The sequence below is a fragment of the Sorex fumeus genome, unplaced genomic scaffold, assembly GCF_029834395.1.
Source record: "Sorex fumeus unplaced genomic scaffold, SorFum_2.1 ptg000095l, whole genome shotgun sequence".
Classification (NCBI taxonomy): domain Eukaryota; kingdom Metazoa; phylum Chordata; class Mammalia; order Eulipotyphla; family Soricidae; genus Sorex; species Sorex fumeus.
The window spans coordinates 1,113,113-1,229,760 of NW_026606152.1; the positions used below are offsets into that span (position 1 = coordinate 1,113,113).

The 116,648-nt window shown below is 65.6% G+C and overlaps 5 protein-coding genes across 11 annotated transcripts; 3 read left to right on the forward strand and 2 right to left on the reverse strand.

Annotated features, from left to right (window-relative positions):
- The first annotated feature begins 12,770 nt into the window (after window positions 1-12,770).
- Window positions 12,771-19,315, forward strand: BRD3 (bromodomain containing 3). 2 transcript variants are annotated; one of them, XM_056132728.1, is made up of 11 exons: window positions 12,771-13,097; window positions 13,455-13,592; window positions 13,760-13,907; window positions 14,353-14,567; window positions 15,738-16,109; window positions 16,243-16,371; window positions 17,299-17,490; window positions 17,686-17,921; window positions 18,080-18,372; window positions 18,582-18,704; window positions 19,166-19,315. In XM_056132728.1, exons 1-11 carry the CDS (start codon window positions 12,885-12,887, stop codon window positions 19,279-19,281), a joined length of 2,175 nt encoding a protein of 724 aa, XP_055988703.1. In that variant the 5' UTR covers window positions 12,771-12,884; the 3' UTR covers window positions 19,282-19,315. The 2 variants fall into 2 exon arrangements, with proteins under 2 accessions (XP_055988703.1, XP_055988704.1); XM_056132729.1 differs by having other exon boundaries at window positions 18,582-18,683; window positions 19,166-19,312.
- A 2,361-nt stretch (window positions 19,316-21,676) lies between these two features.
- On the reverse strand, window positions 21,677-22,367 carry BRD3OS (BRD3 opposite strand). The gene has a single exon (XM_056132739.1). It carries the CDS (start codon window positions 22,362-22,364, stop codon window positions 22,110-22,112), a length of 255 nt encoding a protein of 84 aa, XP_055988714.1. The 5' UTR covers window positions 22,365-22,367; the 3' UTR covers window positions 21,677-22,109.
- Window positions 22,368-29,438: 7,071 nt separating this feature from the next.
- Window positions 29,439-75,673, forward strand: VAV2 (vav guanine nucleotide exchange factor 2). 4 transcript variants are annotated; one of them, XM_056132724.1, is made up of 29 exons: window positions 29,439-29,718; window positions 39,588-39,704; window positions 52,564-52,622; window positions 55,195-55,263; window positions 55,735-55,837; window positions 57,108-57,206; window positions 57,678-57,746; window positions 58,198-58,298; window positions 59,517-59,616; window positions 60,093-60,188; window positions 60,620-60,688; window positions 61,203-61,289; window positions 62,330-62,415; window positions 62,656-62,788; window positions 63,586-63,600; window positions 64,348-64,457; window positions 64,839-64,940; window positions 65,012-65,100; window positions 66,043-66,059; window positions 66,491-66,512; window positions 67,385-67,512; window positions 67,975-68,049; window positions 68,610-68,662; window positions 69,218-69,334; window positions 70,221-70,308; window positions 70,663-70,786; window positions 71,377-71,463; window positions 71,865-72,019; window positions 75,108-75,222. In XM_056132724.1, exons 1-29 carry the CDS (start codon window positions 29,515-29,517, stop codon window positions 75,153-75,155), a joined length of 2,622 nt encoding a protein of 873 aa, XP_055988699.1. In that variant the 5' UTR covers window positions 29,439-29,514; the 3' UTR covers window positions 75,156-75,222. The 4 variants fall into 4 exon arrangements, with proteins under 4 accessions (XP_055988699.1, XP_055988698.1, XP_055988701.1 ...); XM_056132723.1 differs by lacking the exon at window positions 63,586-63,600 and having other exon boundaries at window positions 71,411-71,468; window positions 75,108-75,673; XM_056132726.1 differs by lacking the exon at window positions 63,586-63,600.
- A 3,658-nt stretch (window positions 75,674-79,331) lies between these two features.
- On the forward strand, window positions 79,332-98,522 carry SARDH (sarcosine dehydrogenase). Of its 3 annotated transcripts, none has more exons than XM_056132720.1 (22): window positions 79,332-79,582; window positions 80,831-80,876; window positions 81,694-82,002; window positions 82,638-82,816; window positions 83,151-83,330; window positions 83,744-83,867; window positions 83,944-84,044; window positions 86,542-86,646; window positions 86,815-86,944; window positions 87,648-87,734; window positions 87,798-87,888; window positions 88,818-88,959; window positions 89,032-89,115; window positions 89,499-89,609; window positions 90,288-90,426; window positions 91,277-91,390; window positions 92,201-92,348; window positions 93,615-93,708; window positions 95,844-96,006; window positions 96,172-96,340; window positions 97,929-98,064; window positions 98,337-98,522. In XM_056132720.1, exons 3-22 carry the CDS (start codon window positions 81,702-81,704, stop codon window positions 98,460-98,462), a joined length of 2,724 nt encoding a protein of 907 aa, XP_055988695.1. In that variant the 5' UTR covers window positions 79,332-79,582; window positions 80,831-80,876; window positions 81,694-81,701; the 3' UTR covers window positions 98,463-98,522. The 3 variants fall into 3 exon arrangements, with proteins under 3 accessions (XP_055988695.1, XP_055988697.1, XP_055988696.1); XM_056132722.1 differs by lacking the exon at window positions 79,332-79,582 and adding an exon at window positions 79,640-79,719; XM_056132721.1 differs by lacking the exon at window positions 79,332-79,582 and adding an exon at window positions 80,486-80,544.
- Window positions 98,523-100,153: 1,631 nt separating this feature from the next.
- On the reverse strand, window positions 100,154-109,767 carry DBH (dopamine beta-hydroxylase). The gene is made up of 12 exons (XM_056132671.1): window positions 109,450-109,767; window positions 107,526-107,672; window positions 106,018-106,275; window positions 105,364-105,540; window positions 104,839-104,941; window positions 102,316-102,482; window positions 101,693-101,836; window positions 101,577-101,615; window positions 101,362-101,421; window positions 101,013-101,140; window positions 100,617-100,776; window positions 100,154-100,288 (listed from the first exon to the last, which is right to left on the reverse strand). The coding sequence occupies exons 1-12, from the start codon at window positions 109,765-109,767 to the stop codon at window positions 100,154-100,156; spliced, it is 1,836 nt and encodes a 611-aa protein (XP_055988646.1).
- Between the last annotated feature and the right edge of the window lie 6,881 nt (window positions 109,768-116,648).

Sequence of the window (116,648 nt, forward strand, 5' to 3'; positions counted from 1 at the left end):
CCCAGTGCTCACTGCAGTGGGTGGTTTTGGGGGGCTCCCCCCCGCCTGCAGCTGCCTCGTGTGCTGCCAGTGACTAGCCCCACGGGCATCTCTCCCAGCTGTTCCTACCACCAAGTGCCTTTCACAAAGGAGTATTTTGTTTTGTTTTGCCCCCCCCCCCCCCCCCCCCCCCCCCCCGTAAGTGTCTGCTGGACCACAGCTCCGCCCCCTCACAGAGGCCTTTAAGTTCTGAGTTTGGTTTTTCTTTGGGGGGGCAGGGTGGGGCCTGTCTAGCAGTGCTCGGGGCTTAGGGGCTTACTCCGGGCTCTGCAATAGGGATCCCTCCTGGGGGGTGGGGGGTTCCTAGGTCGGGGATAGAACTGGGCCGGGGTCCTAAAAGGCGGATGTCTTGACGCTCTTCCTCTCTCCATCCCAGCAGCAGGGACTTGGAACGTCTGTCAGCTCACGACCTTGTGTGTTGAGGCAGACGTTTATGGTGGAGGGAACCGGGGTCCCGGGCTGCAGAACGCCTGATGAGCCGTGATTGAGCAGAACCTCCAATCTTCCCACACCCGAACCCCACACACCCACCCAGCGCTGGGTGGGCCCTGGGGCCCTGCGGGCTCATACTCGAATCTCATGTTGGGGGCCAGGGGTCATGCCTCACTCCTCCCTCCGCGGCCCCCTCTGGGAGGAAGGGGCCTTGGTGTGAGCGAGTCCAGGTGCACCCTCCCCGCCCAGAGGTCACACTGGTCAGCGGCCTGCGGGGCTCCAGCGGCCTCCGGCCCCTCCCCCAGCAGGAATGAGGACTGGGAGGCGCGCCTGCAGCTGTCCCCCCTGACATCCAGCCTGGGCCCCACCCAGGGAACAGCGCCCCTCCACAGCCAGCCCACTGTGGGGGAGGGAGGGGCAGTCTGAAAACGGGGGACCTTAGGCTGAGTCTGGGCCAAGGGAGGGCCGGGGAGCGCTTCTAGAAAGTTCTCAGCAGAGCTCCCTTCCTCACGCCTGGTAGGGTCTCATTAAAGCTGGGAGGGATGTTTGTTATTATTGTTCTGGGGGGGCAGGAGAAGCACAGTGGGCAGGACCCCGATGATCCCTAAGCGCAGACCCAGGCGTGAGCCCCTAGTACAGCCTGATGTGGCCCCCAGATAGTTTTGTTTTTGGAACCACCAGGCGGTGGTGCTCAGGGACCTGGCCAGCACTGGTCCCCTCCCAGACTGACCTTCCTTTCGGATCTGCGGGTGGGACAGCCGGGAGGGCCCAGGGGCTCTACACTCTGCCTTTCTCCGGGGCCTCGGGTTTGGGGGGCAGAGCCAGACATCCTAGGAGGCTCCACGGGCGGATGTGAGCAGGCGTGGAACCCCAGATCCATCAGGGGCTTCTTGGGGGCTTGTCACAGGGTGGGGGCCCAACCCCGAGCCCAGCACCCCAAGGTGTGTTTCCGGGTGCCCACCTCCACCACAGCCTAGGCCAGTTTGCTGACGATGGCCTTTGTTCTGTTTTCCAAAAAAATGTTCACTTTGGGGGGGTGGGGCTCCTCCAGCTCACACTCCGGGGCAGTTCACTGGCCTCACGGGGATTGGGTGCGGGAGTGGACGGCCTGTGTCCTGCGGTCTCTGGCCTCTGGCTTTACAGTTTCAGAGCCACAGAGGGCAGCAGGTGGGGTGGGTGCCCCCTGAGTACCTCCCTGTCACTTTCCTCCGTCGTTTGTGTGCAGAGGACTGTGGGAGAGGCCGAGATCAGCCCAGCCTCTGGGGGCGGAGCGTGTGTGTAGCCCTCCGGCCCTGGGCTGGCCTGGACATAGGTCCTCCTGTGGCGGGAATTCCCCTGGGTGCCGAGTGCTTCAGGCCCAGACCCTTGTCCTGTGAGTAGATGCCTGGAGGTGGTCCTGGGGTTGCCACGGGGCCATGCTATAGGTCACTGGGACGCTCGGGCCTCAGTTCCTGTCCCCCGTTATGGGGCTGAGTGCCTTCACTGATTTATGTGTGTGTGTGGGGGCCACAGCCACTCAGGGCTTCCCCCGGCTCTGTGTACGAGGATCTCTGTGGGGGGTGCTTGGGGACCCGCAGTGCTGGGGTCCACCTGGTTGGCTGCCTGAATGGCAAGTGACCCTGTCCAGCCCCAAGAACGAGTTACTTTTTTGGGGGGGTTCACACTTGGCGATGCTCAGGGGTTATTCCTGGCTCTACACTCAGGAATCATTCCTGGCAGTGCTCAGGCGACCATATGGGATGCTGGGAATCGAATTCGGGTTGGCTGCGTCCAAGGCAAACAACCTCCCCACTACGTTATCACTCCAGCCCAAGGACCAGTTACTTTTACAGAGCCTTTTATTTATTTTATTATTATTATTATTATTTTTCCTTTTTGGGTCAAACCCAGCAATGCTCAAGGGTTACTCCTGGCTTTGCACTCATGAATTACTCCTGGCAGTGCTCAGGGGACCATAAGGGATGTCGGGGATTGAACCCAGGTCGGCTGCGTGCAAGGCAAATGCCCTACCCACTGTGCTATTGCTCCGGCCCCATTTTACAGAGCCCCCCTTTTTTTTCTTTTTGGGTCACACCCGGCGATGCTCAGGGGTTACTCCTGGCTTTGCACGATTGCAGAGCCTTTTATTTATTTTTCTTTTTGGGTCACACCTGGCGGTGCACAGGGGTTACTCCTGGCTTTGTACTCAGGAGTTACTCCTGGCGGTGCTCAGGGGACCATATGGGATGCTGGGAATCGAACCCGGGTCGGCCGCGTGCAAGGCAAACGCCCTACCCGCTGTGCTATCTCTCCAGCCCCTGCAGAGCCTTTTAAACAGAAAATTCACTTTGCTTTTGGGGTCCACACCAAGCAGTGCTCAGGGCCAGCACCCTGGCTCTGTTCTCAGGACACCCTCACAGGTGCTGCTGGGGTTACACTGTATGGCTGGTGAGTGCAAGTCAAAACACCAAAACCACTGTTCTAGCTCTCTGGGTCCCCAATTTTAGATTTTTGTTTTTAATTTTGGGGGGGAGGGGTTTTGGGGCCACACCTGGTGATGCTCAGGGGTTACTCCTGGCTCTACATTTAGGAATCACTCCTGGTTGTATTTGGGGGACCATGTGGGATGCCAGGGATTGAACTCAGGTTGGCCGCGTGCAAGGCAAAGGCCTCCTTGCTGTCCTATCTCTCTGGTCTCTAAAGACTGAAGGATAGGGGTTACAGAGATGGCACAGCAGGTAAGATACTTGCTGTCCATGGAACGACCTGGATTTAGTCCCTGACACCCTACATGGTCCCCTAAGCCCCACCAGGAGTGATCCCTGAGCACAGAGTAAGGAGTCAGCCCTGAGGACCTCTGGGCTCTCCCCCAATAAATTAAAAATATTGAAAGATTAAAAACCACCAGAAGAATACAGGAGCAAGCACGTGGGGAGAGAGAGAGCGAGTCCAGGCTGCGAGATGGAGCATGGAGAGATGAGCGGGAGAGACAGGAGGAGACAGGAATGAGGAGCAGTGTGGGACTAGAATGGGAGGCTCACAGAGACTGGGGCAGGCGCGTGGGGAGAATGGAATAAACCGCATCTGATCAATCAACCGGCTTAGCCCCGGTTTTGTCCATTGTCTGCCCCATGACTCGGGCTGCTCCCGCAGCTGGAGCAGCCCGGGCCCACCCCGAATTGCGGGCGGCTAATGGCTGCCGGGGCCTCTCCCTGGCTGCCCCTTGGAGAAATTATACAGGAAGCTGCAGTGATGGTCCCCGTGGGCGGCAGAGTAGACCCCCCCCGGGGGCCCCAGGGGGCTTATCCCAGGTGTGTCCTGGTGCGGAGTCAGCCCAACCAGGGCAGAACCCAGGCCCCAGTGGAGGGCAGGACGCAGAGACTGATGGGGACTGGAGGGACGGCCGCCAGGACATCACTCTTGTGGAGACGGAGACACCGAGATTCCTCTCCTGGGAAGCGAGCAAAATCCACGCAAACTGGAAAGAAGTGGATGAACTGGAGAGAGACCCCGCGTGGCCTGCACATGTGCCTTTGAAGGGTGCACACGCCAAGGTCACCTCCTGGGCAGTAACCAAGCTTTGAGATGCACCAGGGATAGGGTGAAGCCATAGTGTTTGTCTTGCATGGGTTCGATCCCAGCAGCCCGCATGGTGCCCTGAGCACCACCAGGAGAGCCAGGAGTCACCCCAGAATATTGCCAGTTACGGCCCCCAAACAAAACGTGTGGGGGAGCTGGGTGCCTTGGAGGAGCCCTGGGTTCCATCCGGTGCACCACAGCACAAACAGCCTTGGCTAAGTAGAAATTGGTTAGGGGGATGGGCCGGAGCAACCATGTGCCTGGTACACGGCTGACCAGGGTTCAATCTGTGGCACCAACAGCGTTCCCAGAGCCCCACCAGGCACCATCTGGAGTGTGGTGCCCCCAGAGCCCCCAGATTATTTGCAACCTGGGGCATAGCTCCCTGGCCCCTCAAACTCAGCTTCCTCTGGCTCCTGAGCACAGCACGGCTGCTCTGTGCCCACGAGGCCCGAGCAGAGGCTGGCCAAAGCTCTCTGGAGAACATACTTTGGAGCTGCCTGATGGAGGAGGCTGGAGCAGAGGCCCTGGGAGGAGGCCGGGGGAGGCCAGAGCCAGAGACCCTGGGAAGAGGCCAGGGGAGGCCAGAGCCAGAGGCCCAGCTGGGTGAGGAGCTGAGACTTGCTCATCGGCACCTCTGGGCACGGAGGGCATTGCGGGGAATGGGGGGGGGTGGTGAGCTGGAGGGCCGATGGCCAGGACCAGGCCCGGACAGGAGGCTGGATGCCCACGGCAGCCACTTGAGAGCACCCAACTTTTGTCCCCTTTGAGTGATGAGGAAAGCAGGTGGGGATGATGAAGCGGCTTCACTTAAGGCCCTCAGTGGTCTGGGGGACCGGCCCGAGGCTAGGGAGAGAGGGGAGGGGGTGACAGTGGTGAAGGGTCCTCAGGCAGGCCCTGCGCTACGACACTGACAGTTGGAGGACGGTTTCTTTCCTTTTTCGTTTTTTTTTTTTTTCTGTTTTTGGGCTACATACAGTGGAGCTCAGAGATCACTCTAGCTCTGTGCTCAGGGCTCACTCCTGGCTCTGCCCTCAGGGCTGACTCCCAGCTATGTGCTCAGGACTCACTCCTGGCTCTGTGCTCGGGGCTGACTCCTGGCTTGGTGCTCCAGGATCACTCCTAGTGGGGTTTTGAGTCCTGGTCAGCTGTGCGCAAAGCAGACACCCCACAAACCGGCCTGTGTCGATCTGGGCCCTGAAAAGTGGTTTCTGAGCCGTTCCTTAGAGGGGCTCCTGGACGTCCTCAGGATGACTGCAGGACAGAGGGTACCTATGGAGGGTAGGGTTCATACTGAGGGTTAGTGGGGAACATCAAGACCTCAGGGGGGGCCTGGACATTAGGGGGCAGCATCTGGGTCCTCCAACCTGGCCCTATAAGGCCCATAAGGCCCCATAATGTCCCATAAGGTCTGTAAAGCCCCATAAGGCTCTGTAAGGCCCCACAAGGCCCCATAAGCCTAGAGGTGGGCTGCACTTCAGGAAGAGTGAGGGCCCGAGGGCAGGGCATGGACAGAGCCTTGGCTGGGGCCTTGCCCAGGTCTTTCTTCCACTGGCCACCAAGGAAATTAAGACGGGGAGCTGGGCAGGAGTGGGGGAGCAGAGTGGGCGGGGGAGCGAGGGGAGGGTCTGCTTTTCCCGCCTCTGTGAACTGACCTCAGTGCGGCTACCCAATGCTGTGATCTGGGGGAGGACTCCGCCTCCCAGAGCTGTTTCCTCACCGAGTCCCCACAGAACAGTGTCCTGTCTAGGGGTGGGGGTGGACAGGTCCCAGGAGGCCCTGGTGTAAGATTCTGAATCATCAGTGGGGCAGGGAGGATGTTTGCCTTGCACATGGCCGACCGGGTCTGACCCCAGCGAAGCGATATGGTCCCCCGAGGTGTGGCCTCCCCAAATTATGAGGACAGGGGTTCAAGAAATAGGACAGGCAGGGGTCAGGCATGTGATTTGCATGCAGTCCATCTGGTGAGTTCAGTGAGGGTACCCCATTCGGTCCGCTGAGCCCCATGGAGAGTGATCCCTGAGTGCATGCCAAGAATAAGTAAGCCCTGAGCACATCTAGATGTTCCCCCCACCAAAAACAAAAAGATTTCGTAGACAAGGGGGTTCTTAGAGAGCACGGGGGTTAAGCTGCGTGCCAGGCTGTGGACCACGCTGGGCCCTGTATATGGGCATGCATGGGAGAACCTGGAGCACCAGACTGCTGGGTGGGCTCCCCACGCCACACAGATAAACGGAAACGAAGACCCAGCGGGGCTGTGGCTCAGCACCAGGTGTTGCTTTGTGTCTGTGTGACCCCGGGTTCGATCCCCAGCGCCACAAGAGACCGCAGTCTATAAGGATGTTCTTGCCGGGTTGGGGATTAGTCATGGGGGGGGGGGGTAGAGTGCCCCTTGCAGCCTGGATCCCAGGGGGTCTTGGCCCATCCAAGGGAACCTCTCAGCCCCTGCCTCAGAAGCTCTGAGGAAGAGTTGTTTATTGGCTTCGTTTATAAAAAGTTGTTTATTGGCTGGGCCACACCCAACGATGCTCAGGGGTTACTCCTGGTTCTGTGCTCAGGGCTGAAGCGAGTGGTCCCTCCCCGTGGTACTGTCGCTCTGACCGTTACCTCTATTTTATTTTCGGGAGAAGTCCTGCTCTGCAGGCCTTTCTCGAGTTTGACACACAACACGCTCGCCCGGGGTCGGACAGGAGAGCTGGGCCCCGAAGGCTCCAAGAACGGCCCCCCAGCTCAGACCCCAAACGCGCGCGCGCGCACGCGCAGCCCGGGTCCTTCCAGGTCTGCAGGCGCGCGCTCTCGGGCAGCCACCCGCACTCCGGCTGCTGCTTCTCCCGCGCAGCGGGGGAAACTGAGTCCGGGCAGAGCCGGGAGCGCCGGCCCCCGCGCGTCCTCCTCGCGGCGGCCCGCTGGGGCGCGGCCCCGCGCGGCCCCTCCCCCGGCGGGCGCCCCCCCGCGCGCCCCCGCCAGGTTAATTAGACGCGCGGTTTGTTTACAAACACGGCGCCGCGCGCGGGCGCGGGGTCGGCGGGCGCCGGCCCGGCAGCTCCCGCCCGCGGCCCGTCCCGCCCGCGGCCCCGGGAGGCCCCCCGGCCGGGCGCGGGGTCCCCGAGCGGCCGCCGTGCCCCGCCCCCGCCGCCCCCCGGGCCGGGCCCGCTCGCGGCCGGGTCGGCGGGGCGGGCGGCGGGCGGGGGCGGGGGCGCGCGGGGCGGGGCGCGCGGGGCACGCCGGGACTCGTAGTCCGCGCGGCGCGGCCTCCCGCGCGCGGCCCCGGCGTGGGCCCGGCCCCGGACTACGACTCCCGCCGGGCGCCGCGGCGCCGCGCACGAGCCCCGCTCGGCTCGGGCGCGTCTATTATGCTGCCGGGGCCGGCGAGCCAGCGAGGAGCCGGCCGCGCGGGCCGGGAGGGGACGGCCGCCGGAGCCGCCGAGGCCAAGTACGCCTTTCTCTCGCTTGTGCGCGCGCGGCGGCGGGCCGGGCGGGCCGGGCGGGCCGGGCGGGCCTGGGGGCGCGCCCCGGGCGCCCCGCGCGGGCCCCGGCGCGCGCGGGGGGGCCGGGCGGCCGCCGCCGCCTTTGTGCGCGGCCCCGGTGCAACAAAGCGCGGCGGCCGCCCGGGCTCGCCCCCGCGCGGAGTGGGCACGGCCGCCCGCGCCCGCGCCCGGCCCGCGGCGCGCCGTCCTCCCGGGGGCGGCTGCCCCTCCGGCTCGAGCCCGGTGGCCGCCGGCCCGGGGGCGCCCGGGGGCCCCCAGGAGCGCGCCCGAAGAGCGGCGGCCGCTCGGGCGGGCGCAGTCGGGGCCGGGGGCGCGGGGGCGAGCCCCTCCCGCGCGCGGTGGGCGCTGGCGAGGCCCCGCGCCCCGGGCGGCCCGCGGTCCTCCCGCGCCGGACGCTGCGGCGCGGGCGGGCGTGGGGCCCCGTGGCCGCGGGCAGGGGCGGGGGGCGCGGGGCGGAGGGCGGGCGGGCGGCGGGCAGGAAGGAATGCGGAGCCCGCGCCCCTCCCCCGCCCGGCAAACTTTGTCTGGGCCCGGGCGGCGTGCGGCCCGCGGCCCTGCCGGGGCTGGGGGCGCGGGGAGCTTTGGTTCCCGGCCCACTTAGGCACCCCCTTCCCCTCCCGGGGCGCCCCTCGTTTGCAAATAAAAGCTCTTGCGTTTGCCCTTTGCTGCCTCCTGTGTGCTGAGAGCTGGGGAAGGGGGTCCCCCGGGCCTAGTGGGAAGTTGGCGTGCTGGCCGCGAGCGGGAGCCAAGTGGGCGCTGGTAAACACGGCCCCGCCCCGCGGGGTGCGGAAAGTGAAAGCCTGCGAGTGTCCCGCCCGCGCTGGCCGGTGGCCGCGGAGCCCCGCGCTCGCTTCCTGCTTCCCCGTGGCCCGGCGCCCGGCGGCAGCTCCTGGGCCTGCAGCCCCGCGCCCTCCGCAGCCGCTGGGGGATGGCGCGTCGGCTCAGGACCCCCGTGCTCTCCCCTGGGGCTCCGAACCCGAGTTTTTCCTGGGGGGGGCGAGCCACAGAGGTCACACCAGGAGGACGGGTGTGGGGGGCGTCCGGGGTGTTGAACCTGGCTTGACCACGCGCTGGACAAGTGCCTGCCCCGCGCTGTCTCCGGCCCCAGAACCCAGTTGGACTGATTTTATTTCTGCCCTGCGACCATACCCAGGGCGCTCAGGGATCACTCCTGGCTGGCCTGGGGGACCGTGGGGGATGCGGGGGATTGAACCCCGATTGGCTACGTGCAAGACAAGTGCCCCACGTGCTGTATTATGTGCCCGGCTCCCCAGAACCCCAAGATCCAACAGAATCTTAGCTGGGTCTGGCAAGGCGATTCTGGCTCTGGGGCAGGGCGGGGGTGTGGGGAGACCCAGACCCTGCCGAGGCACCTTGGGTCCTGGGCTCATATCTGGACTCTGCTGTGGGGTTCAGTGGCCCATTGAAGGTGGCGAAGTTGGTAGGGTCAGTGCTGGGAGGAGTCCCCAGGTGGCTGTGTGGGCACAGTGGGCTTTAGCTCCTGCAAGAGCCGCACCCCGGACCCCTGCCTCAGCCTCGCAGGGAGGCAGCAGAGCCCGTTTCTGCTGGGGATCGCATGTCCTCCCCTGTCCCTGGGCCCAGATGTGGGGTGTGGGATCTGCTGTGGGTGGGCCCTGGGGACTTGGCCACAGCCTGGGTAGCTGCTCCCAGGACACTCCTCTGGGGCCGTGGTGTCTGGAGGCCTGGTGATGGTGCCAGTGGCCAGACCTGAGGTGGGCTGGCCTCAGGGAGCCCCTCCTGGTGGTGTTGGGCCCCCACATGCCTGAGCACCCCTCCCAACCAGGCCTGGCCCATCGGAGCCCACCGTGGGGCAGGGCTGTGCTCACGGTGCTCGGACGGGGCCCCTGGCGCCGCTTTTGGGCTTCAGGCTCAACTGCCCGGTGGGGGTGCTGGGTATGAGGTGGCAGTGGGCGTGTCTGCCCCAGGTTCCTGCAGGATGGCCCAGGCCCCTGGGGAGGAGGGTGGTTGCAGGTGCTGCTGGGGGCTGCCCACTGGCAGCGTCTCGGCTTTGTTCTGGAAAGTGCCGTGGTCAGGGCAAACTCAGTGCTGACAGGAGCAGCCTGAGTGTGTGTGACTACTGACCCGTTCCAGGACCCGTGGGCACCTTCGTGATCTGAGGGTCTCCAGGGCGCGTCCGGGGGCAGCACCATGTTTGGGCTTGTGGGTGCTGGGCCAGATTTGTTGCCATGTGTGTTGGAGTGTGCCAAGTATGTGTTTGCACATGGGAATGTCTGTGTTTGTGTGTGAATGCATGTTTGTAGGCACGTGAGTATGTGTCAGTGTGTGAGTGCATGTTTGTGTATATATGTAAGTGCGTGTTGTGTATGTGTGTTAGTGCATGTTTGTGTATGTGTTTGTGTAGCGTGTGCATGTCCCAGAGACTGATGGTGTCACCCTTTCAGGGCAGCGCTGGTTTTGTTGGTGTTCAAAGGTTCGGCAGTGAGGGGCCTTTTGAGCTGCTGGCAGGGAGACTTTGGGGCTGTGGGTCATTGCGGGGGGTGGGGGGGCAGGGGTAGGGACGGAGGAGGGTTCCGGTGCTGCAGCTGCCCCTGGGGTGGGAGGCAGGGATGAAGTGGGGCCGGAGACAGAGTTCAGGGTCCCGCCCCTCCTCCTCGACTTCAGTGGTGAGGGGACTCGCCCTCACTTCCTTCCATTCCGGACACATGCACCTGGGCAGGGAAAGCGAGTGTCCTGTGTGGCTCCCGGGGCAAGCTGTGCTCCCCAGAAACCCCTCTCCGCCCAGCAAGGTCCCTGCAGAGCCCAGGTGGTCGTCTCTGCCTAGCCAGAATCAAGGGCCTGTTCTGGGGACACTCGCCTGCCCTCCTGGGTCAGCTGCTGGCACTGTGCATGTGTGCTCCTTGTGCATGTGCATTATGTGTGTGCATGTGCTTCATGTGTGCATGTACTCTATCTGTGCTTCGTGTACATGCTTGGTGTGTGTGTCCGTATGCGTGCTCGTTATATGTGTGTATGTGCTTCACGTTTGCGTGTACTCCATTTGTGCGTGCTCAGTCTGTGTGTGTGTGCCCTCGTCTGTGGTGCTCCGTGTGTGTGCTCAGTATGTGTGTCCGCGTGTGTGCGCTTAGTATGTGTGCACACGTATGTGTCTTTGCACTTGCTCAGTCTGTGCACGTGCTCATTATATGTGTGTATGTGTTTCACGTGTGCGTGTACTCCATTTGTGCATGCTCAGTCTGTGCAAGTGCTCTGTGGTGCTCGGTGTGTGTGTTCAGTATGTGTGTGCATGTGTGTGCATTGCTCTGTGTGCTTAGTGTGTGTGCTTAGTATGTGTGCACATGTATGTGTCTGTGCGCTTGCTCGGTCTGCGTGCATGTGCCTAGTATGTATGTCCGTGCTCAGTGTGTGTGTTCGTGTGCCTGCTCAGTCTGTGTGCACGTGCTCCGTGTATGTGTGAGTGTTCTGTGTGTGTGTGTGTGTGGGGGGTGCCTCAGGGCTTCCATGGCGGGTGGGTCCCGTGCTGGTAATGGTTGTGTCTGGCAGGCCTGGCGGGCGTTAAGCGGGGATGAGGCGGGGCTTCACCTGGGGTCTCTCTGGCCTGCCGCTTCCAGAGGAGAGTGTGGCCTGGAGCCAGCCGCTTCCCGTGAGGGCTCCCGGTGGGGGGCGCCTATAGCTGGGGACCCTGGGCCACCTCCCACTGCCCTGGCCATGGGGGGGACCTTGCCTGGTTTGTGTGTCCATCTGTCCGGGGCAGCTGGACTTCTCTCTGGACTTTGACCCTGTGCTATTGAGCTGAACGGGCTGGGAACAGGGACTTGAGGCTCAACCTCCCCTGGGCAGGAGCCAGGCTGCAGTTGGCCTTGGGGCGGTGAGCCCTCCCCCTGCCCCCAAGGCGGGAGCCTCTCCTGCGTCTCTGACACCTGGGTTCATGCAGAGCTCCGTCTGCACACGTGTGCAGGCCCCCCGCCCCCGCCCCAACTCCAGGCAGCCTGGTGCGCGCTGTGCTCCCCCGGGCCTGCAGTCCCTGAGCCTTGGACCTGGGGGAGCCGCAGGGACACTGGTGGCCCTCTGCGCTTGCTCCCGCCTTCAGCCCCACCTCTTTCGTCTGTTTGGGATCTAGCGTGGGCACTGGGTCTCCGGCCACTCTGGGCCCCCTGGCCCAGATGGTCCCACCTGAAGCCCCACACTGGGTCCTTCCTGCTGGGGTGCAGGGTCCTGGGCACTTCAGGCACCGGGTTCACTCTTCACCCTCTTCCTTTGGCTGGTGCCGCTGGGTTGGGGGGACTGTGCCACTGAGCAGTCTGGGTGGGTCCCGTTTCTACCCAATCCCGCTTCATCAAAGTGTTCCAGTTCTGAGCAGTGAACTGCAGTGGCCAGCCAGGATTCCTGGGAACCGTATTTGCCAGTATAGATGCGCAATCCTAGAAAGCAGGCGGGAGTCCCAGAAGTGCTGTATTCATTTATTCATTGGCGTAGACACCAGTTTCCAGAGAAGTCCTTGGGCGTCTTAGGGTTACCATGTTTATTTGTGCAGGAGCCCCACAACTACCATATATATTCGTGTAGAAGCCCTATCCTTGCCAGGGAGGCTCTTCAGAAAACTGGTTCAGGGGCCGAGCTGGGTTCCGTGTACCCCCAGCCCACATGGAGCCAGCACCTCAGGCTGTGCCCCTCAGATTTATGACTGGTGTCTGTCTCAGCACCTTCTCTCTTGGGGATCGGATGGGCCTGTCTGGGGGCCCCGCATGTCCCCTGGGGAGGGGTCCTCCCAGAGATGAGCCCCACTGTTGAGGCAGGAGGAACTTGGAGCCCCCCGTACGACACCCTCTGTCAGGGGGAGCTGAGGCAAAGAGCTGTATCTTGGGCTCCCTGTTTCAGCAGTGGTGTGGGGATGGTGTGGGTATCTGGGGGGGGGCCTGGGGCCCCTTAGAGGCTGGGTGGGCTCTCACCCAGGGACAAGCGGGTGCCCTCCTCAGCCTGGGCACGTTTCCTGCGTGGACGCCCCCGACTAGAGGAGAAGCCGCCACTCCCCAGGGCTGCCTGCAGCCTGCTTTGAGCTCCAGGCGAGTGGCAGGAAGTGGGTCCACGTGACCAGGGCACTCCTGGTCCCCTCCATGTCCCCGCACCTTCTTGATTGAACTCCCCACCCCGTCACAAACCAGAGCTGATTTCTGCTGAGGAGAGCCCCTCGTCGCTCCCTCCCACACCCAGCTGTGCCCACGGAAAGTCGCCCACGTCGCCGGGAGGGAGTGACCGCTGCCCACCCCTGCCTAGGTGCCGCCTGGAGTGCCCAGACATGGACTGCTGCCCGCCCGCGGGAAGCTCACAGAAGGCCTGGCGCCCCCCGAGTGTCTCTTGCTGTGACGGCCAGTGAGGAACAGCCGGACAATGTCCACGGCCACCACAGCTGCCCCCGCGGGCCTGCCGGCAGCCCCGGGGCCCGCCAACCCGCCGCCGCCTGAGGTGTGCAGCGCTGGGAAGCCGGGCCGCAAGACCAACCAGCTGCAGTACATGCAGAACGTGGTGGTGAAGACGCTGTGGAAGCACCAGTTCGCCTGGCCGTTCTACCAGCCCGTGGACGCCATCAAGCTCAACCTGCCGGTGGGTGGGCGCCAGGGCCCGCGGGGAGGCTGCGGGAGGGCGACTCGAAAGGGCCCCATGCCGGGGGCTGCCTGTCGTCTTCCTTTGACCTGGGGTGGGAGGCCTTCAGTTGACTGGGCAGTCTTGTGCCCAGCACGGTCCCTGGCTACTTCCGGGCCCTGGGTCTGAGAGGCAGCTCAGCGCCGTTACCTGTGCCTGGCAGAGCCCCAGGCTGTGGGCAGTGGGGAGCGGAGCTGGTGTCCAGGCTCCTGTGGGGGGGCGGCCCAGGAGACCACGCTGGCCGCCGGCACGGCCACACACCCGGGGGTGGGAGCAGGGACGCCAACCAGCCCCAGGACTCAGCCCTGTCCCTCCTAGGATTATCACAAGATAATCAAGAACCCCATGGACATGGGGACAATCAAGAAGCGGCTGGAGAACAGCTACTACTGGAGTGCCAGCGAGTGCATGCAGGACTTCAACACCATGTTCACCAACTGCTACATCTACAACAAGGTGGGCACCAGCGCCTCCAGCTCGCCCCATGTGCGAGGGGAGCTGCTGGATGTGGTAGCGTCCCCAGGGCGCTGCCGCGGAGCCCCCTACGGCCCCACTCTTGTGGGTTGGTGTTTCAGTGGGAGGGAAGGGGCCCCTGCCTGTCACCTCACACTCGCCGTGCTCAGCCCGCAGATGACATTGTGCTGATGGCCCAGGCCCTGGAGAAGATCTTCCTGCAGAAAGTGGCCCAGATGCCCCAGGAGGAAGTGGAGTTGCTGCCCCCAGCTCCAAAGGGCAAAGGCCGGAAGCCGGCTGCGGCCGTCCAGAGCACAGGTAGCGACAGCGCCCCCTGCCTCCTGCCCGGCCAGTGACGCCAAGCGCGCCGTGGCCCTTTCTGTCTGCTCTGGGGAGGGTCACATGGTCCTGCCGAGATCGAGCACTGGCACGCTCACACGTGCTTCCAGAGCACGCACACGCTCCCACCCTGCTTCTAGAACTTTCCTTAGAGGTGTGTAGGTGTGCGTGCACAGACATGCTGCACTTCCAGAAGCTTCCAGCGGGTACTGAGATGGGAGAGGGCCGGCTGTCTGCCGGGACCGGGTGCGGGGCGGAAGGCTGTCCAGAGGGAGAGACCGCGGGAGCCTGGGGTCCTTCAGGGCCACCTGACCCTGCTCTCTTTCTCAGACTCAGGGTGGGAGGTCACGGCTGAGGCACAGCCAGGGGTCAGGGAGGGCGCAGGGAGCGTCGGGAAGTGTCACCTTCTCTCTCTCCCCCAAAGGCACGCAGCAAGTGGCAGCTGTGTCCTCCGCCTCCCCAGCGACCCCCTTTCAGAACGCGCCCCCCACGGTCTCCCAGACGCCCGTCCTCGCTGCCACGCCCGTGCCAACCATCACCGCAAATGTCACGTCAGTTCCCGCGCCCCCTGCTGCCGCCCCGCCGCCCCCCGCGACGCCCGTCATCCCCGTGGTCCCTCCCACACCGCCCGTGGTCAAGGTGAGCATCCCCGGGTACGAGGTGGGGGGTTCTGGCCACTTGGCCAGCCTTTGAGGGGCCCTGCTCCTGACCAGCGCTGGAGTCCGGGGCTCGGAGCTGAAGGCCGCACAGCTGGTGAGGGTGGGTACACTTAGCCCCAGGCGCCCTGCTGGGGGCTGGGGGGCTGGGGACCCCGACTTCCAGTGGCGGCCAGGAGGCCGTGTGGTGAGGAACCAAGCCAGCACCCGTCAGCATGCGCACTGGGCAGGGCTGTCCCGGCCGGGCCTGGGTACAGGGGCAGTTCTGTGAGGGCAGTGACCCCTGACCCCCGACCCCTGACCCCGCCGGCTCTGACATCTTCTCCGGTTTGACCCTCACAGCGAGTGACCCTCTGGGGCACACAGTATTTGCGCCCCGTTACAGAGGAGGAAGCAGGCGCTCAGAGGGGTTAAGTGGTTCTCCCAAGGTAACGCCACGTCTGTGCTCCCCTCCCGTGGCTCACTGCCTGCACTCGGGGGCGCCGGCCGGCCGTCCACTCCGCACCGCCGCGCTGCCCCAGAGCATGGCCCGTCCACCGTGGCCCCCGCGGAGCCCTGGCGCTGTGTGCGGGAGCCGGGGGCAGCGGCCGGGCTGGGCAGCGGCGTGGCACCGTGGACTGCACGTCTGTGCCCTGGTGGTGCCCGAGTTGGCCCCGGGCCAGAGACGCCCCCAGCCCCCCCACCCCACCCCCCGTCCCCGGGCGGCTGTCCTCGATCAGGGACCTGCCCTCGGGTCCCACCTGCTGGCCTCTGGGAGGCCCCGTGCAGCCCTGCACCCTCGGCCGAGCTCCCCACCTGCTGTGCTGGGGACCCCGGCCCTGCCTGCCCATCGGGGTCTCTCGCAGCGAGACGTGAGGCCAGGTCAGGGGCTGCTGGCCAGCCTTGAGCACCAGGACCCCCCAGCTGGTGCCCTGCTTGGTGGCCGCAGGCCCTGCTGGCCCGCGGGGGCTGCATGTGTGCCTCTCGCTGTTCAGGTGTGGTGAGCGCCATCCCCGAGGGGGGTGGCCAGGGTGGGGTCTCGGCCAGCGCCCGGCCCGTGCCCTCCCCGGCCGTCTGACCCTGCATGCCCTCGCTTGCTGGGTGCCGGCAGGTGGTGGGCGCCCGGAGGCCGTGCCGGTGTGGCCCCTCACAGCTGCTCTCCGCTCGCCCGCAGAAGAAGGGCGTGAAGCGGAAAGCAGACACCACCACGCCCACCACGTCGGCCATCACCGCCAGCCGTGGCGAGTCGCCCCCGCCGCTGCCAGACCCCAAGCACGCCAAAGTGGTGGCCCGGCGGGAGAGCGGCGGCCGCCCCATCAAGCCGCCCCGCAAGGACCTGGAGGACGGCGAGGTGCCGCAGCACGCGGGCAAGAAGGGGAAGCTGCCCGAGCAGCTGCGCCACTGCGACCACATTCTCCGTGAGCTGCTGTCCAAGAAGCATGCGGCCTACGCCTGGCCCTTCTACAAGCCTGTGGACGCCGCAGCGCTCGAGCTGCACGACTACCACGACATCATCAAGCACCCCATGGACCTCAGCACCGTCAAGGTAGCCGCCGGGGCGGGGCGGGGGGGCGCCCGTGCGGCTCAGTGGCCCGGGGCTCCTGGTGCCCACCATGACGGCACTCGGGCTCCAGGGTCGGGCTCGCCTCTCTCTCACGGCCTCACTGTGACTGTTGCAGAAGAAGATGGACAGCCGCGAGTATCCCGATGCCCAGGGCTTCGCAGCTGACATCCGGTTGATGTTTTCCAATTGCTACAAGTATAACCCACCTGACCACGAGGTGGTGGCCATGGCCAGGAAGCTGCAGGTAACGGGCTTTCAGGCTTGCGGGCTGAGCGGGCCCTCAGGGCAGGCAGCGGGGAGGACGTGGCCAGGGACTCTGCATGTGCCTGGGGAGGGCACCGAGGCAGGGAGGCAGCTGTGGAGCTGGGTCCGGGAGGCGCTCCGGGCCACTCACAGCGAGCCTCCCGCGTGGACCCCGCTGTCCCCAGAGCCACAGGTGCGGGGGCTCTGGCCATGGGGCCTCACACATGGAGCCTGGCCCGGGGGGTTTGCGGCTGCTCGGCCTGGGAGCGCCCCAGACCCCACAGGTGCCGAGGAGTCAGGTGGGGTGGCAGGGAGGGGGTGGCAGGTGGCACTGTAGGCTGCCCACTCCAGATGTGGACAGCACTCGGCCGGCCACTCGCAGGGCCTGGGCTGGGAGGCCTGGGGGGGGGGCGGGCGGGGCGGCCTAGCTTCTGAATCTGGACGTGCGGATATTTGGTGTCCACGTGGCCGCTTGTCTGCTCCGTGTTGGGGCTCCCTGTCTGAGTGCCCTGTGGGAGCCCATGGAGCCTGGAGCCCGGGTCCCTTTGCCTGTGGCCACCTGATGAGTCTGGGTCCTAACGCAGGGTGAGGTGGGACACACCTGAGGTCAGGGGCACTGTGGGGGGCTGCTGAGGGTTTCCAGCTCAGAGACAGACACGGGGGTCCTGGGGGTACAGCCAGGAGAGGGCCCAGGGCCGAGAAACTGCTGGGAGGGTGGAAGGCAGGTGGGGTCATCTGGGGGGAGTCGGGGGGTGATTGGGGTCAGCTGAGGATGGGGGGACGCATAGGACGGACTCTGAGGTGGGTGCGCCTGGGGTCGATTGGGGATGGGTGCAGGGGTTGGCTGGGGGGTGGCACGCGGGGTCGGCTGGGACGGGTGTGGGGGCTGGCGGGACAGGGGCAGTCCTCAGGCGCTCGCCCTCCACAGGATGTGTTTGAGATGCGCTTTGCTAAGATGCCGGACGAGCCCGCGGAGGTGCCCGCCGTGCCCGCACCCACAGCCCCGGCCACCAGCAAGGGCGGGGACAGCAGCCACAGCAGCGCAGAGAGCTCGTCGGACTCGGGCAGCTCTGACTCAGAGGAGGAACGTGCTACGCGGCTGGCGGAGCTGCAGGAGCAGGTGACGACTGGGCCCATCCCGGGCGCTGTGGCTTTTCTTTCCGGGCCCTGCCGTCACTGGACTCGCGTCCCCTGCGGGCTTGTCTCAGGAGCCAGTGCCGTTGGCACCCTGCGGAGGGCTGGAGGCTGGGCACAGGCGGCGAGGGGCTGGGTTTCGTGGCTCTGCCCGTGCTGAGCGCCCTCTGTGTCCCCGCAGCTGAAGGCCGTGCACGAGCAGCTGGCCGCGCTGTCCCAGGCCCCCGTGAACAAGCCAAAGAGGAAGAAGGAGAAGAAGGAGAAGGAGAAGAAGCGCAAGGACAAGGACAAGGACAAGGAGCGGCACAAGACCAAGGGCGAGGATGACAGGAAAGCCCGGCCGGCGCCACCCGCCCGCCAGGGCCCCCCGAAGAAGGCCCCCGCCAAGAAGGCCAGCAGCACCACCCCGGCCGGCAGGTGCGCCCACGTGGGGCCCGCGGGCGGGGGCGGCCAGCCGTGTGCCCCACCGGGCCCGAGCCGCCCTGTCCCCTTGTCCTCCGTGCATGTCGTGCCGCGCCCCCGGGGTTCGGGTCGTGGGGCCCAGGGCAGCCCACCATGGCCATGTCCGCCCACAGGCAGCCCAAGAAGGGCGGCAAGCAGGCGTCGGGCTCCTACGACTCGGAGGAGGAGGAGGAGGGGCTGCCCATGAGCTACGACGAGAAGCGGCAGCTCAGCCTGGACATCAACCGGCTGCCCGGGGAGAAGCTGGGCCGCGTGGTGCACATCATCCAGTCCCGCGAGCCCTCGCTGCGCGACTCCAACCCCGACGAGATCGAGATCGACTTCGAGACACTCAAGCCCACGACACTGCGTGAGCTCGAGCGCTACGTCAAGTCCTGCCTGCAGCGGAAGCAGCGGAAGCCGCCGGGTGGGCGCCGTGGCGGGGGGGGGGGGGGGGGGGGGGGTGTGGCGCGGGCCCTCCGAGGTGGCTCCAGCGGGGAGAGCCGGGGCCCCTCAGTGCTCAGCCCCAAGTGCTCAGGGGTCCCTGGGTCGGGCCCGTGTGAGCCTCAGGCAGGCGGGCGGGGGGTGCAGGGTGCCGGCCCCACGTGCAGCCCAGCTCACCCTGTCCTCCCGCAGCCGCGAGCGGGAAGAAGCCGGTGGCCAGATCCAAGGAGGAGCTGGCGCAGGAGAAGAAGAAGGAGCTGGAACAGCGGCTGCAGGACGTCAGCGGGCAGCTCAGTAAGAAGACCCCCCGGAAAGGTGCCGCACCGCCGCGGGCCGGGTCAAAGAGGCGGGGCCGAGGGCGCCCCATGGCTCGGGCCCGTCCCGTCAATGTGTGTGGGGGGCCTGCCAGTAGGTCACGTGTCCTGTCTGGCAACCCTTCCCGGCTGGGTTGGCTCTGCTGACTGGGTCAGCGGTGGGTGTCCATTACAATCCTGAGGACTTCGGGAGCCTGGGAGGAAGGGCAGGCTGGGGGGTCCATGTGGTTCCGATGCCCTGCGGGGCTGTGGGCGGGTGGGATGAACAGCTCAGCAGTGCTCCCACATATCCTCAGGGGAAGCCGGCCCTTCCCCTGAATTACTGCAGGGAGGGAGGTGGGGTGGGGGCAGTTGGGTGCCCCAGCCCCCGCCAGGGCTCTGAGCCTGGCCCCTGGGGGCGGACTGCTCACGAGTGTGTGTGTGTGTGTGTGTGTGTGTGTGTGTGTGTGTGTGTCTCCGCAGACAAGCCAGGCTCAGCGCCAGCGGGAGGCCCCTCCCGCCTCAGCAGCAGCAGCTCATCCGAGTCCGGCAGCAGCAGCTCCAGTGGCTCCAGCTCGGACAGCAGCGACTCGGAGTGAGGCCTGATCCCCCCTCAACTGGGGTCCCGCCGGAAGGCGTCTGCAGACCCCCGGACCCCGAGAGCGTGTCCCTCGGGCTGCGGACAGGTGCTGACCTTTGGGCGGCCCGGGCTGACCGCCTGCCACGGGTGGGGTTGTACACAGGTTTCCAGACACTGAAACTCTTACCTCAACTTTGAAAAAAAAAGAAGATAAAAAAATAAAGACTTTTTTTGTAAGGTTCAGCAACTTTTCTACGCAAGCCCCTGAGGGTGGCCACCATTGGCGCCACCTCTGCTCACGCTCCGGATCCACCTCCTGAGTTCATGTACATACGAGCCTTTATTTATTATCAGCATTGGTCATTTTTTAAAAAAAGAAAAAAAAACACAAAAGAAACGTGTTGTGGAGAGGCACAGCGCGGACAGGCCCCTGCCGCCAGCCGGGCCTCTCACCCAGGTGCTAGTGGGCCCACACAGGCGCCCGGGACACAGTGCTCAGTGTTTTGGTTCTGCTCTTACTCTTGGTCCCTGGGATCCTCTCCAGGACACCTGTAGGGACCCAGTTACAAGATAGAAACTTTGTAATCCGAGGGAAGCTGTACAGCATTCTAAGCCTTGGCATTTAACTTTCTATTGTAAAAACAGATGACAATAATAATACATGGGCTTTACCACAAGGCTCTCGGCTCTTTTCTTCTCGAGGTTGCCCCTGGCCAAACAGTGAGGGGGCCTCTCATCCTGCCACGGCTCCCCAGGGAACGGAGGACCCAAGGACCCCTGGGTGCCAGGGTTCCCCTGCAGGCACATGGCCCCCCTCACCCCAGATGTCCCCGGTTTAGGGCTGTTGTTGGGCCTCCCGGGAGGGGGCTGCAGCTGCCCACCCTTCTGCCGAGCTTCAGAGTGGGGAGTGGGCATGTCACACCTCGGGGTGTGGACCCTTGGACTGCACATGGGACCCCACCCCTGCTAGGAAGCCTCATGCTGGCACACAGGCAGCGCCAATGCATTGACCTGGAACACTTGAATCAGTTTGTAATAAAAATACCAGCGGATTTAAATTTGTTTCCCCCTTTTTTCAAAGGTATTTTCTAAATCACCCGAGTCAGGACTCGGTGCAGACGCGGCCAGGCAGGAGCCCGCCAGGGCCCCTGTGGGGTGCATGGGATGGGGGACCCCAGAACTACGGGAAGGGTTCCTGTGCCATGGCTTGCCTGCTGGGCTGGGGGGGCCTCGGTTGTCATCCAGGCATGGGGGTCCAGCTTCAACCCTGCGGGCAGCCGGTCCCTACTGGCCGGGCCTCTCCTGCCTGCGGTAGCTCCCTCCCGTGTCTGGACTGTCATGTCCATCTGTTTCTGTTGGTTGTGGGTTTTGTTTCCGGCGGTGCGGGTGACACCTCCAGGAGGCTTCCACATCCCCCATGTTACTCCTGTGTGGTGAGCACGCAAGTGCCCGTGATGCTGGCGGGCGTCCCTGCCGTGGTGGCCTCCGGGAAAGTGAAGGTGGCAGGAACTGCTGTCTCCAGCGGGCCCTTCTCCTGGGACGTTTGTTTTGTTTTCTTAATGAAAATTACAAAAACAAAGGTGTCTGTGCATCTCCCAAAGGTGTGTGTGGGCAGCCTCCTGAGCATCTGTGGAAGGGTCACCTCCCTGCACGCCTCTAATGCCACTGTGATGGGACCACCCTCCATCCCCAGAGAATCCACAAGCCCTTCTGTGGGGGGCCCTCAGCCTGCAAGGTGGCTCTGTGACAGCCCCCCGGGGTTCTGGAGGCCCAGGGGGTCAGGTCCTGATGGTTCCAATGACAGTTCTCTGGTGCCAGCAGTGCTGCGGGGTTGTCGGGTCCTTACAGTGGCACTTGGGACAGAAAGTGCGGGGGTCAGACAGGCTGACCGGGTGCTTGCATATGTGCTGTCTGGGGCCCTGGGAGCTCGTTTCTAAAGAACTTGGGGTTCTTGTGGCTGCACTGACAGTGCCACAGGTTCAATCCTTGGCCCCCGCGGTACTGCAAGGGTCCCAGTTCTCTGCAGCTGGTGTCCCCGCCTCCCCGTGATAAGCTCTGATCCACAGGAACCCACCGGGCTGCCCAAAGCAATGTGCCCGGTGAAGCACATTGGGACCCCCACACTGCGTCTCCCACCTCGGCCAGTGCTGTCCAGCACCCCGAGAGAGCTGCCCAGCCTCTGAGGTGGGGACTGCAGTGTCCCTGAGGCTGAGTCCCCCAGGCATCAGAGCGGAGCTGCCAAGGTGCCCCACACCTGTCTCAGGGTCGCTGCAGGGACCTCCTGTGGGGAGCTGGCCCCCGGGGGGAGCTGAACTTCTCCCTGGAGGGGCATCCTGCACCCACAGATCCTTGCAGTCTCCACTGAACACCGTCTCCGACTGGTTGGGACCAGACACGTGTGCGAGAAAGGGACGCAGAGGGCGTTTATTTGGGAAAGGGAACCCAGGTGAGAGACAATCCATCTTCACAGCTGTGAGGCGACAAAGCCTGCCCGGTGACACTGCAGATCAAGACCGTGCCCGGGGGCGGCCTTGGGCACTTGGCTGTGACTGCCTGGGTGCCCCGGGCGACGCTGGCCTCGGCTGGGGTTGCCTGGGTGCTCAGGGCTACGCTGGCCTCGGCTGGGGTTGCCTGGGTGCCCCGGCCACGCGGGCCTCGGCCCCGAAGCCACCCTGGAGGCTTCGCCTGCCTCCACCCTGCAGCCACACAGGTGGAGGCTGGCGCGGGGGCACCAGCGTGGTGTGGAGAACCAGCAGGGCTTGGGTGCCCGGCGCGCCCCCAGCAGCCCCTTCCCCGGCGCTGGGTGGGGGCGAGAGCCTCGGGCCGGCTCGCTGCCGCTCCCCGCAGTCACATCACGGTGCAGAACCTGGACTGGCCCGTGTCCCTGGACGCGTGGCCCTTGCTCCTGTCCCTGACCAGGATGGCCTCGTTGCCGTACTGCGAGTACCACATGCTGCGGCTGCGGCTCAGGTAGGTCCCGGGCGGCCCCGCCTCCAGCTGCCGCTGCTGCTGCTGCCACACGGCCAGGGACGTGTCCCGGTATCGCAGCCGCGCGTGGGCCTCCGACAGGGCCAGCTCGGCCAGCGGCGCGCGGCCGCCCATGCCGGGGCCCGCCGGCCCGGGGTCTCAGCCCCTGGCGGCGCGGGCCCCGGGGGGCGCGCGGACACGGCCCAGGCGCCCGCGCGGGGCGGGCGGCGCGGCGCGGCCGGGCCTCGGGCAGCCGCGTGCGGGCTCCGGCCCCCGAGGGCCGCGCGCCCCCATCGGTGCCGCCGGGAGGCGCGGCGCCTCGCGGGGGTCTCCGGCGGGGTCCCGACGGCTGGCGGCGGCGAGCGGCGTCCGCGCCGCGTCCGGGAAGGGTCGCCCTGCGCCGGGGAAGCCGCGGTCAGCGGAGGGCGTCCCGGGACGCGCCCAGCCCCCGCCGCCCCGCCCGCGTCCCCAGCGCCCGCCCCGTTACCCGCGCTCGTCCCGCGTGTCCACCCGCCGCGGCCCCTCCCCGCCGCCCGCAGTCGGGTCCGCGCGCAGCGGAGCGCCGCGGGCGGGGGCGGGGCCTCCCGGGGCTTCCGGGGCGGGGCGCGTCGCCATGGCAGCGCAGGCGTGGCAGCAGAGCACCGAGCCATCGATGCTCAGGCATTGCGGCGCCCGCCGAGCCCGGGTCCCGCGTGCCGCCCGTGCTGCTCTGGACGCTGACCCCCGGGAGCAGGCGGGCGGGGTCTCTTGGCGAGCGTGACGGCGCGAGGTGCGGGGGTTCCAGGACAATGCACGCACGGCGTGGCTGGGGGGCGCTTGGAGGCGGAGCTTGCCTCGCTCGTTGGGACCCGGGCCGATCCCCCGCACCCCCGACCCGCCTGAGCACGGAGCCAGGAGTAGTCCCCGAGCATCGCCCGAAGTGGCTCCGAAGGAAAGAAAATAAGTTGTTTTCCAGGAGAAACTTACGGAAAGTAAAATGAGTAAAAGTTAAAAGAGCTAAGCCTCCATTCCCCACGCCATAGGGAGAATAAACCCGAAAACCACCGAAATAATCTGGTTGCAGGGAGGCTGAAGGAAGGTGGGACACAAAAGTGCGCACGAGATCCAGAAGACCCGGCGCGCTGCAGCCCAGCCCCTCTGCAGAGGGCGAGCAGAGACTGGCGCCCAGAGCCTGTGAATCTCCCGGACTCCTAGAGTAGCCCCCTCGGAAAGCACCCAGGCCCCTTGAGTGCAAGAGCTTCGAAGATGCAGAGACATGCCCCCCGTGGGCACTGTGCCAGGGCAGCCTGTGTGAGCCAGGTCCGGCACGTGCCCGGGCTCGGCAGGTGTGTGTGATTAGCACATGTGCGTCTGGGGTAAGGATGCTTACGCACATGTGTGTTGGGTAAGGCAGGTGTGCCTGGGGTGAACATGCATGTTTTGGACTAGGCAGGTGTGTATCCAGGTTAGGCGTATGTGTGTTCGACTAAGCATGCATGTCTGGTTAAACATGCATATGTGCTTGCTGCCACGGCTGGGCCTGGAGCTGTGCCCTCCCCCTGGGGTCAGGTCTCTCTCTGCCTGTCTCTGTCGCTCTTGGTAGCTGGGTCCAGGCAGGAGTGCCTGGGGTGAATGGCAGTGCCTGCCACCTAGAGGCTCCGGGTCATATATGTGGGCGTGTTTTGGGGATTGTGCCCCCACCCTTGGGTGACCCTCTGAAGTGCACAGCACACGGGGCTGTAGCCCTGCAGGGCAGAGCCGACAGCCCAGCCTTGGGCACCACCTGCAGAGTCCCATGTGGGGACTCACCCACTGGGGACCTGGGTGTGGGGCATGTCCATCTGTGTCACCCAGCAGGGCCCCTGAGCACCTGAGGGACAAATTGTCCAGGAACCCACCAGTGTCACTGGGGAATTTTCAGACAAAGCACCCGAGGACCTCTGAGGGGGGAACACAGGGGACCCCACCCAAGGGAAGGGGCAGGATGAGGGGAGGGTGAAGACAAGGGACTAAGGACTAAGGGAGAAGACAAGGGAGTAACCTCTGGGTACCAGCTGCAGACTCCGGGCCCTGCACTGCGTGGGGCCCCTTCCGCAGGCTGAGGTCCAGGGCCCACTGGCCGCTGCTCGTGGTGATGGCCGGGTTCTGTGGCTGCTCCTGGGTGCCCCGGTGCCAGCTCAGGCGGTCACAGCTCCCGAGACCCTTCCCCCAAGGTCATGTGCCCTGGCTTTGGGGACTGGAGACAGACTTGCTCTGAAGCCCCCACCCAGCCCCCTGGCCACCCCACTAGGGAAACGGGCGCCGGAGCAATGAGGTGCGGGCTTGCCATCTGGCCAGTCACGGCCACAGGCAGTGAAGACGAGGGCGTGCAAAGAGGTCACAGAAACTTTTCTGGTGGAAGGTTTGGGAAGGCCAAAGAGTGGCGGCCACTAGGTGGATGCTCCGGCCACCACACCTGTTCTGCTCAGGGCTGACTCCTGGCTCTATACTTAAGGCTCATTCCTGGCTCTGTGCTCAGAGCTGGAGCGATAGCACAGCGGGTAGGGTGTTTGCCTTGAACGCAGCTGACCCAGCTGACCGAGTTTGATTCCTCTGCCTTCAATTCTTCTGTTCCTCTCGAAGAGCCCGGCAAGCTACCGAGAGTATCTTGCCTGCATGGCAAAGCCTGGCAAGCTACCCGTGACATATTCGATATGCCAAACACAGTAACAACAAGTCTCACAATGTTACTGGGCCCGCTTGAGCAAATCGATGAACAACAGGAGGACAGTGACAGTGCTCAGAGCTGACTCTTGGCTCTGTGCTTAAGACTCCTGGCTCTGTGCTCAGGGCTCACTCCTGGCAGTGCCCTGGGGACCCTATGTGGTGCTGGGGATTGAACCTGGGTCAGCTGTGTGCAAGGCCAGCGCTCTCCCCACTGTCCTGTCACTCCGGCCCCAGTTCCCGAATTTTCTAGAGAACACAGAGCCTGTCCTGGCACCCGAAGGATGCAGCTGGTTGGGGGAGCCTTGGAGGGTGCGTTGCTCAGAGGGTGGGGGCTGGCCTCTGCCTGGCCTAGTTCCCCTGAGCGCAGTGCTCCAGGCCCAGACGGCTGCTTCGGGGCACGTGGACATGCGCCCTGGCTCCTTTTCTGCTGCGTCCTTAGGGGGATTCCGACCTCCTCCACCCCCGGGGGAGCGCAGCACCCCCATTCACACCGAGGCTCCCCCTCTCCCGCCTGCCTGGTGCGGCTGGCACCACCAGTGTCCCCGCTCCTGCGGGCTCCGTGGCTGCGCTGGGTAGCAGGGCGGTCAGGGCTCTGGTTGGGGCATCCCTGAGCTCGCGGGGTTGGGGTGGCGCTTGACGGCTGAGGGGCGCGAGGGGGCACGGGCCTGGGAAGGGTTCAGGGGCTGTGGGAGCCGCAGCCTTTTCCTCTCACATGTGCCCTCCAGTAAGACAGTCTTGGGCTGTGAACCCTCCGTGTAGCTCCCAGTTACCAGGGACCCTGGCGGTACTCAGGACACCCAGGGCTCCTCCCAGCTCAGTGCTCGCCGGCCTGCGTGGTGGGGCTCTCCCGGGCAGGACGGCACCTCTGCCCTTGCCATCCCTCCGCCCCCTGCCCTGCGCCTTGGTCTCCCACCCCCATTTAAGGGGAAGATTCAGGAGGTGGCCCGAGCAAGTGTGGGTCCCCAAGACCTGTCTGAGCTGCCTCAGGCCTGGCCCCCGCCTCCTGCTCCTGCCGTGTCCTGGCGCAGGACCCCAGAGCATCATGGCAGCGCCACGGGACAAGCCAAGCAGCAGCATGACCACAGCAGAGCCGCTGCCAGCACAGGCCCGTCTAGAACCTTCTGTGACTCCGCAGCCCCTGGCTGAGTGCCACCACAGCCTTTCCGGGCCCTGAGCAACCTGGTCCTGGTCACTTCCGGCAGATGGAGCTGACCCACAGGCCTGAGGGGGCAGCTGCATCGCGGCCTCGGTGCGGGGTGAGCTGCACCCCACCACGCCCAGTGTGGGGGGGCTCGTGCTGGTCACCCTGGGCTGAGCACGGCCACCTCAGCGGGCGGGTCTGGCGCTGAGGGGAGTGGGTGGGGTGAGCTGTGTGGCGCCCCGAGAGGGTGTCAGGGACACTCAGCCTGAGCCATGGTTTGCGCTGGGGTCCTGGGATTGCCCCCAGCATTGTCTGCTCTTGAGCAGCACAGGGGGACCCCCAAGCCCAAACCTGAGGCCAAAGCAGCCCCAGCTCCCACGGGTGAGGCCACAGCCAGCCGGGGCCCGGGCTCTGCTGGGGCACAGTGGCAGGGCTCAGGGGCCCCTCCTGGCTTTGTTCTGGGGCTTGTCCCCAAAGGTGAGCCCAGGGACCAGGCCATGCTGGGGACCAACCTTGGGCTCCGCATGCAGAGCGAGTGGCTGCAGCTTCGACACTGGATCAAAGCCGGAGTCCAGGAGGCAAGCCCAGCTGCTGGCTCTGCGCGCCCGAGCCTCCCCGGTCTCCTGGGGTCAGAGGCTGCTGTGGTGGTGGGGGATGAGCTGAGGAGGCCGTGTCCTTCGCGGCCAGGGAGTCAGCTCCCTCACTGGTGGTCAGTGTCGTCTTTCGCCCTGGGCAGGAGACTGCTGGCCCCCTGGAGGGCCGAGCCAGGGGCCCCAGTCTGCGACATTCTCACCATCCCGGGACCCTGGTGACCGTGGGGCTGCCCCAGCTGCCCGTGTCCTTGGGCGCGCCTGCCAGGCCGCTGGTCTCTTGACGGAGGGAAACGGGTCCATGGCGGGGGGGGGGGGGGGTCGGGGCAGGTCCAGCCCCACAGCGGCCTGACAGGCCTTTCCTGTGCCTGCAGCTCTGGGGAAACTGAGATGCCACAGGACGGAGCGACCTGCCGAAGATGAGTGTTCTGGGTGCTGGACACGGGAAGGGGCCCTTTGCTCCGTCACGCCGGGAAGCCAACACGCTTTCCCACACGGGCTTCTGTAATGCTCAGGCGGGAGAGATGGAGGGATGATGGTAACTGGGGTGGGAGGTTGGAAGGGTGGGTGGGAGGCTGACAGGATGAGTGGGTGGATGGAGAGGGTGGATGGGTACCTGCAAGGAGGGAGGGACGTGAAGTCCCCTGCGGTGCTCAGGGCTGACCCCTGGCTCTGCTCAGCAGTCACTCCTGGTGGTGCCGGGGATCAAACCCCCGTGGGCCGTGGGCAAGGCCAGTCCCTGCTGTTGGTCTCAGCCCCCTGCGTGGGGTCTTCGGGAAGGCTGCTGCTCCTGGTGGGCCTGTGCAGAAGCCCGAGGGCCTCATGGTCTGTGGTGGGAGCAAGACCCCGGGCTTGCCCCAGGCATGGAGGCAGAGCTGGGCTGCTTGTGACCCAGGCATGAGGGCCCGGGCTGCTGCCGAGGGTCTCAGGGGCCCAGACAGGCAGGAAGAGCGCCCCAGCTAATCTTGGTGACTCCTGGTTCCAACTGGGGGAACCTGGGGCCACCCAGTGGATGTGGAGGAGGTGGGGAGATGGGGTCCCCTGGCCCCTCCCATCAAGGGTCTGCAGCAGAGGTGAAACCACGCCCACCAGTCCCCTCAGCTCTGCTGCCCCTCCCCCCCCAGGCCCCTCCCCCCCCACCTGCCCTGGGACCTGCCTGTGAATCACATGGCAGCTGCCTGTCTGAGCGTGGAGGCCAGTGGGTCACGGCCTGTTCTATGTGTTGTCCGGGGCGGGTGGACACCTTCCCTAAAGCCCCGTCTCGGGCCCCCGTCCTGGCCGGAGCCCTGCCGCGCTGATTCTGCCGGCTTCCCAGGGGCCAAGGGGACAGCAGTGCCTGTGGGGAGACCCTGAGGACGGCCTCCGACCATCCCTGTCCTGGGGAAGGGGCTGCCAGGAGCACCTGTCCTGTCTCCCCACTAGTTAGGGGTTCCCACCTTGCGGGAAATTGGTCTTGGGGCCTACAGGTGAGCCGGGCCAGTGCCTCTCTTTCAGCTGTGTCAGGTGGTGTGAGTGGGGCCGTGCAGAGGGCTGTGTGAGCATCAGGCGTGTGGGCAGGGCTGTGCGTCTCTCCTGGTGCAGGCTCTCCTGCCACAGGGTCTCTGCCTGGAGTGGAGGGCAGGACTGCCCCCTGGCAGTGCAGACTGGTGGTTGTGGGGTGGGGGCGGGAAGTGTGGGTAGGGGCCGGCAAGTATAAAGGCTGGGGCAGGCAGACACCAGCTCCTTCCCAGGACAGGATTTGGGGGCCTCTCAGCAGGAGACCGAGTCTGGGTGTGAGGGCAGCCCACCGGGCTCGAGGGTCATGCAGGTGGCAGCTGTGGCGCCTGACCCGGTATGGGGCTGGTGCTACACTCCTGCTGAGAGGTCCATCCGCCTCTCTGCAGGGGTGGTCCCTGACACCTGGGGGGGGGCTCGGGGGTGCTGAGCTCGCGGCCTCCCCAGGGCCCCCTCTCCAGCTGCCCCTCACGTGAGCTGCAGCCTGGCTCTGCACGCTGCCCTGGCCCCCGAGGGCACGGAGGGCGCCGGAATGTTCTGGAATGGGGTCCTCTGCTTGCCTTGTGCCGGACCTGCGCAAGGCACCCGCTCTGCGGCCTCCCGGGGCCCACGGGGGCGCCCGCGGCGCTCTGCAAGTGGTGGGTCTCAGGCCCCCCGGCGACCCCCGACTCCGGGCGGGGGCGGCCGTGCCCGGTCACCCGCCAGGGGGCAGCAGCAGACGCGCGCCGGGCGCGGGCCCCGCGGCGCGAGTGTCCACGCCGGGCCGCCAGGAAGGCCCGGGGCCGCGGGAGGAAGCCCCCCGGGCGGGGACGCGGGTGGGGGCCCGGGGCCCGGGGCCCGGTCCTCGGCGGCGCGGCGGTCGGCGTCGGAGGCGAGGCGGGGCCGCGGGGGTCCCGGCCGGCCGGCCCGCGCCCCCCCCGCCCCGGGAGCGGCCGGAAGGGGCCCCGGGCGCTGCGCTGGGCGCCCGCCCGCCCCTGCCCGGCCCGTGGCCTTTGTGCGGCGCGGGGGGCTGCGCGGCCCCCGCCCTCCCGCCGCCGGCGCGGTCGGCCGCGGGGCAGGAAGTGGGGGCGGGGGCGGCGCCCGGCCGCGCCCCGCCCCGGCCGCGCCCCCCGCGCCCCCCGCGAGCCGGAGCCGCCGGAGCCGCCGCAGCCGCCGGAGCCGCGAGTCGGGCGCGGGGCGCGGGGCGCGGAGCCCGCGCGGGAACAAAGCGGCCCGGCCGGGCTTTGTCTCGGCATGCGGGGCCCGGCGGCGGCGGCGGCGGCGGGGGGCGCGTGAGGGGCGCACGTGGACGCCCGCAGGCCCCGCCCCGACCCGCGGGCGGCCGGGATGCCCCGCGGCCGCCGCACTCGCGCCCGCGCCGCGCCCTGAGCGCGCCATGGAGCAGTGGCGGCAGTGCGGCCGCTGGCTGGTGGACTGCCGCGTCCTGCCGCACGACCACCGCGTGCTCTGGCCCTCGGCCGCCGTCTTCGACCTGGCGCAGGCGCTGCGCGACGGCGTGCTGCTGTGCCAGCTGCTGCACCAGCTCTGCCCCGGCTCCGTGGACCCCAAGGACATCAACTTCCGGCCGCAGATGTCGCAGGTGAGCCGGGGCGGCGGGCGCCGGGCTGCCCGGAGCGCGGCCCCCGGCGCCCCCGTGCCCGGCGCGCCCCCCTCGCCCGCTGCCCGGAGCGCGGCCCCGGCGCCCCCTCGCCCGCTGCCCCGGCCGGCCCCGGCGCCCCCTCGCCCGCTGCCCCGGCCGGCCCCCGCGCCCCCTCGCCCGCTGCCCCGGCCGGCCCCGGCGCCCCCTCGCCCGCTGCCCCGGCCGGCCCCCGCGCCCCCTCGCCCGCTGCCCGGCCGGCCCCGGCGCCCCCTCCCCCGCTGCCCCGGCCGGCCCCCGCGCCCCCCTCGCCCCCCCCGCGCGCTCGCCCTCGCCCCCCCGCCTGCCCCTCCGGCGCCGGCTGACTCCGGCTGTTGCCTGGAGGGGCTCGGAGGCCCTCGGGAACCCCGAGTGAGGCCCCGCCTTGTCCAGGACAGGACCCCGGAACCCAGAGGATTCCCTCAGACCCTCAGATGTGGCCTTTGTCATCTGCGGGGCTTCGTGGGGAGCAGGCCTCCTGGGTCCCTGCAAGCGCAGTTAGGCCGGTCCCCCCCACCCCGGCCCGCCCCTGCGGGCTGCCCGGCGGGCCGGACCTTTCTCCGTGGCCCCGTGGCCCCCTGCTGCCTGCCCGCGTGGTCAGCGCCATCCACCCCAAAACAGGACCGTGGGGGGAGGCGGTGAGTCACCGCTGGCCCCTGGCCTCTGCCCTCTGGCCTTGCTGCTGCCTTTCCAGGCGCCCTGCGCATCCCCTCCCTGAGCCCTGCAGCCGCCCAGCCTGGGACTTGGGGGTTCAGCCAGGGAGGGCCCCCACCTGAGGCAGGACCGCGGGAAGGACGCCCTTGTTTCCCAGGTCCTCCAGGGGGCAGCCCTTCGGGGTAGGGTGAGCTGCTGGGCATGTGTGCCCCGGGGGGCCGTGGTGAGCTTTGCGGTGGGGTGCGGTCCCTGTCCCAGCGGGGTCCTCGCTGCCCTGGCCGGGGGGTGGGGGGACAGGTTCCTGGGCAGGACTTGGGGCTCGGCACCCGTCCTGGAGGGTCCACCCAGTGCAGAGGGGACCCCGGTGCCTTGTCCTGAGCCCCAGACACTGCGTGGGACCAAGAGCTCTGCTGTGGCACTGTGCCCGGAGCCCGGGGGGGGGGGGGTGCTAGGGTGTCTTTCTAGGGTCGTGGTGCGCACGCCTGTCTCCCTGGCGCCCAACGCCTCCGCTGCCCTGTTTGCCTCCTGCTCCGGCCTCAGGGCCGTCTCAGCCCAGGGGGCACCTGCTGCGGGAGCGCCCTGGGGCGTGTGTGGGGCTGCCCCACGGGCACAGCCATGGAACTGGCAGGGTGCACCTCGTTAACTTGCTCAGTTCCTGCACGGCAGCTATCTTCACTCTGCTGATGAGGTGTGTGGGGCCTCGCCTGGGGCCAGGAGGAAGCCCAGCGGCAGGCCGGGCTGGGGGTCCCAGGACTGTCTCCGACCTGCAACCCCTGTGCTGGGCTGGAAGACGCCCCCGCTTTTAGGGAAGGTTTTTGTTTTGAGCCACACTTGGCAGTGCTCAGGGCTGACTCCCGGCTCTGTGCTCGGGGCTCACTCCTAGCAGTGCTGGGAGGCCCACATGGGGCTCTGAGGACAGAACTGGGGACACCTGTAAACAGGATAAGCGCCCCCCCCCCCCGTGCTCCCCCGTGCTGTCTGTCTGGTCAGGAGGCACCTGTGTGTGTGTCTGGGGCCCCCTCTCCCAGGAAGCCCCCCTTGTGCCATCCCCGCCTCCCCTGGCCCCTGCCTCCTTGTGACTCCTGCGAGCCCTGCATTTTGGGTCCAGCAGGGCCTGGTGCCCTGCCCACCGGAGGGGCCCTGTTCTGTGGAGACGGCACCCGGCTTCTCTCCTGGGGACCTCCCTCCTCTGCTTCCTGGAACATCTCAGACCTGGGAAGGGCGGGGGGCTCTTCTCGTGCATGGGGGGTGTTGGTGGGGCTCCCCCGACCCGGGCCCCGTCCTCCAGTACTTGAGGCCTCATGGCTTGGGGGTCCCCTCTGCACCCCTTTCACCCCCTGCTCCCATGTACAGGCAAGGGAGGCGGTTGTAGGCTCGTACCCTGGGGCTGGAGGGCAGGGCAGTGGGAGGACTGGCTGGGCGGGGACTGACCCCTGAGCACAGCTGAACTGAGCACGACCTTCTGGCCTCATCTGCAGGCGCCATGCCCCCGCCTGGCTGTGTGAAGGGTCGTGGCCTGACACACTCTCCTGCCTTGCTTCCCGCGGGTGTGACAGGACACGCCCTGCTGGATGACGCCCTGCAGAGCGGCCAGGCCCCCCTCTGTCCAGGCTGGTCAGTCGTGAGGGCAGAGGAGAGCGGGGGCTTCCAGCCGGTAGAGGCCACCAGCCACTCCTGCCCACTCCTGCTATGTCCCCGGCCTGTGCTGCCCGGGAGCTATGGGGTCCCGTCCCCCCACCCCCACGGGGGCTATTCCACAAGGGGCTCGGGTGGGCACCTCGATGCCCAGGGCACCGGAAGGCACTGGCTGGCGACGTGGGCGGTGGGTGCATAGCTGATCTTGAGGGTGCCTCTGGCGTAACCCCGAGGATGCTTTGTATTTGGGGACCCTTGAGGACCCCAAGTCTGTGGTCTGGGAGTGCCCTGCCTCATGTATGTCGCAGGGTCCGCGGCGGGGGGCTGAAGACTTGCTGCCTCCAGTAACGTTGCGTCCCCAAGGGCAGAACTGGCCGCGGCCTGTCCAGCGCTGTGGTGGGACACAGTTGTCCTTCACCCCCAGACACGTCCCTGCCTGGCTTGGCTGCCACTGACCCACAGCGCAGGCTGGGCACCTGGGGCCAGGGTTGGGGACCCCCACTGTGCTCGGAGCACCTGCAACTAACTTCCACCTTGGCCCTGCAGAGCGGCTGCGGTGAAGCCCCTGTGGCTGACCCCCATGAGCTGAGCCCCCCATGGACTGATCCCTGTGAGCTGACCCCTATGATCTGAGCCCCATTGACTGACCTCCATGAGCTGAACCCGTGGACTGACCCCTGTGAGCTGACTTCCGTGGACTGACCCCTGTGGACTAACCCCCGTGAGCTGAGCCCCCATGGACTGACCCCCATGAGCTGACCCCGTGGACTGACCTCTGTGACCTGAGCTCTATGTACTGACCCCAGTGGACGGACCCCTGTGAGCTGAGCCCCTCATGGACTGAGGCCCTGTGAGCTGAGCCCCTCGTGGACTGACCCCTGTGAGCTGAACCCCGTGATCTGAGCCCCCCTGGAGTGGCCTGAGCTGGGTTCCTGCCCACTGCCTGCGGGACTCGGTAGTGACCGTGCGCTCCCTGGTCCTCGCCTGGCTAAGGGCTGAGAGGCCTTGTGCTCTCGGGGGCTCGTGGCCTGCACCAGCCTCCAGAATTGTCAGGTTCCCGCGTCCCCCGCCCACCCCTGGGCATCCAGAGTGGCCCTGGTTGGGCAGCGTTACTCTGACCTCTGGCTCTGCATTGTCTGCCAGGCCCAGAGCAGGGCGTGGGAAAGGCAGGGCGCCTACCACCAGCCCACCCCGCTCCCCCAGCCTCTGAGTGTGGGATGCAGGGAGTCCCCAGCACACCCGCATGGGCCTGCAGGGCCTGTCCGGGGCGCACCCTGCGAGCCCCCTCCCGCCCGCAGCTGCCTGTGGGCAGCGGGCGCCTGTGTCCCGGGGCCAGGCCGCTGTCCTGGCCTTGTCTGTCTGCACCAGGAAGTCCCGTGGCCGCTGTCCCCCGTCAACATCCTCCGCCGTGTCCCGGATGGCGACCTCGTATCCGCTGCTCCGCCCAGTGGCCGCCCTGTCTTGCCCCTCCGGCCTTTCCTTCTTCACTGCCCCCCGGGTGGGAGAGACCCCAGACTGCGCATGGGGACCTCTGGGCTCCGGGTCCCGCATACCCACCCCACCCCGAGAACATGTCCCCTGGCACTATGGGCCTTGTACATGCATGCTTGTGCACACACGTACACACACACATGTACACATGTGGACACATACGTGCACACGCACACACATGCAGATACACTCTTGAGCGCAGCAGTGTGCACGTACACAGGTGGGTGCACATTGACAGTGCACTCACGAGCACACATGTGCACGCACCCATGCACTGGGCTGCCGTCTGCTTGGGGCCTGTGGGCTGGGGCCCTCCCTTCTCAGGGGCTGCGTCTGAGGGCCCCGTCTCGTGTTGGCCGCCCGTCTGCTTTTTTTCGACTTACTCTGCACTTGGGTCACTCCCTGGCGGGTGGGCTCGCATGACCACGTGTGGTGCAGGGGAGGGAACCTGGGTTGGCCATGTGCAGGCCAGCATCTCCTCGCTGTGCTATCATTGGACTTTCTTCCAGTACCATTCTGCAGCTTCAGATCTCTCTGCCGGGCCCCTCCCCTCCTCCAGGGAGTCTTCCTGGATTCCCCCAGCTCCCTGCCTCCTGCAGGGTCTGGGGAGTGTTTGTTTCTGAAGAAGCTGCATCATGGACGTGGTTGGCCCTCGGGGCACTCTCTGGGCTTTTTTAGGGATGCAGATGGGTGAGGGGGTGAGCCTGGGCCCAGCACAGCTGGAGGAGCCCCTCGGGGTGTTGGTTCTGCTGGGAAAGAGGCAGGTGGACAGGCAGAATGGGGCCACGGCACAGCCCGGGTTGCCCCTGCTGCCCACCAGCTCTCCTCAGGTGTGCAGGGACCGGCTGGGGCAGGCCAGGCCTGGGGAGCCACTCCCCGCCCACCTGGGCCTTCTCAGTGTGGTTCGGGGGTCCCTGTGGGGCCTGCTCGCCCGCTCCCTGCATTGGCCGTGGCCCTGTCTGGGGGCAGTGAGACGGGCTCCCGCAGAGAGGCCGCGACCCTGGGCCTGGGGCAGCTCAGCCCGCCCAAACCCGGTTGCCTGGAGCAGTGCGGGGGATGGGGTAGGGCGACTGTGTGGGGTGACAGTGGGTGACTCTGGTGACAATGTGGGGTGACTGCGTGATAGTGGGGTGACAGTGTTGGTAACTGTGGAGTGACAGTTGGGGTTCCTGGGGTGACAGTGTCTGGGTGACAGTGACTGGGCTTGCACCTGCCCCGGGCCGTGTGCCCCTCTGTTTCTGCCGTGATGGGGGACCCCAGGCTCTGGCTGAGGGGTCCTGTTGTATGCCCTTGTGGGTGGCTCCGGGCACTCCGCACTGCAGTGTATGACCTGCCCACCCCCTTCATCACTGGACATCCTCAGCCTGTCGCACTTCCGTGTCCTACTCTATCTCGGCTGGGGGTTGGGCCCCCCCGAGGCCAAACCCTGGAGACCCCTGCACTGCCTCTTCCCAGAGTCTGGGCTGGCGGGACCCTCCCTCTGCTCCCTGGGGCTCGGGGTCCATCCGTCCCCTGCGGTATCCCCCCCAGGCCCCTCCAGCTGGGCCGTGCACCACTACGCTCCGCTGCCCTCTCGCTTCCCGAAATAGCCCGTGGCTGAGCACCTTCTGAGCAGCTCAGCTTCCCTGGGCGCCACTGCCCCGCCCCCACCCCAGGGTGCGCCCGCAGCTGCGGGGACATTCCTGCCCCAGGGCTGCTGCCCAGCAAACAATGGCGCTCCGCCCAGAGTCCAGCTCCCGTCTGTCCAGCCACGCCTGTCCTTCTGCCGCACCGACTCTGCTCCCCGGCAGCCCTGGGGTCACTCTGGCGACACCCCGTGTCTGAGCGTCGCTGCGGCTGTGCCCGCTCTGTTGGGCTCCCCACGCCTCGTCTGCCTCTGGGGCCTCTGCCCGACACCACCCTGGCGGGTCCCTCGGGCCCGTGGGTACAGGGGGTGGGGCGCCTGATTTGGTTTTCTTCCACGCGCTGCTGGACGCCGTGTGGGCGTGTGGGTGAGGCCCACATGGGGTCCCCCAGGCGGGGAGCGGGGAGGGGCCAGAGGCTGCTCGGTGGCTCTCGGGGGACCCGGTGCCTGGCTGTGACCCGGAGCAGGCAGGGGTGGGGGCAGCAGCTGCTTCCCACGGTGTGGGCGTCCCAGGAGGCTTGGGAGGGAGGTGCCTCACTCCGCCCCAAGCCCACACAGCCCTCACACACTCCACCCCACGTGCACGCAGTCCTGCACACGCTCTGCCCCACGTGCACACAGGCCCGCAATGCTCCGCCCTGCGCGTGCACAGCCTTGCGCCCACACGGGCCCACATACGCTCGTGTGCACACAGTCCTGCACACGCTCCGCCCCACGAGTACAGGACCCTGCGCCCACAAGGGCCCGCACACGCTCTGCCCCAGGCGCCCTCTCTGTGCTGCCTGCCAGCGTGTGCTGGCACTGGTGGGCTCGGGGCCAGTCCTGAGCCTGGTCCCTGGCCCGACACATGCCGTGAAAGGCCCGAGGCACCTGTGGACAGCAGCCCCCGGGAGTGGGCGCTGAATGGCCGCGGCTCTCTGGGTGGCCTGTGAACAGTGGTGGTGGCAGGAGGGCAGCCTTGTGCCCGAGAGCCAGCAGGGCAGCTGAGGGAGTGGCTGGGGTCTCCGCCCTGGGGTCCCACATCCCGTCAGGGCCTGTGTGCGTATGTGTATGCATGTTAATGCACATGCGTATGTGCAAGCATGTGGTGGAGTAGGCAGTGCCAGGCGGTGCCATCAGTGGAGGGCGTGTGTGTGTGCGCCTGTGCCGGAGAGGTACCTAGGCCTGAGGCCGCAGCCCCCCCAGCCGTGTGCGGCCCGCGGGGGCACCGGGCACCAGGGCTGGGAAGGCCGCACCTAGCAGAGCCACCCACCTGTGTGCCGGTGGGACTCAGGCCTTCGCCCCTGGTGCGAGCCCACCCTCCCGGCCCCTCCCTGCCTGCAGCCCTGTGAGCTGGGGACCCCTGGGCAGCCAGGGTGGGGTTCGCTGCGGCAGGCTGGGATCTGAGAGTGCTGGCGCCCCCGCCTCCGCACGTCTGAAGCCCCCAGCCGTGAGCTCGGGGGTCGGCCCCACACCCCGCCCCCTCCCGAGACCCCACAGCTGCACCGCTTAAATGGAAATGAAGCTGCTGGGTTGGTGCTCGGGGAGGCAGAAATAGAATGGAGAATTAATTCCTCTCCCAGCTGGTGGCCCAGTCCACGGTGGCTGGGGCGGGGGCTTGTTCCGTGGGGTGAAGCTCCGTGGCCTGTGGGGTGCCCACGGAGCTCGGGGGGTCCTGTCTCACCCAGGCATCAGGAGGAATTTAGGACTATGCTGGCAGTACTCAGGGCTGACTCCTGGCCCTGTGCTCAGGGTCACTCCTGGTCAGGCTCCAGGGACCCGGGGGCCTGTGCAGGGCCAGCGCCTGCCTGTGCTGCCCCCCGGCGGTGTCACCCTGGCCTGACATCTGTGTCTTGCTCCTGGGGCCTTCCGGGGTCCGGTCTTCCCCGTGCTGGCAGCACCTTGGGGTGGCCCAGAGGGTGTGGTCATCTCCCGCCCCGCCACCCCATCCCTCCGGGCAGGCTGCAGGGGCTGTGTCCAGCTGCCTCGAGCTGGGCCCTGTCAGGACTGTAGGACTTCCTTCCCGCGGAGGAGACTGAGGCTGGCGTGTCCCAGGCCCCACGCAGCGCTCTGGGCTGGCATGGGGGGTATCTGCATGACGGGGAGTGGCCTCAGTTCGAAGGAGCTGGTCACCATCTCCCACCCAGCTCTGCGCCCCCCTGCCGCTTGCCGCTTGGTCTCCTGTGAGTACTCATCACTTGGTGCTCCACGAGTGCTCAGCCCGGTGCAGCTGCCCCGGGCGTGGCGGTGGCTCCTCACCGTGTTTGCCTCCCACCGGGCCAGACTTCTTTTTCCTCTGTTGATTCCTGAGCCAGATGGAGTTTCTCTCGCTCCCTCAGGTCTTTGCCGAGGACCGACCCCTGGGCCCTCCATCCCCACGCTGTCGACAACAGCCTTGGCCTGGGAAGCCTTGGGCCAGACTGGTGGTCCCCAGGTCAGAGTCGGAGGGCCCATGCAGGGTGCCCAAGGCAGCCTCCCTGGGGGGCAGAGGAGGCTTGTCAAGCACGTGCCTGGCACCACGCGGCCTCTGAGCACCCTCCCCCCATTTGCCGAGGTGACCCCAGCACGAACAGACTCAGGAGATGGGTCAGGCCATGGGACAGGCTTGATCCCCAGAGCACAGAGACAGGAGTACCCCTGAAACCAGAGCCAGACCCAGAGACTCAAAATCTGGATCCTCCCTGCCCCGTGCCAGGCTCGGGCCGAGCTGAGGGGCAGGTGGAGGCCAGCACGTCCACAGCTGCCACTTCTCCCCCCACCCGGGCACCCCCCTGGTACAGCAAGGGCAAGGGAACAGGTTTCCTGGGGCAGCTGCTTGGGGGACCAGGAGTGTGTGTGGGCAAGACACTGGGGCGTGTGGACAGATGTGGGCATACGCACGTGGGCTATGCCATGGTGTGTGGGCTATGCTGTGGCACGTGGGCTATGTCATGGCATGGGCACACGGGGAGTGTGGGAGGGTCCGGTGGGAGTGGGCGCTGAGGGGTGGATCGCAGGGGCAGTCGTAGAGACAGCGGGGCAGTCAGGAGTCCCAGTCCTGTGCTGGCGCTCTCGGAGCTGCTCCTGCGTTCAGCCCCTGTGAAACGTGCCTTGGGGCCACCTCTCAGAGTCCTCCCTGGTCAGCCCCTTGTGGTCCCTCCCGGGGTGGAGGAATGGCACTGGGGGGGGGGGGGCACGGGAAGATGTGCCTTGGGCCTTGTTTCCTCAGGACAGGGAGAGTGATCATATGGCTTGTCGTTCTCTGAGCATGAAGGAGGTGTGGAGATTGGTGCGGCCCCACTGGCCAGCAGCTGCTGCCCCCAAACTCCTCCCAGCCTAGACCGCTCTGTGACTGGAGACTGAGGAGCCTGGGGGGGCGCTGGGCGCTGGGCCGGGCTGTGTGCCCTGTCCCGCGTGGCAGCCATCACGGCCATTACGGTCGCCAGCCGTGTAATTAGCTGTGGACCGGGCGCCGCGGACAGATGGAAATAGGCGCGGCGGGAATTGGAGACAGGCGCCGGGGGGGCCAGCAGGTGGACTCTGACCCGGAAGTGCTTGGGCAGGTCTGTGGGCTCGCGGCCTACTCCTGTGGTCTGTTTACTTATACCTCAGGGTGAACACACGGGCTGTGCAGCCCCGTGTCCACTCACGCTGCCCTCAGGCCCTGCCATGGCTGACTGCTAGAGCGTCTGCTCTGTTCTGTCCAGCTCCCCTGGCCCCGGGCCATGCTCTGGCCTGAAGGACACCCCCCCCGGCCCCAGTGCTGGACTCTGCCCCCCCCCCACTGTACCCTTGACCTCGAAGTCTCCCGCCTGCGTGCAGAGGTGGGCGGCCGAGTCGCACTGGCCACCCAGTCCCTGGCCTCCCTCGCGGCAGGGGCCGTCTGTGGGAATGAAGCGGGCAGGAGGGACGGGTTTCCTGGGCACACCCACGCCTGCAGCCTGCAGGTGCCTGGAGGTCCGGGCCGCCGCCATGGATGGATACTTAGACTCTGGGTGGGATTGGACTCTAGGCTGAGCTGCCGCCAGGCCATGCCCTGCCCTGTCCCCCCCCCCCCCCCCCACGCAGGTGGTCCCGGGGCTCGTCAGGGAATTCTGGCCTCTTGAGCTGGGCAGGGCCTCTCCGGCCTCTGTGGCTATTCGTGGGGCCCCATCACTTGTCCAGTGCCTGCCTCGGTGGTCTGTCCATTAGGACGGGGTGTATGTGCGTGTGTAGAATTGTTTCTCGGGTGGAGTGTGCCCGTGTAGGTGTGTGTGCCCTCACGTGCATGTGCACGAGCCCAGGTATCCCCATACGCACAGGCAGCACTATGCATGCACACGTGTAAGCGTGTGCAGCACACGTCAGCGCACGTGTTTTCACATGTGTTCTTGTGTGCAGATTCACTGAGTCGCCAGGCAAGGCTGTGGGTGTGGTTGGGGGTGACGCAGGCGGGTTGGACGCGACCCTGACCTGTCCATTGTGCCCACAGTTCCTGTGTCTGAAGAACATCCGCACCTTCCTCCGGGTGGGCCATGACGTGTTTGGACTCCGCAGCTCTGACCTCTTCGACCCCTTTGACCTCTTCGATGTCCGGGACTTCGGGAAGGTGAGTGGGCTTGCCCCACCAGCACAGACCCACCCCGTCTTGTGTACTCGGGGTGAAGCTGGCATCAGCTCCCATGGCGAGGAGACCCCGGGTGTGGCAGACAGACGCCTGGAAGCGTCCCAGCCTCAGAGGGTGACCGTGGCCACTGTCGTGCTGGTGAAGCCAGGAGCAGGGCTGAGGCCTGTGAGCTGGCCACAGGGACAGGCCAGCTGGAGCAGGGCACACACGTGCACACACCCACAAGTATACACATGTGCACTCACATACACCTGCCACATGTATGCACTGGCGTGTATACGTATACCGTATACACTTAACATGTGTGTGTCTTCAAAACATCTGGGCGATGCCACACGTATTCGGTGGCCACGAGCCGTCTCCCCACCCTGGCCGGCCGCTGCCAACGTAGGCACGAAGGAGGGAACAGGGCCGCCAGGCTGCCGGGTGATCAGTACCGTTAACTCAGTCTCCATCTTGTTCTAGTGTCACTCTGCCCATTTTCCCGTCTCACCGCGCGCCCGTTCCAGTTCTCCTGCCCCTCGTTCCTGTCGTGCGCCCTTCTCGCAGCCTTGTTCTGTAGCGCGTCCACGGAGTTGAGTGCAGTGAATACACATAGGTGTGGTTGCACAGTCAACAAAGGTCAAGCCCTTCCCTCGGGAAGCTGCTTCTAGGACAGATTCTCATCCAGCAGGGAGATGGCGGTGGCGTGATCTGGTCTCACTTGCCTGCCATGTGCGTCGTGCGTTCGGTGGCCATGAGCCGCTTCCCCACCCGCTGCCGCCATCAGACGCGTGAAGGAGTGAACAGGGCCGCCAGGCTCGTTGGTGATCAGTTGCCGTTTGTTCCGTTCTCCCCACGCGCCCGGTCCTGTCTCACTCTGCCCCCTACCGCCTGTCTCCTCCTGTCCCCTGTGCTAGCCTCTCCACTCTGTCTCACACCCAACCTCGAGCATTGGGGGTAGCACAGTCAACATCTGAAAGCTCAAGGGTGAAATACCACCTAGGTGTGTGTTTCTTCTTACCTTAGTCCAATGACCACTTAAGCATTCATCTTAATTGTACTTCTTAATACTAGTAATTTTGTATGGACACAGAGACACATTAGGCTTATAGGGTGGCTCTCCTGGGGGCATCTCGCTGTAGATCTCAGACTACAGTGCTCAGGCCAGATTCGTCCTAATCCAGCTGTTACTCTTTGGATCATGACAGAATTTGTCCATCACCATGCTCTTAACTTACAGCTAAACATTATGGCGCTTGGGCTGGAGCGATAGCACAGTGGGTAGAGCGTTTACATTGCAAGCGGCCAACATGGCTGACCCAAGTTAGATTCCTCCGCCCATCTTGGAGAGCCCGGCAAGCTAGCGACAGTATCTCGCTCGCACGGCAAAGCCTGGCAAGCCACCCGTGACGTATTCGATATGCCAAACACAGTAACAATTGTCACAATGGAGGCATTACTGGGCCCACTTGAGCAAATCGATGAACAACAGGAGGACAGTGATCCATTATGGCACTTGGCTTGGCCCCTTTTGATGTCAGAGTAGCTCACAGCTTGTCCTGGGTCTATCCAGTCCCTCGTCGGGACCCTCCATTTGGGGTTCTAGGAATTAAGGGCAACTGAGCCTTAAGTTGAGAAAACAGATGCCCAGGAGTGGGAATATTATTCAGAGTCAATTAACTCCCAAGTTGCAAAAACATAGCATTAACTGTCTTCCTGTGTCTATACAAAAAGGACATTGTTCTGAATTAATTATGCAAAAGGACATAAGGAGAAGAGAAAAGCAGTATTTCACTTACAAATACAAATCAACAGAGTCTGATTTGGGGATAAAGGTGATTGACCAGTTGGGGAAGCAGAGCACAGAGAAGAGATTAAAGAGAAACACACAGGAATGGGAGTGCCTCAGGAGCACTGTGATGGGTGTAACCCAATAAACCTAAGCTCCCTGAATGCAGGGAGAAACTAATGTTATCCTACACCGCCCAAGGGCGGGTACCATCTAGGGGCGTATTACTCTCCCCTTTCCTTAGTCCAGATCCAGTTAAATGGTCATCTTGAATTTACTTCCTAATAATTTCTACTTACTTTGTGCGGACACAGTAGGAGATTCATTAAGCTTAAAGGAACATTTATATCCCAGACTATAGTCCTTAGGCTAGATTAGTCTTCCTAACCCCAGCAGGTTCCTTATCCAGGCAGTTTTCTTTGGGTTCTGACAGTTGTCCACGACCGTGCTCTTATTACAAGTTTTGTGACACTTAGCCTGCCCTGTTTTGATGACAGAGTAGCTCACAGCTTGCCCTGTGTCCATCCAGTCCCTTCGTCAGAACCCTGTTTTGGATGCAAGGAACTAAGGGCAACTGAGGTTTAAGTTGAGTAAATGTGACAGATGCCCAGGAATAAATAGTATTTTGAGTCAGTTAACTCCCAAGTTACAAAAGCGTAGCATCAACTGTCTTCCTGTGTCTATACAAAAAGGACATTGCTCTAAATTGAACTGCAAAGAGATAAGGGAAAGAGAAAAGCAATATTTCACTTACAAATACAAGACCCAGAGTCCTTAGAAGAACTGACTGTACAAGCGACAGGGTCTTATAAGGGGATACAGGTGATTAACAGATCCGGGAAGCAGAGCACAGAGGAGAAGTTAAACACAGAGGAATGGGAGTGCCTCGGGAGCACTGTGTTGGGTGTAACTCAATAAACCTAAGCTCCCTGCAGGGGCGGGGGAAGGACAAACCAATGCTGTCCAACACATGCACACATTTGTGCATGCACACACAAGCACCACACATCCACATCCCACACACAGGCACACATGCACCCACCCATGTGCACACATACCCACATGTATACACACTCATACACAGAGCCACACATACAGTGCACACTCCCATTCCCACACATGTGCGTGCACCTGTATGTATCCACACATCCCACTTACACATGTGTACGCAACCGCCCTCCTGTGTGCACACCCATGTGTGTTCACATACACACACCCACCCACACAGACTCCCCTATGTGCACACAGACCCACATGCGTTCATGGCCTCATGAGCACACCCACATGCACACCCCTCATGTGCACACACTTCCTCATATCTCGTATGCGCACCCCCCAGGTGCAACCCCCATGCACACAACCCCCTCATGTGCACACCCCCTCAGCTCTGTGCTGGTAGCCATGCCCCAAGTTCCCACTTGCAGCCACACGCACGCACTTGCAGGGACACGCACATACACTCGGGGTAACACAGGCTCACCCGCTCGTCCATGTTCATTCACACTCACGTGCAAACATGCACCGACAGTCCCCGTGCTCGAAGCACAGCTCGTGCTCACACAGACCCTGTGGCTCACACTTGTTCTGACTCTGCTGTCCCTAGTGACGCTGCCTGTCGCTTGCGTGGACATGTCCGTGTGGGAAGGCGGGTGCCGTGTCCTCGGGCGTCTGCAGGGTCGGGACCCCCTAGCTGCCCGGTCTGCTGAGTGCTGAGGCCGTCCCCATCGCTCTGGGGCGCGCTGGCCGCTGCGTCGGGACTTGCTCGGGCTGGGCGTGGGCACAGAGGCACGAACCTCTTGGGCTCCGGCCTGAGCTGGCCCAGCTGTTCAGTGGCTGCCAGGGCCCGAGGTGGCGCTGTCAGTTGGGGATGGGGACAGCTGACGCCAGTGCCCACGGGTGGCTGGTGCTGGAACTGGGACCTCTGACTACTGGGAGGGGGCAGCAAGCGTGGCTGGAGCGCAACCTCACGTCCCAGATGCACCCACCCCTGTCGCTTGGCCTCCGCGTTTTACTTGCGTCTCTTGCCAGCGTCTGGTGCGTGGAAGTTGGGGGTCTGTAGCAGTGGTGCCACCCGCCTGCCCGGTGCCCAGTGGCCTGCTGCGCCGCCTCCTTCCTTCCTGCCTTTTGCGTGGCACGGCTGGGGCTCGGGGGGCACGTGCTCCCCACGGGATCCCCAGCTTCCTGGAGCCCGGGGACGGTCAGCCCAGCCAGCCCTGCCGCCCGCTGCATGTGGCCCCTGGGCTCAGGGACAGTCCCGCCTGGTAGCTGAGCACAGGCTTGATGGCCCACTGTGCCTGCCCCTGGGGTCCTGAGGGGGATTGGGCTGGAGGGGCACCCGGGCGGGGGTGGGTGGATGGATGGATGGATGGGTGGGTGGATGGGTGAAGGTGGATGGATGGACGGGTAATGGAACAGTGAGCCCATACCCCTTCACAGTCCCAAGGCCTCTCACCCTCGGTGGCACTCACAGCTATTCTGCCATGAGACCCAGAGATGCCAGGCCCCTGTGTGGGGCGGGTGCAGTCTGTGTCCTGCTCCCATGCGCCCAGCTCCGTCCGTGGGAGCACTGTGCCCCTTCCGGGCAGTGCTTCAGGATCCACACAGAATCTGGCCAGGTAGAAGCGGCGGGAGGGTGTTGAGGGCAAACCTCCATTTCTCACCAACTGCCCGCTCTTCTCCCCGGACGTCCCAGACTCCACAGAGGGCAGGGTCCCTCTGGAAGCGCTGGCGGCTGCTCGGCCGGGAGAGAAGTCCCAGTGTTACTTAGGGCTTGTAGCTCTCTGGCCCAGTCTGGAATTGCTTTTTCTAAACAGTTACTTCTGGCTTCTAGATTTTCTCGTGTAACTGCACCTATCACCCACTCTGGGACCCCTCATCTTTGTTCCGTTACCCGTCCGTCCATCCATCCATCCATCCATCCGTCTGTCCACCCATCCATCTATCCATCCATCACCCATCCATCCATCTATCCATCGTCCTCCACCATCCATTCACCCATCCACTCGTCCGTCCATCCACCCATCCATCCATCCATCTACCCACCTATCCATCTGTCCATCCATCCGTCCATCTGTCCATCTATCCGTCTCATCCATCCATCCATCCACCCATCCATCCATGTGTCCGTCATCCATCCGCCCCATACATCCATCTATCCCATCCGTCCGTCCATCCGTCCTGTCCATCCGTCCACGCATCCATCTGCCCACCTTCCCACCGCCTGCCCATCCTCCAGCACCCACTCACCCATCCACTCACACATTCATCTACCCCCACCCTCCATCCCTACCGCCCCACCCATCTGCTCACCCCATCCACCCACCCATCTGTGACCCATCGCGTCTCTGTCCTCCGTTGTCCCCCCCCCCCCCATTGTCCGAACATGTGTCCACGGTCATTGGGCCTTTCTGTGGGAGGGAAAGGAGAGGGAACGCAGGACCATGGAACTCTTGCCCTTGGCGGAGTCTGAACCTTCCCCTGTGTGGTCGGGGCTGACCGTGTGCTCTCTCATGGAGGGGCTCCCCTCTCTTCCTGGGGTCGGCTGTGGGCCAGCCTCTGTTCACGGGGCTCTGCCCTCTCACTGGGTGCAGGGTGGAGTACAGGTTCTGGACGGTGTGTCCCGAACCAGGGGCCAGAGCTGCCTTGCCCGTGGCTGCTGGGTTTGACCTCTGCACCCCATCTGATCCCCTGAGCCCCTCCAGGAGTGATCTCTGAGCACTCAGTCAGGAGTGAGCCCCGAGCACAGTTGATGTGGCCCACCCAAAGTTTCCTGAGCCAGGATGAGTGCTTCTCAGACGGCCCAGCTCAGGCCCCACCCTGTGTGCTGCTCCCAGCCCCTGCCCTGTCCTGCTGGTGGCTGCTTGTGGTTGGGTCCCTCTCGGTACGGCCGGTTCCGGGAGGTTCCCTTCGTGGCCGCTGGCCCAGGCCAAGGCTGCAATAAAGATATTCGGTTTCTGCTCAGACCAGTCTGGGAAGCTTCCCGCGATGCCGCGTCCACGCCCCTGGGCCTCTGGCTCCCTCGGCCTGCCCGGGCCCACACAGTGTCGCTGTCGCCCCTCCCCCACGCCTGTCTCTCCCTCCCCTCGGCGCTCCTGTACTGATTTTTTCTGTCTGCATCCAGTTAATTAAATTTTCATTGGTTAATTGTCCTTCCCAGCGCCCTGAGACACGTCTGCAGGAGCCAGAAAGCAGTGCAGGGGGGAGATGAGGAGTGTTGGGGTGAATGGGGACGAGAAGGGGAATGTCAGGGTGAGCCATGATGGGACTGTTGGGGTGGACGGGGGTGGGGGAAGAGGAGTGTTGGGGTGAAGTGGGACGGGAATGGGGTGAATGGGGATGGGGCGAGGGGCAGTGTGGAGTGAACTGGGTTGCGGGGGTGTCGGGGTTGGTTGCAGGGGTGCCCTGTTCGGAACTAAAAGTGCTGCATCTTCCGACCTGTGGCACCACCTGCTGGAGTCAGGTGTGAACCCCGAGGGCTGACTGGGCACCCCAACCTGGAGCCCTCGAGGCCGCGGTGGCCCCTGACGCTCATCAGGGCCCGGGACGCGGGTCCGGGAGCCTGAGCCTGCAGCCCCGCGACTGATGCTCAGTGTGGATGCACCCCTGTCGCCCAGAGACTGAGGGGCGTCCTGCGTCTTGGGGCTGGGAAAATGGGGCTGTGCCCTGCTTGGAGATCCCGGACGCCGACGCAGAGTGCGTTGCTGGGGTTCCTGGGAGCGCCTGCCCTGTTCCCGCTGGTGGTGATCAGGGCCCCTGTGCTCCAGATCCAGGTGCTGGTCCTTTCCTGTCTGCGTGCACAGAAATCTATGGATCTTCATGCGTTTGTCCACATGTTTGTGCGCACGTGTTCATCTTGCGTGCCTGTGTGCTCATGTGAGCACACGTATCTGTGACATGCATGCGTCTGCACGTGCATGCTTGTGTGTGTGCGATGGCACAGTGTTTACGTTGGTGTGCATATTTGCGAGTAGGTGTGAACACTGTTCCTGCACACTCGGAGTGCATGTGAACACGCGTCTGTGCGTGGGTATCTGTTCCAGAAGCTTCTGTGCCACCTTGTCTCAGTCGTCTCAGGAGTGTCCCCTGGAGACATTGCCACGTGGCTGGGGCCAAGGGTGCCTGTGTGGATCTGCCTGTGTGTCCTGTGGCCCAGGCGTGTTGGTGGTCCTGGCTGGGGCAGGAGCAGGGACGCATCCGCTGCCCGGCACATTGCAGGGCTGCCCCACGCTGGCTGGCGGTCAGCCGCCTAGCCCCGCCCTCTGCTCCTTGGTCTCATTCAGTTCATGATTCGGCTTCTGGGTCACCCCCTGCGATGCTCGGGGGCTGCTCACGCCGAGTGACTCCTGGCAGGGACTGTAGTGGTGCCGGGGATCGAACCCGGGCCGGCCGCGCACAGAGCGATCGCTCTAGGCCCTTTGCTCGTTGCTGTTGTAGGTGCCCGGGTGGGTCTCTTTGAGGACACGACACGGGCCTGGGTGACGTGAGGGACGGGGGTCCCGGCTCACGCCCCTTCCCCAGTCTGTGTTCAGCTCACGTCATCCGAACCGAAGCTTCCCCAGAGCGCAGCTGCTGAAGCCGCCCAGTCTGCGCTGGCCGGGGGTCTGGAGGTGAGGGGCAGGCAGCGGGGACCCCGAGTGCCTGTGGCCCCCGCAGAGGTACTGCGGTGCTCCTTGGATGCCGTGCCCTGAGGTAGCCTTGTGCTCATTGGCTGACTTGCCCTGAGGTGGTCGTGTGCTGATTGGACGCTGTGTCCCGTGGGAGAGGTAGCTGCATGCTCATTGGGAGCCGTGCATGTGGGTGGTGCCTGGTCGCACCTTCCAGTCCCGGCTCCGCCCCTGGGACGTGTCACCTGGTGCCTGTCCAGCCCTGGGGTCCCCACGCTTGTCCCCGGGCTGCATTGGGCTTGTGTCCGGCCCCCCGCCTGCTCTTCGGGGCCTCGGTATGGCCCAGGAGGGGCCCTGTGCTGCGTGGACCCCGAGGCCACCGGGGGCGAGCGGTGAGTGCGGGGTCCGGGCTCCCCATGGGCCTGGGGCCACGCTGACCGCTCCTCGCCCCGGCTGATGGAGTCGGTGCACGCCCGAGCATTCGGTCGCCTGTTCGGGCTCTGGACAGCCCCGTCCACTTCCGGGGAGAGCCAGAGCCTGGACAGGGCACTGCTGCCCTCGGGATGGAGCCCCCAGCTGGCGCAGGGAGTCCGCGGAGGGGCCGCAGTCAGTCGGGTGCTCCTGACGTGGGGGGGGCTGGAGTCCCCCCAAATTGTTGTTCTCCGAGTTCAAAGGTCAGGCCCTGTCGCGTCGCAGAGCCCAGTCCCGCCGGCCTCCCCCGGTGGGCAGTGCTGCACCCACCCCTACCTCCAGCCCCCAACTTGCCTCGCACTTCAGGGTCACAGTGTCCCTGGGATGATCGCCCAGGATGACGTCACCATGGTGACGGGGCAGTGGCTGCTGGCTGGGGGTCCGTCTCTGGGACCCTCTTGCCTTGTGGGGAGCTGGAACATGGAGAATAGTGGGTGGGCGGGACGGGGCCACCTCCTGCCCCAGGGGAGCTGCGATGCCCTGGCCGTGGGCCCCGGACAGCTGCCGGCCAACTGCCAGAGACGATGGGCAGGCAAATGCATTGCCAGGGACGACAGGCCCTGCCCGGGGGGCTGTGAGCCCATCGGCTCCGCTCTGGGAGGGAAAGTGGGGCCCGGTCGCCCCTCGGAGCAGGGCAGAGCTGGGGGGCACCCCGGGCAGGCCGTCACCTGCACTGCCCACAGGTACCTTTGCCCTGTTGAGACGCTGACCCCAGCTGGCACTCGGCACCCCCTGCCTTGGCCTGGGTGGGGGTGCAGGGCCTTCGGTGCCCACCGAGCCTGGGGGATGCCTGGGAAACCTACTTACCCAGATGCCTCATGGCCCACAGACCCCCTTCCTGGGCAGCAGAGGGCCTCAGCCACGGGCCGCCTCAGCCCATTCCCAAGGGGGTCCAGGAAGCAGCCGGTCCAGGGGACAGGCTCAGGCACCTCGGAGCCCCCTCTGCAGAGCCCCGACTGTGTAACTGCGCCTGGAGGCCCTGGGCCTGGGCGGACGGGATGGCGGCTCCCAGCCACCATCACCGGCGCAGTGAGATCTCCAGTACCGTGCGGGGGGCTGGGCTGGGCCAGCGGGAGGGTCTTTGGGGTGAAGGTCAGTGGAGTGGGCAGGCCCAGTGGCCGGCGTGCTGCGGGGGGCCTCAGGCGTCCCTGAGCAGGTTTCAGGCAGAGCCAGAACCGGAGCGGTGCATATTGGTGAGGGGTGCGGGCGTGGAGGTGGTCCGGACTCCATGTCTGGGCCACTGCTGTTCCCTCGCTCTTCGGTGTGGACTAGGCCCAGGCCGTACCCTGGAAGAGGCTGCCCTTGGCCCCACAGCTCAGCCACGGTGGCAGCTGTCTGTCGCCTCAGGCGAGGTGCTGGGAAGGTGCGGGGCCTAGTGCCTGTGCATGCCCCCCCCCAACACCCACAAACCATCTTCCTGCCAAGGTCCGTTCGCTTTGTCCCTTCAGTCACCCCGGGCATTGCTCTCAGGCACCACTGGTTGCTGGGTATCGGCACCGTTGCACCCCGAGGCGTCCAGGGACACCAGCACCTTTTCTCTGGGGCCTCGTCCTTGGCTTGCAGGGTGCAGGGTATCGCTAGCTGGTGTTGCCCTGAGTCATGCTAGTTGGGGTGTGAGGCCCAGGCACCAGGGATCCCTCGGAGCAGGCTCGGGGAGGGGGAGGGAAGCAGGCCGTGTAGACGCCCAAGCGTCTTGGCTCTCAGAGGGACTCGGCGGGGGGCACTGGGGTGGCTCCTGCCCAGTGGCTGCTGCTGGGGTTCTGGGAGGTGCCGGGCTGTGAGTCAGGCAGCAGAGCCACGCCCCGAGTCTGCCCCTGTGGTCAGGACACACCTTACCCACAGGGCGGGCGGCATGCACAGACGCTGAGTGGCCGGCCAGCCGGGCGCCCTCCCGATGCCCCCAGACCTGTCTCGTCTGGGTCGCGTCTGAGTGAGCTTCCTGCCCCCGCTGAGCGCTCGGCACAGAGGCCGCGGCGAGTGATGGGGCCGGGCTGGGTGTCCACTGCGCTTGGCCATGACCTCCAGGCCTCAGTCACGCCTCCCTGAAGTGTCTCGCGGGGCCAGCTGGGGCACTGGGGCTCCTGGTTTGGGTTTACTCGGGGCGTCACGACCCCATCACCAGTGCACTCTGTGGTGCCGGTTGGGAATTGCAACCAGGGCCCCACCCCGGCCCCCAGGCCCGCCCTGTCCTGCGAGTGGACCGGTCAGTGCCTGACTTCCCACTGCCTCCTGCAGGGTGTTGCTGGGTGGTCTGGGAATCCACCCGTTTTCCTCGCTGAGTTTTAGGTTTCCCCACCGTAAATTGGAGAATTTGGACCAGATGTTCCCTGGCACTTTCCCAGGCTTTCCCTTCTGCCGGGCTGCTCAGACTGGTCCTAGTCAGCGGGGCCAACCCAGATGAGCGGGGCAGTGGGTCTTGGTGCACGGTCTCCATGTTGCTGCCACAGTGCCACCAGGCACTGGCCCTTGGTGTTGAGGGAGCACCTCATGGGTACCCTCTTCAACTTGGCTTTTCCAGTTCCCTACCCTGTCGGCCGGGAATGACATCTGACCCCCCCCCCCCCCCCCCCCGCATAGGGCAGCCTTGTGGGCAGGATTGCCCACCTGTTCCCCCTCCCCCGGACTCAGTGGAGCAACTTGGTCAGGCCACAGCTGGGCAGCCCCAGGGCCTCTGCCCGAGGGGCATCTCTGGAGAGACCCCTGCCAGGTCTGGGGTGCACACTCCGGGCGGAGGGGGGCCGCGGGAGGAGGCTGTGCTGGGCCACCTGCTCAGTTCTGCTCTCTGGGTGGCCCCCCACATGGCCCCTTCCCTGGCCACTCCACAATGCTGAGCTTCAGGTGTGCCTGCGAAGGCGGTCGTCAGGGCCCCCATGCAGAGGAGTGCAGGGGCATCGGGTGCCTGGACACCACATAGGCGCGTTGCTGTGGGCAGAGGGAATGTGGCTACCCTCAGGGTCTTAGGGCCAGAGAGACCTGCGGATTTGCTGTCCGTCCATCTCTTGACCCACCCATCCACTGTCTGCCTACCCCATCCCTCCGTCCTTCCATCCATCCACCCACCCACCCACCCACCCACCCACGCTCCATTCATCTGTTTGCTCGTCATCCCATCTGTCTCTACATCCACGTCTGTTTATCATCCATCCAGTCTTTCATCTGTCATCTGCTCATCCTTCTGTTCATCTGCACATCCAAATCATCTACTACCCACAACACCCATCCACCATCCATCCATCCTCCACCCATCCACCATCCATCTGTCCATCTACCCACCCGCCCCCCTGTCCAGTCATCTGTTCACGCATCTGCCCACTGCTCATCTGCCCACTCGCCCAACCGCCATTCCGCCCACATACCCACCATCTGTCCACCCACTCACCCACCTGTCTGTCCACTCACTCACCTACTCATGTTCTTATCCACCCACCCACCTGCAGCCCACCCATCCGTGACAGCCCTGCAGCACCCCTGAGTAGAAGGCCCGTGAGTGCGCTGTCGCTGTCTTGCATGTGAGAGGGGTGTTTGGGAGCTGGCTCCATCCCGAAAGGTCATTCATTGGCGGCTCGGAAGTCCTTGGAGTCTTCTGGACTTTTCCTTTACTGCCTGTCTTTGGCTTCTAGTTCTGACCATCTCGAGGTGTGGCCCTCCCAGAGCTGCTGCCACTGCTGGCTCTAGAAGGGGCATTTTTCACGCTCTTGTTCAGCTGTCCGGGGTCCCACTCATACCCCTGAAGAAATCCCATCTGCTGGCAGTGCCAGAGCCCCGCAGCCTTTGTTCTTGCAGCCCTCGCTGGCTGGCTGCACGTGCTTCGTAATTAATCACTTGCTGGCCTCCTTTATGCGGAGAAGAAAGGGCGGAACGCTGCCAGGGAGCTGGGTAGCGGCCTGCGTGATTGGCTGCTGGCTGCCGCTGTGAACGAGTTTACTAATCTCGCCATTGGACTCCAGCTCTGGCTGGTGGCGACTGATAAGGTTTGTGGGCAGGCGCCGCGAGGGACACTGGCGATTAGGGCTGGCCTGGTCACCAATGTGGCCGAATCCTGGGCCCAGCTGAGCCCTGGTTCCCCTGCAGCGGGGGATCTGTCTGCACCTTTGTTCTTCCGGTTCACTGGTGCCGGTCCCCAGGTGCACGCCTGAGTTCTGGTTCCAGGGAGACCCGGGGTGACACGGAGCCGCATGGACAGCCAGCCTGAGGGGATTCTTCCCGGGAGTTGAAGGTTCAGAGTGTGCATGCGTGTGGTGTGCGTGTGTGTGTGTGCGTGTGCGTGTGACAGAGCAGGACACAGCCTGGAGACCCCTGGAAAACCAGCAAATGTCCCCGAGGTTAGCTTGTGGTCATCATGGGCGTGCTCCTGTTCCCAGCCCCACCCGTGGACACACAAGCACCCCAGAGCCACAGCAGAGCACAGGTGTCATGTGCAGGTAGCTGGCACCGTGTGGCCTTAGTGCACATGCTGTCCCTGGCACACGCTTCTGCTCTGCATGCGTGTCTGCTGCGTGTGCCCCCATGTGAGGGTCTCTGATTCCTGGCCGCCTGACCTGGGCTGACTGCTTGGGCGGTTCCCCATCTGGCTCCCCCACAGCCCCTCTCTGCCTTCCAGAACCTTCCTTTGACAAGTCCAGGTGTGGCAAGGCTGTCCTGCCACTGTGTCTGGAGCTCTGGGGCTCTCCTGGGCCTTCTGCACAGTCGCTGTGAGCAGGGGTCTGTGTCGATACCACCCGGAGGAAGGGGCTGGGGCCATCCCCCTGGTTGCTGCATGCTGGCCCGTTTCCCGACTGAGGAGGCCAGCCCCGCCCTGAACCTCGGCACTGTGATTTCCAGAGCAGCGGTCCCCCCGAAGATGGGTCCTAGTGGGGTGGGAAGTGACCCCGGAAGGGGCTCAGGGTCAGGCCTGTGAGCCCCACTTCTTGGGGCACTGCCTGCTGCCCTCGCAACCAGGTGGGTGTGCCACAGTGGAGGAAGCCATCTGTGAAACCGCGCCCGTCTGTCTCCCCAGGTCATCTCGGCCCTGTCGAGACTTTCCCATCACAGCATCGCGCAGAGCAAAGGAATCAGGTGAGCCCCACGGTATGCGGGCAAGGGCTGCTCTCAGGCCTATGGAAGCTCCCCCGGGGCTTCAGCTCTGCACACATGTGTGCATTAGCCTGCCGGGGCCTGTGGTGGCAGGTCAGCCTAGCGGTATCCCCACGGTCCCCGCCCTAGGCTCCTCCCCCACAGGGCTCGTGGAGCTCCTGCATCCCCAGGGCTCCCCCCTCCCCTCAGAGCCCCTGCCCCGGCCCCTCGCGCCCTCCTCCGCCCCACGACCCGCAGCACCATTTTCCTCCTTGATCATTCTGCATGAGCTCTTTTCCCCCGACACCTGGGGGGCCTGGGTTTACTCCTGGCGGGGCTAGGGGGAACCCTGTGGGGTGCCGGGAATCAAACCCGGGTCATCGTGTGCAAGGGCAGCGCCCTGCCTTCCGTCCTGTCTCTGGTCTGGCCTCCTGTGCGGGTTTGCTGGGGAGGGTGCAGGGTGTCCCTCCCCACCCGGCTCTCCAGCCCTGGCTGTGGCCTGCGTCTGTCCCGGCAGGGCCCGGAGCGCGGGGCTTTCCTGCCTAGTCCTGGCCAGAGTCCCTGGGACTGTGCAGGCCCCTCCCGCCCCAGAGCCTGCTCTTCCGAGAAGGGGCCGGAAGTTCCTGGCTGAGCTGCTGAGAAGCGCTGCAGCCCTTGGGGGCCTGCAGGGACCAGCCCTCTGCCCAGGCTCCTCCCCCGGGTGGCTCCTGCCTGCTGAGGAGCCCCAGTCCCCTGGGGCTGCAGCCCTCCTGGTCTCTGGTCAGGCTCCTCTGGTGCTTCCTGTCTGCTGGGTCCCAGCCCAGCCCCTTCAGCCTCCGCCCCTACCCCGAGCACATTGGTCCCCACCCAAGTGCTGGGTGCTGCGTCTGCCCACCCGCTGCCTGGCACACTGATTTGAGTCCACAGCTCCCAGCTCAACTCTGCGTCCCGGCGCCCTACTACGAGAAGCCCTCCTGATTTTCTGGGCCTTTCTGGCTCCCTGAGTCTGGCCGCACTGCTGTTCTGTGTTGCCTTCAGGGTGGGGTCGCAGTGGCCTGACCCTGGGCCAGGTCTGGCTGGCTGGCCCATGGGTGGCTGAGCACAGAAAGACGATCCCCAGCCAAACAAGGCAGCCTGGGCGGGCTGCACCCTGTGACCCACCCCATCATGAGCCCCAGGCTGTGTTCTTTTGCTTTGCTTTTGGTTTCATGGGCCACACCCCACAGTACTCCCAGCTCTGCCGGGATCCATCAGGGACGTGCCTTCCCCCTGTCCTCACTTTGCTTCAGACCTGCAGGGCAGCCCCCAGCGGTGCCTCCTCTGAATCCCCCACCCACCTGGGTGAGGCGCGAACCTGGATCTCACTGCCTGGCCTGTTCAGGCGCCTCTGCGCCCCCACACCACTCTCTGAGGCCACAGCGGGAACCAGGCTTGGCCTCGGTGTGGGCTCATGCCCGGGGCGTGCCCCTGCCCCACTCCCCCGTCCCAGGCAGGCCCAGGCTGGGACTCCGAGGTCAGTGCTCAGGACCCGCTTACCCAGGGAGCCCCGGCCGCGTGTTTCGCACCTTGCACTCCTGCCCTCAGAGGATTGACCTTGCCTCGCCCCCTCAGCTGCCCCGCCTCTACTTCTCAGCCAGCGAGGACGGGGGTGCCTTGGAGTAGGCGACCCTCAGGAGCCCAGCTTCTGGGACTCTGGCAGCAGTGTGGGGGGTCTGGGGGCCTGGGAGTCCTGCTGTGTGGAGCTGGGGACGTGGGCCGGGCCGCAGGTCTGAGGCGAGTCCACTCAGATCTGCTGTACCTGGAGGGTGGGGTGGCTGGTCGGGTATGTCCCCAGCCCTCCCCCCAGAGACAGCCGCCCACTCCGCCCACTGGGGTCTCCTGGGTCCGGGCGGCTGTGACCCTCAGCGCGGCCACCTCGGGCCCACACAGGACTCCAGCGCATGCTGACCGGCTTCCTCGTCTCCTCCAGCCGCCCCGGTGGGGTCTTGTGGGAATGGGCCGGGCAGCACCCACCCCCACCCACCACCCATTCCCCGTGCCCAGCCTTTCACCCTGGCCACTGCTCTACCTCTGCCACCTCATCTCTCGCCTGGCCCTCAGCCCGCAGGCCCGTCCCCCTTGCGTGTTCTCCCAGACTCTCTGTCGTCTGTCAGCCCTCCCGGCCATCCATCCTTCCCAGCGTCCACTCACCACCCGTTCGGTGTCCGCTGCTGCACCGTCCATCTTTCCATGCCTCTTTCTCGTCCTCGTCCGTCCTCTGCCTTTTCACGCACCCGTCCATCCCCCTGCTGTCCATCTGTCATCACCCACCCTCCCCTGCCCAGTCAATGCCGTCCACTCACTCACTGTCCCCACCTATCACGTACTGTCCCTCCTGTCACCACCCACCCACCCAGCACCTTCCCGGTGCCCGGCAGGTGCTGGCAGCGGGGCGAGCCTGGCCTTTCTGGGGGAGGGGGTGGTCCGTGATGGCACCTTGGCCCCGTCCCTGCCTGCTGGCTGCTTCTGTGGCCCCATTTCCGGGAGGGCTGAGCCCCCTGCTCCTCTGCAGAGCAGGCGCTTGTGGAGGGTGACAGCCCCTCTGTCCTCTCCGCAGGCCTTTCCCCTCGGAGGACACGGTGGAGAATGACGATGACATCTACCGCAGCCTGGAGGAGCTGGCCGAGTAAGGGGGGCCCTGGGTCCCTGAGGGCTGGGGACCCCTGCGGGATCCCCCGGCTGAACCCCTGCCGTGGAGGTGGGCGAGGCTCCTGGAGGCTCCTGTGCGGGTGACTGGAGCTGGGGATGCAGGAAGGGGGCTCTGGGGTGGGTTCTAGGTGGCTCGAGTCAGCCCCGGTCAGCACCTCGCCCAGGCCGCCCGGAGTGCGGGTCACCGCCTCCCGGCCACCTTCTCCGCCTGGCACCTGCCGACTCTCCTCTCCCCCACCCTCAGCCAGGTGCCGCCCGCTGGCCTCTCCTTCCTGCTGCCACCCGGAGGGGCACTGTGGGGCCCATAGTGGGGGGCGGACGGCTGCTGGGATCCCGGGAAGGCTCCTGCAAGGGAGCCTCCGTGACGGGAGGGGTGACCCTGGCTAGATGTCTGTCCTGGTGCGGCGGGGGCGGGGTTACCCCATCTGACCTGCTGCCCCCCACACAGCGAGCATGACCTGGGCGAGGACATCTACGACTGCGTCCCTTGCGAGGACGAGGGCGACGACGTGTACGAGGACATCATCAGGGTGGAGGTGCAGCCGCCCATGGTGAGCCGCGAGGGCCGCCACACCGAGGCCCTCTGCCTGGGACCCTCAAGCAGCCCCTCTGCTGCGTCCTGCGCAGGGGTGCCCGGTCAGCCCTCCGGGCCCCCGGACGGGCAGGGACCCGATTTCCCAGCCATGACTGCGGCGTTTGCGCCATCCCCCGGCTTTCCGGTGGGGGAGGGGCCGGCCTGGGCTCTGAGAGCTGCTTGCTGACGGGGGCCGCGTGCGGCTGGTGCTGAGATGTGGGGGCTCCATCTCCCCTGGGGAGCCTAGTGGCTTGTGCCCAGGAGCGTGGTCACTTTGGCCCAGCAGCCTGGCCATTGACCGTCTGAGAGGCTGTCGGGCCGCGCACTGCTGAGGCTCCCAGAGCTGCCAGAACCCACCCTGCACTGGTGGGGGCGGGGGGATGGGGGGAGCCTGAGGGCAGCCCAGTGCCAGCCGCTGTCCTTGGTCCTGAAGTATCATGGCCTGCCCACCCCGGGGGTCCCTGGGGCGGGGGCGGGGCGGCGTGTCTGCTGCCGTGCGTAGCACCGGCCTGAGGCCTGGAGCTGAGCAGCATGCGTGTTTCCCTCCTGCCGTGCCTGTCCGTGGGGCCGGCGACAGGGACAGTGCCTGGCAGGGCGGCTCAGAGGGAGGCGCCTGCGGGATGAGCTCTGGCCCAAAACCTGGTCACATTGGTGCGGGAGTGGCCAGGGCGGAGCCGGGGGGCTGGGCTGGCTTCCAAGAGCCCCAACGCCCAGGTATGGTGGCGGCTGGCCCAGCCATGCTCCTAACTTCTGCCATTCGTTTATTCACATGCCTCAGGTCAGGTACTTGCAGGTGAGTGCTGGGGGCCCGGCCCATCCTCCAGCACCCCCTCCCCTGCCTTCCGTGTACAGCAAGCTTGGGGCCCCGTCCCCAGGTCTCTGCACTTGGGGCTTAGGTCCTTGCCACCCCCAGGAAGTCCCACATCATCCCGGCCTGAGTGGGAAGGGGGGTGGCAGGAGTCCCGCACTCACGGCCCAGCGGCCCAGCCCCAGGACCTCGGGCGTGTGGGCACTGCACCCACTGCTGCTCTACCCCATCTTCTCCCGGACGCCTGCCGCACATACGTGTCCTGCTGGCCACAGCCTCACCGGGACACATCACAAGGGTCCTTCAGGGCCTCACCCCATCTCACCCTCACCCCAGGGCCCCCAGCTGCACCGGCTTCTAGAAGCTTCCATATGGGATGGGAAGGGCGGGGCCCTCGGAGTCCCCGCTGACTCCCGCTGGCGGCCCCGTCCTCCTGCAGAAAATGGGCATGAGCCGGGACGACAAGCGCAGCCGCTGCCTGCTGGAGATCCAGGAGACCGAGGCCAAGTACTGCCGCACGCTGGAGGACATCGAGAAGGTGCCGCCCCGTCAGCCGCGAGCCCCGCGCCCCTCCAGGCTGAGGCCTCGGCTGCCCTCTGACGGCTGCTCGCCCCCAGCCCTCCCTCCTGGCTGTCTCCTGCCCCAGCGGGGGGTTAGCGGCTGGCCTCCAGAGTGGCCTTCCCTGTTCACGTCCCTCGGGACGGGAGTTGATGGGTCACTCAGGCCGGGACTCCGGTGACCCTGGGGCCGAGCGTCTTTGCTGGCGGTTTTGGGGTGCGCAGCGCGAACTGGCATGAGAGGGCGCGGGCAGGTGCTGCCCCTCCGCCTCGTCCTCCCGTCGGAGAGGCCCATCTCGGGGGTCCCCACCGTGGTGCCCCCAGCCCTGTGGCCTTGAGCCTTGCCCCGTTGTGGGGGGACGGGTACTGGGCCCGCATGGAGCCTCCTGGGCCAGCCCACGTGCCCACCCACGGGGGGTGCTGACCCACCTCCTGCTTCTTGTCCTCCGCAGAGCTACGTGGGCCCCCTCAGGCCGCTGCTGAGCCCCGCGGACATGGCCGCCATCTTCATCAACCTGGAGGTGAGAGGCCATTGGCGGGGACGCTCCCTGGGGGGCACACGTGCTCCCCACTGCCCTGGGCTGGGGCCACCTGGACCGGCCAGGTGGTGGGATGGGGGAACACCGGCAGCAGCTCCCATTTTCTCTCAGCCACAGTGCTCCCGCCCTGTCCCCCTGGGCCCCAGACCCAGTTTACTCTGCCCGGATCACCCGGGGACTGTTGGCCACACACACAGGAAGCGGAACGGGGGGTGGGGGGGGCGGGGGGCTGGGGAGCTGTGTGAGGGGAGCAGGTCCCGAGGTTGTGTCTGCAGCCCAGGGACCGTCCCTCAGGGCCCGTGAGCCACACACTGTGATGGGGGTGGGGGGGCTGGGGCCTGGGGCTGCTGCTCCCCATCCCGACACAGCGTGGGGGCATGGGCCCGACTGCCGCGTGGGCAGGTGGGGCTGCTCACAGGGCCCTTGTCCCCAGGACCTGATGAAGGTGCACCAGAGCTTCCTGAGGGCCATCGATGTGGCCATGCTGGCGGGCGGCGGCTCCCTGGCCACCGTCTTCCTGGACTTCAAGGAGCGGTGAGTGGGGTCCCATCACTGCTGGACGCACTGTCCACGCTCTGTGCAGGGCCACTTGCTGCCTGTGCTGAGCAGCCCCTTTGCTCCGGGGACCCTGGGGGCTGAAGGACCCTGGAGTGTGGTGGGGGAGGGTGCTGCCTGTGACCCAGTGGGGTGCCCCGGGCCTCGGGCTGGGAGGGACATGGAGGCTGAGGCTGACTGCCCATGTTGAGTTGGGGGCAGTGTTCTCTCCTGGAGGTCAGCTCCGGGCAGGAGACAAGGGCGGGGCCTGAGCTATGGGGTGTGGAGCCCCTGGAGGCTGAACCCCCCTCCCGGATTAGCTGGGGATTTGACTGGAAGTAGCTGCTGAGGGTCTGTGCTTGCAGAGACGCAGAGTTTGCCTCTTGGGGGGTTGCAGGGTGCTGCCAGTGTGGGGTCCTGTCCCTACCCCTCGTACCTGGCCGTTAGTTCTTAGAGGTGTCACTGGTGAGAGCTGAGTTGGGGTTGAGGGGCTCTGGGGGGTGGTAGGTGGGCCCCAAGACCCCTCTCATGCCTGGCCTGTCTCTGGCTGAACGGGAACGGGGCCTGGGAAATTCTGTCTCAGCATTTCTCCCAGTGCTGGGTGGGACTGAGCAGTCCCCAAAACAGGCACCCTGGTCGGGAGGGTCCCCAAGGACCCCCATTACAGTCACTTGCTGCGCAGCCTCGCCAGAGCAGTGCTCAGCCCCCTTCCAGTGGGGCGCCTGCGGTCCAGACAGGGCCATTAGTCCCTCTGGAGGCCGGCTGACCATGGGGTCTCCACACCCACAGTAGCGGCCTGCAGGCAGCCTGGCCTGCACCCCTGCACTGCCCGCACCTCCCCCCAATGCCTGCACCCCGTACCCCTGCACTCTGCACCCTCACATTCCCGCACACCTGCACCCCACACTCCTGCACCCACACAGCCCTGCCCCTCCCCACGCGCCTGCATCCTCATGCTTCTGCACCCCACCCCCCGCATCCCCACACTCTCACACCCTTGCACCCCCATGGAGTGTGGGAGGGTGGGTGTAGTGTCAGGGAAGGGGGGAGAGCGACCCTTGGGGGTACCAGACCATCACAGACACTGGCTTGGGGAGCCCTCGGCTGTGACCTCTGAACTGTGACTGCGGCCCAGGGTCCCGCACGGCCCACGAGCTATCTGTGTGTGTCTGTGTCGTGCCTGCGTGTCTCACGTGTGTGTGCGTGTGATGCGCCCAGGCTCCTGATCTACGGAGACTACTGCAGCCGCATGGAGCATGCCCAGAACACGCTCAACCAGCTGTTGGCCACCCGTGACGACGTGAGGCAGAAGGTCGAGGTAAGGGCTCCAAGGGGGTCTCTGCGATCTCTGGGCGGCCCGGGACCCTCTCTGTGGGGGTCTCTGCACAAGCTGGGCGGCCCCAGGACCCTCTCTGGGGTCCCCACGTGAGCTTGGGTGGCCTCGGGATCCTCTCCCCGGAGAGGTTTGGGTTGGGGTGGGCCCCTTGTTCCTGGCCCCCAGGTATGAACCCCATGACCAGTTTCCTCTCAGCCAGGGGCTGTGGTGACCCTGTCCCTGGCACATGGGGACGCCAAGGGAGTGCCGAGCCCCAGAGCCCCACCTCATGCCCACCCCCCTTCCTTGCCCGGTTGCATTGGCGCCCCTGCAGCCCCGTCTGCTTGCTGCCTGGGGGGACTCCACTTGGCGGGTCAGGCCCTGTTCCAAGGGGACCTGGAGCTCTGGCAAAACTAGGGGTCGGGGCCCCTGTGCATCAGGGCCCCGGGTGAGAGTCTCCTGCTGTTGCCCATGCCCAGGAGTGCACGCTGAAGGTCCAGGACGGGAAGTTCAAGCTGCAGGACCTGCTGGTGGTGCCCATGCAGAGGGTGCTCAAGTACCACCTGCTACTCAAGGTGGGCTGCTCAGGGGGCACCCCCGCGGGCTGCAGGCTTGGAGGTCAGGGGCGCCTGGGGTAGCATCGCCTGTACTGGGTGGGGAGTGGGGGTGGGGGCGGGGTGGCCAGGGTTAGGCCAGTGAGGCCAGTGAGTTGCACTCCTTTCCCACTGCCCCCCGACTCAGACCTGCCTTGGGCGGGGGTGCATCTTAGCTTGGTCCCAGAGGGGTGGGGCCAGGCTCTTCCGGTCTGAATCATGGGGACCTCTGGGTGGGGGGCTTTTTCAAAGCCCTCAATGTCTCTCCAGCTTTGTACCACAGTGACCCCTGACCACAGATTTGGGGGGTGCCCTTCCCTGAGGGGGTCACTGGGCTCGGGCAGTTGAGCCAGATTGCAGGCTGCAGGGGCTTTGGGTGGTCGAGGCAGACAGCCCCCCTCACGCCTCCCTAGGAACTCCTGAGTCACTCCACGGACCGGCCGGACAGGCAGCAGCTCAAGGAAGCTTTAGAAGCTATGCAGGTGGGTAAACCGAGGCAGGACTGGGCAGGTGGGTAAGGCAGAGCCAGGACAGGTCAAGTCACCCTGGCCCCTTCCCTCTGGTCTGACTTGGGATGTCCCCAGTGGTGCTCCGGGCCTGGAGTGGGGCTGCAGTGTCTGGGTGTCCGTCCGTCCCGGCCCCCAGCCCCCCTTCCTGGCTCCTGGGCCGGGCTGCTGCCTGGTTCCTGCTGTGGCCACACTGCCCCCTGGTGGCCAGTTGGAGGGCTGCAGCGCATGGGTGCCTCCCCTTCTGCCCAGCCGCGGGGCTGATGCCCAGAGAGGGACCAGCTGCTCACCCCTCCTGCCTCAGTTTCTTCCTGTGCCAAGCCGGGGTGCAAAGCCTCCTGCCCTGATCCCTCTTGTGGACATGGTGCTGCAGAGACCCAGACCTGGACGCAGGGGCCAGGTGGATATGGGCCCCGATCACAGCGGGTCTTGGGCACACAGAGGGGCCTGGGCAAAAGTCAGGATGAATGGGCAGGGCTGTGCCCTACAGGACCTGGCCATGTACATAAACGAGGTGAAGAGGGACAAGGAGACTCTGAAGAAAGTGGCCGAGTTCCAGAGCTGCATCGAGAACCTGGTGAGACGGGGCGCGGAGCAAGTTTGATCCCAGGCACTGCGTAATAGTCTCCAACACCCATACCCCAGCACAGCACCCCACAACCACACCCACCACCGCACACCCAGCACCCACACCCCAGTACCCTCACCCACACCCAGCACCCACACAAGAGCTGGTGGCCTCATGTCTGTGCAGTGTTGCCTCAGGGACCGAGGGATACATGCCCGTGTGGAAGGTGGGATGCTGCCCGCCGAGCCCAGCCCCCCACAGCTGCCAGTCTGGTCCCCCACTCTAATCCCAAGCTTCAGGGATGGGTGCAGGCGGCAGTGACCCCCAACTGGTGGCCCAGCCTTGGGTCCCCAGCAAGTGCTGAGGGGTGTAGGCCCAGCTGCACCCGTGCCTTACAGTCACCTGCGTTAGCCCCGGGTGTGGGCGCGCACCCGCTCGGAGGCTTTTCCTTGTTGGTGACTGTGGGTGCTGAGCCCCTCTGCCCACCCCCTCTGGTGCTCATCAAGTGCGTGTGTGGCATCTGGGGCCAGGCCGAGCCTGGGTCAGCAGCACTCGGACTGCCGTGTGGACAGGTGCTGCGGAGTTAACCCAGAAGTGCTTTGGAGTCAGGCAGGACCCTGGCGACCTGTCCAGCAGGGCTGCATTCTTGTTTGTACCCTGGCCACTTCTGGAAGGCTCGGAGGAAGACGCCCTGTTGCCTGCTGGTGTCCAGGGATGTCCCTTTGACTCTCTGCACCCTAGACCCCATCCAGGTGACCCTGTGGCTCTCTGTCCCCTAGATCCCCTCTGAGTGTCCCCCCGGTTCTCTGAGCCCTTGTCTCTGTTCAAGTGTCCCCACGACTCTCTGCGCCCTAGGCCCCGTCTGACAGACGTGGGGACCAGCACGGAGGTGCCATCTTGCTGCCACGTCCCTGGTACACTCAGTCCTTGTGACCCAAAACTGAAGCGTCTTGCGGGATCCGGGGAGGGTCCAGGGCCGGTCCCTGGGGCCCAGCCACCCCTTCCGGGGACCAGGGGGCTCAGGGCTCACAGCCTCAAGGTTCCCGCAGCAGGTGAAGCTGGAGGAGTTCGGGCGGCCGAAGATTGACGGGGAGCTGAAGGTGCGCTCCATGGTCAACCACACCAAGCAGGACAGGTGAGCGGCCTGCGGCCAGCCGGGTCCTGCGCCCTCCCTGCACCCGTGGGGGTCCAGCCCCAGCCCAGGGCTCCTAGTCGAGGCGGTGGACTGGCAGAGAGGGGGAGGCGGGTGGGTGCATGTTTCCCGTGAAGGCAAGTTTGGGGGGTGGGGAGCCCTCAGGGCTTCTGCAGGGACCGACTGGGGGGCCAGGAGAGAGCGCCTTGCCCGGTGCTGACGGCCCCCTGCCTGGCGGCCCAGGTACTTGTTCCTGTTTGACAAGGTGGTGATCGTGTGCAAGCGGCGGGGCTACAGCTACGAGCTGAAGGAGATCATCGAGCTGCTGGCCCACAAGGTGTCGGACGACCCCATGAACAACAAGGACATCAAGAAGGTGGGCGGCTGGGCTGGGCTGTGGGGTCGCACGGGTCGGGGGAGTGCTGGCTGGGTGCTGGGCTGGGCAGTGGGCATGTCCACGTGCAGCACTGGGTGGGCATGGGCGAGGCCGCTCCCTGGGCTGGGCTGGGCGCTGCACATATCCGCACGCAGGGCTGGGGCTGAGCATGGGCCAGGGGTCCGCAGGGAGCTGGGTGCGAGACACAGGCCAAGGGGCCCGCAGGCAACGGTTTTGCCCTTCGCAGTCCCTGCACCCGATGCCCCTGGCCCCCAAGGGATGAGGGGGCACTCCCAAGCCTCCCGCAGGTTCACAGCCAACTCCTCTCCGCTTCTCACCCCCCATGGAGGAGGGTTTGGGGCCACATTGGCCCCCGGGACAGGAGGGCCAGAATTTACTGTGGGACCAGGCTGTAGAAAGGCCAGGCCTCGCGGGGGTGGGGTCAGACTGCTGGGGGCGGGGCCAGACTGACGGGGCGGGGCTAGGCGGGATGATGGGCTGGACCCTGGCCTGCTGGTAGTCGGGACTGGCCGGGCCCTGAGCTTGCCTACCGGGACTGGGGCACTGCTGTGGTGCCAGGCAGCCTTGAGCGCAGTTGTGTGCAGCTCTGAGCTTAGCAGCGGTTCAGGAGCCGGTTTGCTGGCACTCCAGCTCTGGACTCAGAGCTCTCACGGACACAGACCCAGAACCCTAACCTGGACATAGCTGCCCAGCAGCAGGGCCCAGCAGAGGCCTCAGCCCCCCCACCCCCCGCTGTTCTCGCTGACCTGTCCCTCTTCCTCTCCCATGCTGCCCAGTCTCACGGGAAAGTGGTAAGCACTGGGGGCCACTCGGGGTCTCCCTGGCCGCCTCTCCCCTTACAGCAGATGTGCAGCCAAGTGTTCCCTTAAAGAGGTCCGTAGTGGTGGGTGAAGCCCCTGCACCTCCCGCTGTGCCAGCTGCTCCCCCCTCTCGTGCACATTCCAACGGTTCTCTAGGAAAGCTCCAGGAGGTGGCTGGGCGAGGCCCTGAGCAGGGTGGGCAGTGGTCGGCAGGCTCGCTTGGCCGCTTCCATTTCACTGCACATTCTCAGCTTCAGGTGGAGGTGCTGGGGTGATGGGCATGAGCACAGGCATGGAGACACATGTGCTGTATGTACACACAAACGCAGGTCGCAGGCCCCTGGAAGGGGGACACGTGTACTCTCCACACACGTGGTGTTCAGGCCGTGTGGCTTGAGGAATGCCCGTGTCAGTGCACATGTGGGTTCCTGTTAGCATATATGCACATGCCAGTGAGTTCCCATGTCCGTGTGGCCCACGCGTCAGTGTGTGTGCCAGTATTTCGTGTCTGTGCGTGTGTCCCAGTGTGCCCGTGTCTGTGCATGTTGTGTGCCAGTGTGTCTGTCACTGTCAGTACATGTGCCAGGGTGTCAGCACTTAATTCGTGTCTGTGTGTCTGCATGTCAGCGTGTATTTTGTGTCAGCGTGTGTGTTGGCGTGTGCAAGCCTGTGCCCGTGTGCGCGTGCCCGTGTTGGTGTGCGTGTGCCTGTGCCAGCTCCTTCTGTGCTCGCCCGCAGTGGTCCTACGGCTTCTACCTCATCCACCTGCAAGGCAAGCAGGGCTTCCAGCTCTTCTGCAAGACCGAGGACATGAAGCGCAAGTGGATGGAGCAGTTCGAGATGGCCATGTGAGTGCTGGGGGACTGGGGCGGGGTGGCCACATAAGTGCTGCCAGTGCTCAGAGCGGCCTTGTCTTGTGGCATCTCCCACCCAGTGCCCTGGGGCCCTGCAGAGGTGAGGGCCGGGGTCAGTGGGGCCAGTGGGGAGGCTGGGGCTCTGGCCTGGTTCTCCCTATGCAAGGGTCAGGTGACCACGAGATCCGAGTGCCCCAGTACCTCAGAAGAGGGTGGCACACTGCCTGGGCGCCCTGGCCGGCAGGGCTGGATGGGGTCTCTGATGTCTGCAGCCGTGGGGGTCACATGAACTCAGGCCACACCCCCGCAGGAGCTGGTCCTCCCTGTGCTGTGTGACGTCAGAGCTCGGGGTGCTGGGTTTGGGGTCTGCCGCAGGTCCAATGTGAAGCCCGACAAGGCCGGTGCCAACCAGCATGCCTTCCAGATGTTCACATTCGCCAGGACCACCACGTGCCGCGCCTGCCGCATGCTGCTCAGGTGGGAGGGCGCCCGGAAGGCTGCGCGGGCTGTGGTGGTCTCGGGGTCCTCATTCCATCCTTCCTACACAGGGGCACTTTCTACCAGGGGTACCTGTGCGCCCGGTGCGGTGTCGGTGCGCACAAGGAGTGTCTGGAGGTGACACCGCCCTGCAAGACAGGTGAGTGCCCAGGACGCGTGGATGCTGCCCCGCCTCAGGCCCTGAGGCATTGGGAGGGAAGAGTGGCTCCATGACAGCCCCAGCAGGCCCACAGGGGCAGGTTCTTGGTGGGCACAGGCGCCCGCAGTGGAGTTGCAGGTTTCTGACCCGAGGGAAACACCCAGCACACATCATCCCCGCTGGAGAGGCCTGGTCCGTCCACCTGAGCCGTGTCAGGAAATGGTGCACGTGTCGGCACACGCACACATGCACACACACATGCACGCACAATCCCTGCCCCTTTCTCGTGCCCATTTGGCCGGTGGGAAGCCCAAGGCAGTGGCCAGCCAGGCATCCAGGGCCTACCTGGAGAGATGAGTGTGAGGGGTCGGCCATGCCCAGGGCAGCTGAGACACGTGGTCAAGCCAGAGAAGCTTCTGAAAAGCTTCTGGCCCCCCCAGAAGCAGGGGGCCGCGGGGTGGGGTGTGCAGAGCCAGGCCAAGGCCTGGTGGGGGGACCCTGGGGTCCAGGCCCTCTGAGGCCAGCATGCTGCTCCCCAGGCTGGGGGTCCTATCCTTGAGTGCCTTCTGGGTGCTGCAGCTCCTGCCCAGCTGTGTTGTTCAGCCTCAGACTCTGGGTCCGGACCTGGGACCCCACCACCAGCAGCCCCTCACTCCTCCCCAGGGCGCCCCTCACAGCCACGTCTTCATTTGCTCACTCACACTGCCCCCTGGTGGCCACATAGCATCACTCCAGACTTGGAGCACACGCTTCCCTATTCCCTGGGCCCAGAAACAGCCTTAGTCATCAGGCCTGGAGGGAAAGAGCGGGAATGGAAACAAGACAGGAAACAAGGACTGTCTGTGAACTTAGCTGGAGTCCTGGCATCCCCATGCTGCGTGGGCGTGGGGCCTGTGTGGTCCGCGACTCCGCCAGACTCTGACTCCCCCACTTCCTCTCCAGGTTCCCCTGCAGACGTGGTGAGTCCCTGCGCGGGCACCCTCGTGGCTGAGCCCTCGTGCCACTGCGCCCTGCCTGCCGCCCTGCAGGCCCCAGAGCTGACTGAGCTGGCATGTGGGTCTAGTCACGTGAACAGATGCTCCCCAGGCCTGTGGGCACAGCTGCCTCCCTGGAGAGGGGCACGACTCCTAGTGCCCAGTGGCAGGACCCGGCCCAGAGGGAGGGGGCAGCCCCAGGCCTGAGCTGGCCAGGGCAGGCTTCCTGGAGAAGGTGGGATTTGGGAGAGTGGCCTGTCTGAGGCAGCCCTTGGTGGAGGGTGTGTGAGTACCGGGGTCCTTCCTGGGGCGAGGCCCGGCAGGTCTGTGTCCTCACGCTCTGTGCCGTCACCCTTCCCTGGGGCTGCGGGCTCACGGGTGCCAGGACAGCGCCTCATCAGCACTCTTGTCTGCAGGACACCCCCGGAGCGGGACCAGGTGAGCTACTGCCCAGCTCGGGCTGTGCCTGCCCACGCCCTGGCAGCTCCCCACCTGCAGAGGATCCGGGGCCCAGCCCTGAGGCCCCGGCAGATCAGTCGACACACGCACTCTGGCCGCTCTGTGTGCTGGGCTGTCCTGGGCCCTCATGGGCCTTCCTGAGTCCTCCTGCACCCTCCTGGACCATCCTGGGCCATCCTGGGCTGTTCTGGACCAACCTGAGCTCCCTTGGGCCACCCTGGGCCTTTCTGGGCCCTCCTGTGCTGTCCTGGGCCATTCTGGACTATTCTGAGCCCTAATGGGCCTTCCTGAGCCCTCCTGGGCTGTCCTGAGCCATTATTGACCATCTTGAGCCTTTCTGGGCCATGCTGGGCTACCATGGGCCATTCTGGACCATGTTGGACCATCCTGGACCATCCTTCGCTCTCCTGGCCTACCCTGGAGGCCTTCCTGGACTTTCCTGGGCCGTCCTGGGCCATCCTGGGCCGTCCTGGACTGTCCTGGGCTATGCTGGCCCTGGGCTCAGGGGCTCTTGTGTGTGGGCCAGAGAAGGGGGTCCCTCTGGAGCGCAGCCTCTTCCCCTCTGTCCTCTTGCACTGAGGGAGCAGCCTGGGGAGCTGGGCGGGGACCCCACTTCTGCTCTGGTCAGGCCCTGGATCCTACCCTGCCCAGGTTCTCATCCAGGGGATTCCCATTAGTTTCCCCCATGGCTGGTGGTCCCTTTCTCCTTGTGGGTCTGGAAGATCCCCCCGTCATAGGCAGGCCCCCCCTGCACCCTCAGTGGGCTTGTCATTGGCCACTCCTCTGCAGGCGTCTCCTCTGCGGACTCTAAGCAGCCCGCGAGGCCCCCAGTGAGCTGCATGTCCCTGCAGGTCCCAAGATGGTGGCTGTGCAGAGTTACCACGGCAGCCCCGCGCCCCCCGGGAAGCCGGTGCTCACCTTCCAGACGGGCGACATCATCGAGCTGCTCAAGGGCGACCCCGAGTCCCCGTGGTGGGAGGTGGGCCTGGGGCCACCTGGGTGTGGGTGACCCCGAGTCTTCATGGTGGGAAGGGGAGCCTGGGATTGGGGAACAGGGGGCTCGGAGTCCACAGGTGGGGGGCCCCAGAGTGCCCCAGCACCCGGCCCAGCTTGGGCCCTTCCCCTCCTGCCCTGAGGACAGTCACACAGGATAGTCCACCGAAGCTGGCGTCTGGGTCGGCTGGGAAGTGGGACTGCCCGCCCCCTGCGCCCATGCCTGGCCCCACCCAGAGCCCAGCACAGGCCTGGCTCGGGGCAGCCTTGCCGTGAGATGCAGCTGTGGCTGCAGCGGGGCAGGTGGACTCTGGCCCGTGTCCCCCTGGGTAGTGACCGCCAAAGGTCACATGGCCACATGGATCGGCAGCAGGCAGGGGCTATGTGGGCTGGCAGTGGGCAGTGGCGCGCTCCTGCTCCGGCCCACACTGACGGTCTCTGCTTCCAGGGCCGGCTGGTGCTGACCCGCAAGTCTGGCTGCTTCCCCAGCGCGTCTGTGAAGCCATGTCCCGCGGACGGGCGGGTGAGTGGGTCCACGGAAGCGTCATTGTGCGGGAGCTGGGCTGGAATGGGCACCTCGGGTGAGCGTCCCTAGAGGGGCCTGTGTCACAGGGGCTCAGCCCAGCACTTTTCTCTGCATGGTGGGTCTTCCAACTTGGACCCCACCCTCGCCACCAGACAGGCCCTGGGGGGCCTTCAGCTGGACACAACAGTCCAGCCGGGCAGCTGGCACCACTCTGAGTCATGAAGAGACAAGTCTCTTGGCTCAGCCATTGATCATGGAAGGACCCCCTACAGACAGGAAAGACCCCCATGAAGACAGGGCCCCACACACAGGACGGACCCCCACGAAGACAGTAGAAAGTGGGGCCCTCACCCTTGGCCGTTCTTCGCGTGGTGCCCTCGGCTGTGGCTCCAGTCACAGATACCGCAGCAGAGAAGGGTGGCCAAGGCCAGCTCACAGGGGCCTCGGCCTCAGTTTCCCCGTGTGCATGGTGTTTGGAGGGGAGACGAGACGGGGTGAGGGACTCAGGGGTAGGTCAGGGCTGATGAGCCACCTCGCTTTCCCCGCCGTCTCTACAGCCGCCTGTTTCCCGGCCACCCTCCCGTGAGCTTGACTACACCATGTACCCCTGGTGAGTGTGCCCTGCGCCCCTCTGAGGTGGTACATCAGGTGGGGGGTGTCAGCGGGGTCCTTGGGCCAGTGTCTGACCTGGGGCTGCCGACTGGGTGAGGCTCGGGGTGCGTGTACTGCCACGAGGCTCGGCAGCCAGACCCCCGGGGATGTGGGGGACTGGGGACTACCTATCAAGCCCCTCCAGGAATGGGGGGCTACATGAGGTCCCCCAGGAGTTTTGGGGGCTGCTGCAGGCAGTGACTGCACAGCCCCATTGTCTGAGGTGCAGCTGGGTTCATTCCTGACGCCCCCTGGCGTCTGCGCTTGCTTGGGCCCTGAAGTGCCTGGACGCACCGAGACTGGCTCCCCCTGGGCCTCCTGAGCATCTGCTTGAACAGGGTCACCCCCAGGGGACAGGCTGTGGGGGGCCCTGGGTGCCAGGAGCTTCTTCAGTGCGCATCCTCCCTGGTGGAAATCCCGCCTCCCGCCTCCTGGAAGCCGAGTTTGGGTGTAAGTCGGGGCTGGTGTGGGTGCTACCGGCCGCCCACTGAAGACGCCGCACTTCCCCCACCAGGTTCGCTGGCAGCATGGAGAGGCAACAGACTGACACCCTGCTGAAGCCCCACGCCAGCGGCACCTACCTCATCCGGGAGCGGCCGGCTGAGGCCGAGCGCTTCGCCATCAGCGTCAAGTATGTGCCCGCGGGGTGTCGGGGACCAGCCGTGCCCTCGTCCCCCGAGCATCGTCTGGGGTGATCGGAGACGCACCAGTCTCAAAAGTTCAGGGTCAGGGTGGGGTGCTGAGGGGCTCTCTCGGCCCGGAGACTGCAGATCCCCTCTCCAGAGGCGAGGCCAGGCTGGGGATCGCCTCGAGCTGGGCCCAGAGGCTGGCCCTGAGCCTCCACCCTGTGGAAGGGAGCCAGTGGGAGGGGGAGCGAGGGGCTTGTGTGGGGCCCGAGTCCGCTTGACCCGTGGCCTGCTCTGTCCACACCGCAGCGCTACCCCGGCCCAACTTTCTCCACCTCTCTCCCACGAGGGGGCTGGCGTCTGGCACATGTGTGCATGAATGTATGCCACGAGTGTCTGGGCACATGTACACATGCATATGTGCGCAGATACACATGTGTGACTGTTATGTACCAATGGGCTTGTGCGAAAGTGCACGAACGTTTGTGCATGGGTGTGGCTTCTGCAAGGGTATGTGCATGTCCCTGATTGTGTATCACGTGTATGACCGTGTGCGGGAGCACGGGTGTGTTCACGTGTGAAACACGTGGCATGTAGTGCTGTGCGTGCCTGCACGAGTGTCTCTTGGTGCTAAGGCTCGGGTTGCAGATACCCTCTGGGCCCTACAGAATGGCTGCGGATGGCAGGTCCGGGCAGCTGGGAGCCTCAGGCACTCCACACCTTTCCTAGCCTGCCTTTGGCAGGTGGACGGGGTGATGAGGGAGACGTAGACGTGAGGTGTGGAGAGCCTGCAGGCTGCGGTGGTGGAGGGGTGGTGGAGGGCAGGCGGGCTGGGCGGCTGGGCTAATGGACGCTCAGCGCATGCCTGAGGCACCCCCGCCCCCAACGCAGGTTCAACGACGAGGTGAAGCACATCAAGGTGGTGGAGAAGGACGGCTGGATCCACATCACCGAGGCCAAGAAGTTCGAGAGCCTCCTGGTGGGTGGAGCCCCCTTCCCGCAGTCCCCCCTCCCCGTGACCCCGCGTCCTGGCCGTTGGATGCAGTGAGACAGCGTGGGGCCGGGCGCATGAGCGCTCGGGGCTCTCCCCTCCCCATTGTCCACACACTCATCTCCTCCCCCGCAGCCCAGAGCAGGTCAGAGACATTTGGAAGGGAAACTGCTAGATTGAAGTGTTTCCTGACCTGCCTGCCTGGGACAGGAGAGGGACTGGGGTTTCTCAGGGGTCCGGGAGGTTTATCTCCCATGTAGAGCTGAAGGGGTGGGAATGAGCAGGCAGGGCTGCAGGAGGACTACCTGGAGGCAGTGGCATTGGGTCAGGTGCATCTTGCAGGAGCTGGTGGAGTACTACCAGTGCCACTCGCTCAAGGAGAGCTTCAAGCAGCTGGACACGACCCTCAAGCACCCCTACAAGTCCCGGGAGCGCTTGGCCTCTAGGGCCTCCAGCCGGTCCCCAGGTAAGGGCTGTCCGCGTGCCCTGAGCTCACAGACCGCCGCTTGCTGCTGCCTGGGCGTGACAGGCGTCGGGGCGCCCCAGCTCGGTGCCCTGACCTGGAGGTCAGCGTGGCCACGCGCGTAGGCCCTCCTGCCCCTTGAGTGCCCAGGGACATGCCCACTGTCCATGGCCTCCAGGCCCACTTCCCCCATGACGCCGCGCCCAGAGCTGCCCGTGAGACGGGACCCCCAGGAGAGCACGCGGCGGAGGGGGGGAGGAGCAGGGACAGGCCTGGCCTTCGCTCTGCTGCGCTGCACTGTGTCCCCGCCCCACACTGTCATGGTCTCCCCCACACCCACCCATCACTGTCTCTCCCCGGTCACTGCCTCTGCCCTGTTCCGGCCTCTCCCCTACCCCAGCCTCCGCCCTGTCACGGCTCTCTCCCGTCACTGTCTCCCCTGTCACTGCCTCTCCCGGCACAGCCTCTGCCCTGTCATGGTCTTTCTCCTGTCATGGCTTGGCACAGCCTCTTCCTGTTTTGGCCTCTCTCCCGTCACGGCCTCTCCCCCGTCACGGCCTCTGCCTGTCACGGTCTCTCTCGCCTCTTTGCAGCTTCGGGCGCCTCCTCCAACTTTTCTTTTCTCAGTCCTCAGGGCCTCAGCCTCGCTGCTCAGGGCTCCTCCGCCCCGTTCTGGTCAGGTCAGGTACCACCACTGCTCGGGCCTGGGGGCTGCCGCCCACCCGGCGCTGGCCAGCTGCCTGCAGCCTGGAGGGGTGGGAAGCACGGGGGGCTGCGGGGCACGGGGCAGGGACGCCCACCCAGGCCCTGCCCTGTTGGCAAGCATGGCCCTCGTCCGTCACCACGTTGTCGCCTGTCTGTCAGGACCCCGGTCTCAGCTGAGCTGGGTGTCCTTGCTGGTGTCTGGCTCCAGCGGGTGGCCCAGGGCAGAGGGGGGCGTTGGCCACACTGGGCAGTCGCCCATAGGGTGCGCGTGGCTCGAGCTGAGAGCACCCCACACAGGGGCCCCTCCTGTGTCTCTGGGCTCGGGCGAGGCGTGCGGGGCGCCCCGCAGCCATGTGACACTCCCTTCTCCCCCCAGTCTTCGCGCCTCGCGTCGTCGGCACGGCCGTGGCCAGGTACAACTTCGCCGCCCGGGACATGCGGGAGCTCTCGCTGCGGGAGGGGGACGTGGTGAAGATCTACAGCCGCGTCGGCGGGGACCGGGGCTGGTGGAAGGGCGAGACCCACGGCCGGGTGAGTGCCAAGCTGTCCCTTCTCGGGCGCGCGCGTGCGCGCGCACACGCAGCCAAGCTTGCCCCTCCCCCACCTAGTTCCACGGTGTCGAAGGCATGCTGCTGGGGGGGACCCGCAGCGTCTGTTCCTCTGGGCCTTCTCTCCTCCTCTCTTCCCCAGCTTCTCTGTCCACACCCCATCCCTGAAATCAACTCTTGGTTCCACCAAGTGTTCCCTACTTGGGTTTGGGGATCACTTTGTGGCACAGGTGCAGCCCCCAAAGGGGCTTGGTCTTGGTCTCGCAGTATCACTGGTGACCATGTCTGACCGTGTGTCCTCACCACCTCCACCTGCCCCTGCTCCCTGTGAGGCTCCTTCCGCGTTCCCTTCTGTCCCCACACTGCGGGGCTGCACCTCAGAGTGATCGCATTCTCTCGTGAAAGCATTCTCACTGTAAGCTGTCACTTTGCATTTTCAGACGTTTCAAACCGAGTGGCACCCCGCTGCCGCCCACAGGCCTGGCGCAGCCAGTGATGCCAGGGACACAGGTTCCTGCATCGATGACTTGCGGGTGGCCCGTGTGTGGTTTCCGTGTTCCTCGCCTTGTGTCTGTGTGTGTGTTACTTTTTCTCCCAGTTATCTGAGTCTTGTAACTCACACACCCTGGCCCCTTGCGTCTTTATTTCAGGTGTAGGTCGTTTTTGTTTTTCACATACTTGCTTCCTGATGTCAGGGAGTACCACCCCCACCCCCCACCCCCATCCCAGTCCACCGGTGTTTTCAGGAAAGGCATAGAGATGGCACTGGGGGCTGCCCTGCCTGTCTGCCCAAGTGCTTGGACCTGGTGAAGAGCGACTCTGGGCTGTGCCCCTAGTCCAGAGAGGTGTGTGATGGTCCCGGGATCAGCAATCATACGTATTCGATATGTGCTTTGGGAGGAACCCGTGCACAGAAGGCTCTTTCCTCGTCGTGCTTCGGTGCGTTCTCCAGAGCTCAGGGACACTGGCATGTGCCACACAGGTTTATCACAGACTGAGGTGCACCTTCCTGGCTCCCTCCTGTAATCGGCACTTACCCTGCAGGGTGACACTCTGAAATCAGTTTTCTCCAGTTCCCTCTGTTCATCATTGAAGAATTATATCTGCCAGGGCTGGAGCGATAGCACAGTGGGTAGGGCATTTGCCTTGCATGCAGCTGACCCGGGTTCAATTCCTGGCATCCCATATGGTCCCCCAAGCACCGCCAGGAGTAATTCCTGAGCTCATGAGCTAGGAGTAACCCAAGTATCACTCAGTGTGACCCAAAAAGAAAAAAAAAGAATTACACCTACCCTGTTGTTTCCGTGAGCTAGAGCGATAGCACAGCAGGTAGGGCGTTTGCCTTGCATGCAGCCAACCCGTCGACCCGAGTTCGATTCCTCTGCCCCTCTCGGAGAGCCCGGCAAGCTACCGAGAGTATCTCGCCCTCACGGCAAAGCCCAGCAAGCTGCCCGTGACGTATGCGATATGCCAAACACAGTAACAAGTCTCACACTGTTACTGGGCCCGCTTGAGCAAATCGATGAACAACGGGAGGACAGTGCAGGACAGTGCAGTGCAATGTTGTTCCGTCACGGTTGAAAGTGGTGGTTTTTCCTGTGTGTTTTTCCGCTCTGATCAGGAGGCGTGCACTGTAAGGAAAAAGCATTTGCTTCCCCCCTAGGAGATTGGCTGCTGCCTTGCTTTGGTGTTTTGTTTTGTTTCGGTGGGTGTTGTTTTTTTAAGATTTCTGAAATTGTGTCTATTTTAGGTGGGTGTTTTTGTTTATAATATATTTGGTTTTTGTTTTTATATATTTGTTTTTTAATATATGTTTTATATACGTGTGTGTGTGTGTGTGTGTGTGTGTGTTGGCCACGTGGCTGTGCTCAGTGCCTGCTCCTGGCTCTGTCCTTGGGGGGGGCCACTCGGGACAGGGTGCCAGGACTGACTGTGAGCCTCTGCAGAGCTGCCCAGCCCAAGCTGCCTTCTGGTAAGAGTGCCCAGCTCTCTGTGGCTGGCAGGGTGTTTTTCGGGTTTGAGTGCTGGATTGAGAAATTCAACAGCTTTCCCACTGTCCCGAGAGCCCCATCTCTGGAAAAGCCCGTTGACATTCTCACTCAGAGCCTTGGAAGAGCTGTGACCAGAGTGCCTGGGAGGGCTTGGCACACAGTTTCCTCTAATGGCCTCTGGGCTACTCTCTCTTCTCCAGTCTGGCTCCATCCTCACCTGACCCTGGCCTATGCCACGTGCTGTTGCGCTGTTGTGATGTCCACCTATTCTCTCTGGCTTCTGGGCCGTTGACTACTGCCATTGACCTGACTTCCTGTGTGTCATTTCTGACTTCCTTTGTGGTGGTTCTGGTTTTCTGTGTGTCAGTCCTGACACTGTGTCTGTCCTGTCTTCCCATTTGTCAGTCCTCTTGTGCTGTGAGTCTGTTCTGATGCTGCGTATCAGTCCTGACTTCCTGAATGCCTCTCCTGCCTGCTGTGTCCAGCCCCCTGGTCAGCCCTACTAGTGGATTCAACTGTTTCTTACACAGAGAAACTTGTCGAGTTTCTCTGGATTCCGATGAGCCTTTCTTTTCATCAATTTTCTGAAACCTGCAGACTGCAGTTCACATTTCCTGGGTGGCCCCAGGTGCCCGGAAGATGTCCTTTGGTTTCTGGCTCTCAGTTGTGCCCCTTGGGTCCTGCCAGCTCCAGCCCATGGCTCCCCCTGACCTCTGGCCTCTCTGGGGCAGGCCAGGTGTCCCGAAGCTCTCTCCTCACCAGCACGTCCCGTGCTTTCACATTTCGTACTCGCCTCGCACGAATGTGCACATGCCCCACTCGATAGAATATGCAGATGTGCCATTTGCAGACATGCTTACACATGTGTGTGCAAGCACACTTACCATCCACACGTGCACATGGAGGCAGCACACGCCTGAGGCATGCTCACCTGTGCACGTACATGTCTGTGGAGGCATGCTCACCCAAGCACACACACACGTGCACGTGGAGGTGTGTTTACCCATGCGCGCGCGCGCACACACACACAGAGGTGTGCCTGCTGTGCACAGTCTTACCTGCGCCCACTCTCGTTTGCAGATCGGCTGGTTCCCTTCGACGTACGTGGAGGAGGAGGGCGTCCAGTGACGCGGGAGTCTGGACAGGACATTCTTGGGAAGCTGCAGCTCTGGTCTCGCTCTGGCTCCAGGACTCCGGGGGCCGTGCCCGCCAGCATCTGTCTCCCCTAGGCTGCAGGCTGGGGCGGGCTTCCATAGAGGAGCGGTGGGCTGGCCCTGTGGGACTGTTGTCACTGGAGCCCCGAGCTGGGGAGTTCGGGGGTCTTGCCTGCCCCTCGGGGCCCTACTTCTTGCTGTTCTAGGGTGCCCGAGCCCAGGGCGGCCTGTTGGCTGTGCTCGGCTTCTCATGACCCCAGCAGCCAGCGTGTATAGAGACCCCCGGGGTGCGCCCCCCCCATGGTACTGTTCTTTGTCCTGAGTCCCAGGATGTCCCTGTGCCTGTCCTTGTCCTGCTGCCAGAGGCGTCATGGGAGAGACCGCCCGGGCCCTCTGCGCGTGCCACTCGCCCCGCCCCCGTGCCGTGAGCTGCCCGGGCTCGCCCCACACAAGTGCTCTTGGGGGCGCCTCTTTTCTCATGCTCCCCACGGACTCCTCCTGGGCCCGGGCTCACCCAGTTCCTATGTTCTCCACGTGTGTCACAGGGTCTGGCGACACTGGCCTAGCTCCCGTCCTCTCTAGTGGTACCCGGGCAGGGAGCAGCCTCATCCTGCTGCGGGTGCGTGCTCGTCCACGGGGCTCTGGGCTCGGCCCCATCGAGGGTGGGAGGAGGCGCCAGGCTGACGTGGCCTGTGGATGCCATCCCTGCGGGCGCGGCCCATGCACAGCCCCGGCCAGGCTCTCCATGCCGCTGTGTCTGCAAAGTTGTTTTGTGTTTTTGTCGTTGGGGCTTCGTTTGATCATGTTTGTTTGGGGGTTGGCTTGTTCATTTTGTAAGGTCGGGAACTTTGTCATGATTTCCTCCGAAGCTCCCATTCTGTCTGTGGGTACGAAGGAAGAGATTTCCAAGAGCAGAGCTGGGTGTCTGCGCCTGTCACCCGTCTCCTGGCCTGGGGCGCACTGCCGCCCGGGCCAGCTTCACGTGCGTCTGTCCCATGCCTGCTGTCTGGAAGCCTGTGGGGTGGTCGGCGGGCTCTGCGCCATAGGGGGCAGGCGGGCGGGGGGGGTGGAGGGGTGGCCGTGGGCCGGAGATTAGCTGTGAACACGTAGGAGCCTCATGCATGCGGGTCGGGGCCTGGGGGTCCCACCGGTGGTGGGACTCTCGAAGAGCAGAACTGTACATTTGCCAATGGGGTTTTTCAGACCACGGTTTTTACTGCCAATAAACCTGCGTTCTTTGCCGTGGGCGTGGCCGCGGCCTTGCCAGGGAGGAGAGTGCACGCGTCCGTCTGTCTTCATGAGCACGTCCAGCCTGGTCAGCCATGGGAGGCGATTCAGGACGTGGACACCAGCCCTGGCCCGCCGGAGCGGTGGGCACTGTGGCCCGCAGGCAGCAGAAGACTCCTTGCTCCCAGGAGAGCGTCTCGAGGCGTCCTCACCCCCCGCCTTCATCGCCCCGCTCTGCGCTTCTCCAGCACACGGGCTTTGTTCCGGAACTTCCGGCCCATGGTGGATGCTGGAGGTCCTGCGGCTGCAGCAGGGCCCCAGCTTGGGCCTCCCCGTTGCCCATGACACTCGGCAGGGCGGAGCACCTGCTCCAGTCCATGTGGGAAGTGGACGCCAAAGGGTCATCTGGACAGAGAGCCCCAGATTTGCTTGACTTGCCAACTCCTCTGTAGACAGTAAAAATCCCTCACTACCTCCCCTCCCCACCTCCTCCTGCTGCAAATGGGACCCTGAGAAGTGCACAGCGCACGTGGGCACCACTGGTCTGGATTAACACGGCAGGGAACGCTTCACAGGCCTGGGGCCCTGTACAGAAAAGCCAGGTCACCACTGGCATTGTAAAACGAAGGAGGCCCCCATGGGGACTGTGGGCGAGTGGTGGCCTCCGTCACTAACTGTGCGGGACCACATACACGGCTCCTGGCTCAGGGGTCAGCAGACAGCTCAGAGGGGACAGTGACTGGGGAGGACATGGCCCTGTTCCTAAGACCAGGAACAACGTGTTAGGGACGGGGGCAGGGCCCAGGGTCCCTGTGGACATTTCCATCCCCAAGCTGGGGACACTCACGGGATGTCCCTGGCTGGCCACAGGGAAGAGCTGGGCGGGCAGGTCCTCCCCAAGCAGGGGTCTTCTGGCCTGTGGAACCCCACTGAGGAGCGGACGTGACCGCTGCGTGTGACTGGTGCTGCCTCTGGGGCCTGCTTGCAGCAAAGAGAGTTTGCAGGGAGGTCTGGGACACTGGCCCGCCACAGCTGCAGTGAGGCAGGCCCGGCTCTGCACCCCCAGGAGCAGCTGCTGTGGGCAGAACGGCTGCAGGGAGAAGGCAGGACACTGGGAACAAGCCTCTGCACACGCACCCTGGGGAGAAGCCTGGGAGCCCATTCCGCCCGCGGGAGGGTGCTGGCCAGTGGAAATGGACACTCACAAAGAGAGCGAGGGACTTCGAGAAGAAAATGCCCAGAGTTCAACAACACACGAGTGGGCAGTGGGGACCCGCCCCGCTGCCCCTCATGGCCAGAGTAAGCCGCAGCCGGTCCTGGAGTGTGGGGTCTGCGGGGAGGGCACGCTGGCCCCTCTGCCAACCTGGGAGCAGATTCAGCACCTCCATCCTCAGGACAGGAGGCTGCCGGCCCCTAGCGTCTGCAGCCCCCACCCCGCGAGCCTGGCGGCCCGGGCGGGAGCTCCTGGGACCCCTAACTGGGCTCCCCGGCTCACTGCTGGTCCCCAGAAGGGGCTCCGGCCCTGGCCCCAGGCTCCAGGATCCCTCCAGGGACATGCGGGTTTCCTCGGCCCCTCCCATTAGTTGTTAGGCGGTCACGTGGCTGCAAAGGCAGCTGGGAGAGGTAGTTCTCGGTGGGGAACGTGTGGACAGCCACGAGGCTGGGCACTGGCCTTGCTGCAGCCCTCGGGCACGTGTGCAGCCAGGCTGACGCAGGCAGTTGGAGGGCGCTGAGCTGGCGCTGCCCGCCGCAGGACCTCCTGGGGCGGATGTCCCCGATCCCCGGGTCAGTGGCCCCAACTCTCACCCCGAAGACCTTCCGTCCCGCTGGCCGCCCTCCCTGGCTGCTTCCTGCTCTGGGGTTCATGTGCTCAGCGCAGGGGAAATGGGGTGTCTGCGCGTGGGGGTCAGGGGGTAGTGGGAACCCGCATAGGGCGGGGCAGTCCCTGGAGCAGGGTGGGTCTGGATAGGGCCCCCCCCCCATCTCCCAACTCTGCGGATGGGCAGGCTAGGGCCTGGTGCCCACAGCTGCTGTTTCCTGATAAGAGAGCAGTTGGGAGATGCAGGCGGAGCGAGAGGTCCCCCGCTGTGACCCGTGGGAGCTGTTTCTGCTGAGGCCCAACCTTTCGGGGCTGCCTGACCAGAGCTCCCCGAAGCATCTGGACAACAGTCCAGACCCAGAGGGTTCAGGAGACACCCCACCCATCACTGCAGCACTTCTCGGTCACTTCTGGGGCCCTCATGCTCTGGAGCAGCTCCATGGGGCTGGGAGTCCTGGTTGGTCTGGGGAGTGGGCACAGCTGATGGGGTGTGGGGGGTCCGCACCCAGTGGTGCTCAGGGCTGCTGCAGGATGCTGGGGACGATCTCTGGTTGGGGGTGCGTGGACGCGCCTTCACTGCTGTACTGTTTCTTCAGCCCCCTCAATTTTTAAAAATGTCACTGGAAAAATAAAATCGTTGTTTGTCAATGCAGCCCTCAGGTGCTGTTCAGGTCCGGGGTGTGACGGGGAGCACAGGGCATGTGCTGGGGGTACGAGTCCCGAATCCACATGTTCCCCAAGCAGCACCAGGCACGGTTCCTGCAACAAATGAAAAATAACAAGTAGTTCTGGAAGCTTCCCTGGTCTGAGGCTGGCGCCGGTGCCTCTGCTGTGCTCTCCCGTCTCTCGCCTCTGCGCTCGCCTGTGTGTGCCAGTTTTCACCCTGAGTTGCGCACATCACCCGTCCAGCACGGGCCTGACGCCACGGCCACCCCTGGAGGCGCTGCCCCAAGGCCACTGCACCAGGTCCTGGCCAGGCGCCACCTGCGACCGTGTCACCCAGCGTCACCTCACAGGGACACACAGTCCCTCCGGCCTCTCCCCCTGCCCCACCCAGACTCCGGCCCAGTCCCAGGGCCGTCTGCAGACCCTCCCTCCAAAGGCCAGCAGGAGGGGATAGGCTCTGGGCGGGGACAGCTGTGCCCAGACACATTCAGCGCTGCTCAGAGCCTGACTGCTGCCCCTACCCACTTCCCAGACAGGGAAACTGAGGCTGGGCCAGGGGAGGTCGTCCTAGAGGTGTCTTGGCTGGAGTCATCGCAGTGCCCAGCGGGCAGCCAGTCCCACACGCTGACCCGTCCAGGCCGGCCCTATGTGAGGTTCCATTGGCCATCTCAGTTCCGTAGAGCAGCCTGGTGAGTGACCCTCAGCTCATCCTGACCATGGTGGTGGACGCTGCACAGATGGACGGGCCAGCCCAGACTGCAGTAGCCCACGGGCCTGTGTCCTCCACGGGGAGCATATCCTGACTCAGGCTGCTGTCCTGCCTCGGGTACTTTCCTCTGGGGAGCCCCTGTGGAAGGACCAGCCCGGCCTTCCTCTGGGGCACAGGGCATGAATCAGAGCCTCTGTCCACAGCAAGGAGCCAGAGGGCGGGGTGCAGGCTCAGGCCAGAGCCCAGGACGCCTCCTCTGAGAAGCCCATCTGGGTTCCCAGTGGGGGAAGGGCGCTGGTTCAGTCAGTCCTGGGGTGCTGTCGGAGGGGAGGCGGGCTGGCTGGACACGGCCTGGCTGTGAGTGAGACCAGTATGCTGTTATCCTCCCACCAGTCCAGCCCCCAGGCAACTGGCAGACCCATCTTCGTGCTGGCTGGCTGCGTGGCCGAGCTCCCCTCTCTGGGCTCTGGGGTCCCCAGCCTGGAGGCGCGGGTCCCTGGGTGGAGTGAAACGGGGCTCAGGAAGAGAGCACCGGGGCCCTCCGCCCCCCACCTGGATCCTGGGCCCGCCTGGAGGCTCCCACGACGCCCTCAGCAGGGCCCCGGGCTGTTAGCGCAGCGTCCAGCTCCCAGGCAAGGCTCAGCCGTCCCAGGCAGGGGGAATGCGGGCAGGCAGACGCTCAGGTTCACCCCTGTAACTGTTTAGAGGGGAGCGAGGGAGGTCCTGCCCTGGGTGGCTGCCAGGGCTCAGGCATCTCTGCCCTGGCCAGGGGCCCGGTGGCCTGCGGGGGTGGGCGGGACGGGGCGGGCTCGGGCCTGGCCGGGTATGGGGGCGGGGCGGCCGGTTCCGGCTCCGGCTCTCGCGGAAAGGAGGGGGCTGCCCGGCGGCGGCGGCCCAGCGGCCAGTGCCTGTACTCCGGCTTGCACGCAGCTGCGGCCTGAGGTACAGCCTCCAGCAGGGCCTGGCCGCCCGGCACCTTGCTCTGCTTCCTGGCCCGGCGGGTGGCCAGGTCCTCTCTGTGCTCCCTCCTGCAGCCGGTGGGGGGGAGGGTGCTCCCTGCCACCTCAGGTGTGGTCTGAGCCTGAGAAGGACCCGGAGGCGGGTTAATATTAACTGCAGCCCCTGCGGCTAGGGTGAAGGGGCACGTGGCAGCCACCAGCCAGCGTCCGGGTCAGCGGAAGCCTGTTGGCCCAGCAGGGCGCCAGGTCACGGTCCCTGCTCTCCACAGGTCCCCACCGCGGCTCCCGACCGGCCAGGCGCCTCCAGGATAGAAGGTACAGGGGCCAGAGCACCTCGGCGGGCGGACGGGCTGGGACGGGCCCCGGGACCACAACCCCCCCAAGCAGCGGTTCAGCTGTGGGGCTCAGGCCTCCCCAGGCCGGCCGCTGCCCCCCAAACCCGGCCCAGGGGCGAGGGGGCGGTCGGGGGAGAGGAGGCACAGGCCTGGGCCATGCTCCCAGGTAGTGGGTGCAAGACCCCCCGACAGACCAGGTGGGTGATGAGGGAGTAGCGCCCCCTCCCTCTGGTCACGGTGGCCTGTCCCCATGAGCTGGGCAGGACCCCCGGAGATGCCATCCGACCTTCCCAGGGGAGGCCGTCAATTCCCCACCGTGATCCATCTACTGTGGGAGGTCAGGGACGCTTCCTGGGAGGGGGAAGGGCACGGGCACCCCCATCGCGCTGAGTGGACTGCAAGGGCGCGGGGTCCCCAGCCTCCGAGCCCCCCTTGCCAACGGGCAGAGGGTGCTGGGCCGAGGTGGGTGTCCCTGAGGAGGCCCTAGTGTCCACTCCTGTCATCTGTCTGCCCCAGACACCTGGCCCCGCGTTGGGGCGCCCACCTGCCTCCCTGGCTCTGCCAGCCTATGGCAGGGGGCTCTGCTCAGTCCCTGGCTGCCGGACTCCTCGGAGGGGTCCCCTGGGAGATGGTCACCCGAGGGGGTGCTCAGCCCCTCGGCCATAACCTCCCCATCTCGCAATCAGCCTCTGCCCACTTCCCGCTGCCCGCCCTCCCGGCTCAACACCCCCAGGGGCTCTGCGCTGTCCACCCTGTCCACGTCCCCACCCTCCTCTCATATGGTGCCCGTCCCCCAGCTGACCCCATGGCCTCACTGAGCCGAGCCCTGCGCGTGGCCGCCGGGCGCTCCCGGAGCCCTGCTCGAGGCCTGAGCAGCGGGGCCAGCCCCACGGCTGAGAAGAGCGTCCCGTACCAGCGGACCCTGAAGGAGACGGAGGAGGCGGCCCACGGCCCCAGCCGGCCCCTGCCCAGCGCGGCCGACGTGGTGGTCATCGGCGGTGGCAGCCTGGGCTGTCAAACCCTCTACCACCTGGCCAAGCTGGGCGTGAAGGGCGTGCTGCTCGAGCGGGACCGGCTCACGTCGGGGACCACCTGGCACACAGCAGGTGGGCACTGGCGGGCCGAGGGGGGGAGGTGTGCTGGGCCCTGAGAGGCAGCCAGGCTGGACAGAGCCCGAGGCAGGAGCTGGCCCCATCCGAGGGAGCCTCTGGGGTCTCTGGCCTCCTTAGACCCTGCTAGCTGGGCCGGAGAGTGCGGCCCTGGGTGCAAATTCGGGCATCCCCGGCCCCAAGAGCACCCCCAGAAGCGACCCCCCGGCAGAGCCAGGAGTAGCCCCCGACTGCGGCTGTGGGGTGGAGCAGGCGGGACCACCGAGTCTGGGGCAGTCTGCTCAAGGGGGCAGAAGCTCTGGAAGGGAGCACTGGGCCTGGGGCTGGAGAGATAGCACAGCAGGGAGGGCGTTTGCCTTGCACACGGCGGACCGGGTTTGATTCCCAGCATCCCATATGGTCCCCTGGGCACCGCCAGGGGTAATTCCTGAATACAGAGCCAGGAGGAACCCCTGTGCATCGCTGGGTGTGACACAAAAAGCAAAAAAAAAAAAAAAGGGAGCGCAGGGCCAGGGAACCCTGCGCCGGGCCAGGCCTGGAGCCCGCCATGTGCGTGTCCAGGCAGCCCGCCAGGAGGCGGCTCCTGAGGGCGGCCGCAGAGGGGCATGGCAAGGCGCTGGCCCGTCCTCCAGGTCTCCTGTGGCAGCTGCGGCCCAGCGACGTGGAGGTGGAGCTCCTGGCCCACACCCGCCGCGTGGTGAGCCACGACCTGGAGCAGGAGACGGGGCTGCACACTGGCTGGATCCAGAACGGCGGCCTCTTCATCGCCTCCAACCGGCAGCGCCTGGACGAGTACAAGCGGCTCATGTCGGTGGGTGCGGCCCGCGGGCCCTGCCCCGGGCACAGCTGTGGGGGCCGTGGCAGGGAGTGGGGGACACGGACATGGACCCCGAGGATCCCCCGGGCTCCTCCAGAAACTCCTGCCGCAGAGCGCTGGCAGGTGCTGGACGAAGCCCGGGCCGGGAGGGGTCAGCCTGCCAGTCTCTGGCCAGATTCCCAGATGGAGGCGGCCAGGCCGGCCCGCGCATTAGGTGGGCCGCACCCGTGCTGCAGGACGCGCCCCTGCGTGCCACCACCGCTCACTCACAGGGAGGGTGGCTGGGCCAGGCTGCCCGGGCAGTGCTCAGGGCCGGCCTCATCCCCAGCTGGGCAAGGCCTACGGTGTGGAGTCTCACGTGCTGAGCCCGGCGCAGACCAAGGAACTGTACCCGCTGATGAACGTGGACGATCTCTATGGGACGCTGTACGTGCCGCAGGATGGGACCATGGACCCCGCGGGCACCTGCACCACCCTCACCCGGGCCGCCACCGCCCGCGGGGCCCAGGTACCACCCCAGCGGGCCCCTTGGGCACCGGTGAGGGCTCCGGCTGTCCCTGTGGCCGTCACGGCAGGACGGAAAAATTAGGAAGGGAGAGAACAGGAGCCAGACAAAAAGCTGACCGCACGGCCGGCGCTCGGGGCTCCCTGCGGGTCTGTGTGGCAGGGCTGGCCTGGGCCCCGCATCCCGGGCACGCTCTGGTTGGGGCACATTCTGTTCTCTGCCCCTCCTGATGGCTCACACAGTAGTCACCCTGCTCGGCCCGCAGACATCTGTGTGGTCCCATGACTCTTCCAAGCCATCCACGACAAAGGGGGACCCTGCGGGGACAGTTCCCTGCACCCCTAGGGCCCAAGGTGGCAGAGCTCCTGGGTCGGGGCTGTGTCTGTGGAGACCCCCTCCAAGGCATGTGCCCGCAGGTCATCGAGAACTGCCCAGTCACCGGCATCCAGGCACGAACCGACGACTTCGGGGTTCGGCGGGTGGCAGCGGTGGAGACAGAGCATGGAACCATCCGGACGCCGTGTGTGGTCAACTGCGCAGGTGGGAGAGGCCCCACCCCATCCCAGGAGGCCCGCACGGCCCAGGCACAGCCCACTCACCCCTGCCCTGTCCATAGGCGTGTGGGCTAGCACTGTGGGCCGCATGGCCGGGGTGAAGGTGCCGCTGGTGGCCATGCACCATGCCTACGTGGTGACCGAGCGCATCGAGGGCATCCAGGTGAGGGCTCCGGGGCTGGACACAGGGCGGGGAGCCTGGGACCTGCCCGAGTTCTGCAGGCCCTGGGAGTCCCCAGAACCCTGGACTTGTCATCTCCTCTGTGAAGTGGGCTCATGGCACAGGACTCAGGGAGTCTCGCCTTCTCTCCCTCCTCCCCCTCCCTCCTCCCTCCTCTCCTCTCCTTCCTCCCTTTTCCCCTACCCTCCTTCCTCCTCCCCTCTCCCTTCTCTCCTTCCCCCCTCTCCTCCCCTCTTCTTCCTCCCTCCTCCCCTACCTCCCCTCTCCCCACTCCCTGCCCGCTCTTCCCATGTACATTCCTTCCTCTCCTCTCACTTTCTCTCTGCCTCAGCCCCTGTTCTAGAAAAGTTTCTAGCTGTGCTGGGGGGTTGCGTCAGGGCATGGGGGCTCCCTCCCAGGCTGGGAGCATTGGGGCGCTGTGTGGAGGGTCCAGGGCCTGTCTCCCCCCCGGTCCCCTCGGTCCCCTGGTCACAGGCTGTGGAAGTCCATGAGCTCCCGGGGGTGCTGGGGGGGTATGTGCCTGAGGGTGCGGGGTTGCGGGGAGTCTCGGGGCCCGCCCTCAGGCTGGGGACCCCCAGGATGCCCCGGGGATGCTGAACCCCACGACCTGAATTGAGGGGGGCACCCTGAGCTCATCCAGGTCAGGCTCTGGGGTGCCTCGTGGAGCCCCTCCCTGCCCCCCGTTGCTCACGGGGCCACTCTCCAGGGGTCCCACATGCTCTTCACATCCCCCCTGGTCTGCTCCTGGCTGAGGCCACCTCAGGCTCACCCGCCTGGCCTCCGTCCACTCTGCTCCGTATGTCCATCTGTCCGTCGCTGGAGACTGAGCCCTTCCCTCGGCTCGTGCTTGTGAGAAGGGGCCGAACTGCCCAGGGCCGTGGGAATGATCCAGGCTTGGGATTCGCATCCTGACCCGCTACTGCCAAGGCTCCAGGCTCTGAGCCTCAGTTTCCTTCAGTGAAAATGTGACAAGGGGTGGCGGCGGGCAGGGAGCTGTGACAGCAGTGACAATGCCCAGGGCATTCTGGGCTGCCCCAGCCTCTGCCTCCAGTGAGAAGGGGGGACAGCGCCCAGGAGATCTGGGGCTGGGGGCGAGTGGGCGAGGTGGGAACAGGCATCCTGTGTGGGGGTACGGGAACCACGGAGTGGGGCAGCGTCACTGCGGCCACCTGCAGAGGCCGGGGAGGTGGGAAGGGCCCTGCCCACTCAGCCCGACTGTCCCCGCCCCTGCGTGCATGTCTGCAGGACAGGACGGGGGGCTGGGAGCTGGTCCTGGTGCTCGTCCCTCGCACGGGCCACAGCCCAGGGGTCACCAAGCACTGATGAGTGGCCCCGCGTCCTGCATGACCTGCCAGCCAGTGGCCGAGTGTCCTGGGTGTCCCGGGAGGTCTCGGAGTTGGTCTGCGTCTCAGCACCACCTGAGCAGGGACCCGCCTGGCATTTGCTGGTGTTAGTGGTGGTTTTAACCAGTCGTTCAGTTTTCTGTGCAACAGAAGTTAATTATGAATGATCCCACCACCGCCCCTACCACCCCACCCCCTGGCCATCCGTCCATCCATCCGTCTGTCTGTCCGTCTGTCCGTCCACCCCCCCCACCTGCCCCTGCCGCGTCTCTGCTCTGTGTCCCCTGGTCCCCTGGCTCCACACAGCGTGGCCCTTGGTGCAGGCCCTCACGCCACCCGCCTCCAGGGCTCACGCGGGGCATGTTCCGGGCTCACGCGTGTGGGCGTGCCTGGGATCTGGCGGCCCGAGGCTGATCATGGTCTGGGCACAAGCCTCCTGGGTTCGTTGCCTCTGCTGTCAGGGGGTCGGGCTGCCGCCAGGCAGGAGAGCGGGAACATGCACTGATTCCGAGGCAAGCACACCCTTTGGGGGAGCCCTGCGACACCTTCTAGAACCTTCCAAACACCACCAATGTCCACGAAGAGTGCCTAGAAATTAATGTCCCAGGGGGACAGAGGCCCTGTGGGGTGCTCCCCGCAGCTTCTGGGGACAGGTTTCAGGGGACCACAGAGTGGCTGACCAGGCTCTATGGGGTGGGGTTAACAGCTGTGTACCCCTTGTGCACACGCTGGCACACACTGGCACATGTGCACGCACACTCACACGGTGTATACACGTGCACATACATCATGTTTCACATATACACATAGACATGTGCACACACACGTCTGCACACACCACCAGCGCACACGCACACGGTGCTCACACTCTTGCAGGTACGTGTGCATACTCAACGTGTACACATGCACCCCCCCCATGCACACATGCTCTCGCCCCCACGCAGCTGTGACAGGGCGGGCAGGCCTGGCTCAGCCCCAGCCCCGTGCCCCTCGCCCCCGATCTTTGGTTGATCTTTGGGTCACCCCTTCTCCTCCCCTCCCAGCACTGCCCCGTGGGGCCCGGGGCAGGGGAGGCGAGTGGGGAGCGCCCGGCCAGCCCGGACGAGCCCTCTGCACTCCCCTCCGCTGTCCTTCAGAACATGCCCAACGTCCGCGACCACGACGCCTCCGTGTACCTCCGCCTGCAAGGGGATGCCCTGTCCGTGGGGGGCTACGAGAACAACCCCATCTTCTGGGAGGAGGTGAGCATGGCCCGTCCGGCCCACCAGGCAGGTGACGGGGGCAGCCGCCGGCCTTGGGAGGCCCGAGAGCAGAGCGGGCTTGGGGGGAGGGTCTGGGCCAGCCCCTGCCCTCCCCGCTGACCCCCACCGACCTCGCTGACCCTGCTGACCCCTCCCCACTGGGCCCAGGTGTCCGACAAGTTCTCCTTCGGCCTTTTCGACCTGGACTGGGACGTGTTCATGCAGCACATTGAAGGGGCCGTGAACCGCGTCCCGGTGCTGGAGAAGACGGGGATCAAGTCCACCGTCTGCGGCCCAGGTGCGGGGAGCGCACGCAGGCAGAGGACAGGACCCCCAACCCCGCAGACCAGCCCCGAGTCTCACGTGTATGATGGAAGCAGCCCTGCCCGCGAGCCCCCGCACCCCTGAGAGAGCCCCAACCTCCTGCGCCCCCCAAACTCCCCCTGCACCCCTGACAGAGCCCCACCCCCTGCAACCCCCAACAGAGCCCCACCCCCGACCCCTGTCAGAACCCCCCTGTACCCCCAACAGCCCCGCCCCTGCACCCCCCCACAGCCGAGCCCCTCCCCACTATGGGAGCCCCTCCCCTGCTTCTGGCCTGTGGGCTCCCTGGCTGTCCTAGGGGCTCGGCAGGGGCAATGGCTGGCGGGGTGGGGTGCCGGGCCGGCCTCTCTCCACCCTCGGCCCCCATCCCCCTGTGGGTGGGGATGTCCAGAGCCATGGGGGTCAGAGGCCAGGAGGAGGGAGAGCAGGCTGGGACCAAGGGTTCCTCTGTGCACACGGGCAGCTGCAGAAGGGGGCGCTGGGCCCCGCAGAACCCTCCCCACACGTGAGTGTAGGGAGGACACCCGTGACACCCAGGCCCGAGGGCACTCCGGGCTGGGTGGAGCTTGGGCAGGAGCCATCAGGAAGGCTCCCTGGAGGAGGTGACACTAGTCGGCCTCAGGGTGCCCCACAGCCCGTTAGCCCTGCCCTGGTGGAGTGTCAGCCCCTCTTTGCAGAGTCCTTCACCCCGGACCACAAGCCGCTGATGGGGGAGGCGCCCGAGCTCCGCGGCTTCTTCCTGGGCTGCGGCTTCAACAGCGCAGGTAAGTAGGCGGTGCCTGCGGGCCCCGGGCCGGGAGACCCACGCTGATGGCCCGGCCCTGCAGGCATGATGCTGGGCGGTGGCTGTGGGCAGGAGCTGGCCCACTGGATCGTGCACGGGCGCCCGGAGAAGGACATGTACGGCTACGACATCAGGTGGGCACTGGTTGCCGTGCTGGGGCATGGGGAGCACTTGAGGAAGGGCCTTTCCTGCAATCTGGAGGGCCTCATGGAGGAGGGGGACCTGCAGCTGGTGCCGAGGGCCTGGGGCTGACAGAGCTGCTCTAGGTGGTCCTGAGCGGGGCCAGGGCAGAGCCGGCCATGCCGCCCTTTGCCTCAGAGGCTCCTGGTGCCCGGCTGCCCACGGCGGTGTGTCCCATGGCAGCCCTGGGTGGTGTCCTGGGAAGAGCTGACTCAGGCCCTGCTGCCGCCCTCCCAGACCCCTGTCTGCCCCCTCCTTGGGGCCAGCCCGTGGTGCTCGCCCAGGGTGGAATGTTCCAGAAAGGACAAAGCTGCCAGCAGCCTCGGGTCCCGCCAACTGCTGCTTCAAGCCAGCCAGAGTCGGGGCCCCGGGAGCCCCCAACCCCCATCAGCTGGGCTCCTGGGGAGGGGCTGAGCACGCTGAGCCCCAGGTGGATGGGGGGCCTGAGGGCAGGACCCAGGGGGCCCCGCTGGGGCGCAGGGCGGGTGCGGGGTGTCCACACCGGGACGGGCGAGGTGCTGATCGAGCCCCTCAGGAACCTTGGGGGCCAGTCACCGGCCGCCCTCAGCGTCCTCGGGGGCCTCGGGCTCACCCAGAGCAGCTCGGAGGGAGCCCCCCTTCCTGGAACCCTGGCCGTGGGCCCCCGGAGGGCGGCACCCGGGTGGTGATTGGGAGAGGCGGGGCGGGCCCAGCTTCAGCACTGACCGGGAGACCTGTGTCCCCGAGGGGCGGGGCCATGTCCCAAGGGGTTGACCAGGTGGGGGAGGAGGTTCAAGTGGAGCCTTTGGCCTTCCCACACTGCCCGGTGCCCACACGACTTTCCTGGGTGGCCACCCGAGTGGGGGTCCCGAGTGGGGCCCGACCCGAGTGACGCTGCCCGCAGGCGTTTCCACCACTCGCTCACCGACCACGGCCGCTGGATCCGTGAGCGCAGCCACGAGTCCTACGCCAAGAACTACTCGGTGGTCTTCCCGCACGACGAGCCGCTGGCCGGCCGCAACATGCGGCGGGACCCCCTGCATGAGGTGCCGGGGCCGGGCGAGGGTCTCTCAGGCCACCTGGCTGTGACAGACGCGTGACAGACGCGTGTCCCCCAGGAGCTGCTGGCCCGAGGCTGCGTGTTCCAGGAGCGGCACGGCTGGGAGCGGCCCGGATGGTTCAGTCCCCAGGGCCCGGCCCCGGTGAGTGTCCCTGGGTCACACGCACACACGGAGCAGGTCCCGGGGGACACGAGGCAGGTCCTGCTGGACGACAGGTTATGGGTTCACGGGGGTGGGCGCGGGTGTGAGTGACCACCTGCGCAGTCCCTTCTCCTGCTGGGGGACATGGGACAGGTCCCTGGGGGGACACCTTCTCCTGCTGGGCTGCCCCCCCAAAGCCTCTCGGTACCCACAGCAGCCCCATCCTAGCCCGGGGGTGGGCAGAGCCCTAGCCGGACGTGCAGTGTCCGGTCAGCCCTTCTGATGCCCCCAAGTGCAGTGCCCCGCAAGTCCTGATGCTCCCCTGTGGCCCGGCCGGCCCTCCGGGAGACGCACCTGCAGCCAGCCTTGACCGCTGTCCCCAGGTCCAGGACTACGACTACTATGGCGCCTACGGGCACGGGGCACGCGACTCGGCCTACCGCCAGCTGCTGGGCGCAGAGTACACCTTCGACTTCCCGCCCCACCACCACGTGGTAGGTGCCCCGGGCTTGCCCCTTGCCCCTGCACCCCTCCTTTGGGGGTGTCTGGGTGGGACCTTCCCATGGGAGGGCGGGCTGCCTGGCTTTGGGGACCCTCTCCCCTGCCCTCCCGTTCTGCCCCAGCAGGCTGTCCAGCTGGGGACACACCCCCTTCTCTGTGCTGGCCCCCAGCCTGGGGCCCCTCTGAGACCCGGCCCATAGAGGGGCGTGACCGGGGAGGGGCCCAGACACCTGCAGCCCTGCCCTGCCCTGGCCCCGCCCTGGGCCGCAGTGGAGACCCCCCGGAGGAACTGCTACCACGTGCCTCCAAGCGCCCCCTCCTGGCCAGCGCTGGAACAGCAGCTTCTGCTGTCCCTGGGGTCCCATAAGCCTGCAGGGACAGTCCAGGGAGCCAGCGGGAGGGGGCGGGGGGAGAGTGCTGGTGGGTGCAGGAGTGCTGGGGCCAGGGGGAGACTCCATGGCGGAAGCAGCGAAGCCGGTCGCGGGCCTGTCCTCGCCCCTGAGGGCCACCAGCTCTGCTCTGGTGCTAGCACCTGGCGGGACCCTGTGGGCCATGAGGTCACCGTGGGCCACACCAGCCCCACTTCAGGTCCCTGCGGCTCTGACGTCCGCGGGGCACCCGAGGGGGCCGAGGTGCGGCCTGCCATGCTTCCCCGTGTCGGAACTTTCCAGATCAGGGAGGAATGCCTGGCATGCCGAGGGGCAGCCGCCACGTTCGACATGTCCTACTTCGGGAAGTTCTACCTGCTGGGCCCTGACGCCAGCGCGGCCGCAGACTGGCTCTTCTCTGCCCACGTCAGCCGCCCCCCAGGTGCTGGGGCCGGCGGGGCCGGGCGGGCTGTGTGCAGTCTGGCAGTGAGGCGTGAACCCCCCTTCCCCGCCATCCTGCAGCTCCTCTGCTGGCCCTTGCTCCGCCCTGGCTCCTCTGTCCACTGGGCTGCCCCAGGGCTGGCCTCAGCATCCCTCCTCCCTCCCCACCCCACCCCTGCCCCTCTGGCCGTGACCGCCGTGGGAGAGCGGCCACCCCGAGACTCCCCAGGTGTGTCCACCTGCAGAGACCCGCTGTCCACATCCGTGCACATTCAGGCTCCCCGGGACTCCCCCAGCTTTTGGGGACGCACATGCCACGGCCTGTCCAGTCAGCAAGACCCCGTGGACGTGCCCTCCCGCGTGCCTCCTGCCCCAGCCCACCAGCCCCTCTCTCCGGCCCGGCCCGTTTCACCTGCTTCCCTTCTGCCCGTCAGCCGCCCTTCCCCTCACCCACCCTCATTCACTTTACCCCTCCCCCTTCCCCCGCCCCTCCATCCGTCCACGGACCCATTCATCATCCCCTCTCCACCCACCCATCCTGCTCATCCACTCACACACATACACGGATCCATGGCCTGCCAGACGCTCATCTCCTCAACCCCACCCGCCCATCACCCACCCTCCTACCCAGAGATCCTCCCACTCATCACCCACCCACCCATAGGCCCTCCCACCCATCATCCACCCACCCTCGCGTCCATAGACCACCCACCTATCATCCACCCGTAGATCCTCCCACCCATCACCCACCTCCACCAACTTCCACCTTCCTGTCTTCCTTCCTTCTCTCTGCCTGCTGTCCACCCACGTGCCGTCTCTCGTCCACTCTGTGTGCTCTCACCTGCCGCCAGGCGCCACAGTGTACACCTGCATGCTGAACCACCGCGGGGGCACCGAGAGCGACCTGACTGTCAGCCGCCTGGCCCCTGGCGCCGAGGCCTCTCCGCTGGCCCCCGCTTTCGAGGGTGAGACACGTGGGGACAGTGAGACGTGACGCGGTGGCCACTGCTGGGGCGAAGTGGTTTGGGGCCACGGCCATGTCCTCTGCGGACTCCGGCCCCCGCCCCTCCCGCCTGCCCGTGCCCTCCCCTGGGCAGTGGGAACGGCGGGCAGGGGGCGGGCGAGCGGCCCTTGGGGCGTCCATCGGGGACACGCATGTCTCCCCCTGCCCGGCACCTCTGGGGCTGCTGAGAGCAGAGGGGGCACCGCGCTCCCGCCGGCCCAGGGCATCTGGAGGGCAGGGGGCAGGGGTGGGCCCTGGGGGAGCCAGCGAGATGGACACAGGGAGACCCCACGGCTGGCCTGAGCCTATGCAGAGTCAGGGAGGGGAGTCAGGGAGGAAGGAGGCTGCAGGTCGCCACACCTACATGGGCAGATGCGGGCGGGATCACGAGACTGGAAGATGATATCCCGGGGATGTCGCCAGGCCAGAGCAAGAAAGGCTTCCTGGAAGAGATGGCGGCACAAAGGACAGCTCTCTCTGCCTCCCTCTGCATCCACCCCAGCAATGGGTGTGGCAGCAGCTGGGTCTTAGTGCCCGGACGGCAATGGCTTGGAGCTTTGGCGCCCACACGGGGCCTCGGACAGCAGCGCCTCTGTCCCGCCCACGGGGACTCGAGTGTGGGCGACAGCCCCCGAGACACACTGCTGTTGGGACCTCCCGCCATGGCTGCCTCGGGGGCCTGGGGGCGGCGGGAGCCTTCCACTCCCTGGACAGTGCTCGCGGGGTGCGTTCCGGGACCTCGGGAGTCCAGCCACCTGCCGCTTCCTTGCAGGGGACGGCTACTACCTGGCCGTGGGCGGGGCCGTGGCCCAGCACAACTGGTCCCACATCAGCACGGTGCTGCAGGACCGGAAGCTGCGATGCCAGCTGCTGGACTGCTCTGAGGACCTGGGCATGCTCAGCGTGCAGGGCCCGGCCAGGTGAGCAGCCCCGGCACGTCTGGCACTCCTGGACACATGCAGGTGATCCTGGGCTCACCCGGGAACACCCGGGCACACCTGGGCTCAGCCAGGCACACCTGGGCTCAGCCGGGCTCACCTCGGTGCATCTGGGCTCATCTGGGCACACACTGGGCCCTGGGTAGCCCTGGGCTCCTCTTGGTCCCAACGTGCTTGCTCTGGAGTGAGGGAGGCTCCTGGGGCCCAGGATTCTCCCGCCACAGGGTCCCCGACATGCCCGTAGCTGGGTCCCTGCTCAGGGGATAGCCTGGCAGAGCAGAAGAGGACCCGGGCCGGCAGCCGGGCAGGGGGTAGGCAGAGCAGAGACATGGGGGCTCGGGGTGGGGCTGCCCAGGGAAGTTCCCGTGCAGGAGGCTTGGGCCACCTCAGGGGGCAGCTGACGGGCCCTGCCTGCGTCCCAGCTCGTTAGAAACTGCGGGCGGGTGCACCACAGGGCCACAGAGAGCGAGGGGCTTGGCAGACGCCCTGGGTGGGACCCGTCGGTGCCCTGTGGGCGCAGGGAGCAGCGCCAGGGTGGGGTGTTTGGTCGGGACCCCAGGGCGAGCCACGGCGTTGCACCCATGGGTGTGGGGTCCCAGGGAGCCCCCAAGGGGCAGTCACGGGGCCACACCTGCCACTGTGGACGGGCTGCGGGCATCAGTCCTGTTCATCAAATACCCTTCCTGGACTGCGGTGGGCTGGGGGGCCCTGTTTGCTGGCCGGGGGCCTCCTCAGCTGAGGGACACATTCGGGGGGTCTCAGGAGCCCAGAGTAGCCAAAGCTGTTACAGACTCAGTCAGGGAGGGCTACATGGAGGAGGTAGGATTTGAGCCCAGACCAGAAAAGCGATAGGGGGTTTCACAGGCCTGGGAGTCCAGCGGGTACCCAGGGTCCAGGAGGGACGAAGCCCCTCCCGCACGGCCGTGTGTGTCCGTGGGAGCCTTCTGCAGGACGGGCGGTGGGAGCAGCCCCCCACAGAGCCCACAGGCAGCCGCCGCCCGGGCCTCAGTGTCCCTGCCTGAGAAAGGGCCGCTCTGGCCGCTCGCGGGGCCGGCCGGGCTCTCCGACCTAGCGTCCCTTCACCCAATCTCAGCCACAGGCAGAGCCACGACCTGCGTAATCTCCTGGGCCGTTTGGTGCCCGGGTCTGGGGCAGCTCCAGGCTCTGTGCTAGGGACCCGGACGGGGCGGGGCTCTGCTGGGCCGTCACCGTGCTGGTCAGCGGCCTGAGCGCCTGTCCTCGCCCTAGCCGGACCATTCTCCAGGAGGTGCTGGACACGGACCTCAGCAACGACGCCTTCCCCTTCTCCACGCACAAGCTGGTCCGAGCTGCCGGGCACCTGGTAGGGACCAGCCACAGGGACCCTCGTGGCCCCCCGTCTGGGGTGGACGCAGCCCTCGGGGTGGGGTCCTGTGGTCCTGGAGCCAGGCGGGCCATGGGGTAGCCTCCCTTTCCCTCTGACCCTGTGGGGCCACCCTGGGCTAAGGAGCACTGGTGGGTTTGGGGCGCCCAGCCTGGGGGCTGCGAGAGGCGCCGAGAGAGCCCAGACCCCGGTGATCTGCGGGCAGGAAGTGGGGGTCTGTCTTGGCTGCTTCCTACCTCGGCCAGAAGAGGAGGGACCAGAGAGGGCGGGCGCTGTCGGGAGGGCGGCACAGCAGCCCCCGCCCCACCCCCACCTCTGGCCTGCTGTCTCAGGAGAGGCCAGAGCTGTGCGGCTTGGGAGCCTGGGGGGCGGCAGGTGGAGTGTCCCTTCCTGCCGGGGGCGGCCGGTGTCCCTGACCAGACTTCCAGGAGGGCTGTCCCCAGCAACGGGGTGGGGCGTGCACAGACATGGGGGTTGCTCCTGGCTTGGAACCTCCTGCACGGGGCTCCTCAGAACGCCCCAGCACACACTGCACCCCCTCACGCCTGTGGGGTCTGCTGTCTTCACACCCTGGCTAGCGGGACCCCCACACCCGCCATGCTCGTGTGTGTGTCCAAGTGAGTGTATGTGTGCGTATGAGTCTGCGTGTGTGCCAGTGTGTATATGTGTGTATGTGCAAGTGTGTTTGTGTACGTGTGCATGTGTCCAAGTGTGTCTATATGTATGTGTGTGTGTGTGTGTCTGAGGATGAGTGCATGCAAGTGTGTGTATGTACGTATGTGTTAAAGTGCATGTGTGTGAGTGCATGTGTGTGTGTGTGAATGTATGTGAGTGTGTGCGTCCAAGTGTGTGTGTGTGCGTGTGCGTGTGTCTGTGGTGGGAGCAGGGCTCAGTATCAGCATCCAGCACCTCTTCCTGGGGCCTGGGGGTGACCACCGATCCCTCGCTGACCTCTGAGTGGCCAGGCCTTGCTGGGTTGCTACCGCCCTCAGGGTGAGGTGGCAGGGACAGGGGGCACGCACAGCCTGGCCTCCCCCTGCCTGGCCACCCTGATGCCCCCTGGGTCCCCGTGAGCCTGAGCACAGCTGACGGTGCCCGGCTCGCAGCGCTGGGAGGCCCCGACCCACACGCAGGGAACAGGTGGCTGCGAGGCCGCGGGGCCCCCCAGGCTCCGGCATCAGCCCCGAGCTCCGGGAAGGGGTGGGGGGCAGCGGGCCCACGGCTGCCCCCAGACCAGATGTGCCTAGGAACACATTGCGGGACGGGAACATGGGCTGGGGTTCGAGTGTGGGCTTCTCTCCCTGCCCTGGGTCTGCGGCACGTGCTTTCAGGCCGACCCTCAGGGCCGGGCCACGCCCAGTCTCCTGGATCTTGGGTCCAGCTGCCAGAGAGCCGGCCCGGCCAGGAGAAGGCCCCATCGCAGGCCCTGTCCCCCGGAGCAGGCGTGCGAGAGGCCCGGCCCCTGGGAGCAGCTGACCTTCAGCAGTGGGCCTGGAGCCTGTGTCCGCGTCAGCCCCGTGTCCTGGTCCCGTGTGTGCCCAGAGGCTGGGCCCAGAGCATGCCGAGAGCTGGGCCTTGTCATCTCCATGGGGCTGGGGGCCACCGTCCCCTCCCGGCCTCAGGGAACCTGGTGGGCAGGTGACCCTCACCCACGGGTCGCGGGCCTGGGATCCCGAGGCTGCGTGGACCACGGGGCAGGGGCTGACCTGATGCTCAGAGCCCCCCGCTCCCGCCGCTTGTGCCTCTGACCCAGCTGTGCGGGCGGCTCGGCAGTCCAAGCCCAGGGCGTCTCACGGGGCCAGAGCTGCCCGGGCTGCTGAGGACGGGACGGGCAGCCGCGGACCGGCCCGTGCCCGAAGGAGCCGGAACATACCCTGTCCACTGCCCGGGGTGCCGCAAGGGCCCGAGGTGGGGCTACTGCTGATGAGGTGGCCCCAGCCAGTGAAGTGACCCCCTCAGGGACAAAGGGACAATCGTGGGCACAGGCAGAGAAAGGGGCCAGGAGCCGCGTGGACGTGCCCACAGCATGACCCCCCCACACTGCGCTGACCCCCGCTGTGTCCCCGGAGGCCGGGCACTGGGGCAGAGGTGGCAGATGTCCGTCCTGTCGGCAGGTGCGGGCCATCCGGCTGTCCTTCGTGGGGGAGCTGGGCTGGGAGCTGCACATCCCCAGGGCATCCTGCGTGCCCGTGTACCGGGCCATCATGGCCGCGGGTGCCCAACACGGACTCGTGGACGCGGGCTACCGGGCCATCGACTCCCTGAGCATCGAGAAAGGTGAGTGTGGGCAGGGGGTGGGGTGCATGGGGGAGGGGCGCATGTGAAAGGGGGGGAAATGGGAGAGGTGCCCTGGGGAGGGGTGCTGTGGGGGTACTGTGGGGGAGGGGTGCATTGCCTGCATGGGCATGCTGGGGGCTGCCCACTCAGGCTGTGCCCCCCCAGGCTACCGGCACTGGCACGCAGACCTGCGCTCCGATGACAGCCCCCTGGAGGCTGGCCTGGCCTTCACCTGCAAGCTCAAGTCCGACATCCCCTTCCTGGGGCGGCAGGCGCTGGAGCAGCAGCGGGCAGGGGGCCTGCGGCGACGCCTCATCTGCTTCACCGTGGACGAGTGAGTGGGCCCTGGGCAGGGTCTGGGGGGCAGTGTCAGAGGGACAGTGGGGGTCTGGGGACAGTGTGGGTGTGGAGGACAGTGTGGGTCTGGGGGCCAGTGGGGGTCTGCGGACAGTGGGTGGGTCTGGGGGACAGTGTGGGTCTGGGGGCCAGTGGGGGTCTGCGGACAGTGGGTGTGTCTGGGGGACAATGAGTGGGCCTGGGGGACAGTGTAGGTCTGAGGGACAGTGGGGTGTCTGGAGAACAGTGTGGTTCTGGGGGACAGTGAGGGTCTGGAGGACAGTGGGAGTCTGGGGGACAGTGGGGGTCTGGGGGACAGTGGGAGTCTGGGGGACAGTGTGGGTCTGGGGGACAGTGGGGGTCTGGGGGACAGTGGGAGTCTGGGGGACAGTGTGGGTCTGGAGGACAGTGGGGGTCTGGGGGACAGTGGGAGTCTGGGGGACAGTGGGAGTCTGGGGGACAGTGGGGGGTCTGGGGAACAGTGGGGGTCTGGGGGACAGTGGGGGTCTGGGAGACAGTGGGGGTCTGGGGGACAGTGGGAGTCTGGGGGACAGTGTGGGTCTGGAGGACAGTGGGGGTCTGGGGGACAGTGGGAGTCTGGGGGACAGTGGGAGTCTGGGGGACAGTGAGGGTCTGGGGGACAGTGGGGGTCTGGGGGACAGTGGGAGTCTGGGGGACAGTGGGGGTCTGGGGGACAGTGGGGGGTCTGGGGGACAGTGGGGGGTCTGGGGGACAGTGGGAGTCTGGAGGACAGTGGGGGGTCTGGGGGACAGTGGGAGTCTGGGGGACAGTGTGGGTCTGGGGGACAGTGGGAGTCTGGGGGACAGTGTGGGTCTGGAGGACAGTGGGGGTCTGGGGGACAGTGGGGGTCTGGGGGACAGTGGGAGTCTGGGGGACAGTGGGGGTCTGGGGGACAGTGGGGGTCTGGGGGACAGTGGGGGGTCTGGGGGACAGTGGGGGGTCTGGGGGACAGTGGGGGTCTGGGGGACAGTGGGGGGTCTGGGGGACAGTGGGGGTCTGGGGGACAGTGGGAGTCTGGGGGACAGTGGGGGTCTGGAGGACAGTAGGGGTCTGGGGGACAGTGGGGGGGTCTGGGGGACAGTGGGGGGTCTGGGAGACAGTGGGGGTCTGGGGGACAGTGGGGGGTCTGGGGGACAGTGTGGGTCTGGGGGACAGTGGGAGTCTGGGGAACAGTGGGGGGTCTGGAGGACAGTGTGGGTCTGGGGGACAGTGAGGGTCTGGGGGACAGTGGGGGGTCTGGGGGACAGTGGGGGGTCTGGGGGACAGTGGGGGTCTGGGGGACAGTGGGAGTCTGGGGGACAGTGGGTGGGTTTGGGGAACAGTGGAGGATCTGGAGGATAGTGGGTGTGTCTGGGGGACAGTGTGGGGTCTGGGGAACAGTGGGTGGGTCTGGGGGACAGTGTGGGTCTGGGGGACAGTGGGGGTCTGGGGGACAGTGGGTGGGCCTGGGGGACAGTGGGTGTGTCTGGGGGACAGTGTGGGGTCTGGGGAACAGTGGGTGGGTCTGGGGGACAGTGGGCGTCTGGGGGAGAGTGGGGCTGGACACGGTCCTGGCTGTGCCGCAGGAAGGTGCCCATGTTCGGGCTGGAGGCCATCTGGAGGGGCGACCAGGTGGTGGGCCACGTGCGCAGGGCCGACTTTGGCTTCACCATAGACAAGACCATCGCCTACGGCTACATCCGGGACCCCAGCGGTGGGCCGGTGAGTCCCCACCAGGGCCCGGCCCGAGGCCCACACTGCCCAGCAGGCCCACGGGCAGCTTCCTGAGAGGGTCCCACTTGGGGGCTCCCGGCCAGGGTCCCCTCGGGGCTCACGGGGAGGGCTGCAGCCAGGTCCCCTCGGGGACCCCGGGCGGGTCAGGTGGGACCGTCACATGCGGGGTGAGGCCGGCCCCTTCCCCTTCCCCATCTCGGTGGGGCACCCAGGGCAGGCCAGGTGGGGGCACTGCGCTGAGTGTCCTCCTCCTGCTGCAGGTGACCCCGGACTTCGTGAGGGGCGGGGAGTACGCCCTGGAGAGGATGGGGGTGACATACCCCGCCCGGGCCCACCTCAAGTCCCCTTTCGACCCCGACAACAAGCGGGTCAAGGGCGAGTACTGAGGCGCAATAAACGCCCTCTCTCCAGGCCTGCGTTGTCCGCCAGCACTGGGTGGGGTGAGGGGAGACCACCGCCCTGGGACGGGGAGGGGTGGGAGCCCCAGTGGTGTCCACTCTCCCGGGGCCGCGGGGGCTGTCAGGGCGGCCGGAGGATGCTCTGGGCTCTGCCCGGCGTCTACATGGTGGTGCCCCTGCGCCCGCGGGCCCTCCCACAGCCCGCCCAGCCGCCCAGGGGGCAGCCCGCGATCAGATGGGGGTCAGAGGCTGTGACCCCGGGAGCCGCAGCAGGTCATGGTGTGTCAGAGGTCGGGACCCCGGCTTGGGTGGTCGTGGGGACTGTCGGTGTCCTTGGGGGCCCCCGTCCGGTGGCAGGTGTGGGGCCCTGGCTGACACAGTCCTCGGGCCGAGGCTGCTGTCTGGCCACAAAGGCCCCCGTGGCAGGCTCCGCTGTGACCCTTGGGAGAGGCGCCAGTGACCCCCACCCCAGGAGCACAGCCAGGAGCAGCACCAGCCTGGAACCTCTGGGTGAGGGAGACGTCTGTGCCAGTGAGAGCCTGGTGAGCCCAGCCCTCTGCAGGGGACGCGTCACCATAGCAACCTGCCCCTGGAGGCCGCCGCTCCTCAGGGCTCAGAGAGGGACAGCGAGTTGCCCAGAGTCACACAGCACAGCAGGGCTGGACACCCAAGCTGTGGGACCCTCTCATTCCTGTCAGCACCTGGGGGTTGGGGGGTCCTTCACTGGGGGAACAGGGCCACAGTGTGGCCTCTGAGGGCCGGCCCTAACGTGGTGAGCGGCCCTAAGCGTAGGCTCGGTGTCCCAATCTGGCCTGTGGGGGTGTGCAGGAGTGTCTGAGCAGACCAGTTGGGGCCACCTGGGGCAGGGCGCACGGCTGGTGGCCTTGGGGTCTTGGCAGCTCCCCAGCAGCTGCCCAGAGCAGAGTAACTGGCCTGAGAGCTGAGGGAGTGGGAGAGTTGTCCCAGGCGGTGGAAGGTTCTAGAACTGGTTCCCCAGCACAGTTGGTCCTCCACAGCCAGGGGGCGCTGTCCTCTGGGACCCCCAGCTCCCTGCTTAGGGAAGGCCGCCTGCCCCCTCCCTGGGGGGCTGTCAGTCACCAACGAGGAGGCGAGGGGCAGTGCAGGGCCCCTGGCGGGGGAGGGGCCATTGGCCGTCCATCACCCGCCCTTTGTCCGGACAGGCCAGTGATGGACGCTGAGGGAGCTGCCCGTGGGGGGGAAGAGTGGCGGCGTGGGGTAGGGGCTGTGGGGAGATGCAGACCCTGGCCCGGGCTTGTGCTTTGGGGTGTGACAGGGCCGGGCAGCCTGGGGCCCATTTCACACATGAGGAAACTGAGGTGGGGCGGAGAATGATGACCAGGGTGTGACCCTGAGAGGCGGGCGGGGGTCCCCAGCTGCCGGCTGCAGTCTGCGCCTCCTGGGGACTCGGCCCCCCACATTTCCCGTGAAGCTCCCCCAGGACCCCCGGGGGCGCCCAGTGCAGAGTCAAGAAAGCAGGAGTCAGACGAGCCACCAGCAGGAAACGTTTAAGCAGGGCACCGCGGGGAGCACAGGGGCCGGGCGGAGGCCGTGGGGGCCATCCTGGGGTCCGGCTCTCGGGGGCCTCGGGGAAGCTTCCGAGAGGAGACTGGGCAGTCTGCACTCCGGGGCTGGGGGCGCAGGATGGGCCCCGGGGCTGTTCATCCGCTGCTGCGGGGCAGGTCCATCCGGGTGGGGGTGGCGGGACCGCCGCCCGTGTGTGGCGGGGGGCACCGGGGCCGCGGCCTCTCCAGGCGGGACACAACCTGGGGCGGGGGCTGCAGGTCCCACTCTCCCTGCGCGGAAGCACCAGGGCTAAACTGAGGCTGGGGGTGTGTGCGGGCACCCCCTCCCCAGCCAGGCTCGCCAGACTCCGCCGCTCACCCACTGGCTGGCCACTGGGGGACCCTCAGCTGAACCCCTGAGCCCACCCCACCCCGTGGGCAGCGCCGGCCCGGGCCTCTCTGTGCTGGACCCAGTGGGGAGGGGCAACCTGGTGGGGGGAGGCTCGCCTCAGGGCATGGCCAGCCCCCCCCATATCCCCCCCAGGGCCCCCGTCCCACCCCCTCTGAGGGTCCTGTCTCCCCCTGCCCCCGGGCCCCCATCTACCCTGCCCTCACCCACCGGGAAGCTCACGGCTGAGGACTTGTTGCAGCTGACGGCCACGGGGGCGGAGGCGTAGAGGGCGCGGAGCAGGTCCCGGGTGAAGGGGCTCCAGGGCACGGAGGCGAACTGCTCGGGCACCGAGGCCTGCGGGCAGCTGCACTCGCCCTCCCCGCCGAGCCTGGGGCAGAGACGCCGTGGGGTGCCACCCTCACCCCCTCCCCGCCAAGCCTGGGGCAGGAGACCCCTGGGTGCCGCCTGGCCCTGCCCCCACGAAAGGCCTCGTCCCCTACGGGCCGGGGAGGCTCCAGGCCCCATCCTGTGCCGACTCCACACTGGGCACAGCCGGTGCCCCGCCTGCCCCCACTCGGCCTGGACGCCCACATCGGCCCAGCTGCCCGCGGGGGGGGCGGTCACCTGCTGACCATCTGGAAGTAGGCCTGCAGGAGGCCGGGCTGCAGGGTGCTCTTGCACAGCTCCAGCTGCGTGCGCGGGTAGTAGTGCACGTAGTTCACGCACATCTCCTGCAGGATCCCGAAGCCGCCCTGCGGGGACAAATGGGCCCGAGCGCACTGGCCGCTGTCCCTGCACTGCCCGCGACCCCACCAGGGTCCCTGGGGGGCCTGCGGCAGGGCACGTGCCAGCCCTGAATCTGACCCGACACCCCCACCCCTTGGAACCGGCTCCCCTAAATAAAATAAGAAAGGAAAACCGACCATCGAGCACCTGCCCCTGGGGGGCATGGGGAGGGGGCAGCAGGACTCACCACAGTGACCTCCTCCCTGTCCTCCGTGTTGTAAGTGCAGGAGGTGACCAGCACGTCCCCCTGGAGAGCGAGGCAGCAGGGCCGGAGCCTCCCAGTCAGCGTCGGTGGCCTCAGCCAGGCCCTGCCCCTCCCAACGATCTGCCCGCACCCTCGGCCCGGCTCAGGGGTGGCACGAGGGTGGCCGGGGCGGGGTCCCGAGGCCTGTCCCCGCTCACCGGGCGCACGGTCACCAGCTCCTTGAGCATGCGGATCTCCTGCGGGCAGAGCGGCGTTCAGAGGCGGCCCGCCCGTCTGGGCGCAGCAAGCGCGGTCTCGGGGTGCTCAGCCCTACCTGGAAGTGGGGGCTGTAGTGGGGGTCCCTGTTGACCAGCTCCAGCTCGCGGCCGTCCCGCAGCAGCATCGTCTCCACCTTCCGCCCCGACAGGTGCGTGTGTAGCTGAGAGGCGAAGATGCGGATCCCCGCGGGGGGCAGGGCCTGCGGGGGCTGGAGTCAGCGCCCCGGGGGCCGGGCGGGGACCCCGACTGTCCCCAGGCTGTCCTGCCTGGACCGGAGCCCCTTTGGCGAAACCAGGAGGGCGGCCATGGTGCAGGGTCCTGGTTCACCTCCATCCCTCTGTCCATCTGTCCGTCCATCTGGTGGGCGCCAATGGTCTCACCACACCCTCCAGTGGTTACCGAAGCAGCCAGGCCCCAGGGACCCCCAGAGGACCCACAGAGACGGGCTCGCCCGACTCAGTGCTCGGCCCATCCCCCCGCAGCCAGAGGCCTGGAGCGGGGGTCACGCTGCTCAGTCCTGGTGGCCATCCCAGTGCCCACAGAGAGACCCAGCCGGGCGGGCGCCTCTGCTCAGTTGGGACCCAAGCCCAGGCGGCGGGAGCTGGCCAGCAGCACCGGGCACCAACACCGCGGCTTGGGCCGTGTCGCAGCCGCGGCGGAGGGGCCGGGCACACTCACCACCTGCGTGCACGTGTCCGGGCAGTGGCCAGTGAGGACAAAGGCGTGCTCACGCGGTGGGATGGCCATCACGGGCGTGTAGACCAGGCCCAGCTCCATGATGCCCGCGTCGAAGGGCCGCAGCGTGGCCGTGTAGTGCAGGCGGATCCCCGAGGTGTCCAGCCGGCCTGGGGTGGAGAGCCATGAGCGCACACAGCGGCCGTGAGCACACACACAGTGGCTGTGAGCCGTGAGCACACACACACAGCAGCCGCGAGTGCGCACAGTGGCCAGGGCGCAGGACCTGGCGGCAGGGCAGGTGATGGCGAGGGCCACGGCAGGGTCAGAGCTGCATCTGGCCCGTGTGACCATGCCCAGCTGTGGTCTGCCCGGGGACCTCCACTGAGGCTCCCTGGGTCCCTGCGACTCTCTGGGCCACCCCCACAGGGGTATCGAGGGCTCTGTCCCCTGCGTCCCAGCCTCATGCAGCCACAGGACCCCAGCCCTGCTCGACCCCCGCCTGGAACTGGTCCATGGAGGCCCCGGGCACTGGGACAGGACCAGGAGTGGCCCCGGGGTGGGGTGGGGGCTGACCCTGGGGTGGGCAAGGAGCCCGAGACCTCAGTCAGGAAACAGGCCCAGATCTGAGCCCACAGCACAGCTGGGCAGCGTCACACTGCCCCAGAGAAGGCCGGGGCCGTGACCACTGGCTCATTTCACCAAGCTACAGCAGGAACGGGTCCTCAGCTCTGTCTCTCCACACCCCCCTGATTGTGCTCCCCTCCCCGTGCTCCCCCCGTACATCCAAACACAGCGGCCGTGCATCTGTGCCGGCGGCATCAGGGGATAATAATAAAATCGGAGCTGTGATTGGTTAAAACTCAGATGGGGATGAAATAATGAAGCAATGTGGATTTTGATATTTATAGAAAGCTTCGTGTCTCTGATTTGCAGTGCCGGGGCAACCTTGCGTTTGGGGAAGGATCCATAAATACAGGCACACTCAGAAAAGCCTCCCCTGCTGCTCCGGGCCCCAAAGCACATCTGCTGTCGGTCTGCAGACAAGCAGCCCCGTGGCCCTCTGCCCCCCCCCACACACACACCGTCCCTAACCCGCAGGACAGGGACTGAGCCGGCCCCCGGCCAGCTGGGCGCACGGCAGGAGGGCGCCACAGAACAGCTGCGGGCAGGGGAGGTGCAGCTAGGGTGTGGGTGCCCACTCAGGGCGCCGGGAACCTGCCTGGGGCCTGTGTTCCACCTCGAGGCTATTTCTGTTCCTCACCTCCACGCGTGGAACGTGTCTCAGGAAAGGGGGAGAGCCATGTGGCCATCTGGGGGGTGGATGCTGGGGCCACAGGGGCCCTTCCAGGCCTGGCTCCACGGACCGTCCACAGCTGCCCTGGCTCTCCACGCACTTGGGGGTCAGCAGCTGTCTTGGCCCTGCGCCCCTCCCAGCCTGGACGCTGCACCCAGCCAGTGCCTGCAGCTGCCCGGCTGCTGTCCCCTCGCCAGGAGCACGACGGGCAGCTTCCTCCAGCACAATCTGCTGGCGTGGCGGCCCCTCCCGGCGCCCCCCCAGCCTCACCCATCCCCCGTCTGCCTGTTCTTGCACAGCTGCATATGTGCCGCGTGCAGAGCTCAACATGTCCCCACTGCGGACGTGCATGTCCATGGGTACACGTGGGAACACATTTGTGTGCAGATGTGACCCTGAGTGTGCACAGGGGAACATGTAGGTGTGCGCTCACAAGTGAGCATGGATGTAAGTATGCAGAGAGGTACCCACATGTGCAGACAGGATGTATGTGCCTGTATCTGTGTGTAGGCATGTGCCTGTGTGTACACACAGGAGGACGCGTGTGTGTGGGTGTGTGCTGACATGTACCCGTGTGCATATAGGATGTATGTGCCTGCCGGTGTCTGCATGTAGACATGTACCCATATGTGAACATAGGAGGACATGTGTGTGGGTGTGTGTAGGCATGTACCCATGTATGCACACAGAAGGATGTGTGTGTGTGTGTGTGTATAGGCATGTCGTGCCCTGGCACCCGGAGGCTCCACCAGAGACACCCAGAGCAGAGCGTGTTCTGTGTCTGCCAGCACACGCAGCCCCTCACGGGAACACACTCACACACGCACTGACAGCCTTGGGCCGTGGTGTTGCAGGGGCAGCGCAGGGGCTCCCAGCAGGGACTGGTGATGCATGTGGGGGGGGGGTAGCGGCTGGCCTGTGCACAGGCCTGAGTCTACGCTTTGGGGGTACGTGTGGGGTGCAGCGGGACCTGCAAGAACCTTCTGCCTGGATGGAGGTGCCCAGCGAGGGGCGGGGAGCCATGGGGCCCACCACACACAGGCCAGGGCAGCCAAGGCTGGCGACCCCCCTGCCCAGTGACCCTTGAGTCCCCCCACCTGCTGGGCCTGGGAGGGGTTAAGGAGGCTGAGCCCACCGGCCCACTGTGCCAGGGAAGGGCAGAGAGGGTCGCAGGACCCAAGGGCCACAGCACTAAAGTCACAGTGACCCCTGCCCTGACCACGGCCTACCTGTGATCTTCAGCGGGTTGTGGTAGTGGACCTCCAGTCGAAGGAACCTGGAGGCACCTTTGCCCCCGAAGGCCACGCCAGCTTCTTGGGGGTAGTAGAAGGCCTGCAGGAAGGGCGGGCATCAGGGTTCGGGTGCCCAGGGGAGATGGTGGAAGGGTGGCAAGCCCGCCGACGTAGGGCCGGAGCTGCGGGTGGCCGAGCGGCTGCTATGTTAGGCACCTCTGCAGAGGGGCAGCTGCTGCTGACTCCCAAGGGGGGGTCCTGCTCAGACACCAGCCACCTCTGCACTGTGAGTACAACTGTGGGGGCCACAACCACGCCAGCAGCCCAGACACGTGGGCACAAAGGTCCCCATTCCAGGGAAAACTAACCCCGTTGCCAGCACCTAGGAGGAGGGGGCTAGGGTGCTTACAGGACAGACAGCCGCACCCCGCCCACCCATATCCCACAGGGCACCCACAGCCCCACCCGCCCCGCCCACCCAGACTCACCGCGCCCACTCACAGCCCCGCCCCCAGCACGCACCTTGGCGCCCAGGGCCCAGGCCGCCAGCACGTGGCGGCAGTAGTTGAGCGACTCAGGCTTCATCTTGGAGTCACAGGGTCCGTTGAAGCTCGGGACACTCTCGAACTGGGGGGCACACTGGAAGACCTCCATGTGGTGCACCAGGGCCTCGTTCCCCTCGGTGACGATGGGCTCGTACTGCAGGGCAGGGCACCCTGAGCGGGCGCTGTTGCCCATCCCCTCTCCCACCCCGGGGGCCCTATTGCCCTAAAGGCCCCAGCAGCGAGCTTGCAGGCCGGGGGCTCTGCGGTGCGGGCGGGGCCTGCCAGACCACGAAGGGCTCCTGGCATGGTTGGTCCCTCCCACTGGGCACAGGTAGTGGGCACTGGTCACTGCCGGGAGTCTCCGGGTGCTGAGTAGCGCTGCCTATATGAAGTAGGGAGGAGGCCAGGCAGACGGACAGACATGGACAGTCGGGTGGGCAGACAGCCCAGATATGGAGGGGCAGAATTCTGCTGCCTTCGGTTCAGGCCAGAGGGGGATGCAGAGGCCCCCTGAGGGCAGGCCGAGGGGGGTCGGGAGCCAGGTCTCAGCCCAGCTCTCGGATCTGAGGGGCGGCTCCTCTAAAGCTGGCTCAGGGTGCAGGTGGGGGACAGAGCTGAGCCGCCCACACACCATGACGATGTGGTGCCGGGGGAAGGCAGCCGGCAGCTCCGTGATGTAGCACCAGTAGGTGGTCTCCTGGGCCGGGATGAGCACGTTGGGCGCACGCACGTCCAGGCTGTGGGTGTCGGGCGGCAAGGTGGGCACCGGCAGGTCGGGCTTCAGCAGCTGCACCCTCTGCAGCCCCGCGTGCAGCCCCGACGTGTTGATGGCCTCCAGTGAGTGCACGGGCTGCTCCAGGGTGGCGAACACCAGGTGCACCGTGCCGTCCTGTGGGCCCAGCCGACAGTGCTCATGTGGGCCCAGCTAACAGTGCTCGTGTGGGCCCAGCCGACAGTGCTCACACAGGCTCAGCCCACATGCTCACAGCTCACAGCGGACAGTGCTTGCAGAGGCCCAGCCCCACAGTGCTCACTCTGGGGGGCCTACCGTGCTAGCAGCGAGTTCAAAGGCCAGAGACTCGTTGATGCTCCGCAGCCAGACGGTGAATGGACCCAGGGTTTGGGGCCCCAGTCCCCCCAGGGAAACCCGTGACCCTGAGCCGCCCCTGCCTCACGTGCCCCCTCTCCCCACTGACCCCTTTGTGGGAAGCTGGCCCTTTAACTGACCAAGGCCTAAGTGCCTGTATGGTCATCCTGACCTACGACCCCACGGCAGGCACAGCCTGTGCTATGTATGGTCATCTTGACCTACGTGACCCCGCAACAGGCAAAACCAGTGCTATGTATGGTTATCTTGATGTATGGTTATCCTGAGAGAACATCTGTCATGGCTGTCAGTAATAACAAGAAGTAACTATCTCGTGTCTGGTACGTGATGCATGTAAATTTTATAAATCATATGGACATGGCTCTTTGTGTATCTACCTCATGTCTGGTAAATCATATGGACATGGCCCTTTGTGTAATCACCTCGTGTCTGGTACCAGATACACATAAACCTTGTAATGCATGATAGGTGAAAACAAACCTTCCTAACCATATATGGGCACGACCTTTAGTGTAGCTGCCTCACTAATGGATATATATCCTGATTGCCCCCAATAAAGTCCTGTCCCTTTTTCTCTCTGTTTCTGAGCTGCATTCTGTCTCTTGTGTCTCGTGTTCATTCGGTCGGTCCTTCCCAGCACCTACGGATCCTAGGGCCACCTCCGCAGGCCGGAGAGTGGTCTGGCGGGGCCGCCCGCACCCCTTGACCCAGGACTGGCCCTCCTCTGCTGCCCCCTCCAAAGCCCTCCCCCAGTGACCTCAAAACTGGCGGTTCCCCTGCTGCATTCCTCCCCATGCCCTCCATGACCCCAGAGAGGGCCCTTCCCCCTCTGCCCCCTGTGACCTCAGAGCGGGCATCACTCCCACTGCCTCCCTATGGCTCCAGAGCTGGCCCTCCCTCCACTGCACCCCTCCCCTGCTGTCCCCGTGACCCCAGTGCTGGCCTCTCCCACACCACCCACATCCCCCTTCCCGGAGCTCCCCATCTTCATACTGGCCAGAAGCCAGGGCCCGGGCCTGGCCCCCACCCACCTCAATGAAGTAATCCTTGGGGTCACAGGTGCTGAAGGGCCTCTTGAACAGCAGGGCCAGACCCTCGGGGGTGCTCTGTGCCTGCAGCAGCTGGTAGTCCTGCTGGGGGTCTAGATGGATGCGGCCAGCGGCGTCAGTCCAGGCATCCTGCGAAGGCGGGCTTGGAGCAGCAGGGGCACGCCCCCTTGGGAAGGCGGGGCTTAGAGCAACAGGGGCACGCCCCCTTGGGAAGGCGGGGCTTGGAGCAACAGGGGCACGCCCCCTTGGAAGGCGGGGCTTGGAGCAACAGGGGCACGCCCCCTTGGGAAGGCGGGGCTTGGAGCAACAGGGGCAGGCCCCCTTGGAAGGCGGGGCTTGGAGTAACAGGGGCACGCCCCTGGGAAGGCGGGGCTTGGAGTAACAGGGGCACGCCCCTGGGAAGGCGGGACTTGGGGCAGCAGGGGCACGCCCCCTCGGGGGGCAGTGCAACTCCCTGAGCGAGGCACCCAGAGCCCCTCCACACTGCCCCCAGCCCCAACCAAGGCTGGGGAGAGACAGGCTGCATTTTCCTCGGGCCCTTCAGGGGTGGTCTGCACTGCCTCCACTGGCCCCTGTCCACCTCAGGAGGAGGAGGCCCTGGTCAGGAGCAGCGGCCCGCCTCAGGAAAGACACAGGAGCCAGCGCTCACCCCGCGGGCGTGGCCTTCCCGGGCAGAACACGGGGCACTCAGGCTCCAGAATCTGTGTGTGGAATGTTTGGCAGCAGACAGCGAAGCAAGCCCCACGCTGTCTGCGCGGAAACCTGTTGGACGCGCTCGGGGGCCCCCAGCCTGCAGCCTGGCTAGGGCAGCTGCATGCTATTCCTCGCGATGGCCTGTGTGCATGCATGTGCGTGTATGTTCTCTGTGTGCACATGTATGCGTGCATGTGCCTGTGTGCATGTGCACACGTGCCTGTGTGTATGTCCTGTGTGCATGCATGTGCCTGCGTGCTCATGTGTGTGCATTGCCTGTGTACATGAATGTGCCTGTGCGTGCATGTGCCTATGTACATGTGTGCATGTATGTGACCATGTGCATATGTGTGTGCATGTGCCTGTGTGTGCATATATGTGCGTGTGCATGTGTCATTGTGTGTATGTGTGTGCCTGCATGTGCACGTGTATGCATGTATGTGCCTGTGTGTGCATGTGTGTATGTGCATGTACCTGTATGCATACATGTGCACGTGTGCATGCATGTGTCTGTGTGCACACTTGCCTGTGCCTGTGCACATACACACACACCCAGACTCAGCCGTTCCCCTGGGGGTGTCTATAGTCTTGAATTCTCAGAATTGGGCCTGCAGCCCCAGGTTTTTCTTGTTGTGGCCCCCTGAGCTCCTGAGGGTTTTTGGACGGTGGGGGCTGTAGCCACCTGGCAGAGCAGGGCCCCACTGGGCACTCACCCCACCCCCCGTCCCACCTAGGGGGCCTAGGCAGATGGCCCAGTCTGGCTGTGAGATGTGGGGGAGGACAGAAATAGGCTCTGCAGCTCCCGCGATCACACTCCAGGTCCTCTCTCCTGTCTGCAGGGAGGGCAGAGCCCCAGAGCACCGCTCAGGGCCTCCTGCCTGTAGCCCCCAGACACGGCCCACAGTCCTCTCTGCATCTCCGCAGCTGGCACGGACAGCCATGAGATGTCGGGGGGGGGGGCGTGGGGGAGGCAGGCACGCCTCCACCCAGCAGACCCCCAAGGTCGCTCCCACTGGAAGGGAGACGTCCCCTTTACGGCAGGAAAGAATGCCACTGGAAGTCAGGGATGTCTGCCAACATGGTTCACAGGTCCTGCTGGCAGCTGGGCGTGTCTGCAGCCCCCGTGGCCTGAGGACTCCTGTTGCTCAGGACCCGCAGCGAAACTGCCTCTGCCGGGCTCGGGGTACGCAGGGCCAGGCACGAAGAGACTCACCCCGAAGTACGCACTGTCACCGTCGGTCCAGAGTGCCACCACGTCGGCATTCTCCAGCTCGCCACGCTCTGACATGCCGAACAGGAGCCCCGCACGCAGGCTGCGCACCAGCAACCGGAACTGCACCGTCTCCTGCGCGTAGTTGACGTTCCAGGAGAGCTCCAGCACCCCCTCGGGGTCCAGGGGGACATGGTAGGGGAAGGGGTCCTCGGGGGGCACCGAGCCCTGCAGCGCAGCCACCAGGATGACCAGGAAGATGGCCACGGCGGTGCCGTACATGGAGGCAGCCTCCCGCGCGCTGGGGCTGGGGACCTGCATGGCTGGGCACGGGCGCCCCACCAGGCCCTTTATGTCCTCTGGGTGGGGGGGGGTGAGACCTCCCTAATCACATTTGTCTGGTGGCGAATTCGATTGTCCTGCTGACCCTCCCAGCAGCCCGTGCCCCCAGGCAAGCCTTTGCCTTCCTGCCTCCTAATGGGCCTAATGACACATGGGTCCCGTCAGGGACAATTGAAGCCGACTGGCCACTGGCCTCGAGCCCCCAGTGACTCCCAGAACTTGCCAGCCGTGGCCTGGCTGCTGCCCTGGTCCTGGCCTGCTGGACAGGCAGGTGTGGCCGTGAGGAGCGGGGCCTGCCGGAGGGGTGGGCCCATGCCGAGCCCACAACACAGGGCAGTTTCCCAGGGGTGTCTGTGTGGGTGGTGTCCACAGGCTTGCCCACTGCCTCTGGCCCCCAGGGTGATCGGGGCAGGTGGATTGAAGGACACCGCGGGGGCGGTACTGGATTGGGGTCACCATGGGGGGGTAGCGGATAGGGGGGCACTGTGAGGGCGGGTACTGGATTGGGGTGCACTACCACACTTAGATCTGTGCTGCCACCTCCAAGAAGTCCTCCCTGCTTGTCCTCAGCTGACTGCTGTGGGTACGTGACTGCCTCCCTGCTCCATCTACCACCCACGCCCCCATCTTGCTCCTCCATCATCCTCCCTCTGGAGGAACCAGAACCTGATTGCCACTGACCGCCCCATGCGGATGGCCCCAGCGGCCAGCACAGGCTCTGCTCCTGGGGACAGCGCATCGGGTCTCAGCCAGGGAGAGAGGCCGTGCCCGAGGGACACTGTCAGCAGGGCCGGCGGGGCAGAAGGAAGAAAGGCACAGCGAAAGGCCAAGTGTTGCCTCCACCACACACACTCACACACACTCGTACACACACATGCACACAAACACATGCACAAACATACTCTCACGCACATACTCTCACACACTACACACAACACCCATTCCTTTTTGGAGTGCACGGCCCCACGGCTGCTCGCTGGGCCCGGCTGTGGGGTGTGTCACAGTCAGCGCCCTCAGGTCTCTCGGATTCATGCAGAAGTGGGGTGCGGGTGCCCCCACGCCAGAGACAGCTGCCAGGCCACGCCACTTCCTGAGTGCCCTCCTGGCTCGCAAGAGCCAGCTCTTGGCGCCCACTGTGGGAGGTGGAGCGGCCGGGTGATGGCACAGAACCCGTGGATCCCATGGCCTGACCGGGGCTTCATCAGGACATCAGCGGAAGCAGAATTGCGGGGTCGAAGGTCGTCAGGGCCTTCCACCCGCTCTGAAGGCGCCACCCCCCCCAGAGCAGGAACGTGGCATCTGGCTGCGCGGATGGTGGTGACCGTGCCCTGGGCAGTCCCGGCCGGCAGCTGCCGCCCCATCAGCCGCACGCACAGGAGGAAATTCAATCAAGCTGCCGTGTGCGGGCAAGCACGGCAGAGGCGCTGCCCGGGGCTGGGCTCGGTGGAGGCGCCTGATCCAATTTCCCTGCACTGATCAGGTTATGGGGACGCGGCCAGGGGTGCTGGGTGGGACAGCCAGGCCCCGGCACAGCTTCTGGGCAGTTGTTGGAATTGGGGTGAGGGGCTGGGGTGTCACAGGGCGGGGGACCTGCCTCCGGGGACACCTGTTCTGGGGACGCACCTTTGTGTCCTGGGCACCTGCCTGGGGTCCCCCTGCTGCCCGCTTGCCCCCCCAACTTCCTTTGCCATCTTCTGGGCAACGGGGCCCACGGGGCCCTGAGGGCAGCGGCGTGCGGGGGCTGCTGTGGCTCCTATGGCACATTCTGGTTATTTCTAAGTTGCAGCCTCGATTCCAAAGCGATGCCAAAGGGCCCTTTCCAGCACGTCAGCATGGGTCCCCTGAGGCCCCTCCCAGGGCCCCCGTCCCAGGAGAGCTGGGCACCCCCGAGGCGTCCCCCGTAGATCCCACCCAGGACCACTCCTGGGAGGTGTGGCTCATGCCGGCGCTGGCGGCTACTCTCGGACCTGCTCAGGCCCAGTGCTGGTGGGGACGAACCCGGCCCCATGGCAGAGCCAGGCCTGGCGCAGGAAACTGCTGGGTTCTTCTCTTATTCGGCTACTGCAGTTCCTGGGCGTCCCCCAGTGGTTCTCGGATGCTCCGGGCTCTGTGCTCACGGATGACTTGGCTGGAACCTCAGTGTCCACTATACATGGACACAAGTGCCTGGGCACCCACCCGCCCTCCGCGAGTGCTCAAGGGGAAACTGAAGGAGCACTGTTTCCCTAGAGGAGTCGGTCCCAGGCCGGTCTGAGAGCAGAGCGGGCCCTGTGAGTGCACTGGGGGGCCTGTACCTGAGGCAGAGAAGTGACCGCCCAGACAGTAAGGGGACCCCAGAGCAAGACCCCTTCACTGGGTGCTCACATCCGTCCGAGCTGGTATTATGGGAAAGGAGGGTCACAGGAAAGTCACGAGGCCAGCACGGGTCCCTGGCCCCCCGAGGGTCACCCATGGGAGCATCCACCCAGCTGTGATGCCTAACCACCAGCTTCCCAGAGAAGCTTCTGGACTAAGGGGCTGATCAGAGAGCCGGGAGCCTGAGCAACCGCCGTAGACTGCTGAAGGGTTGTGTGGCAGCAGCTGGGGGTCGCCCCAGGAGCTGGGCAGAAGGAGGCAGCTCGGCCGACCGCAGCGTCACTCCTGGGGCTGAACAGAGCAACGGGGTCTCGGCCCGGGAGGCCGAGTGGCTCCCACTGAGGTCTGCAGAGCTGGGCACGAGTGTCGCGTTGGCTCATCAAGAGCTTTCATGTCGGGCAGAGCAAAACGCGGGGTGCGGGTGCCCATCCCCCCGGGGGCGTGCTCTCCATCTGCACCGCCCACCCCAGCCCCGCGGGGCGCGCTGTCTGTCTGCGCCCCGGCCTCCTGAGCTCCAGAGACCTGTCACTGAATCAATTCCTCGCTGCGTGTCTAATCAGGTTATACTGATGGGTACAAAAACATTGATTTTTAAAATGCTTCCTTGCGTCTGGCCGACCTGGCACACCCGTAATTGGCCACACAGGCCTTGTCTGGACACGCCCAGGCAGAAGCTCTGCCTGTGTGTGCGGCAGGGCTGCCTGTCCATGGCCCACTGTGCAGCTGCTGAGCTGCCAGCCCGGGACCCCCCAGACTGGACACGGAGCAAAGGAGGAGGGGGCGTCAAGAGGCAGACCAGAGGCGCTGGTGTCTGCCTGGCATGCAGCTGACCTGGGCTCCATCTCTGGCACCGCACGTAGGCCCTAAGTGCAGAGCCAGGAGTGACCCCTGGGCATCACCCAGTGTGGCCACCCTCTCGCCCTCTGCACCTCTGCACCAGCGCCTCTTACCACCCTCCTGCAGCCTCTGGTCCTGGCCTGAGGTTCTGTCTGTGGCTGCTGGCGCGTGGATCTGGTTTCAGAGTGATGACACCTACCTGGCGGGCACCTCCCAGCTCAGCCTGTGACTGTGACACCAACCCAACAAGGAACAGAGAAGTCAAGATCCTTCTCCGAGGTGATACAGCCTGTGGGGTGAGGACCCCAATCTGCTCCCAAAGCCTGTCATGCTACTCCGTGCTCCCGACACTCAGATGCTCCTGCAGAGCCTCTGACCAACACGCCACACGTTGAGCTGCCAGAAGGGGTGTGAACAGTGGGTGTCGTCAAAGACACGGGGTCTTGGAAGGTGGCTGCCGGCCATCTGGGGCTATCACAGGCCATCGTGGGCATCATGGGCCATCACAGGCCCTCGAGGGCCATCACAGGCCATCATGGGCCATCTACAGGCCATCACGGGACATTGAAGGCCATCGAGGGCCATCTGGAGCCATCACAAGCCACCTGGGGTCACCTGGGGCCATCTAGGGCCATCACGGGACACCTGGGGCCATTTGGGGCTATCACGGGCCCTCACAGTCTGTTGAAGGAGCCACAGGCAGTCCCACCCTCCCACCAACCCAAAGGATGTTCGGAGTCCACAGAGGAGCTGGGAGGAGGAAAGGGGCCCGGGATACAGCCCCCGAGGAGGGGCCAGGCAGGTCTGCGGGGGACAGGGCTGTCTGGGAGAAGGGATGCGTCAGGCTCGGCCCCGCTCTGCGCCCCGACAGAGCCCTCGGCAGCCTCAGCCACGAGCGAGCCACCTCGTGAAAGGGCGTAGGTACACTTGGGGGTGGGGGAGGCTGTGGGCGTCGGGCAGTGGCCCCCTGTTTGTGGGCCAACCCCTTGGCAGCCCCTCCAGGCTCCACCTGAGGTGGAGACGCGTGGCACCCCGGGTGGACAGAAGCTCCAGCCCCCACATCCACACCCCTTCCAGGCTCTGGGGCCAGCAGGACCTTGCTTTCAGGATGGTTGCCAGCTTGCATTACTCAGAGGACCAAGCAGGCCTGTGAGGGGCAGAGCTTAGAACAACCCGTGGGGAAATTGAGGTGCTCCCCTCCCCTTGCACCCTGAGCACCCTTACATCTCACCCTGCGCGCTTGACGCCCTTACAGCTCCCCCCTGCGCCCTCGGTGCCTCTCACATCTCACCCCTGCACCCTCAGTGTCCCCCTCACACCTCACTCCTACACCCTCAGTGTCCCCTCACACCTCACCCTTGCACGCTCAGTGTCCCCTCACACCTCACCCCTGCACCCTCAGTGTCCCCCCTCATCCCTCACCCCTGCACCCTCACTGCCCTCTCTTCACATCTCACCCCTGCATGTTCAATATATTTGTGCCTCAGCCCTGCACCCTCAGAGCCCCCCCACACTTCACCTCTGCACACTTAGTATACTGACTCTTCACCCCTGCACCCTCAACACCCCCTCACGCTCTCAGTGCCCCTACTGGCCCCTTGGCTGACCAGGTCACTTCTCACCACATCCTTGCCTCCTCCTCACCCAGCAAAGCACAGAGGGCAAGGCTGGACGCTCCAAGGTGATCTCCACTTCTTCATAGACTGTGGTCCTGGGCGAAGGTGGCACCCGGCACCTCGGAGAGCCCAGGGCAGGCACAGAGAGCCCTGCAGAGCCACCTCAGCATCCCACCCATGGTGACAGTGAGTGCGAGGGGGAATGCATGCCCGCCTGGACGTCTGAGGTGAAGTGCTCTGGCGGGGAGAGCAGGAGATCGCAAACACTGTTCGTGCCCTGCTGCAGTGAGGAGCGAGTGCTCCGTAGCTCCCCGAGGGACTGCTGATTAATTTCTGCACCTCACGGCGCCATCTCCTCACCCACAGCCTCCAGCATTCCGGAGAATGAGCAGATCAAGCTCACTGTCACAACGTTGTAAGACGCTGCAGCAATTAAAATCCACGAGCAATGTCTGTGCCAGCAGCCACGTCTGTTTCCCACCCGGGCAGCGGACCCCCAACGCCACATACGCACCCCAACACACAGGCACTGGGGGCCTGACTCATTTGTGTTTTCCTTTTCTTTCTTTCTGTTTGGTTGGTTCGGGCCCACAGCTGGCAGTGCTCAGGGCTGACTCTTGGCCCTATGCTCAGGGATCGCCCCTGGTGGACTCAGGAGGCCATATAGGGATGGAACTGCGTCAGCCACGTGCAGGGCTGGCCCCCAGCCACTGCACTCTGGCCCAACTCCCCATTCTTCCCTCTCGCGCCTGCACAGGTGGCAGACTCGGGGTGGTGTTCAGGCCTGCTGCCAGGCACCCCCAAAACCTCGTGAGCACCCACAAGGACCCGGGGACTGTGAACAATGATCAGCGGTTGCTCGGCTGTGTCGGGAGCTGTGACCCCTGGAAAGGCTGGGGCACACACCCAGACCCTGTGACTCCCTCTGTCCGCGGGGCTGTCACCTGCCGGGTGGTGCTGTGGTTAGAGGCTGATGCAAGGGTGCAGCTGTGCCACCGCAGAAATCTAGAGGGAGCTGCGGCCCCTCAGATGCCCCATACGACCTTCCCCTCGGACCCTCCCCTCGGACCCTCCTCTCAGACCCCCCCATCCTCCCCTTGGACCCTCCCCCGAGACCCTCCCCTCAGACCCTCTCCTCAGACCCTCCCCTCAGACCCTCCCTTCAGACCCTCCTCTTGGACCCTCCCCTCAGATTTCCCTTGGACCTTCCTCTCAGTCTCTCCTTCAGACCCTCTCCTCAGATTCCTCTTGCACCCTCTCCTTGGACACTCCCCTCAGACCCACTTTGGACTCTCCTCTCTGACCCTTCCCTCACACCCCCCTCAGACCCTCCCCCTAGATCCTCTCCTTGGACCCTCCCCAGAGACCCTCCCCTCGGACCCTCCCCTCAAACCCTCCCCTCGGACCCTCCCCTCAGACCCTCCTCTGAGACCCTCCCCTCGGATCCTCCACTCAAACCCTCCTCTCGGACTCTCCCCTCAGACCCTCTCTTCAGACCCTCCTCTTGGACCCTCCTCTCAGATCCCCCTTGGACCTTCCTCTCAGTTGCCCCTTCAGACCCTCTCCTCAGATACCTCTTGCACCCTCTCCTCGGACCCTCCCCTCAGACCCACCTCAGACTCTCCTCTCCTCACACCCCTCTCAGACCCTCCCCTTGGACCCTCCCTTCAGACCGTGCCCCGAGACCCTCCCCTCAGATGCCCATCAGACTGTCCCCTCAGACCCTCCCCTCAGACTCCTCGAAGACCCTCCCTTCGACCCACCTCAGACCCTTCCCATAGACCCTCCTCTCAGATGCTCTCTTGAACCCTGCCTTTTGACCCTCCCCTCAGAATCTCCTCTCGGATCCCCCATCAAACCCTCCTCATGGACCCATGACCCATGCTTGCCCCCAGGAAAGTGCCCCGTTTGGGCCCCCTTTGCACTCAGGGCCCGCGTGGGGGTCTCTCCCACTTGCCCCCCTGCTGGGTGCAAGGCATTTTCTCGGGGCTGTGTGGCAGGGGCTGCTTGAGGGACCGGACCGAGGGGCCCGGAACTGAGGCTGGGCGGGAC

Coding starts and splice junctions, on each gene's coding strand:
- BRD3 (XM_056132728.1), top strand. CDS start 12,885: ATGTCCACGGCCACCACAGCTGCCCCCGCGGGCCTGCCGGCAGCCCCG. Junction 13,593..13,759: donor ACTGCTACATCTACAACAAG/GTGGGCACCAGC, acceptor CGCCGTGCTCAG/CCCGCAGATGACATTGTGCT. Junction 18,373..18,581: donor GAAGCAGCGGAAGCCGCCGG/GTGGGCGCCGTG, acceptor GTCCTCCCGCAG/CCGCGAGCGGGAAGAAGCCG.
- BRD3OS (XM_056132739.1), bottom strand. CDS start 22,364: ATGGGCGGCCGCGCGCCGCTGGCCGAGCTGGCCCTGTCGGAGGCCCAC.
- VAV2 (XM_056132723.1), top strand. CDS start 29,515: ATGGAGCAGTGGCGGCAGTGCGGCCGCTGGCTGGTGGACTGCCGCGTC. Junction 39,705..52,563: donor ATGTCCGGGACTTCGGGAAG/GTGAGTGGGCTT, acceptor CTGTCTCCCCAG/GTCATCTCGGCCCTGTCGAG. Junction 68,050..68,609: donor CATGTCCCGCGGACGGGCGG/GTGAGTGGGTCC, acceptor CCGTCTCTACAG/CCGCCTGTTTCCCGGCCACC.
- SARDH (XM_056132720.1), top strand. CDS start 81,702: ATGGCCTCACTGAGCCGAGCCCTGCGCGTGGCCGCCGGGCGCTCCCGG. Junction 83,868..83,943: donor GTGTGTGGTCAACTGCGCAG/GTGGGAGAGGCC, acceptor CCCTGTCCATAG/GCGTGTGGGCTAGCACTGTG. Junction 91,391..92,200: donor GCTGGCCCCCGCTTTCGAGG/GTGAGACACGTG, acceptor GCTTCCTTGCAG/GGGACGGCTACTACCTGGCC.
- DBH (XM_056132671.1), bottom strand. CDS start 109,767: ATGCAGGTCCCCAGCCCCAGCGCGCGGGAGGCTGCCTCCATGTACGGC. Junction 105,541..106,017: donor CCCGGCACCACATCGTCATG/GTGTGTGGGCGG, acceptor CCTGCCCTGCAG/TACGAGCCCATCGTCACCGA. Junction 100,289..100,616: donor CCTCAGCCGTGAGCTTCCCG/GTGGGTGAGGGC, acceptor GCTTCCGCGCAG/GGAGAGTGGGACCTGCAGCC.